The sequence below is a fragment of the Sipha flava genome, unplaced genomic scaffold (assembly GCF_003268045.1).
Source record: "Sipha flava isolate LNK unplaced genomic scaffold, YSA_version1 70_pilon_pilon, whole genome shotgun sequence".
Taxonomy (NCBI): domain Eukaryota; kingdom Metazoa; phylum Arthropoda; class Insecta; order Hemiptera; family Aphididae; genus Sipha; species Sipha flava.
In genome coordinates this window covers 230,621-365,461 of record NW_020273610.1, presented here as the reverse complement: position 1 = coordinate 365,461, position 134,841 = coordinate 230,621, and the positions used below count along the sequence as shown (strand labels likewise).

The window sequence follows — 134,841 nt, the reverse complement described above, 5'->3', positions numbered from 1 at the left end:
TTATTTATTATTATTATTGTTTTTTTGTTGTGAAGGCACCCTTATTTATTTTATATAAGCGCTGATCGCGACAACAGTCATTAAAATAAAATATTGAATATACAATACCCATTATAATATTACAATATTACATGAAATTTATTTTTTTGATTAATTTGAACAAGTGGAAAAAAGAAATAATATTTAGTTATAATATATAAAGTACTTAGATTTATTTGTATTTATATATTACAGTACTAATGTATTTCAATTTATTTTTACTGAGCAGTCATATATATATATATATAGAATTATTTTTCTTTTGAGGAAATTTGTTTTTACACCCTATGGAAATAAATTTTTTAAGAACATATATATGTAACACAAGAGGCTTAGACCTCATGAGTTTCCTAAAAAAAGGAGGTAAGATTTATAATTAGGTAAGGGAACGCTCCTCAATTTTTGATGCATACAGTCCCTCTACAACATTTTTCCCACTTTAACCACTGACTAAAAGTATTTTAGCTTTTGAACTTTATATTGAATGATCTTCCACTAACCGAGCTATAATAACAATGAGAACCTCGATTCTGCTGCATTAAGAGTTGCTAGTTTTGACGTCACTAAAAATGGAGCTAAAAATTAGCTAATAAGTATAAAAATATATCAAATAAATTTTTGATGTTATCATCAATGCTTTCTTTTATTAAGAATTTTCATCAATGACTAGGTATTGACGTTAATTCTTTGCTAAATCAGGCATTAATGTCAATACCTAGTCATTGATGACAATTCCTAATAAAAGAAGGCATTGATAATAACATTAAAAATTATTTTAATATATTTTAATACTTATTAGCTATTTAGGATAAATCATAATCTTAATCTTTATTGTTACGTGGTAAATTACTATGACGCTTGGAATTATATAATCTAGTATAGCGGTACCCAAACTGTGCTCCGCGAAGCCTTTGGTGCTCCGCAATGGTTTGCCTAGGGCTCCGTTCGTAACACCAGAAAAAAATTTAAAAAAATGTTCGTCATCTAAAATTAATATATATTTCATGAAGACTTGAATGTACCATAATCAGATCGATCACCGATAAAGCGGTGTTGATATTTGTTTGAATGCGGATTTATAACATTGCTTAATATAATACGGAAATGTTGATAAAACTACGAAATATCCAACATTGCCTAACCTTTCCAGTCATTGTCAACAATGACTACGATATACTGACAATTCCTGAATTTTCATCTTTTACGGTAACATATATAAAATCAAATCAAAAAATCACTTAATTTATGATAAAGACAATAAACACTTGGTTAAATACATTGATAGTTTTAAAGGAATTTCATAAATTTTATTTTATTTAATATGATAATATGTTCAAAGTTTTTATAATTAACTATGAAAATACAATTATTTAATTTAATTTTATTAAGATTCCATAAAATATAGAATATTACACATTAAACAAGATAAATATCAACAGCCGGACTGTGTGAACAGGCGTGATTAAAAATATACTTTTTTGTTTTTAATAATTTATTATTATTATTATGTACAGTATAAAAATGTATATGTTATATTTTTAACAAACGTGAAAAATTTTATTTTCATATTTAACCATATATTGTCTCAAAGATAATTATTTTTTTATTGTTCTTTTTTCATTTTAATTACCTCTTTGCAGTATATTTTTATGTATGTATGTTTTTATGTATATTTTTATAGTATGTCTTTAAGAACACCAATAAAATTATAAATATTTGAATAAGAGCAATTAAACATTCCATTTAGTTTACAAAATAATTTTGTATATTATATTGTTATACTATATATTACATTCTTACTATAATCAGGCTCGTATTTAAAAATTTGTCGCCCCTGGGCATATAATTTATGCCCCCCCCCCCCAAATAAATAATAATAATATAACACTTATTATTTCGTCCGTAATCGAGATTCTTTAATATTAAAATATAACTTATAAATGAAAATCGATTAATACCTTTTTTTTATTAACAAATTAAACAAATTATAACATAATAATACATACTATTTTCTTTTTTTTATTTGGTACATTAATTTTAAAATTCATTTTGTTAAAATGTTTCACCACCTCTGAGACTTGACGCCCCCGGGCATGTGCTAACCCGTGCCCCCCCCCCCTAAATACGGGCCTGACTATAACACATTATTACTCGGGACTCAATGTACTTAGAACGTTAAAGTTTTTCGGATTAAATTTACCAAGCCCAAATATTCACCCAATATTTGGGACTCAGCTTACTAATCTTAATATGAAATTATTATACTTTAATTTAAGCATATTAGTGATATAAGAGATGTAATGATTGTGATCATTTTTATACTGTAAGTAGTGTGATTAATTTATTTTTACTTGGTATAAAAATTATTTTAAATGCGTACAACATTATTCTTCAAAAATGTCTTGCATTTACCGCCTAAGTTAGTGGTTTCCACGAGTACTACACGGTGTTATAAATATATTTTTATACAGGGCTTGAAAAATTTCAATTTTGATTATTGATATTAGTTTTTTTTAATTTCGATTTCGGTTTCAAATATTGATATTTATTTTTTGCAATTTTGTTTTTGATTTCGAATATCGATATTCTTTTTTTCAATTTCAATTTCATAAATCAGTATTTATTTTTTTTTTTTTGATTTCGGGTTCACAACAGAATGTTATCCATGACTTATAATAATTTCTCAAATGTTAGTACATCATCAGCATAATAGTATTGTAGGCGGTAGCGAAAAGCTACTGATGTAAGTAGTATATATTTAAATCTATTTTACTATTACCTATGCTATAAAACATTTCGTACACACTACAATTGTTATTAAAGTGTCTCAAAAATGAAAAAACATAATATAAAAGTGAAGCTAAAATAAAGTAAACTAGGGATACATATATGTGAAATGATTAAAATATAAAATAGTTTTTTATCCATGGACTCAGACATAATTTAACTAAATATAAGATCAATAATTTAAATAATAAGTGGGACAAATATGACGACGCCTAGCAAAACTACAGAAGTACAAAATAAATCTATTTTAGGTTATTTGATTATATACTATTGGTTAAAAGTATAATTCACGGGTGACAGCCAATGGAGTATTATAAATTATCTTATCTATAATAATACACTACAAAATTTCTATATATAGTATATTATACGGAATGAATCATGTGTATAAAAACAACAATCACTCATCGAACAGTGATTCCTTATCGAAAATATTCTAAAGGCGCGTCCAGATGGAGAAGCTTTTATGAATACATGAATACATTTTCCGCGGCTTTTTTTGATGTCACACGACATAATTTCCGATCGGCCTAGTAGGTGGTCTACATCAAAGGAGCAGCTCGTGCCACTTGCCTATACCGCGTGTGTGTGGACGTATTTTTGGCAAAGCCACGCGGCATCAGTACTTATTTTTTAAGTAGGTATTTAAATTATTTTTTAAATAATTAATAACAGAACAAACTTTTTCACTAAGGTGAAACTGGTTTTTGTTGTGATCTCCAGAAGACACAATTTTTATTTTATCAAAATGTCGATATTGAAGATTCTCTGTTTTTAAAAATACAAAGATCAATAATGATTTTTCAAAAATCTTTAATTTCATGTTTTTTAAGATTCAAAATATAGATTACTTGTTGATCTCGTGCACTTCGTTGTCCATTAAAAATGACACAACTCTATAGTATTTATGAATAATATATTATTATTATTTTATGATTATAATTATTATAGTTTTAAAACAAATCGGGGAAATAAACGCTGCACTGTGTGGACGCGTATTTGCCGCGCGTTAAAAGCTGCTCTGTTTGGATGCGCTTTAAGAAAACAAAAAAGGTACTAATTATTTATTATTATGTATAGATAATCAATATTATTACCAAATATGGCAATGTCTACGAATTGAAAATATAAATAGACTTGTTGGGTGTTGAATTTTAAATTAATTTGATTTAAAATCATTTAAATTATTAAAATGATTTTGATATTGATTATCATTTTCTAAAATATTTTTAACGATTTTTATCGATATTTGAAATCGATTTTAAGCCCTGTTTTTATATTAAACAATATATAACGTTAAAAAGTCAACACAATACACAAATAAAATGTAGTTTTCTGAATAAAATAAGCGAAAATATTTTACAATTGTTAGAATACATTTCTCTTGCTCATTGTTTAGTCGAGGATTCGGGTATGGGAGTAGGAATTGCAATAGGACCCCAGTAAAAATATCTTGCAAATATTATATCGATTAAAATAATAATAATATAAATCACTATCTAGATATTATCTCAATGGAGTTGGTCAATTTTTTGTTCATCAGTTTAACAGCATACTATATAAAGCCATTGGATAAACACTTCATCGATATTAAGAATAGAATTGGAAATTATAGGAATTTTGATTTTCAGAACATACCCGCCAAACCACGTTAATAATTTCAAGTTTATATCACGGATAGTGCTGATATTATGTTTCGTCATCTATAGTTAATAATTTATAATGTGTGGTAATATGGATCAAACCAAGGAAAGATAAATATACGAAGATTATTGTAGGAATGCAATTGACGAAAGTAGACTTGTATCTTGGCTAACCGCAGATTACAATAGATCGAAAACCGGTATAATATAGTGTACTATAAAATCATTATTCGTTAATGAATTTTTTGATGTTTACAACTATATTTTGTAGAGATTGTATTTAGTATGATTCCGTTTTCATTAAATTATCTTATAGCTATTAAAAAATTGCTAACTATATTGATCGAATTGGAACAGAGCAAGAAATTAGGTCACTACTCTTTAATTAAAATTATCATGATGTGAATGAAATTAAAAATTATGGTAAACTAATATAATGTGGTTCTTATGCATAATTTTATTATATATATATATATATATATATATATATTTATGTATAAAAATAATTAAAAGGATATAAAGGGTAGTTACTCACAGCAGGGGCGGCTCCAGGGGGGCCCTAAGGGTCCCTCAAGCTCGTTCCATATTTATAAAAAAATGTATATTGTTAACAAAAAATGCACATTCTAATATGGACTTTTTGACTTTTTTTTTTTTTAAGAAAGGACGGTATCACGGGAACTGCTTTCGCATTGCTTCCATGACGTTGTCATCGTTTATTGAAAATAACACAATTTTATAGTGAATCCCATCCTCAAGCGTGCGCTGCTGATTAACAATAAGAATACTTAAGAATGGGATTCGCGACCGCGCTACAAATTTTTTTCGTTTAGTCGGTGTAGACACATCTACGGATGTGCCTCCATATCCGGTGTTCATGGTTCCTCCGTTCGTGATACCAAACACGGGATGATGGGATATAGATCGTAGAGGCGGCGCTTGGCCGGTCTCGTCTCAACCCCTTGTATCTGTTGAGATGCAACCTCCGTGTTGTAGTTCAGTTCCATGCTGCGATTTCCCTGTCCCTCTCGTCCTTCTCTTTCCTCTGGATGATGCTGGAAAGCATATTTAGGCACGCGACTCGAGCCCTTTCCACTGCGGAACTCATGTTCGTTGGCTGGTCGTTTCGAGGAGGCCGTCGTAGAATATGTTCCACAGAGTTGGTCCGATTACCGATCCCTGTGGATCAGATGGTGAAAAATCTGTCCTCCAGGTATGATCTTATTATCCGGATGAGATATTCGGGAACACCTTTGTTTTGAAGCGCACCGTCGATTTTGCACCAGGGTGCCATGTTAAAAGCATTCCGAACGTCTAGCGAGACTAGGACGCATATGTCTCGATGATGTGTTGCTCTGATCGCGGCTCCCCGTGCTGTTTGTAGGACCACATCGATGGCATCATATATGGACTATCATACGACACGCAAAAGTATGTAGATAGAACCATAGATGTATGACGGTTGAAAGGAGTTTCTCCACACTTCGGAGTGAAGAAAACCTGGCTTCGTTCAAGGATGATTGAAGATAGACTATCAGCATTTATGTATATCAGTAGATATTCTAGATCAAATAGATCATATTGATATTTTTACCAATTTTAAAAATAGACGACTTGAATTTGTGTTATAAAAATTTTTTGTTATAAGACTTTGTAAAATTATAACTTGCCTCCCACTCCCTAACCAAGGCTCTGGAGCCTCCCCTGACTCATAGCAATACAATAGTATATAGTTTAAATAATAATAAAGTATCTAATATATAAAAATATATGATCCTATTGGCAAACTATTGTATAATAAAAAATTAACCAAAAAAATAATGTAATAATAGGATGTATAAAATCTCACAAACTATGTCGTTGTGCAAACTTATGATGCCGAATTTAATCTAAATATCTTATAATTAAGACAAATACGTTTTATATAATTTTAATAATATTTTTATGGGCTGCTATGTGATTGCATGTCATTCATATTATAAATATTATAGATGGCCCGCTACCACTTTCTACCAATACTTAATCTTCCAACATATGCAATCAGTATAAAACCGATATCTGATGTATTGAAAAATCAATTTTTTAGGAAAAAAACATGAATCAATAATAAAATAAAATCGATAAAAGATAATTTAGTTAACCAAGTTCACTTGTGCCATCAATACTTATCAAAATTATTTTTACTATTTATATATTTTTATATATTTTATATTAATACTTTTTTCCTAGTGGTTTATTGATTCTATTTTTTTTCTGCGATATCGATTCATTTAAATATTGGTACATATCCAAAAATACATGATAACACCTATATTACCAATATCAGTCAATACCGAGTATCGATTATAGAATCAACTAGCTTCTAAAAAATTTGTCCTCTACAATACGTCCATGTCGTCAGCCCCCCAACCACGAAAACTATAAAAAAATTTTATTCAAATATTTTATACGTCATTTGTATGAATTTATACGATAGTTTTCAGAATTTGTACGACGTTATTATTAGACTTATATCAAAAATTCTGAAGAGGGACCAGAGATATATATATATCCGGCCCCCTTAACGCAAATAAATAAATATATTTTTTTTTTAATTTAGTAAAACTCAAGAACTCAATTTGTATGAATTTGTACGACCATTTTCGGAATTGGTACACCACTCCCTCTCTTGTAATATGTGAAAAAACCTTTTTCCCATGTTTCCCCTCAAAAAAAAATTTTAAATCTAAACTTTTTCTTTCACAAACATTTTACACATAATTTGTATGAATTTGTATGACCATTTCCGGAATTTATACACCACCTCCTCTCCTGTAATATGCAAAAAACCATTTTTCCCGTGTTCCGCACCTCCAAATTTGAAATCTAAACTTTTTTTCCACAAACCTGTTACCAGTAGTTGATTTAAAGGTTCAAATAAAGTCGGCAAATCCAAAAGAAGGGGCCTTGTAGTAAACGTATCATTAAAATTTTTAGCCCCATTTTACAAAGCTGCTCACTACACTCACGTTTCCGTGATACGAAAATGGAAAATAATACATTAGAAATAACGTGATGCAGGGAAACTGATAATAAATCATTGTTCATATACTCATATAGTGTACATACTCAGAAATTATATAGAATTCTATAATCAATGTTAACAGTATTTCTAACTATATCTATATTCGATCTTTTCTACTTTGTTCATAAATAAAATGTTCTAGTTTTGAAGTATTTGGAGTATTCCTGAGTATTTCCTGTATACTTAAATTATTTTATTATAAATAAAAATGGTAATTGTAAACGATATTACAATTTGTACCATAATTTTTTTTTCTGATAAAATTTAAAAAAATTTAACTTTAATTTTTCTGGGCCTCAGTAAAAAAATTTAGGAAGGGTCCCCGTCGGAATTCGCCGACTAAACGACCATTAAATCTGCCATAGCTTGTTACGTGTAATTTTTATATATTTCATAATACAGAGAACTTAAATAAAATTAATTTCAAATATTTTTTTGCTATCGGTTTCATTAATTTTGTTATTATTAATTTAAAAGAATTATACATAATATTTATAAAAAAAAAAACCTTGGTACATGCAATATATAGCTTAAATATTATTACAATTAAATGTTCTAATAATGTACCTTAACCTTTTCTAAAGATGAAAAAATCTTAATGTAGCAAAGTCAAGGTTTGAAGTATCGCCTTTTTATTTACTGATAGAAATTTTGTTTTGGAGTGGTATGTAATTTTTATATTATTTTAATGGCAAAAAAATTAACTTGATTTCTGTATTTTTAGGAGCAAAGTAGTGAGGCTGCGCCATATCCATAAATCTAAAACCTATGTTTTAAGAGGGATTTTAAATTATATAAAGGAAAAAGCCAGCTTCGAAATTCAATTGGACATTATTTTGACAATTGTAAAAGAGAAGGACGTAATTGGGAACTATATGGTGACCTAAAAAAAAAAAAACCAATAAATATTAAAGAAAATATGGCGATTGCATGTGAAATGTTGTTGTACACCATATAAGTCTTATGTTTTATTTATGATTTTAATATAATTATTTTCAAAGGATTATACATAAAGTGTATATTTTACCATTAAAAATCAGCTTATTCAATTCTGAAAATAAAAAAAAGGTTAAGGTACATTATTAGAATATTTTATTATAATAATATTTAAGCTATATATTGCTTGTACCAAGGCTCATTTTTTTTTTTTTTTATAAATATTATGTGAAATCCTTTTAAATTAATAATAGGTAGCAAAAGTAATGAAACCGATAAGGAAAAAATATTTGAAATTAATTTTATTTACGTTTCCAGTATTATGAAATTCATATACATTATGCGTTAAATGTTTGCGGGAGAAAAATTTAGATTTCAAATTTGGGGAGGCGCGGGACACGGGAAAAATGGTTTTTCGCATATTACAGGAGAGGAGGTGGCGTACAAATTCATACAAATTATGTGTAAAAGGTTTGTGGAAAAAAAATAAGATTTCAAATTTGGGAGGATGAGAGACATAGGAAAAAGGGTTTTTCGCATATTACAAGAGAGAGGTGCCGTAAAAATTATGGAAACGGTCGTACAAATTCATATAAATTGAGGTCTTAAGTTTTAATAAATTAAAAAAAAGAATACTTATTTATTTATGTTAGAGGGGGCCGGAGACATATGTCTCTGGCCCCTCTTCAGAATTTTTGATATAAGTTCAATAACAACGTTGTACAAATTCTGAAAACTGTCGTATAAATTCATACAAATGATATACAAAATATTTGAATACAATTTTTCTATAGGTTTCATGGTGGTGGGCTGGTAACATGAACGCCCTCAACAGTATGGTTATAAGCAGGGCTCGAGACTTGTAGTATTTGCATATTTTTTTGTAGTTTATGAAAAGATAGCAGAGTAAGCAATAAATCCATTTCAGACAAAAATGAACTCAATACTAAAAATTTTTAGTGCATATTTTTGCATATTCTAGAGGTTTTGCTATTTTTTCGACTATTTTGCTCTTTATTGCTAATTAATGTAAAAACTCAGTCTTGCAAAAATACATATTTCGACCACTCATCAGTGATCAACAGTTTTGGGACGTTATAAAACTCATAGTCGATTGAAAAAGATATTCCTAAAATATCCCAATGCAAGTCAATATTGTGTTTATCAAATCTTTTATCTTAATGTTGTTGTTGTACAAAACATTATTAAGCAATAACAGATCTTTCAAGTTTGAAAATATTCGGAAACACATAATAATACAGTACAATTATGAAGGTACAAACTTTAAGTTACTTTTTAATGATTTATTGATTTGAAATAATTATATTTTACAAATTGGCAAAATTCGACTCATACAAATTAATGAGAACAGGAAAGAGTTTTTAGTCATTATTTGTAGAAAACTATAACTGTAAAATTATATAAAAATTTTTCTTTAAATTTTAATAATTATAAATTCATAAATGTCTAAATAAAAATTTTAAATAATTTTTAAAGCATATTTTCATATTTTTAGTGCATATTATAGCGCATATTTTACATTTTTTCGGTGCATATAATAGCGCATATTTCATGATTTATTAGTGTTATAAGTCTCGAGCCCTGGTTATAAGAATGTTATTTTGTCGTCTTCCTACACAGTTATGTACTACGTTTGCCTATACTTTACGCCGTCTTGGGTGTTTTGCATTCATTAAACATGAATGATTTGTTCTATGCTAGGACACATGAATGCTTTTTTGAATATATTAAGTACAAAAAACAATTGTGATTACAAGATTATTTTAATCTATTGTAGAAACAGTTGTTTAAGTAACTATATTTTTTGAAAAAATGTAAATGGGTAAGGCTAGGCACCCGAAGACAATTTTATGAGGTGAATGCAAATTAATAAATTATTGTAAAATTTAACATGACTATTACTACTATAGTTGTTGTAAAAGAGATATTCTGTGATAAATCTGTTAAAATATTTTATTACAAATAAAAGAAACAAAACCAAAACATTGGTTTATTGAAAGAATTTTTAATATAATCTGATATTCTATAACCTGTAGGCCTTCTAGGTAATTTATTTATATTAAGCACATTTTATACCCTGTATACTTTCCATGATCTCAACATGTAATGTCGGAATAAAAACAATGTAGTCTTGCGCAAAGGTAGTTGTCACTACCTAAATCGGCTTCTCGATAATATATTTCACTGTTAAACGGGTTCCTATGCTAAAAGTAATAAAGAAAACCAATACCCGGTTCCTTTAATCAAGTACCATGTGAAAATTTAAGACTATACTCGTATACTATTAATATAATATGAACAAAAATTGAAAGAAATATAATTTTTAAAAATTAAAACCCTTAGTAAACGTAAATAGAATAAGACAACTAAAATTAAATATAGATTATTTACCACATCATTGCTTCTGTCATGGTGTGCCACCAAAAAGTATTGTTAAATATAAATTTTTTTACCGTCAGAAATTTATTTGAATTATAAAAAAACATTAACCATTGAAATACTAAGGTCTGTTGTAGGTTTAATGGTTTCTATACATCCTCATTTAAGTTTCTATTTAAAAACGACTATTAGTAAAATTAATATTGTATAGCTATGGTTCTCAACCGGTGTGTCGCGACATACCTGCTAATGTGTCACGTATTACTTTGGAGTGTGCTGCCAAAATATTATTAAAATTATAAGCTTTCAGAGTATGAATGTATATTATTACGGAATTATGATGAAATAATAAAAGGCGCATATAAAAAAAAACATTATAATGATATTCTTATTGATTCTTATTTTTTAGAAATATCATCAAATATAATGTTAAAATCTTAATTTTTTATGTCTCAAAATGATTCATTTCGAATTTCTCTGTAAATTCAGTACACAGGAATAATAAGAATTGAAAATTTCGTTTTCCTTTCTAGAACATTATACATGTCTGAATCAGCATGTTCGATATTGAAAATAACAAAAAACAAAAAAGATATTGAGAGTAAATTATGCGAAATTTTGTTAACCATTTGTCCATGAATTGAAGACCTATGAAAGGCCTGCATATTTATGAACTAATACTGTTTTTCATAAAACTTTTTTTGAACTTTTTAAATTTTAATTAAGTAAATCAAAACTATTTTTTTAAGTTTTAAATTTTTAAATAAAATTTCCAACAATAATAAAATCCATTAATTGTTTCAAGTGTGTTGCCATTTTTATAGATCTAAATTAGGGTGTCGTCATCGAAAAAGATTGAGAACCACAGGTCTATAGCACATGTTAGTTCTAACATAACTAAGTACAAATATAATAATGTATTGTTATTTGAAACGTGGATTAAATATTAAAAATACACTTAAAAATAATATTACCTATAAATATTTCTTAATCGCAATAAAAGGAGTATGCCAAAAAAGGCTTAGTTTCTTAGTGTTTAATACATAGGCACACACTAGGCTACATAATATAATTATGTATTTTATTAATTATCTGAAATATAATGTAATTAAAAACATACATATTGTAAGATATACGATATAAATATAAAAATAAATGTACTATAAATTATACATTTGTCTAATATCATCATATTATTAGTGTATTTTGTCATTTGCTGCCTTAGGTTATGTTCTTTATCGAACGTACTTTTATTTTTTTGGTTTGTACTTCATAATTTTACTTATGTCTCTAGCTGTATTTCTAATAAATCGTCCATAAAGTTGAAAATTTTAGGGCGTGGACTGTAAAATCGACGGTATAGTTGTAAATAATATGATTAACAGCTTTTGGTTGTAGGCATGGCAGTAGCAGAAAATTGTGACCAAATATTTGGAAGAAAATTAGCATCTGTTGAGATATAATGTCTAGTACACAAACGTAAAATATCCATAAAAAAATAAAACCATCATAAAAATCGGTGATAACTGATACATAATATTATGCCAAACATAATATTATATACGTTCACGCCTGTAATCAAAAATTACATTCACATTTTATCCTTGAAAAGAAGTCAGATTACTAGCCGGAACCCAACTTGCCTACCTTTTTTCCCCGGTAATTAACTTACCGCTTTTAAAAATACCCCAATTTACCTAGCAACCTGTAAAATGTACCTAAATTAGTATATTTATCTTAAAGACTGGATAAAAATTGAATACGTTAAATTATTTTCAAATTTTGGTAATCAAAGTAATGTTATTAATGGTGTTTTATTATCATGTTTTTATAACATTAATATTTTTTCGTTTATTAATTTTAATCAATATAAAAATCATGTATTTAGTGTACTTTCTTAGATTTTTATTGTTTTGTATAATTTGCTTTTAATTTGTAATTTAATATTTTTTGTACCTTTTATATTTTAATTGAACTCAACTCATTCGCATTCAAGCTTATTTGTTTATAGGATGAGTTGCAACTATTTAAAATATTTATTGTATATTTAACTTGTTAAATATAAATTATGATATTATTGAAAATTTTGGCATAAAAAATCTTATCAACATATTTACATGAATGGCTCCCACGGTTGTAAATAATAATATTAATTTACACAACCAAGCAGACTTCAAATAAGCATGTAAAATGAGAGGTTACTAACTAATATTTGAAATTTATAGAGGGAGTAAGAACTCGTAAGTGGGGGGAGGGGGCAGCCGCTCACCATGCCCTTCCCGTAATACCGCCTATGGTTTAACCATTTTAGGCTGAAATAAATATAGACTATATAAGAAATTTAGAGCCGATGGAAGTGTACTGAAAGGAGCATTTACTTATGTGATAAGAGGAAAGAGGCCAAGGGGAAGACCACGGAAAAGGTGGGGGGATAGCGTCAGGGAATTATTAGAAGAAATTGGAGGGGACTGGGAACAAGCATACAACAGAGAACGATGGAAGGTATTAGTTTTAGCGGCTAAGAGTTTAAATGGCTCGTGAAAAGCCCAAAAAAAAAAAAAAATATTGGAAATTGTAATGTATTATGTCTGTGTGTACTTTTTTCAGATCTAAAATATAAACATAGAGTAACTCTATATAACAGACTAACATAATGATAGTGATGAATAAATTACGCGCATGCGCAGAATGCTTAAGGTGCATTCCTGTGTTTAGACGTTCCTCGAAAAACTAGCTCATGTTGCTGTTGCGATCCTCTCGTATATTTAAGACTACCTACCTACTATTAATTATCAATTGTATAGTATCATTGATACTACATTAAGCAACGAGTTGTAACAACTAGTATTTTTTACTTGATTGAGATTAGTGGTTAAATACCAGTCATTATTTCGTATATCACTATGCAATATGCATAATTATTTGTATTAATTTGATAAATACATTTTACATACATCGTTTTTTTTATGATTTTTACTGTTGTATGTCCATAGTTGATGCTAATTTAATTGCCTCTTTTTGTTTCCAAACTTGTAAGTCTAATTTTTAAGTTAAATTATAACTCTATAATACTTTACTGTAGTAAGTAATTAAATATGTATTTGTTTAATTGAGGTTGTGAAACTAATAGTAATGACTCACGATTCAATGAAAGAAGCTGCAAAATGGATTTCATATAAGAATCCTGTTGTCACTAATTCAGTTCAAGGGTTTAATTCAATGGTAAGTATATTGCACATAATAGTGGTACATTTCTATTCAGGCACTTTAAAATTTAATAATAAATACAATTTAAAAGACTTAATTTAGACAATCTTCTTTAATTGTAAATTACTTGATTTCTGTTATTTATGGCCTCGGTATACACTAAATTTTAAATTATGGTTATTTTTAATTGTAATTAAAAAATGGTTGTGTATTGTTGTTAACATTTTATTATATATATCAATGTATTAATATTTATTATTAACTTTTACAATTTATAGTACAATAATTACTTAGAAATATTTCAATGGTGTATAACTAATATTATGAATAATATCCTAACATTTTAGTTTTAACATACTACCTAATAAGTAAATATCATAGTTATATCATACTAATTGCTATCATTGATTTTTAAGAAATATCTCTCTTGACTGAAACCTGACATAATCATTTTTTATTATGAATTACTTTAAAGGTTGTTTTATGATACATGCAACAGCTTTTTGTATGTTTTATTGGGCATATAAAATAAACAGTTTAAATGTGAACTTAATAAAATGTCTATATGTTCCAATTTTTACTGAGTTTTACATCTCAATATTAACTGTATTTCTTTTCATCCTTTAGTAGTATTCAGTTATTTTATTGATTTTTGACTGTATGGAAGAAATATTGTTATGATTTTTTACTACAATGTTCCATGTATGTGTGCAACAGAATTGCTGTAGATCAGACATATTGAAAAAAAACAAAAAACATCACTCAAATTAAATATTATATTATAGTTATTAAAAAAAATAAATTAAGTTGTTGAAACTATAATATATATATATATTACTATATTATAGTCAAGGAGAAAATTAAACTTAAAATGGATGAAAAGTTGTAATACGATACATAATATAATATATCAAGTCTGTAATTACATGTTCTTAATTAATTACATGTAATTACTTGTTCTTCAATTTCATGTAAAATGAATCTGCGTCCATTAGTCTTATAATTCAATTTTGCATTTTATTCTGATTTGATAAGACGTACAATTTACTGTATACATATTCCGTTCAATTTGTTATGATGATTAGTCGAGTTCAATAAAATTAACAGTTAATCGTTGTGTGGAAGCCAGCATTAATAATTATATACCAAATGGATCAATTTTATTAATATTTTTACTATAATTTTATTTAAATAATTTATTTAAAATATTTAAGCGAGTTTTTAAGGTATATTATACAATTATATAATTCTAATTTTGATTGAATTTAAAATTTTTTATATTCATTTTTTAATATATAATATAATGAAAAATTTATTTTTTACTTGTTTGTTAAATTATTATTATTTTTTTTAATTTGTTTAGCTAAGTTGGATCGGATTAACAAGTTCTGGTGAAAAGCAAAATATAATGAAACTCGAAAATCACGATTTATTTAAAATTATTGGAAAAAATAGTTATATCTTTAAAATGGCTGGTCTTTTGGGAGCATCAGCTGTTATACTTGGAGCTTACGGTGCTCATGGTTAGTAAAATATTTTTATGATACATTTAAAAACAGTCCAAACAATAATAATTTTTTTATAGTTAAGATTTATATTATACTACCATAGAAGTTATGTGATATAGAGAATTAACTATTTAAATTGAACATATGTACAATTTATTTAAGTAAAAGTCTTGAAAATAAGTTCTGAATAATTTAAGTTCTAAGTAATTTATGTTAAAACAATTTAATTATAACATAATGTAAATTATATTTTATTCTTAACAGTTTTACAAAAAGTGAATTTAACCTATCAGAACTTAAGTTAAGCAATTTATGTATCATTGTTTATTTACAAATAATAATGAATCTTATATTTATTAAATTTCTAAAATATTTATTTAAAATATGTTTTTAGTTGTAGCACATAAAGCTAATCCAGAAGAAGCTAAAAATTTTGACACCGCAAATCGGTATCATTTTTTTCATACATTTGCATTGTTTGGTGTACCATTTTGCCGGTTCCCAAGAATTGTATGTATAATATTTTTAAAGTATTTCTATGAAAATGTGTAAATAAAATGGAATTTTTTTTCAGACTGCTGCTCTACTTATTAGTGGTACATTTATATTTTGTGGAACATGTTATTACAACGGATTGACTGCAGATAAAACATATAATAAATTTACTCCCACTGGTGGTATGTTATTAATTGCTGCCTGGTTGTCAATGGCCTTATAAAATATAAATTATTACAAGATTTAACTGGTTTTATAGTTAAAATTATGGTATTTAAGAATATAAAACTATGTATAAAATAATGCCATGATATGATATGTATTATTGATCTAGATTTATTTTTCTTATCAAACTTCTCAACATTTATTCTTAATATCAAGAATAATGAATTTTTTATTTTTCATACATATATAAAAGGTTGTAAGAAAAAAGTTAATAAATATGTTTATCTTTTAATAACATTAAAGTAAATGGAAAATAATAAACAACTTAATGCTATATTATGAATAACTTCTATTTTCCTTACCATAATGGCTATTTTTGGATATTTTTATTAGATTATTCATATAGGTATTGTATATGTAATGCCTTATTTACATACATGATAATGAAAATATAAAATCAAGTAAAGCTTTTACATTTTATGTTTTAAAATAAAATAAAATTAAAAAAGTTCATTGTTAGAATTGTAAATTATAAGTGTAATAAGTTATATATGTGTGTAATAAGATTTTAAAATTAAGTATACATTTTCATTGTTGATAAAATTGAGTATTTATAATGAAATGGTTTTGTTAATCTTGTTCTCGATATATAAATTTTATTTGTATGAATTAACAATATTAGTATATTACAATAGCCTTTTCGTTTTAGTAGAATTTTATTATCTGAATAGTAGTTTTTTAATGTTCTTGTTTTTTATTTTTGTTATGAAAATTATTTTTCATTATTAATACAATTACTAACAATTAGGAATTTGAAAAAAATATTATAAGTTTTACTATGTTTCGATGTTACACAATAATGGCAAGGCATACATTTTCTACAATTATTCTGGAGGCCATGAGGGTGAAATATATGCAATAGCATACATTTAATAACTATTCCTGATGCAAAACAACAAACTACTTGATTTATGTGATATAATGTTTATGTGAAATGGATTGATGATAATTATTTGACTATTTCAATGGTTATATGAAACGTCTCAATAGTGAATTGAGCAAATATAGGCATACATGAAAAATCAAATAGTAAATGCTTATTACTTAATTTAAGTTATCTAGGATATTTAATTATTGCTTGCTTTAAAAATGTAATACCTATTTAAAATATAAAAAAAATTAGAAGTCGAAAAAACTATAATACAATTAAGATAATATTTGTAATTGTTATTCAACATTAATACTTTAATGATAAACATGTTATTTAAGTTGTTTGAAAAATAATTTATATGAAAGAAAATAACTTATTATAACAACGTAATGTTTTGTAATCAAAAAAAACTGTTTTGAAGAACCATTTTGGTAAGAGTCGTAATTTAAAATTTTATTCATATAAACAAATATAAAGGTCTTTTAATCACTAAGACTACATAGTGCCAGAAGCAATTTGATTTTAGTGGGAACAAAAATTAATATATGTTTAATATAAATAAAATTTATAATTTATTTATATTAAAATTTAAAAATGTATTATTTAAATCAGGGATGGGCAAATGGTGGTCTACTTTTTTAATCTAGTCCATGCTTCATTTTTAAAATTGTTTATATAATTCAGCGCCATTCTGTATTTAATTTTATTACATTAATTGTAAAATGCAGATATTTTATTCTTATCTAGTTACAAAAACAAACATAAAATATATTAAATTGATTTATAAAGAGTCTTAATATTATTGGTTTATTTCAATAATTTTTGTTTTTTATAAAATTTAAACTATAATTAAAAGTATTAATTTAGTATTTAAATACTAAAAATAAAATGAAAAAGGGTCTGAGACTCCTGCAGGAAATATGAAACATAAAATTATTAAAGGAAGGTTTAAAATATTAATATTTAGGCTACAAATTATTAAAATTATTCAGGAAGGATAAAATGATTTTATATTTATTTGATTTTTTCTTAATTATTATTTACATAACAAATTATTACAAAAAGAAAATAGTATGTTAAACATATAAATATAATTTAAATTTATATACTTCAAATTATGATGAAATATATAAACTTTTTTATTCTAAAAAAAAATGAGTCTAGGTCCCCGGAGACTATTTGATTTAGGTAAGAATTTAATTATCAATTACTAATTAAAAGAATTATAAATGTAACCTAAATTGAAAATTAATTAGAAAAATGGTACCCGAGAACAATATTATTTTGATAATAAAAATATGATATTTCTAACTTTAGAAGACTTTACATTATTAATTCTATAAATTTCACGCCTTTCAATTTTATTATCTCCTATTACCTAAATATACAATAACTATGGATTTGATTTTTTTTGCTCCATACTGTACACTGTATATGTTTTTTATTTATTTTTTATAATTATACTTGCGTGTTTCAACAGGCTTATCTTGGTAGTTTGGATTTATCACTCAGCCAAAATAAAAACCTGTGTATACTTGTTTTATGTATATATGTAAACTTCTATAATTAATGGAGACATGATAACCATAAGTTAATCATAGGATTATAAAAATGTAAAATGCAAGTGTATTTACAATATAAAATATACATTCAATCAAAAATTGGGTTGACAATGTATATTTGTCTCTTAGATGTCTTCGTCACTGATATTGATTTTCACAAACATTCATATCAATTGATGCCTTGAATATCATATTTGATAAATGTTTATAAATGTTTATAATATTCTAACATGTGTAATTCAGTAAGAACAAAACCAAAACTATGTTTGTCAACTTAGTTTTCAGATTGACTAATGTTTTAATTATTTTTAAACAACCATTATGTATTTAGAATAGTTATACAATTTCTTTATTTACTTTTTTATAGTTTCCCTTTGCTTTCTAGGCATAGGAAGGGTCTTTTTTTCTGGACAGGCATCGTCTGAAAACTAACTAATCAAGAAAATAAAGTAACAAAATTACTAACATATGAATTTAAACATTAATGTATTCAAGATACAAACAATAAAAAGACAATACAGAACTATTTACACTAGGGTTCATTTATGATATTTCTAAGATTTTCTTTCAGATATTTAACACTGTTGACTACATTTTCCCGGGATCCAAATTCTGTGTAAGGAACAGATAATACTTTGTAGCCAAGATACTTAGCTAGTCTAGTATTAAGTACTACAATTCCATTGGGTTCATTGTGACAACCTCTACATGTATCATGAAATCCAGTCAACATAAAAGCAACTGAGTAAGAATCTGGACTCTTCACCTTGGGACTGTCAAATGGAATAGGATTTAATTTTGAATCAATCACACATTCTGCATCTAAAATAAAAAACAAAAAAATGTTTATATTTATTTTAATTTAGTGTATAAATTACATAAGTATTATTCCTAAGCAATACAAAGAACATGTATCACACAAAAATTATGTTTGTAAACCATCTTTAGAAAAATATCAACAAAACACTAATATTCAAACTTTATTCTATCATTCTATTTTATAAATCATCAATTCATCTTAAAAGGAAATTCCCTAGGTATCTTCTCAAAAACTAATATCTAAATCTTCTAAAAATACAACGGCATTCAAGGAAATGTTAATAGAAACTTATTTCTGTCAAATAATCTTCAGTTAAGAAATCGTTGATATTAAATAAACATATTGTATTAAACTTTAATAATTTAATAAGTATTTGCTAACTAGGTTAATAAAAATATACAATCTTACCAATATTAAATCCTAAATTTGTATTAACATCCATTTTTACAAAATTTTCTGATGGGAACATCATTGATAAAACAGCCATCATTGTTGTCATTAAGACTTGTTTTTCTTTTGATTTCACTAATTCAATTTTGAAAATATCAGAATTGGGATCCAGTAATGGTCCTGAATAAAAATATATTAATAGATGTATATATTACCTTAGTTTTAAAACTTGATATTTAAGTTCAAAAAATAATTATTAATTGTCATACCTTTGTATGGTAATATGTTCTTGGCATATCCATTTATGTTAAGCAGTTTTATTGACATGACTATGTTACCTAGATAGCAAAAAATGCATCGTATAAAATAAGTATGGTACTAATTAATTATAATAAAATGCTCATTTAACAATTATAAAAATATTGTTATATTTTGTAATTCGTCTAATATTTGAATAACCAACAACTAAATATATGTACCTTTTAATTTCAGAAGATTTGAAACATAATCCGATGATAAAACTGATTCTAAATGATCATTGTTTGCTTTTTCTAATACAACTAAACTCCAGACAATATCAAGCCATGTATTTATATTACCAGCATCATTAAAGTGTTTAATATCAGTGAATACCTTAAATAACCAAATAAAATTTTTATAAAAAAAAAAAAAAAAATTAAAATAAGTTAAAATATTATTAAAAATAAAATAAAATAAAAACAATTACTTTAATTATATTATCCATATTAATAGGTTTGTAATTAACATAAGCTAATGTTAATAAATATGATGTTAATATGCTTGGTTTACAATCATTCATGTGTTTTTCTACCCAAATCGATAAGGATTCCAATAATTCTATAAAAGTAGGTAAAATTTAGTTTATAACATATTAAAAACTTAAGTTCAAGAGAAACTATAAAAATATAAAATACATGTATAAAGTAACTCTAAAAAACAAAATTATACAAAATCAATTTCATAAAATATGTCCATGAAAACATTTTATAATTTTTATGATGAAATTAATGACAAATAATTAAATAAATATTAATAAATAGGTATAAAAATACAATTATTATTATGGTTTTAAATTATAGTCTTAGTTCATAGAAATATTTACTATGTTTATATTTTCAACTTATACAAATTTATATTGTGTACAAAAAATACAATTATTAAATTAATATAAAAGAGCATATATAAATTAATAATATTTAGCTTAATACCTTAATGTAATATTTTAATACAAGGTATAAAACAAATTACCTGCATCTCTGTAACGTAAAATGCCAATGCTAGTTAATATAGATCCAATAACTGAAAATCGATCATTAGTGGACAGTGTTTTACGTAAATCTGCACCAACTTTTTCAAGTAGAACTTCATCAGGAAAATTCAATACAGCTAAAGCATATAATATATCAGCACATTGTTTAATATCTAATTTTTCAGAACTTCTTCCAATATTAAATGCTAATGATCTCATTAATGTTGTTGAACGTTTTTTCTTAGCACCAAGTGTTGATAATACCTTTTAATTGATATGCAATTATTATATGTTTGTTTAGACATCTGTAAAACAATTAGTTTTAATTCAAAAGTAGTTTACTTTGACCATTTGGGACAAACTAATTGAAGAAATAAGTTTGGCTGCTTCATCATCTCCTGTGATTCCCAGAACTGTAGATAGGTCACTAAATAAATTGTTTTTACCTTTTGAGCTGTCCTTGCCCAACATTTTACATAATTTTAAAAATCTTGGATCACTTTCAAAGTTATGCAATTGAGTTCGACCAGAAGAAGCCCAGTCAGCTAAAGTAGATACCGCCTATAAAAATAAAATAAAATAATTAATCATTAATATATTATTTTTAATTTCAGGACTATTTTTTCAAAGCAAAATATAAAATATATTAAGTTGGTTACAAATACAAAATATTGTACTTATATCATGCTATGTTCAAAATATTCTCACAATCATTTTTAGTATTAATTAAATATAATTTTCATATTAGAAAAATATGTTTTACTTTAAGTGCATGTTGTTTATTGATTAATCCTAGATCTGATATTGATAATAGTTCTTCAACGGTAGTAGCATTATCAATTTTATTATTTATAATAAAGATAGATGAATTTTTTGATTTAGCATTATCAATTTCTTTTAGCGACTCAAAAGCTTTAGCAACAATATTGTCAGATGTTTTTGATTCATCTAAATGAAGCTTTTTGGAAGTAGCTATACTAGAAGACTGCATTCGTGTTATAGACATCATAAAGTGCCTTGGTATAATTGGCCATCTCATCATAATGTATACTTTTAAAAAAATTACCTGAAACAAAAATACCACTAAAATATTTATTGGATAGATAATGATTAAAAATATGTAATATTTTATGTATATATACAAAAAAAGAAAAATATTTTAGTCATATAATTAATAAAATATATTATATACATAGATCCTATCATTAGAAATAACTAGTCTAAATTAATTCAAAGTAAATCATCACAAATATTGTTGAAATTGAATTGATTACTTTATTTGATGCATATTTAATTATGTGGCACCATTTTTTTTTAACGATTAAAATTGATAAGTAAACAAAAAAACGTTTAAGATTGAAAAAAAAAAACAATTAACTGTAACGTTGAAAAGGAAATAATATGTTATAAAATTAAAAACGGAAATTAATGGTTTTATTGATTAGGTGTATGAAACTTACAGATTTCCTTAGAAAAATATTTTGTTCATGTATTATTATGAAAAATTATATTTAATGTACAAGTACGCATACAGCAAATAATTAATTGATTATATACTATTTTGTGCTATAGAACTATGATTAGATGCATATAAAAATGTTGCAAAATTTAAAAAAAAATGTCTCTGTCCTAGGAAATGAAATCACAAGGTTTAGTTTACAAGTTTGTATGTTATACTATGCCGCAATCTGTATTGATAATTGATAAGACACAGATAGTATCGTGAAGACACCATGATTTCTTAGAACAGCTGTTCAAGTATAAATTATTTTGTTTGTCTTTTTTACTTTTTTACATAAATGTTTGAAGTATAAACCATAAAAAAAACATTTTGTCTGCGCAGCCTGTAAGACTAGGATAGTTACGCTGTATGCGTTGGAATTGTTAAATTTTATTTTGGGTAAGGTGATCGAATGTCATGAAAAAATGATGAAACGTTTTCTGTTAGTACAAAACGATGTAACGATTGGTGGAGGTTCGTTGTAGGTGTAGTAATACTGTCCTTCGATGATGTTTAATTACTTGTCTACAAGTCTATAATAAAATGATAATAGATGAACTTTTTCACCCTTTACTGTGGTCAAGAACAAAACTGTGAAGTACAAAATAATGTGTTCTCTAAATACTTACACAAAGTGCTTCTGTCATTAGTACACTCACTGTAATGGCCAATGTAGGTTTTTTGACAATTTTTTTTATCTTCTAAGTCTTGGTTTATTCAGATTATTTTTAGATTATTATTTTAAATTTTAGTATAAACACTTAAGTTGTTTTTTAGTAAAATTCTCAAAAATCTTCGTACAAATCGAAGCGTCACGCTTGTTACGAATTTCTGTCGTTCGAATTGCCGACCAAAAATAGTGTGACACATCGGTTTATAAGAGAATACATCAAGATAATCAGTGGTGATTTTTGTTTGTCAGTTAATATACATGATTAATTAACAGTTTTTTTACACTGTCGACTAATCAAAATTATGAAATTGTAATAAAATTGATGATCGAATTATTGCCATACATTTATTTCATGTGTTTTAATAATAAAACTAACTTTTATCGGTAATATAATATGTTAGAGACGAAAGAAACTATATGTGTACTTAGATTGAAATTCCAGTTTTTAAATATCACAGTAACATAATTATTTTGACTCCATAAGATAAATTTTTTATTCTATACTTATTAATAATCAAACAACAAATTTGTTGGAAAAAACTTGTATTTCATTATATCGTCGTTTGAAAAGTGCATCAAAGTTAACAAGGACCATACTGAAAATATTCTCAGGATATTTATCACTATGGTTCAGATATTTATGCACTTAAAATAACTGTAATATGTATTCATTTATGCACTAAAAAATTATCAAAAATACATTCAAATTATGCAAAAAAAATATAAAATATGTATTCTAGCTAAAAAAAATGTTTAAATATACATATTTAATATATATGTTACCGGCAATATGGATAATTCAGGTATTTTGCAAAATACCTAGGCATTGTGCAAATTGCCAACTCATTATGGGCAATGTAAATAAAATATATGATTTTCAACATTATTTTACATATAACCTAGGTATTTTATAAAATACCTAGGCGTTATGTGAAACGCCAATTTTTTTTTAGGAAAAGTACAAAACATTTTATTACTTGTTATATTACATTGATATTCTTATAATTATTATACATTATTACTCATTACAGACAAAATTTAATTTTTATCTATTATTATATTATTACTATTACATAAACATTTTACTTAAACTACTATTTACTTATAATAACATGTTGTAGAAAAGTGACATTTTGGAGTGCACAAAATATTATTTTTAAGGAAAATACAGTTTTGATTTTGACACTTGGACTTACAAGCACATTTTAAAAACCCTTGGCCAATTCTTATGGATTGAATTTTTATCAACTCATTATACTGTTTATCAGATAAAAAAGTAGTATTAGTGGCCACATTTTTAAAAAATATTTTTAGTTTGTTATAAAAATTTGATTTCATATAAATCGTATGCATAGTATTGCTACACCATAACGAGACACGAAAATGACGATATTGTAATAAAATTATTAGTAGGTATGTTCAATATTGTACCTCAGAATTGTTATTATAGTAGTAAAATAATACTAATCTTTATCGTGTTAAATCTTGCACGCACATTTATGGTAAACGATAAGTAAAGTCGATAGTAATAAACGCTGCCCAATTTTGTTTATTTTCATCATATTGCTTACTCCACGTTTGGCATTATACATAATGACTAGGCAAAGCTCGTATTATGTATATTACCGAGTGATTTTTAACATTTTATATAATGCCTAGGCATTTTGCAAAATACCGGATTATCCAAATTGACGATAACATATATAAATAAATTTATTTACATAAAATATAAATGTATATTAGTTTTAATACTAAAAATTAAAAATGTTACTTAATTTATAAGAATGTATATAATTTTTATAAGTTGTTATATTTATAATTTATATTCTTTTAATATTAGATATCTATATGCTATTTTGCAATATGAGCTTATATAAAATGATAAAACGATAAAATGGTTTTTAAGTTGAATCTAAAAATATTTAAGACAAACACTATTATACGGATTGATCATTTATCATTTATCTACTAGTTAATTGAAATATTTTTTAAAAAAGTTCGATAATCTATCAAAATATGAATTTTTATTTTTAAAATCCCAAAAATATGAATTTAAAATATAAAATCAAAAAATATGCAAAATAAAATTGTATTATTTGATTCGGTAGAACATGAATCAAACTTGTATCTTGGTCCGAATAAAATTAGTTTAAAAAAAAAAAAAAAAATGCAAATTCATAACCATCTGAACCCTACTTATCACCAATACACTTAAAAGAACAGGAGACATCTAAATAAAACCAGGAGATAAGGAAATAAGGAAAGCATTATTAACATTAGTTACTTATATGTTACTCAAGAAACTACCAGGAAACCAAAATAATTTATTTGAGTAGTTAACATGTTTCATTTAATATGAAACTAACCACAGATAAATGAATTATTAATTCGTGATGTACCTATATTATATTTTAAATCATGATACACATATGGCATTAAGGTACTCGCCTTCATAGGTATTATCAAAGAACATCAAAATAATCATTGAATAATTACATGAACAATACATTTAGCAGCTTATCAACTAGTCTAATTCTTATCAAAAAGTCATCAAAAATATATTACTGACAAGTCCTACTTATTTTTTACCAATTGTAATACGGTTTTAGTTAAAATGAAGTTTTTAAGTGTTGTTACCAATCAAGTAAGTTTCGGGCTTAAGTATTAAGTTCATATGCACTTTCTTTACTTGATTTTAAAGCAATAATTTTATATTCAATTTTAGACAGTAGCCAGCGGATTTTTATTTACTGCTTCTTATGCAGTAATGCCAGTTGTGTTAGCTAAGGAAGATCAAGAACCAAAACTCGTCAAACCAAAAGATTTGTCAATATATCCTGACGAAGTTAAGCATAAGAAAGTGTAAGATAATTATCTAATTTTTAAACTACATTTGAACAAATATTTTGAATTAATTTACATCTTTTAAATTTTGAAAATAATAATTTTAATTATAGCGAAAAAGAAAATAATTGGGAGCCAACCATAGCTTTAGGTTCCATTCAAAAAATACGGGATGAAATTATCAATCTGAATCAAAGGTGGTTTAAAGTCAAAGAAAGAGTGTATACTTTTGTTCAGACTGGGATCAGTCACTCAGAATGTAACTATATAATATTTACTTATTTTTCTTATATGTTAATATTTTTAATATATATATATATATATATATATGATGGAATGAAATTATTTTATTTTTATTAATTATTGTCAAATTTTATAATAAGTGATTATATAATCATACAGGATTTGTTTGAAAGCAAGTAATGATCTATAGATAATAATGGAAAACTGTTCCTAGTAAAAAAGTCACATGGAAAAAAGTTTATCATTTAATTTAATTAAAAGTAAATGTTTTAAAAAATTAGAAATATCTACAGATTTATCTTCATTAAAACTATGTGTAACTATCAAATTATAGCTTATGTCAATACATTGTCATTTACTATCTACAGATAAGATTTGTCAACCATATTTATTTTATAAATAAAATAACAAGTATAGTAGAAGTATAATTTTATTTATACTGCAACAGGAAACTTTTTTTCCGTTTACCTGATCCATACTAGCTATTGTCATGTAAATTATTATTTTCAACTGCATCTATAATATCTATTCAAAATGTTGTATAGGTATCAGCAAAATTTATTGTTGTATAATATTATATTTTAATTTTTTATGGCCCTTAGGTCAACAATTACATAAATAATTATTAAAAATTATTACAAATTAAAAATAATAACATAACTTTGAAATTGTCCTGATTTTTATTCATACAAAACATTTTTGGATTAAATAAATAAACCTGAAATATTTATAAATATTGTGTATGTGCTATGATTAATGCTCAAATCATTAAATCAGTTATCTATTTATCATTAAATATATGGTTTATTTTATCTACAATATCTTTTGGTTCACATTATGTTCTAATAAATTATATTTTAATTTTAAGCATTCATAGATAATTTGAGAGATGAAAAAAATGCTACTCTTCGTGCTGGATTTGTAGCCGGAGGAGGTCTTGCTGGTTTACTAGTTGCAGCTAGAAAAGGAAAGTTTAAAAAACTTTTATACGCTTCATCTGGAGCATCAGCAGCATTTTATTTTGGTTATCCGAAAGAATCAGAAGAGGCAACAAAAGTCATTAAACATTATTCCATTGTTTCCTATCATTTAATAAATAATGGTTTGTAGTTTTTATTCTTAACATCAAATTTACTAAATTAAACGATTCTATCAAATAATTCATTACATGTTAAATCTTGATATATTTTAGTAACCAAAGACATAACTGGTTTTGAATTACCGCCATTACCAACACCAAAGAATGATCAAGAGTCAAACAAATCTGTAGAAAATAAACCAGATTTAAAAGAATTATTGTTTTCAATTATGGACTCTGCTAAAGGACTGTTGGAATCTTTAAAAAAAATGGTTTTTAATGAAAAAAATGTAAGTATTAACAATATTTTATTTTAGAGTAAATGAAAATTTAGACAAAGATATAAAAATGTTTTTAAGAAATTATTATTTGAATCCGTAATTTGATTATTTATTCTTCATAGTAGGATTATTTAAGCATCATTTTTTATATATTCCAATTACACGAGAGCACTTTTGTAAGTTGTAGTATGCATTTACTTAATTTAAATTTCCAATAGTATTGACTTGTGTCCTAATTAGAATTTTTTTTTGGGAGTCTACAATATTTTATGACTAGAGTACTAACAGATTTTTAAAATAATATAAGTTAGTTCATATAATCATACATTTAAGAAAAATAAATTCAAAAATACATATTTTTCTTATTAAGTCACCAGTGATGTTATAATATTAATTTTTCTATTCATTGTCATAAATTAAAATTTTTTTTTAAATTTATTTCTAATTTACCTTATATTTGATAAGTATGAAAAATATATAATAATATTAATTTATAGTTTAAAATCGAGGCATTTTTTAAAGCAAACATATTAGTCGAATCGATGATTGCAGAAACATCCCGAGTCACATATTTTATGAAATTAACATATTAGTAAAAACGTATACTCGTTATGTGTTTTTACACTCAATGTATAAAACACATGACTAATATCTCAATTTCATAAAAAATACGACTCGTGATTTTTGATCAACTGTCATCAATTCAATTACTACTTTAGGAAAAATATGTATGTCTCTGTGTATATTCATTAGCAGGGTTGGGATTTTATAGCACTTAAAATTGCATAAATATACACTATAATACTACTTTAAAAATCGCTTAATAAGCTCTAAAAATATACAATAAAAACAACAAAATATGCAACAAAGAAAAAAGGAAATGTATTATTTAATAATTTTGTACGAGCACACGAGAAGAATGTGGACTGTATAAAACAAATTCTATACTCGTTCGATGATAATCGGCTATTAGTAGATTTAGTGGAAATCGATAAAAAAAAAAACCAACAAAATCAGCAGACAAAAATTAGAACCAAATAACTGAAACGAAATTATCGTAATATATTATACCTATCTATATATTATCCCTGTAATTGTACAGTGTTGCATTAGCGTAATCTGTCTATTTACTTAATCTATACATTTATAATTTACTTGAAAATTCGATTGATAAAAATCAAAAAAACACGTTTACTAAAATACAATTTCATAAAATATACCCGATTTTGATTAAAACACAGGTAAAATGCAAAAAAGTCTCAAAAAATCCAAAAAAAGCACTAAAAACTAAAAAATGCAAAATATGCAAAAAAAAAAGCAAGGTACAATTTTTTATCTCAGTTCTCTGTATCATGAAACACATTTTCAACTTACTCTGCTATTTTTTAAGTATCTCATAAGAAATATGCAAATGCTATAAAATCCAAACTCTGCTCATTAGCATTAAACTCTATAGTCTTAATTAATCCATAGAGTTCCTTAAATAATTTTCTATTTGTTTTAGAGTGAAAAATCTTCTTCCGACTGATTAAGTTGATACTGGTAATATTGATAATATTTTTAAAAAACTTTTATAATTGGGAATAATTCTTCTAACACTGATATTGTATTCAAGAGAATTTTTGAAATACATTTTTTTTTTTTGTTGGATCACTTTTGTTTCCAGACTTCAAATTTTCTTTAATCAAATCTTAACAAAAATAAATTGCTGGTTTTTAATCATTAAATGATAAATTTCTAATTTTATTGTGTAGTAAACATGATAATGAAATAATAATAATATTAGTTTATTTTGAATTGTTCATTAAATGATGCAAGTATATGATAGATATAAGAAACGAGTAATGATTCGTTTTGCAACAGGCAAATTTACAATATTTTATTTCATATTTCTAGGGTTGGGTTTGAGCCCGGAAGCTTCCTCTTTGGCTTCAGGATAGATATAAATTATTAAATAATATATTTGAAATAAAATGAGTGTAATTTTAAATGTTATTTGTCTTATTTTCATCATACATCTTTGTATATTTTTACTATATATTTACTGATAACTTTTATTTTTATACATAGGAACCAACTGATAAGGACAAAAATGATTCATAATCAATTTACATTTTATATTGTTAGTACATGATTGTTATAAAAAACAATAATTCATCAATGATATTAGATAATGATCAACATGCTTTATTTAATCGGTTAATCACATCTTCTTTGCCGAGTATTTCCATCATTTCACTAACACTTGGACCTTCCTGCAGGTATAAATTTAAATAATATAAGTGTTGAAAATAAATTAAAACAAAAATTTTTATTATAATTTACTAGCCTTCAGTCCACTAATGATGTTACGTAGCATTTTCATTAAGTGACTGTAAATTATATTGTTTGATTTAGAAAAATTTTTTAATACTGGTCCCAAATTATCTGTAGTGAAATTATCTATGTTTACTAAATGATTTTTTAAATTAATTACTATATCTGTAAGATCAAAATCATAATTAATTGAGTATTGTTATTATAAATAAAATAATAATTGTTAAGATTTTGTATATACATTTATTATGTTTGTAACCAGGGGCGGACGCAGAAAAAAATTTCGGGGGGGGGGGGAATAAGAATAATTACCATTATTTTGAAATAATTGATTATTGACTATAGTCAATCGTTATCACATGATTATACAACACAAAATGTAGGGAAATCTGTCAATCATAATGTACCATTGTAAATAATATTATATTGATTACATATATTTACTTATTTTTACTTACTGATAATAAGCGACTTACAAATACGCATTATTTTTACGAATTATTGCCATCATGGAATTTCAAAAATTTGAGTTTAAAGTAACAATATCCTTTAGAACGTTTGGAAAATTACAAATTATTGCAGATTTTTTTTTCTTAACAAAAAATTTTTTTTCTAGCATATTTATATCGTGTTTTGAACAATTAATTTTTTTTAAGGTACATAAGGTAGGATAACTATGTTTGAAATTAATCATCAATTTATTTGAGGGAGGGTTTGAACCCCCAAAACCCCTCTCTGTGTCCGCCACTGTTTGTAACCTTTATCATAATCCATAGATTTTAGCGCTGACTCTGATGGTTTTATCCAAATAAACTTATAGTTTTCATGAATAAGTTCATCAATGTTTGTAATCCTATTCACACTCCACGTAAGTATTTTGTTTAAATGATCATCAGATAAATCCAAATCAATTGATTTGCTGAAACACATTTTATATGTATTATAATTATGTGTATTACATTTTTTGTTGGTATTTTTATACTTATAAATAAAATACTATCATTTTAAATTTCATTATAAACTGTCATAATTGTTTGGCAACAAAATATCTAATGTTTTTAAATACAGTATTAAACATGATATATTGGTAAATTATAATGAATTAACTAATAATATAATTTAATAAATATTAATATTTTGTTCAGCTTTTTATATAATGTAAAATAATATATTGTTTAGATAAAAGTCATAGACTGCCTCTTATAATATAGTATAATTTATTTTCTAAATATAGTGTAACTTAAGTGCAATGTAAGGTTAGTTACTATAATAAAGTAATGAGTAATATTACTCGTTACTCATTACCAGGGTTTGTAAGGTCATGCCCTAAAAAATGCCTGTTTAATCTCACTCAAGTAGACTTGTATATGCATATGTAGAACAATTGCAATTGTTTTAAATTAAAATTTATTGTTAAACATAAATTAATGATTTACTCAAATTATTGAATCTTCTTATTAAATGTATATTTTTTGATCAAATTGTACAATATTAAATATTTTAATGTACGTCAAGGGACTATATGCATGGATATACAAAAATTATCATAACAAATACTTAAGATATACCTATATACTTAACTAAAAATATAATAATTATTTATAAATCATATATATTATAAGAGTATAATATAATGTATAACGCCAATATAAGTTTAAAATAGGTCAAAATATGGAATTTAGTGTAAAAATTACATTCCTAAGTAGTGGCGTAATCTACAATCGTAGAACATAAAACTAATCGCTTGATACATAGAACTATACTAAAAGATTAACTCCAAAATTATAAGAGTTATTAATAATATTATGTCATTTAAAGATATTAATGTTATCATTGTGTTTATATAGTTCCAAAATCATTTAAAATTAAGTTGATTATCAGTACGATACAATAGTAGAACGCCCAACTGATGTAGGATTCAATATAGTGAAATTACTTTACTTTTTAATAAAGAAAATAAAATTACTTTCAAGTTACAGTTGAAAACAAAATTGTATACAAACTTTTATCTATATACTTTTAAATATGATATGGAGTCAAAATGGTATACGGGCAAAATAGTGAAACAATAACCACAAATGTAAAAATCAGGAATTAATAATGGCAAAAATAAAAACAGTGAATTTTAAAAGAGTGAAAATATACAATTAGGCATTTAGTGAAAAATTATATGCTATACTATTATCAAAGTCATTATTATCATTAGTATTTTAATTAACAAATGAAGTCTTTTTAGCACAGTTCTTGAACTTTTTTTTATTTCTAGTTGTTTTTCAGAATTATGCTGTTCTTGTTTTAATTCTTCTAAATTCCAAATTTTTTCTATTTCATTAATAAATTTCCATACAGTAGGATGGCTTTCTCCTAAAGAATTATTGTATTATTAAAAATATTAATTATTAATAAACTAAGTTATAGTTTTATAAATTTTGAAACTTATCCAAGTACTATATTAAAATGTATAGTATTTAAAATAGAAATTACAAAAAACTGCAGTTTTGCTATAATGCATGATCACTTATTTTAAAATACGCTATTTTGGCCTAAAACCAATCAAAATATTTTTTTTGAAATGTAGATATTTGTAAAGCAGAGAAATTACTTATATAAGTTCATTTCCATTACATATTTGACACAGCAAAAGTTATACATTTATTTTATAATATTATGTAACACATTGCTATAAAAGTAGCAGTGTTACTATCCTTTATGTTACTACCCAACACTGCTTAATTGTGTAAAGTAAAAATTTGTTATAGTACTCTGTAATTTAATATAGTTAATTAAAAACTAGTAACTTTACTAGTTGACTTATGCTATCTTATGTACAAATGTTATAAATTAAAATCTACATATCTTAGTTTTTTCGAAAATTAATGTCAAGATAAACTTAAAATTAATACTAAATAAAAGACTGTCTCAAAGGGTAAGCTGTAGATAGAGTAAATAATAAATCAGATACTACGCCAAAGCTATTAGATTTAAGAGAAGAACTATGGCGTACATAGAAATATAATCTGATAGATATAAATATTACTTCTTTAGCTAACTTGAAAAAAGTTAAAGATAACTGATTAAATGGTAAAATTAAATGAAACCTTACTCAGTAGAAAATGTATTGAGAACAAGTTTTTTCAAATTTTCAACAGTTTTTTTTCTTCCAAAGTCTGTAGTTATTTCAATTTTTAATTGAGCTTGATTGAACTTCCCAAGTTTATCTAGAGGTACTTGACATGAATTAGGGTTTATTAAACTTATATCAAACTAAATAAAAATTTAAAATGAAATAAATTTATTTTTAACAATAGAATCATTATATTCCATACTTACTTTAGAAACAAGTTCTGTAAGAGATCTTATGTATATATTGTTTACATTATTGTCTTTAAATCCTCCCCCACAACTTATAACAAAATTTAAAAGTGCTTCGGGATAAATGCCTTTTTTGCGATATGAACTGATAGTTATATCATTTTGACGCTTGGAAAGTTTTGTGCCATTTATATTGGTTAACAATGGTAAATGTCCAAAATTAGGAGGATTCCAACCAAATGCTCTTAAATACACAAACTAAAATAACAATAATTATTTAAAAAATAATTTTTAAATTACTAACTTATAAAGTAAAATATGTTTAGATGTTGATGGCTGCCATTCAACACCTCTTAAGACATGTGTAATTTTCATATCATGATCATCAAGAACATTAGCTAAATGATAAGTAGGAAAACCATCAGATTTTAGTATTATTGGATCGCCTTCGACAGCTGCTACATTTCTAGCAACATTACCATACACTAAATCTTTGAAATGACCGTCACTTTGGTTCAGCTAAATAAATTAAACACATTATTTTCTTATGCATTAAGAAAATAGAAAAAAATAGATAAATTAAAAGTATACCTTAAATCTGATACAGTATTTTTTCCCTTCATTATGTTTCAACTCTTCTTTGTCTAAACTTCTACATTTATTGTCATAACGAGGAATAGTTCTGGTACGTAAAGCATCTCTTCTTAAAAGTTCTAATCTCTTCTCAGTACAATAACATCTATAGGCATGGCCACTACTTAATAAATGTTGTGCTCTTTTCCTAAAAAAGATGGCAAAGTATAAAACATATAAATAGTAAATATTTGTATTAATTAATACTTATATATTTCTAAACGCTCAGACTGAATATAAGGTCCATACGGACCATTGTTAGTAGGTCCTTCGTCAAATTCAATTCCTAACCATTTTAAATCTTCTTGTAGTTGTTCTACTGCTCCAAAGATTACTCTTGAACGATCGGTATCTTCGATTCTTAAAATATATTTACCACCTTTTGATTTAGCAAATAAATAGTTATAAAGTGCAGTACGAAAACCACCCAAGTGCAACTGTCCTAAGAATACCGAATAAAAATTTAATCTTGAATATCAGTGTTTATTTTATTAGTTTGGAGAAAATTTATAAAATACTTACCAGTAGGACTTGGAGCAAACCGTACTCTTACTGTAGTATCTGAATAAGGCCGAATATTCAAATAATGAAAATATATATTACGACTAGAATTCTTTAAATTAATTATCCGGTTACACATGTTCATTTAATTATTCAATAATAATTTAGTTTAACGAACTGAATAAAAACATAAATAGTGTAGATACATTGATATAATTTAACGAACGTCTAGAGACAGCGCCTCTTATCTGCACTATTATCATCAGTATTGCACTATCACTACAGTTGCCTTATCACACAATCGGTTGATTACATTTAAATATTATATTTAAACAAACAGCCATAATATTATATTATTTAATAATTATAATAATTGTAATATATTAATTATTTAGTATAATTAATTTATATAGTACAAACTACAATGTCATCAAGTGAAGAATTAGAAGTAATACACTTAAAATGTTGTTCTCTTCAAGGTTCATATAAGCACTACTATATAAGTAATTGTTGAAGTACAGATATGGACAGAAGTTAAAGGTAAATAATAATACGATCGGATATATATAATATAATAATACGATGTACAATAGTGTTACAAAGCGTAATATAAATCAAAGTCTAACTATGTATACTGTCGCGTCCTGCGTAGTCACATAATAGAAAAATACATTATAAGGAGGTTCTTATGAATATCAAAACCATACTTGTGGATAAATTAAATTATTTAATTAGTTCACTTAAGCATTATATGGGAAATTAAGATAACAAATGAATAATCGAAACGACAGTGACCACATCCTGTATCATTGCATTAGTAATTATGTACCACACACATGCAGAATCAATAAGAAATTATCATGTTTTATTGTCATTAACATATACACACACATACTTGCATATATTAGATATAAAAGTTGGTCCCGAACAGGCCCTATTCAGACGAGTTTTGGCTATGCGGCACTGAGCACCTTCTCGTCAGTGTATGTCATGGTCTGGACTTAGAAATATTTTGAACTAATTTTATAAAATGTAATTGTTAGGACATAGAATATTTTCTATAGTTTAAATATTTGGACTTAGCATATTTACAACTTACTTAAATTTATTGTACTTAGGATAATTTTAACAGTTTAATAAATTAACTTATCTTAAAGAGTCTTAATTATTTCTTCACTACACTTACATCCAAGCGTTGACTAGACACTAGTACTGGAATTAACTGATTAAACGGTTGGCATGCAACAAAATTGCGGAGTCGGTAGGATATTCAATTGAAGGCAACTCCACGTCGGAACCAACGAGAAGCTGAATAACCTGCAATCCTTCAACTTCTCATCTTCTATTGAATAGTTGATACTCCACCGGATCATTCAATCAATAGGTCTTCAATCAACACTTGCTTGTGAGCATAGATTTTTTTTGTAACAACTATATTATTTTAAGTAACAATTATTTTTTTTACACATATAAAAGAAATTCTAACATTTTATAAAAAGAAAATAAAACATTCTAAGTTCATAAAAAAATCATTGACACCTAATAATTCTAACTAAACATACCTACATTATTATTGAGAATTATTTTTATTGAAACATACTAAATGGCTATGATCTCAATTACAATTCCGGTATCAACTGCAGGGTGTGAAAGGACATTTTCTTGCCAAAGAAGACTTAAGACATACATGCGAAACAAAATGACAGATGAACATCTATCGAATTTAGCTATGATGAGCATTAAAAAAAAATTGGCGAAATCATTGGATCTGGATGAAGTGATAGGTAAATTTGCAGTCAACCATAATAATCGAAAAATTATTTTTGTTCGAACACGATCAAGTTCCCGCCGACATCGCCCGAGACGGCTCATAATAACTCGCTCAATTGGAGGCACTGCCTAGTTTTTTAGCTTTCCTCCTTCTTTTACATACGGCCTAAAGCAACGGCAGGCAAAAGCCGTTGGTGAAGTCAACCCGGTTGTCTTTTCTCGATCGTTGTGGCGTTGGGGTTGATTTTTGCGCGGACGTTTTAAGTCGCTGTCGTGGAGTCACGTGATCGCGGAGCGAGGATCGGCTCGTGGCTGTCGTGCCACAGTTCTGTGCGAATTTTTCATGTTTCGTTTTGGGCCGTGTTTGTCGGAGTGGACGTTTTTTCGCCGTGCGCGCACGATTGAAGGTTCAAGTGATCCAGAGGGCATCTTCGGCTCGGGTGCTTTGCAGTGGTCAACCGATCAGGTCGTGCCTTTTTATTGTATTATAATATAATTTATGTGTGTTATTGCCAATATTGAATTTTGGTATAGGTTATTGTTCAGTATTGTGTTATTGCCTATACGGCACATCGCAAAACGATTAATAATAATAGGTATTGTAGCATCTGATATTCGAATATACATTACATCTCTAATACCTATCATATTATATTATTTTAAAACATACGATGTTTAAATTAATATCGTGATGGGTGTATAGAATCCTGAATCAATAATTATTATGCAATAAAAATGACAATCGTCGTAGGTACCACTCGTACAACGTACACAATACGCATAAACTAACCACTAATCACTAATGGTAATCGTACGACAATATTGTTATTATTATCGTGATATTAATATAAACATCGTCTGTTTTCCGGTTTGTCCATCTACATTCTACATAGTATTTTACATTTGACAGTCGAATCGTCCGGACTACTCACATAAAACAATTAAGTTGTAATTTTTGTTATACCACGTGTTCAAAAAGTTTGGAAACACTTTAATTGTTGTTTAAAAATGTATTGTTTATAGTTTATTGTTAATTCATTATTTTCGATATATTGTATTATTTTTGTTTAAATAATTATGAAAATTATATAAATAATAACAATATAACTGTCGACTATACCTAATCATGGGAGAGGAAGATGAAATCAAAATGTTAAGCAGTTCGAGTGGAGCAGCCAAAAAACGAAAACAAAAAAAAAAAAAATAGAAGAATCTGAAGCAAAACTTCCTAAAATTACTAGTTTCTTAAAAGTTGCTAATAAAGAAATTGTTGAGAAAATTGGCTTAGAAATTTCTACTAATTTAAAACACAAAGTTACAAATTTAAATGACCACCCAACTAAAAGTGTCAATGAAAAATCACTAATAGATAATATTCACAATAATAGCATTAACAGATGGGATTTACTCTCAAAATTTATTGGGGAATCTACTATCATTTTGAAATGATTAAATCCTATTCGTTGGGCAGGTCGATATATGTCACTGTTAGCTATTAAACTGAGATATCTTGATATAATGAAAGCATTAACTGAAATACATTTGAATACTAATAAGCCAGATGAGCGAAATGAAGCGATTCGTATAATTAAAACTATGAGTACCTTTGAATTTATTTTTATATATATAATTTTAACTGAAATTCTGTCTCAACTTAATTTGGTTAGGTATCTCCTGCAGTCAAAAAACGTGGATATTTTAAAGGCTACAGAAAATTTAAAAATGCTAAAAATAATTTAGAAAAATTTAAAAATGAATATGAAAATGCAAAAGTTAATGCTCGAAATATTGCTAGTAAATTGAATGTCAACTCAGAATTTTCTAATAAAAGGAGAAAAATAACAAAAAACCATTTTGACGAACTTGCTCAAGGATTTAGGTTTGAAAATAATGAAAATTCATTCAATGTTAACGTGTTCTATAAAGTTTTGGATGTCGTTTGTTGTCAACTTCATAACCATTTTGTAGGAACAAATTAAATGTGTAATTTATTTAATTTTTTGAGCCCTAGTGTATTAATTTCTCTTTCAGAAAAAGATATAATGGAATATTCACAAAAGTTACAGTTAAAATATAGTAACGATTTATCAGCTGAACTCCTCCTATAATTAGTTATGCTAGTTTCAATGACTAACCTAACCTAACCTAAAAGAAGAGTTAGCCAAGTAAAACTCGATAAAAGAATTTTTAGAGTTTTTAATGAAACAACCATTACTAACTTCAAGTGTTTCAGTATCATCAGCCAATGTCGAAGATCATTCTCAAAGTTAAAATTGATAAAAAACTACTTAAGAAGCACCCTAGAACAAGAACGCTTCGGCGATTTAGCAATCTTAGCCATAGAAGCCAATGAAGCAGAACAAATGGACACTTAAAAACTGATAAAAACATTTTCTGAGATGAAAGCGAGAAAAAAAAAATTTGAATAGCTACTTTATACTTTTGACAGTTTAGTACATATGACGTAAATGTACTATATTTATAATAAAGTAATGACTGTTATTCTTTTTTTTTTTTTTTTTTGATTTTGGTAATATAAATATATGGAGGCCAACACTTGATACTGCCCCGGGGACCCAAATTTATAGTTACGCCACTAAAAAATACCTAAGAATTAAATTTAAAAAAAATATATATATTGTGTATTTACTTATTGTTTTATTATTTTTAAGGAATGTGATGAAGGAGGGGGGGTTAGTAATTGTTGATCTCTAGAAAAATACTAACCACTCTAGAAAAATGTTAGCGAAAATAAGGCCACCCCAGTTGTGTAATCCTAGCTACGTGCCTGCTAGTTGTCCATTTTAATCTAAATCGCCTTCTCGATCACACATTTCACTGCTACTTTATACTTTTGACAGTTTAGTACATATGACGTAAATGTACTATATTTATAATAAAGTAATGACTGTTATTCTTTTTTTTTTTTTTTTTGATTTTGGTAATATAAATATATGGAGGTCAACACTTGATACTGCCCCGGGGACCCAAATTTATAGTTACGCCACTAAAAAATACCTAAGAATTAAATTTAAAAAAAATATATATATTGTGTATTTACTTATTGTTTTATTATTTTTAAGGAATGTGATGAAGGAGGGGGGGTTAGTAATTGTTGATTTCTAGAAAAATACTAACCACTCTAGAAAAATGTTAGCGAAAATAAGGCCACCCCAGTTGTGTAATCCTAGCTACGTGCCTGCTAGTTGTCCATTTTAATCTAAATCGCCTTCTTGATCACACATTTCACTGCTGAAGGGGTTCCTATGCTAAAAGAAATAAAAAAAATCTATTCCCGGTTACATTACTCATGTATCGTAAGAAAGTTAAGACTATATATTATTAAATATATTTTGAACAAAAATTAGAAGAAATGTAATTTGTAAAAATGAAATTATTTAATAAACATAAATAGACTTAAAATGTTTTTGACTTAATATTATGTAAAATTCATTTTCTATTTTTTTAAATAAAACTATTAACAATTTTTTCAACATTTAGAGGTATGTTACGATGAATCGTCATCAATGCAAAAGCCCGACAATTTAACGGTGCCTTGTTGATTTCTCAAAAATGTTTTAAGTCGACCTAGTGTTGAAAAACTCCTTTCAACAGATGCAGTAGTAACTGGTATGGTATATAATATTTTCAACAAAACATATTCTGTTGGAAATTCATCTTTGTTACATTTTTTGGAATGTTGTCAGATGAATTTAAACAAAAAAAGTTTCCATTTACTTCTCCATAGTCTCGAATTAAAACTATCATTAAAATCAGTTTGGTAAAAGGTAATGGCATCTAATACATCAATATAGTTAGAATGAATCAAATAAAATGGTGCAATATGTTGAAGACTTAAAAGAACCTTTTTATGTTTGATAAATCTGTTAGTTAATGACATAAATAGCTCATCAAGATATGGAATAAACAAACTAATTCTAAAATACTCTTCTGGAGAACCATGGTATTAGTCAGTAACTTGAATTTTATATCTCAAAAATAACATACTAGCATAGAACAACAACAATAATAGTAAGTACGGGCCATGGTATCATATGAATATATAATTATATAATTCAGCAATATGCATCAAATGTTTTAATTGAATCTGAAATTTTACTATGGGCCCGGGACTAGAGGCCCCACCCCTATATACGTCACTGCTTATAATAATAAATAATATTTATAAATACTTCTCAATCGCGAAAAAAAAAGTACGTTAAAAAAGGCTTAGTTTCCTGGTGCCTGAATAACATAACATATATAATACATACCGACGACTCCGAGAACCGTACACTTTTGGTAGGTGAAAATCGCACACTTTTTTAAATATTTGTAACCAAAAACCGCACATTTTATAATGATATATTATTTATTATTCATTATTTATACTACATATTTATTCAAAAACAATTTGTTGGTATATAATTTATATAGGCATTGAAAAATTTAAAAAAAAATATAATAATTTTTGTAGCTAAAATTCTGCCGACGTTTTTTCAAAAAATTAAAATATAAATAAAAAAAAATAAAAATTGCCCCCTTTATTACTATCTTCTTCTTTTTTTTCTTAGGGTTTATTGGGCCTTTAAGACCATCCCGTCTCACAACCTTTATTACCTACTATCAATAGTTTTAAAATCCATTTAGAAAAACACTTTTTTTATAATATTTATATATTTATATATATATATGTATATAAACTTAACGTTATACCACGCGTTTCGGTTGACAAATGTATTGGTTATTTTTCGAGCACATCAACGTGCAATAAGATAAACTTTTGAATGTAACAATTAACTTCAAAATGATATATACAACATTTGTCTATGCAAAATACATTATTATTAATACATTATATAGTGAGGTTTTTACCCACTATAAGTGTGCGGTATTTGGCTGTACAATATACTTACTTGGCAATCCATGAAGTGTGCGGTTTTTGTATACCAACCTTTTTGGGGTTAAAATCAAATGTGTGCGGTTTTTGGATGCAACCATACATACAATATATATTTTGTTGATAATTTAATATACAAATTGGCAATAATAATAAATAGTAAATAGTTAAGTTATAAGAAGATATCAATCCTTTGAGCGCGATCTATCAATGAGATTCAACAATAAGTAATAAGTATACATAAAATATAGCGTTTTTAAAACTTATCATTAAAGTATGTTGCAGTGCCACAACTACTGCAGGAAGTAAGGTGTGACAAAAACGAAAGCGGCAAAAAGAATTAATTACTCTATGAGATAACTTTAAGCTATGTTCCATGGCTTGGATAAAAGATGTTGTACATCGATTTAAGTTTAAACATAATTAACATAATTTAATTTTTCTTTCATTAACATATCCATCTTTTTTATAAATAATTTAAGGAATATCTAAATTAAAAATACTTGTTTCTTAAAACAATTGTGTTGTGTATCTACCTTTTTCTTTAAATATGTTACTTGTCCATTTTGTCATATATTTGATAGTAAAAATAAACAAACATTTACAATAATATTATACTCGTATATTACAAGAAAAAATAAATATAATATAAAATTGAATATTTGTTATGTAAAAAAAAAATGTAAAATGTATGTAAATAATATGAGAATAATGTAGAAAAAACGTAGAAAAAATTAAATATTCATGTAATTCTTAAAGTCATCTTTAATATCGTTGATTACGTATTTCAGTGAGCAGGCGTTAACTTTTTCATCATGATATAGTTTATCAAATCTATGGTATTTAATTGGATTAAAGTTTATTAATCTGCTATAATTAAAAATGAATAATAAAAATACTAATATTTACCCTAAAAATACCATCATCTTTGACAAATGTTTTGCTCTGAAGAGCTTTATTAGTATGTTGGTGGCTTTTAATCTGATTTGAATGTTTTCGTATAATGCTGCATGAATTAATGAAACGACAAAAGTAGATTGATCGTTTTTCAATAAACATAGTACAATAGGGGATAACTGTTCTATAATATCCTGTAAATATTAAAAAATGAATTTGATTTGTTGTATGTTTGAACTAAAAAATATTAATAAGGCATATAATAAGAAAAATAAATAATTTCATTGAGCTGTTAATGGTTATTATTTAGTTCTACAAATGAATGTAGTAAAAATTATAGAAATAAAAAATATATATTATTTTATCTTAAATAAGTATTTTGAAATTATATGTTAATATCATGATTAAATGTGATATCAACCGATAATCATAGTATGAAATACGATTTTATAATATGCTATATGGCCTACATGTATAATATTGTTAATAATAAAATTACATTGTTTCCATCGGAATCCGTTTCTTCTATAAAGTTGATGAGAAAATTATAACATTCTTTATAAATGAATTCTGTCATTAACTGAACGGCAAGTGTTTCCTGTCTGTATTTAAAACGAGATCCTTTTGTAATCGACTGATCTGGATCTAATATATGAAACGACGAAATTAATTAAATCTAGCCCAACCAATGTTTTAACCAAAACATAACTTCCCTAATGTGTTATCAAAACCTTTTTAATGAAATCACCGACACTAATACCCTTATTAATTATACTGATACCGAAATCTCAGTTTCATTGATTTCAGTATTTTATTCGTTTTATACCTCTAATCTCATAGCATTAGTTCCGAAAAACAAATGAAAATTTGGGTAATATTCAAGCAACGATTTAGAATAATGTTAAAGTTACCTTCATGAATCCAACTGTCGAAATACATTTCAGTTATATCGCGTATTATAGGTCTTAAAATCGTCGACATCACTATTTCTCTAAACGAATTATTTTCTAGTATTAATAGATGCGCAACAGATTTGGCCATGCTATACGTCTATAAATAATAAATCATACTATTAGATGAGCTTATAAAAATATGCTTAAGTCATATTTCAAATTTTACTTTCGATAATTTCGATCCAGAAATTTTTAATAATGTACACAAACAATGAACTTGAAGATCTCCGTTTTCTTTCAACAAATTTGTGATCAAGTCCCATATACATTTTTCTGACAGCACACCTTGATTATATAGTTCAGCGTTAAATCTAATTAAAATAAGTTTCATAAATTATTCAAATATTTCGTATTAACCATATTAGTATTATTTAAAGAAAAAGAATACATAGAACACATACATGCAATTGGCTAAATACAAATTGTATTGTTCTAACTGCGACTTGTTCAAGTCACTGTAAAATGTAGGCTGTAATGTATAAAAAAAAAAAATTGTAGCAAGTTGATTATCATTTTTAATTCTTGCATATACTTAGTAGGAAAGTTACGTTAGATATAAGCAGTGGCGGATCCAGGATTTTCTTTTGGGAGTGTTTTGAAAATATTTTCCCTTGATAATGAAAATTATTGATTTTTAATACATAATTTTTCTAATTTGGGGGAGTTTACCCCCCTGGATCCGCCACTGGATATAAGTAATTACCATATTTTCACTCTTTGTTCTCAAAGTCCTGTTGTCCTTTGAGTATGTATAGAAATTTTCGAAACACATGGACAACAAAGATTTTTTGAATAGGATTTGATTTTTGCGTGGCACAGATGGGTTCAATTCAGCTCCATTTATCATGGACGCACACAATTGAGCATATGATACCGCGCTATTGGGTTTGCTTAAGGCCTGATCGAAAACAGAAAATCACAGATATTTAGTAAAAAATCGGTATTAATAAAACAGCCAGTGTCATATTTTTACCTTTTTATGAATGGTACGAGCCATAAGTTCAAGTTCATTCGCATTTTTTGCACGTAGTGCAATAATTTTATTGGTCAATTGTAGGACGTTGTTGGGGTTCAAAAGATCAACCACCAATTTCACAACGTTTAATATACTCTAATAAAATTATTTTAAATTCAATACACATGTTGAACAATTTAAAAATGTTGAAGCAAATAATTTGTACTGGATTAGTTATTAAGGGACTTTAAAAAAAAAAATCGCTTTTGCAAAATGTAAACATTGATTAGTTTAAACTGTTTAAAGCTAGTTCAAATAGTTTTGATTTAAAATGTAATTAAAAAAGGTTTAATGAAAAAAACTTGAAATTAATTACTTAGAATATATATTTTCATTTAACTATATAGTAATAAAACCAAGGGTGCCATTTCAATTTTTAATAAGACAGTACAAGAATAAAATATTATAATGAAGTCAATTTCTTTCCGACCACCAGAACTTTAAACAAAAATTAATCGTTAAATAATTTTCTCAATTTTTTTTTATACGCTTATTTTAAAGAATATTTTTTCACATGAAATTTAATTTTTCCATACTAAAACTATAAATACACACACACACACACACACACATATATATACACATGTAAAAATATAAATCTTAGCATTTTTCAAATTTTAATTTCATAATATACTCTAATAATTTATCAAAAATATTCAAGTTATAAAAATGCTTTACATATAATTTCAATAGCAAACATATTAAACTTCTAAGTCTTATGACTAAAATCAAATATTAAATTATCCATATACACCTAGACCAATTATAATTCAAATTTTCAAGGGGATGGGGTGTATATTTTATTCTTTATAAATGGCACCCCAAATAAAACATATTGTTATACTTACTGTATAATTATTCATTCTTAAATTGTTTAAATTAACGTAAGAAAAAATAGAAAGTTGAATATTCAGTATACCTGAAATAAAAGTGAATTATTAATCAAATTAATTTAACAATAACAATGTGATGTTATTAATTTTTATTATTTTTATTGTGGCCAGGTACGGATCTCTGTGGTTAAATTAATATTTATATTCAATAAACATGTTATTGCAACGATGAGAGTAAGGAATTCTGGAAAAGTATATCATTAACAATTCACGCAAAAAATCTATTACCGTACTTAAGGGGGGGGCTGTTCTAGTGGAATTGAGATACGCTTTTAGAACTACACAAAAACAGATTTAATATGTAAAAACAATAATAAATAAATTAAATGTATTTATTACATATATTATAGTTTTGTGTTTGTCTGGAATAAATTATTTCCAGCATAGCGGTGTTTTATATTTTTTTACATAAATTGTATAATTAGAATATTTTCATCCTAAGTATTACTTTCTTGTACTATGATAACTGAAAATATAACTTAAACCAATAAGTTGATTGAAAAAATTATGCTTTTTAAAGTTTATATCTGTTACGATAGCATAAATCTTTGCTGTTATGATATCTTGGAACGCAATTCAACAATTTCTATCACGTTATTACCATTTTGAATATAAAATGTATTATTTTAATTTATTTATATTAGTTTCAAAAGTGTTTAGCCATATAAATTACCACACTTTTTTTATTTTAAAAATCACTGGAAAAATAAGAGAACAAAGAGAAAATAAAAATCGTGTAAGGTTAACATTTAATTAAAAATGTCTTCGTCGAACACATAAGTGATTAAAATTTCTAGTTATATTTTTTGAAAATAATTTGTTTCCTATTACCCGTGTATAATATATTTATACTATTATGCTATAAAAAGCTTTTTTTTTTTTAACAAGCCGTTTGAAGTTATTATTTTGTGTACAAACTGGGTCCCATATTGGGCACTTAGAATACCCCCAAACAAGGTTCTTACAAAAATTGTTTATTGCATGTTTCATATATTTAAATTTTAAACAATTACCTTCTCAAAATATGGTATCTTGATATTGTTAGAATGGTTTTTCGTTCAACCAGGAACTGCTTGTAATGTGTTATTATTTATTATAACAGCAATTGCACATGCAATTCAAAATTATAAACTTCTATAATCCCAAGAGTACACAAAAAAATATATACGTGATATACTTTAAATTGCGAGAATATGTACATAAAAATATGTCATGTAAGTTTTATTGTTTATTGATTTTACAGCTAACTAGTTGTTGGCTTTTGTGGCCAACAACTAAAATTTACTCCTGCTGTTATATTTTATTTCTTAGTTCCGAGTAATACAAATTTGAGAATGCACAAAATTTAATTTCTAATTTATACATGTGAATTAAACTATGTATTCAATATTATATATAATACATAGGTAATGTATTGCCTATTTAAAACATTATTTGTTGACAGTCCTTCTGCTCCATTCTGTGTATAATTAATTAATTTACTTAATTATAATATTAACTTTATAAGATATTAATGTATTGAATCAGATTCCATAATATAAGTTAAGATTGGGGCTGACGTAAATAATACAATATAGGTAGTTTTGCTCTTTTGGAGTGCGATCGATTTTGTGCATTCTCAAATTTGTATTAACCAGAACTATGAAATAAAATATAACAGCAGGAGTAATTTTCTTTTTTATTCTTTTCGCGATCCTGCTGCGTATTAATTTACCCAGGATGCCACAGCGTGTCTCTTTATTAATATCGTGTCCATGTCGGTCTAATTCAAATGTTGGGCGTATTTCTAATATCGACATAATTTATTTTCAATAAGCTAATTGTTTTATTCACGAAAACTAGATACATCTATAGATAGATCTTTAGTTTTCATGGTTTTATTATAAATCATGTACTTTAATAATAAAGGATAAATTACATCATCTAAATACTATCTTTCATTTGTTTTAATATTATACTCTATAACATGAATACATATTATGTACAGTATTGTCGGTACTTATATGTACCTACCTGTAGTGACGCAGTCAGTGGTGGATCAAAGGGGGGGTAATAGGGTAGATACCCTTCCCTCCTTGAGTTTATTATCCTAGAAAATTACCTGTGACAGTGTCATCGGCAGAGAGAAGTTGTTTTACCTTGAAAAGGTTAAAAGTCTGGTTGAGAAATAGAACGAGTGAAGAGAGATTAGTTGGATTAGCTCTGCTGAATGTACATAATGATGTTGTAATTGTGTCTGATGAAGTCATTAATATTTTATTTTTATTATTATTTTATTGATATATACTATTGTGTACAATGTAAAATGTAAATGTATGTAACCTTATTCAATTTTTAATTTTAAATGTGTATTTTAATTATTTTGAATTTTTTTTATTTTTGGTGTACCATATCTATAAAATGTGTGTTGTTTTTTTAATTATATAATTGTTGTTATTGATACCAGTTTTAAAAAATAAATTAAAATTAATAATATTAAGAAGTATGTTATTAAGTATGAATAGTATCTGTTTAATAAATTTTAATTACCCCCCCCCCCCACCTTAATAAATTTCTGGATCCGCTCCTGGACGCAGTATTCTTTTTGTGAAATTACTTAAATCAACAAAAACATGATAAGTAGTTAGACTAATTTTAAGAATGTTCTTCAATTTTGAATATTAAAAACAAAAATGAAACAGAGAATATAAACACGAATAAATAACTTTGATATGTCTGTCAAGAATCATTTGCAAAAGCAAATAAAATATGTAACCATGAAGGTTGTAAACATAACAGCAATGATGAAAAAATTGAACTGAAAAAGAATGTTTTAAATTTTAATATACAGTCTGATGAAAAGGGTCACATTAAATTTGGGTCAAAAGTAACCTAAATTTCAAGTAAATAAAAAATATTTAAATAATAAATAATTTATAATTAGAATAAAACAAGAAATAACTCGATCCTTGATTAATAACATAATGTATTAACTAGTGTTACATTATTTTGTTTTACAAAGAAAATATTGAAGAATTTATTTTTTCTAGATATTTCCATTAACAACATTTTGAAATCAGAATAGAAGTTTTAATGCTAAATACTATACTGAATTTAAATGGCTAGAAAATAGTAGATCTTGTATTGCTATTTTTTGCTTTAAATGTATTAGTATGTTTTTTAGTTGAGTATTTATTTATATAAATTAAAAATAATTACTACTTACAAATTATAAATCATATAATTTTTTTAGTGTTCAAACTAGAACAAGAGACTTACACCCTGAAGTAGTTTTCATTTATTGTATAGCGCATAAATTGAGTTTGGTTATAACATTTACTTGTAGAACCATAAGGTGCATATACAAGGAAATTATATTTATATCCAAGGATTTGACACTAATAAAACAAATTACAATTATCAATATTGGTCTTCTCGCGAATATTATAATTATTTATTAATTTCAAATTAGGGTACAAGAAAATTTTTTGTTTATTACATTTATAATTAAATATTATTTAGATACCTACCTATTAATACATTTTATAATTTAACTTTCACAAAAAATATAGTGAATATCATTATTGAATCAGATTATACATTAGATGACTTCTAAGAAACAAAGTTTTATTTCTTGAAGCAATTTGAAACACAAATATTTAGATATAGGATTCGATTAGTAGATTAAACTCAACTTTAACAAATAAATTAAGAACTATAAATATTATAAAATTTTTTTGGTAGTAATAAGAGCATATTTTAATAAAATTTATCATATAAATCTATAGTACAAAATTTTGCATGGCCGTTTATTTATGTATACATAAATATGCCATGCAAGATTTATAAGTCTATAGACTGATAGCTTATACACATATTGTATTATTATTAAAATACAGACATAATGTATACGAGATACCTGAATTTGTGAATATACCACTATTAATTGTTTTATTAGGTATAGTCAGAACCAGTGAGAACTTTTGAGGACCCGGGGTTTATCGGTTCCAGGCCCCCTTTACTTACACTTGTTTGACCTAGATATATATATTACTTGTAAATATTTTAGCACAATAAAAATATTCAAATTTGCATCTTATGCTATGGCGAATGAGATTATTAAATAATTTTGTATAAAAGGCAGAAACAACGGGCCCCGAATATATATCTTAAATTAGTAATTTAAAAACATTTAGTTTGATTTTTTTTTATATCAGTAAATATTTCTAAAATTTTCATTTGTGAAGTTCATTAAATGTTGGACATCCCCCGAAAAATCACCCAAAATATACAACTGACAATAGATATATTTTTATACATTATATACCCTTCACGCATTCGTTCATTGTACATAATGCTCGAGCAATGTGTTTTATTTTCACTTTAACCACTTAAGTTGGATATTGTGCAGATTAATAGCCCGTAACATATATATGTTTATGTTTTGGATGTTATTTTATTCATGTACAGATTTTTAAAATTTGTACAAATAAATATGTAAATTGAATAGGTACAAATATTTAATGCCTTTTTTGACCACTGACCATGTGCAATTTACTATGTCATAATATTGGTAGAAATGATTAATACTCCATAGGTTATAGCAAAATGATTGAAATACTAAAAATTGTTCAACATGATATAACATAATAACAATTTAAGAATTAGATTTAAAAAACATTGTATACATCGAAGGAACAAGGTATATAATAAAACAAATTGATAAAGGAGGAACAGTAATTTTACATTGATCCTAACAAATGAAAAATACAATTTAAAGTAATATTTAAACCTTAGCTTACTAAAAATATAGTCTACATACATAAGTATAAGATTAATAGTACATAATAATGTAATTAACCAAAAATTATTGAGTATTGAGGCCGGGTACAGTGTCATAATTTTTCTGAAGCTGTGCTTTGCTGAAGTCCATTCCAGGATACTAAAACATGATTTAATTATTTTAAATTATGATATTGATATCATAAATTTTTATGTGGATGTTTTTTACATTTAAATGATTTAACACAGAACTTTCCTAATTTTCTTGTCTTTCAAGTATAAATAGTTGTATTTAATTCAGCAACAATTAACATTTAAGAAAGGGTTAATAAAATGTTAATAAAAAAAAGTATTTTTTGTTGAGGAATTCAATTTAGTCTTACATGTAAATATTATACGTATTAAAATAGTATGAACTATTATACATTTTATTTTTTTTCAAATTATTTGTTTTTAATAAGGTTAATATCTAGTTACCTAGTTTAAGTAAAAAATACTCATTATTTAGATATTATAATAATATATTAAAGTAATATACTATTAGTTCAAGTTTGAAATTAATATTATGTAATTATAACAATGTTAAATTTCAGATGTTAATAGAATTTATAGAAGTATAGCTTATTTAAAAAAAACATTCAAATTAGTAGTAAGTATAATTAGTAAGAGATAGATACAATATATAGACATATTAAATTTGATAAACTGTAGTAAATTCTGAATACCAATTACCTATTATTTCAATAACTTAAAAGAATATTGAAATTTATGAATTATAGAATCTGAAAAAAATAATGTGAAGTTTAGATTTTCTTTCATGAAATAACAATAAACATTTAATATGTGACATAATAATCAAAATAGATAGAAACTATATTTAAATATTATAGTTTATTTATAGCATAAACATTTGAAAGTTTATACAAAATGAATTAAATATGAAAAAAATTAGAGTGAATTAATTTAGTTGATTTAAGTTTTTTTTTTTTTGACAAGATAAGTAGTACTTCTCTTAATTAAATATAGTACTCATATATTTTATTTTACAATTCTTATGCAATTACCTCAATTTGGAACCTTTCAAGATCCATTTTTTTTCTCATTTCATGATAGGTTACAGGATCTGCTCTGTATGACCCATCTTCCATTAAAGCTTCCCAAACAATTTCTTTTTTGATGAAGTCTGCTTTAGCCAATACAATGTTTAAGAGAGTACCATTATCTTCTAATGTCCAAACAGTTTCGTCTGCATGTACTTTTCTAAATAAATTTCCCTATAGAATATAAACAAATTAATAAATTAGCAACACTACACCACAGAACAGTCTTAATCTATTCTGGGCAACAGAAATATAAAAAATATTAGTCAAATTAGCTTACAGAAAATAAAGTTTTCCCTAAAATTTGACAAGTAATACTTGAATTGGTAACATTGACTTTGACATCCTTTGAACGGGTGCTTACAGTAAATTTCACTTCGATATGCAATTCTTCTAAGGTTTGCCACCACCTACCCCACTCTGTATTACAAGGTACAATACCACTTTTTTCGTCAAAATTACTAGCAGCCATAATTCAATCAGAAATTGAATTCGAATTTAGTTGCATTAGATAGGTTTAATCTATACTCCGACGTTAGGTTAGGTTAACTGCTGTAGTAACCACTAGTTACCTATGAATGAAAAAATTATTTTATTTTTATTTCATACAAAATTAACTATTTTTGTCGTACTAAGTTTAACAGTTTACGATAAAAATGCTTAAAAACAAACACCGACTCAACTATCAACATACACCAACATACATACCATCACATCACTCGTTTTATTATGATCATGACAAAGTTAGGGATGTGCAACCAACATCGATATTATCGTTTCATCGATATTACAGTCTGATATTATCGAAAATATCGCATGGATATTTATATACCGATATATCGATATAATATTGATGCATATATTATGTAATATTGATATATCCAACTATTTTTTCATACTAATTGATTCCAAGTTATTTTTTTAGACATGCGTTGATACAGGTTTTAATGGCTTTATAATTATCTCGGTTGTCGCCGTTTTCGATCACCGGGACAACGTATCCTTATATATGTACTCGCGACCCCCTGTGATTATTATTAGGATTACCCGGAAGTCTGGCACTCGACCATAGTTTTTCAATAAAATTCCTGGAATGCACCGCAGTTCATAACATTTCGATATTTATCGATAGTTGTAAGCACTCGTAAAGTCGTAACTCTGAATAGACTATGAAGTATAGGTATATTACAAAATACATAGGTATTAGGTATTAAATATTATTTGCTCTGTCGTTTGTCGTCAAGTGTCAATTACTACTTACTAAATATTAAGTTCTAAACATATCTAAATCTAAATCTACTTGGTGCTTACCAGTTGATAGTTAGACCATCAGTAACAATTAATTGTTCATCGCTGTGATTTAAAATATTAATTAATTTTTGAAAACAAATTTTAAAAATGAGCTTAAATATTACCAAACTGTAATGTACCTAACTGTGAAATTTCACAGTGGAGTTCTTCACGTATTCTACAATATTTCACCAGTCAGTCAATATTTGTACAAGTTTATGAAACACCCAATGGTGGTGTTCAAAACTTGTGTTTTTACAATCTTTAGATGATAAGTATTGGTTCTGAATTTCTAATTTTCTAAGTGTTTTACCTTATACAAGATGTAAATTTTATAATATTCAATGTACACATAATTATATATATTATATATTAAATATTACACATTATATATTAAAATATTTACTTGTTATTTGCATTTTATTTATTTATATGACCTAATAATATTAATTTATAAAATTATATCGATATTTTGATATCTATATAAAAGTTTACATCGATATTTCATTCATCGATATATCGAACCATTATCGTTTTTGCGCAATCCTAGACAAAATCTATTTATTATATCTATCTTATTTATCTAACTACAACAGGTTATAACAAGCTTACCAGTTAGACCTTTTTGATAATAGCTTCGTTTTCGTTGGTTGCATCTTCAATCACAAAATACAAACATAAATTACCTAAAAATAAATAACAATGTTTTGCGTATCAACCGTAAACTTGTAGAGATCTATCTTTACACTTTTTAGCTTTTACCCATTAATTATTGTTAAAAAACTCAGATTTTTTTCATGACTTGTCGAGATTACAATAAATTTTATGATTCATAAATCGGACTTTTTCAGATCCTTATCATTTATTAACCTACAATTTATAGTAATAGTTGCCCACCATGTTTATCTATCTTGAAGTTGCCCGCCAATTTTTGTCGATTAAATAACATTACTTTTTGTTGTTATTATCTTTATTCAGGAATCACAACTTATATTGAATATGTTCTTAATATTCATATGTTACTATAATATATTTTTATTACTCTATATTATACGAAAATTGTGAAATTACTAATAATAATAATCATAAATTAATAACTATAACAATAAAACTCTTAGCAATTACGACTAAATATTTTTTATTGTTGAACAAATTAATCTGGTTTTAATTTATATCAAATACGCTTTCCATTGAAAAAATACGTTGCACGAGTAAGTTAACTTATGTTTGATATTAATATTCTCAGGGTTTAAAGCGGCAAAAAAAATCAGGGAGACTCTAATCTATATATAATTCTCAGCATTCTATATAGTCCTATACAATTACTAGGTTATTAATTATAAATATATATATAATGTTATGAAGTGTTGTTAGTGAGCAATTTCCTCCACTACCATCACAAATATGTGCTGTAAAAATGTTTAAACTTGTAAATTACTTATTTATTGTTTTAAATATCTTTTAATAAAATAAAATAGTTGAAAAAATGTATTTATAATTATATATTGCTTTATAATTTATATTTAATATAAGTTAGTTTTGTTTGTAGACCACTGTTTAACACCTAGTGACATTAATTAAATTGCAAAGCCAATTTGACAACTGGTTTATTGTGTATGATTATTTTTATAAAACAGTGTTTCAGTAAATTTTTCAAAAAAATATTAAAGGGGATGTTTTATAAGTGCCATGAGATGTAGAGGAACCGAGTCCCCATGCACCCTCCACTTTAGGCCCTGATTATTCTCAATATAATAAAGTAGCGTTTTTTAAACTATGTTTCACGGAACCTGGGTGGATCACTGTGGATTCTGTGTAGATCACTTCAGGGTTCCATGAAGTTAAAGTTATTTCTTAAAAATTTAAATTACTTTAAAATTTCCAACTTAAGATTAGTAATGGTGAAAAAATGTTTGCATTATAGAAAAAAATATCTTTGTTTATTAAATAACAATTATAAGCCATATGGAATAGACTAAATTTATATTTAGTCTTATTAAGGTAATTATGATCAAAGTATTATTATATATGTATACAATTATTATTATTTTAACATATTTTTTGAATTGAATACCTTTAACACAATATTATTATATGATTATAGTTTATTTACAAATAATCTTAAGAAAAGTTAAAAAGCTAAAAAAAGCTTAAAGTTAAAAAAAAAGTAGTGGTTCGATGATAAATTTGGACATCAAAAAGGGTTCCATGGATAAAAAAGTTTAAAAAACGCTGTACAGTAGTATCTATATAATATAATATTTATAGATTCTAAAACGTTCAATATTTGTATAATTTACAGAGGTTTTTTTTTTCTTGGGAATTGAATAATACATCACATATCTTTAAAAATAGTAACATGTATGTATAATATTTTTTTTATAGTACTTTTACAAGTTATACTTGGTAAACATTTCTTATGAATTAATATGTAATCAATTGAAAATATTGTATAGTATAATTTTCATGATTAATCTGAAATATTTAATAATTGTATATAGGATTAATAGTAAAATAAATGTATTGTTTCATCATGTATTAATTTGCTGTCTTTTATATGTTATATGTTGTTATAGGTACATATTATTTTCTCGATGGATCTTAATAGTTTTATCAAAAGTTGTCATGGAAAAATTAATTTACATCCTGAATTTTTTCTGAATCAATGTGATTCTCGGACCTTTTCATACATTCAACCATTCTGTTTCAATAGTGATGATAATCCCATAGTTGGTTATATTTATGTCAGTATATTTCATTGTAATTATATTGTTTTAATGAATTAATAAAAAAATATTGATTTTTAGAAAAAACCATCTCAAAAAGCTGTAAACTCTAATGTTTTGAATTCATTGAGTTCTGATGATGAAGATGACGATGATGAATTAGGTACCTAGATTTAAATTTGAATTTTATTGTAATTTTCTTGATTTATTATTAGTATTAAAATTATTTGTTTTTGCTTTTTAGAATTAACTGGAAATCCATTAGAATGTCCTTTTAGTCCAGTAAAAGCTGAAATAATTCAAGTTAAAACAAACAGACCTATAGATAGCCATTTCCCCTTAAATTTGCTTCAAGCAAGGTAAAATATGGAAACTCAAAATTTTATTAAACATTTTATTTACATTTTTTAAAAATAATATTATTAGCATAGACTTTTAGATTGTAATCATAAATTTAAATTATGATAATTTAAACAAAATTGTAAGTTTAATAGCGTAGATTTTAGATTATATATGAGGCAAGAAACGTATTTTTCTTAAAAAACACTGGTAGTAGGAGAGTTTCCAGTTTAATTATTGTAGTTTAGCTTTCTTTGTGCATATAATGATAGTATGGTTATATGGTTTTATATTTTTTTTTATCAAGATTAAATTTGAATGTACAAATGCAGTAGATTCTTGATAATCTTACAGATGCCAGATCAGAGGATTGTCGGATTAACAAAATAACCTGACTAATAGTGGCTTACATAAAATTGCTTTTACCTTGATGAAAAACTATCATTTATTTTATTAAAAAATAAATAATGCATACATACATACAAATTTATTTTGTACTGTTAATTAATTTTTTGATAGTACTGGTTTAAAAAAACTTATTTGTTTTTATTATTTTGTTTTAAATTATGCTTGTTGTTTAAGCACCAAAATATCACTTGTATATACTCCATTTTCTTCTGCCTGTGTAATGGACGTAGTAAAGAAATCTATTACAGTGGAGTGAGTTATTGTTTGAACAGCTTCTACTTCTCTTCCTATATCATCGGCATTTTTACCATTATTTTATTAATTGGATATCACTTATTGCTACAAAAAAAAAAAAAAAAAACAGATTACTATATGTAATGATTATTAAACTCAAAAAATACTTTTTTACCAATTTTAAATTTATGAACTATTAAAATTAAAATTAATAATTATGTGATTGACAATTATAGTAATATAAAATTAAAAAAAAATTTAAAAGATTTAAAAGAAAAAAAACGAATGTTTAAAATCTATATGCATTTAATAATTTAAAATGTTTATCTTTAGGCAACTAGTGTACTTAAAACTAAAGGATAATCAGTTGATTAGTGTACCAATATTCATATTATGTGATGGACTTAAGAATAATACAATTTTGTTGGGCTCTCATACATGTAAAGGATGGAATTCACGTTATTGGGGTGAATATAAAGGTCATAATGATGTAGAACATGATGAGTTATCTGTACAAAGTATGATAGAAACTCATAAGAAATTTCCTCAAGTGTCATCTATGATAGTAAATAAATATTATAAATAATTCAAATTTTTACTGTTTGTATATTTACTATAAATATTATAAATTACTTAAATTATTTATATTATATTTAGTTGGAGTCTAAAGTGTCTGCTGTAATAAATTTAAATACTGTTACTAATACAGAAGAATTAACATTTATTGACAATAATCCAGGAATGGTTGTTCTTCATCTTAGTTGGCGTAGACCATCTCTTTTTGCTCCTCTCATGTCAACAGAGTCATCTATTGTAAGTATATGAAAACATTTAATACAGTATATTTTTTAATTAAAAAGAAAAACTAACAAATTAATTAAATTCATTATTTTTACAACTTTTGTTCTTCCATACTTTTATGTATTAATATAGGTGATAAGTATTTTATTTAATTTTCCATTCATTAAATAATGAAATAATAAAAAAAATAATTATAAAAACATAGATTTATAAAATATATCACTAGTTGTATCAATAATATTAAATTATTTATAACAAATGCCTCACAAGAATTTACTTTTCAGGACATTCATTGTATATTAGGTCATGAAACTAGTCCATTGCATTCATTATGGCACCAATTATTATTTTTAGAAGATTTAATTGATCAATTGAAATATTTGAAAGATGAATGTTTGACTAACAGACATAATATTGTGTTTCCTCAATTTCAAGTAAGCACTTGCATAATGATCAAATTTTATTTGAAAATTTGATTTTATGTAATTTTGTAGGGTGATATAAGAGGTAGTACTAATGGGAAAATTATTGAAATGTTCCCAAGTATGTTGCAAAATGTATCTTCTACATTGTACAAACGAGGGAAATTTGGAGGGCAAGAAGATAATGAACAAAAATTATTTTGTCAATGTGTCATAGATGTCATTGCTTCTGAATGTATTCAACAAGAATTTACCGATAAACTTTGGATATATTTGCTGGGTTTGTAATGAGAGAATTTATTTTTGTTTTTAAATTTTATTTTAATGTAATTTAAATCTATAGAATGCAAATCATATCATGATTTGATTGGGTGTTTTGAACTTTTGTATAAGTCTGTAAAAAATGAAACATTTAAGCCATTGGTATGTTTTACATTAAATCTATCGATTAATAATTATTCATTAAATTTTAATATGTTATTAAATTTAGATTAAATCTTCAAATGGTACAAGGTTAGCACATATATTAAAATCTTTACCAGGAAATACTTTATTTAATCCAGAAAAGTTGTATGATCCTCTTCAGCTATTAATTGAAATTGGTATTGAAAAATTAAAAAATGATTACACTCAAGCGTTTGTAGTTTCAAAAGTAGCTTTGGCTGATAATTTAAAATTAGAATATAACAACAAGTACTGTATATGAATATTTGATATATATTAAATTATATATGTATAAATATATTATTTATATAGACAAGCTTTTTGTTTTTAGATTTTGTAATATTGATTATTCTAATTGGTGGACAACGTTAGAGTCATGGATGATATGGTTATGTAGAGTTCATACAGTTTTAGATTTAGCTGCCATTACTGAATCTGTTTTAAATATATCTACTCAGAGTATGATGCCAGTTATAACAAAGGCATTGAGCTATTATCTTGGTGATGAATCACCAATACAATCAGTAACTTCTGTTAAAATTCTACCTCCACAAATATTCCGGTCTTCAATTAATACCCATTTTATTGAACATCACATACCTAAGTATTATGTTTTGTTATTGTATTTACTATTTGTGGTTTAGTTATTAACTTTTTTTTATTATTTTTTCAGAGCATTTACTTATGATAGCTGGACATTACAGTTAACATCACAGAATAATAATCGACGTGTTATTAGCATATTTCATCGTGATACTAAAAACATTTTACCTAAACAAGTATATCAAGGTATATTACAATAAGTTATATCTAAATTATAATTTTATCAAGGTTTAAATTGCAACTAATTAATGATAAATATTTTTCTCATTATCTATGGATAAAATGGATAGTTGATATTTAGTGATAAAAGCTTATTAAAAAATAACTTTCTTTATATATGTTAATGCAATTAAAGTAGATATTTTGTATGGTTTCTTCTGATTGTTTTACTCAATTTTAAGGGTAATATGATATAGTATTAATATATGTATACTATTTATTTGGTTATAATCAAATATGTAGTTAATTGATTAGTAATATTTATTAAAAAAAGCCTCTAGAAGTAAATTGAATCTCCCTAAGCAATAATGTTTTTTTTTTAATATGAAATTTAAAATGGTTTTAATTTAATTATAGTAGAACCTTCATCATTTTAAATTTAATGAACCTAATAGTTATTTGTTTTATTATTATAGATTAAAATTTGTGTTATTTCTGTGTATGCTAATAAATTCTTAGCATTTATGGTTTTTTTTTTATTTGTTTTTGTTCAGACATATAGTGAAATTCAAGAAATTAACTTGAATTTTATAATAATAATATTAAGCATATTTATGATTTAGGTATTTCCAATGGTGAAATGAAGAGTACTAAATCAATGGATCAAACAACTATGGCGTTAGAGACATATTACTGTATTAACTTCCATGTATTGTCAGATCATTTCAAATAATATGAATAACCTTTTAAACATTTTATTCTTATTATAGTTGTTCTTATATTTATAATACATTTAGTATTTATGCAATAAAATGTACATTTTTGATTTAATTTAAAAAAAAAAATCTTTTTGTTTAACCTACTATTTTTTATAACTAAGCTGTATAAGCTAATATATATGTAATATTTTTAAATAAAATATAAATATTTATATAATTTGTGTTTTGGTAAAAAATGTATTTATAATTTGTAAATCTTTATTAAACATTATATATATTGAGGTATTGAAGTTTGTGAACAATGTACGGATCCAACAGTCAGGTAACTACGTTATATCTGACTATGTTCCTTCGAAGACCACTATTATACTTAAATTAAAGTAATCAAAGTTAACTAAAAAAGTAATTAAAAGTGAATCACTGTTTGATAATGGAAAAATTTGGTATATTTAATATGAGGGATTTAATTATTCTTAAATTTGTCACTGACAGTATATTGAAAAGTACTAACTTATTAGTTACCTATGACAATATTTTTTTCTTTACATTTATTTTCTTACTTATTTAATTTTTAATTAATTAGAGATTAGAGATTCCATCAAACATAACGGTACATAACATCGACTTGAAAGTAATATGATGGAACTGTTTTTATAAATTGAATTTCACTGTTGTTAATGAATGAAATTTCAAATGTCATTGCATACAAATTTTAAATCATAATTTGTTGTGCAGGTAATATCAAGGTAAGTATTTTAAATATTGATGCGATATATTATATTCAATAGTACCTAAGTAATGATAAACTTTCATAAATATGTAGTGTTGGATTTATTATTTATTATTATATTCTTAAAAACGATTAGATATTTAAAAAAATAATATCTATAATAAAATGAAAGCCCTTAAATTTGGTTCACTGCGAGACTCACATTACTGCTTTGGAACTTTGTGTGTACGACTTCCTATTGTAATCTCTTAAGTACAACTTTTTTTTTTTTTTTTTTTTTTCAGTTTTAACCGACGACGCCGCTCGGTCTGTGGGCGATGTTTTGCCTCTCTGTCGGTGTTGTTAGTCGCCGGTGATTGGTTTTTTTTTTTTTTTTGTGCAGTTTTTCGTCCTATGGTGGTTTGTGGTCCATCTGAGCCGCGGTCGGTAGTGGCATCTTGTGACCGTCCCATCGTCGCTCCGTTTTCCATCTTTAATCGGAATCACCCTAACGGTGATAAACCGTCGTGTAGGTGCCCTACTAAGTGCTCTGGAGCAGCCTGCCGCTGTAGGGCCTTTTCAGATGAAGGGAAGTGAGACATGAGAAGGATGCCCGGCAGATGGTCTCGTTTCGGTCCTCGTCGATTTCGATCCTTCGGCTGTTGCGTCGATGTTTGAGGGCGATGTTAGCCTCTCTGGTCGGTGTTGTTGGTCGCTGGTATTTGGTTTTGTACAGTTTTCTTTCTGTGCCTCCCCCGTTTGCTGGAAGCTGGTTCCGTTACCAGTTGGCACCACGTGGAGGTGGGGTTAGGGCTTTGCCAACCATTACAACTAAGTTCCCATAAAATAACTTAATTCCCCTGTATAATACATTCAGACATTATTAAAGTATATATAAAAATTAATTATTTAATTTTTTTTTCTTGTAAACTCGAGGGAATATGGTTCCAATGATTATTTTTACGTGTTAAGAACTGTTGTCCAAATGGAATGATATTATTAATATTAATTAGTAAATTAGATAATTTATAAGTTAGGATACTTATCCACCTTATTTGCGCCAGATGAATATTTTCAGTTATAATCTTAAAAAAAAAAAAGAAAAATCATTTCATCTAAATAATAAAATTAATACATTTTTTAATTAATATTTTCTGATTTAGAAATACATTTTAAACCATACATTTTGCGTTGTAATTAAAATGAAATTCTCACATATGTATTTTTAGTTTGATTATGTACTTAAAAATGACCCAAAGGCTTATTATGGTGGTTATTGATCTAAGAAGTCTTACGATACACATTTTTATGTAACGACTTCAGTCAAGCAAAATGGGACACCAACTTTAGAACGTTTTCATTTTAAAACTGTACCACGTTGACTATATATAATTTTTGAAACATAACTTCGCTAAACAAACTTTGACATTGCCCAATACTCTTACTTCTATGTAGCCATGAGAATATCGAATTAAAATGTTAAGGTAATTATTATGAATTATATCGCATAGAAAAATGTACTTTTTTACTAAAGGGTTTCAAAAAGTTTTATTTGCCTTTCACGTCACGTTAAAAACGACACAGGAGTTAATGCGATGTGATTTTTAAACACAAAATACTAATTTGTTTTATAAATGTGTTCTACGTCCAGATTTGTAAGTTCGGTACAACTTGGATGTGGAACACTCAACATCCTTCGACTGTGTGGTGGGGAAAGGATAATTGCTTAACAGCGGCGGTCTCTAGATTTTATTACTGTGGGCAGTACCGCAATTAAGTTCTTTAGGGCCCTAGGGCAAAATAAAATCATGAGCCCTTATTCATAAAATTCGGCTATAATGATACAGGCAATTTTTGGTGGTAATAAAAGTATGACCAATGTAGTTGAAGCCATAGATCAATAAAAAAGTAATAAATTAAAATTTCTTAAAGTCAAAACCAGGGCTCGGGAGTTAAAGTATTTGCTTATTTTTATGGATTGATTTAAAATGTAACAGAGTGCTATAGAAGTGTATGTCAAATTTAACACGTACAATTATGAAATTTGAATGTGCTTTTTATTGCTTTTTCAGCAATTTTTAAAAAAAATGCTTATTTCCAGTTTTTCTGATTAGTTTTGCTTGTTTGACCAGTTTTTGTACGTTTTTATAGTTTTCTCCTGCAAAGTCGTTTTTGATAGAATTAAAATTAATTTTTATCTTATTATACGTTGTCATGTAGTTCGTCGCTGTCCAAGGCATCGTTTTAGGGTTAATGAAGGTATTCCAACGCTGAAAATAGAACGAGTGTCAAATGTCAGAATTATCAAGAACAGAGTGAACAATTTACATTTTATTTTTCAGAAAAATCCCTTTGAAAATCCATAAAAACCTTTACGTTTTGAAAGTGAAAATTTATTTTTATTTTGTTTGATTTTTTAGTTAGAATTTTATAGTTTATTTTTATTTTTTGAATAAATATTTTTGCTTGATTTTAAATTTTTTAAATGCTTATTGTAGTGCTTATAATGTTTTTAAGCGCTTATTTTAGTGATTTTAAGTGCTATAAATCACGAGTCCTGGTCATAACTATACTTATCTAATTATAAAATATTTACAATTATTTAGCAGAGGAAAACTAAGACCAAAATATTTATTACAAGGATTCTTACAGGGGCATCATTTCAACTTTTGAAAGGGTGGGGCAACTGATTAAATTTGCTGACTTCTTAATATTTAAAAAATGATGGTTATCTATTTATTTAAATATTTAATATTTATGGATCATTGACTATTAATAAAATATTTTTTCGGAATAAAACATATAAGGATTAGTAATAAATAATGATGTCATGATAATAAACAAAGAGAACATGAAACGTTTCAATTTACCCAATTAAATAATAACATTAAAGATAATAAAACATTAATTTATTTACTTATCCTATAGGCTATAAGTTACCTATCAATAGGTTTAATGGAATAATAATATAAATTTAATTAAATAAATAATTATAATTTTATTATTTGTATATTTAATACTTAACAGGACTTATTTATAAAAACATAAAATCGTATCTCAAATATAATGTACCGTAGTTTGGGACGAATAGGAACGATTTTAATGGTTTTTTATGCTACCGATACCACTAAAACTGTTTTATAAAGATTACATATATAAACATGTAAAATATAGGTACTAAGAATAAAGTTTATAAGGTTTGCATAATAACGATCATCATAAATTGGGGAGCAGCCAGTATTTCCTAACTTTTAATAAACCGTGAACGTGTACTTAAAAGGAGAATATTATTTGATTTCAGAGTATAAAATAGTAAATAAAAATTTACTATTTACCGATTTTAGCATTTGATCATCGGACAAAGAATTGCCGAATTTTTAAATATTTTTTAGAGTGGGGCATTTTCCATAGTTTGCCCTCCTTTAAATGACGCCAAGGCCGTATCTGGGGAGAGGGGTCCAAAGTGTCTGGACCCCCCGAAATTTCTTCAATATTTTACGAATGTTTAAAATATTTATTTTTAATGACAACATAAATATTTTCAGTCAAAAATGACTTAAGCTCCAATTAATCATTGACTGCTTTTAATTTTATATCATAATATCATATGAAAATATGATATTAATTTTAATAAAAGAAGATTAAATCTTTTTCTGTTTTATTTTTAACCAAATATCAAAAGTTGAAATCTAAATTCAATAAAATTACAATATACATGTTTTGGACCCCTCTCGAAAAAAATTTCTAGATACGGCCTTGAATGACGCCTCTGGATTCTTATCTTAAGGTTACATTAGTACACATTTTTAAAAATTTAAACATAATAAATAAGATATTATATATATTATAGTATATTTCATCATTTCATTTTTCACAACTTTAACACAACGACAAATTGTTGACAAAAAATTGGCTGCTTATTGTGGCTCCTTTCAACTTGCAGCCCGGGGCGATAGCCTCCTCCAAGATCTCCCTCCTTGATACAGCCCTGCCATTCTATTTTTATTTTTAGTGCTAATTGTGGTGTATTGTTGTACTGGTGTGGTTTGATTTTATTTTGGTAGAGACTTAAGGTATGTTCAAAAGAAAAATTAGTGGTGCCTATTCTGTTACCAAATTTCTTATTTTTTTTCTGTTTTATCAACAATTTCTGTTAATGCATTTTCTAAATAGTTATTAATTAAGTAAATACAATAATGAAGTAATATTTGTCATTATCATTTATTAACTAATTTATATTTAAAATTTTTTCAATTTATATAATTTCTGTTTACTATCTATTCAAATATAAAAATGGGTCCCTCAAAATAATAATTTAGGCCCTTTGATATGTCTTTGCCTTGCTTGCCCTGGTGCTAATTGCGGCACTGGCTGTGGGTCAGCTTAATTCAAAAGTGGTCATGTCGTGTAAAACCAACCATCTATATTCTATGTATCACAAATTTGCTCGGTTTGCTTGCAAGTAACGATTTACTTTATTTGCTTTATATATTCATAATATAAATCACTTTTCACAAAAATATAAGTGATTAATCAGTATCTCATCATTAATTTTTGATTTTATTTAATGCATTTCGATTTTTTTTCAATTAACAATAACTTATCAATACCATTTGAACTATCTATTCGAATGCAATTTTATTTTTATTTAAACAATTAAGATCATTTAAGTTGTGAGCTGAGCATACATGATTATCATTAAAGTTATAAATGATTTGTTGAGTTTTAATACTTGTGACAAATGTATTTAATTTGTTTTTTGTACGAATAATTTCATATCCATAATAGACTATATATCTAATATGTCTTAATCATATACTTGAATGAAAAAATAAACATTTATACAATTAATAATTTTACACATTATATTTTTGTTACTTACATGCTTTATGACATAATTAAAACAGATTTTATTCAGATATAAAAATTATAAAATACAAGTATAATATTAAATAAGCATCTATAGTTATTTTTGTTATATCTATAGTAACTAATTAGTATTTTCATGGAAAATACTTTAAAAATTGATTTTTTTATTGAAAAAAGTTTTTTAACAACCTTATTTTTTTATTTTTCAAATGCATACCAAGAGTAGATAAAGTGGATGGATTATCTATTTCACTAGAACTATATCCCGTAGATGTTTCAGGTTTGGTATTAGGTTTAAGGAACGATGGAATATTCTGATTTCCTTTAACCACTTTTTTCTTTTACAATACGTTTCACTCTACCAGATAGTATAATTTTTTTTTAATTTAAGGTTCTATAACTGAACCAAAAAGAAGCAAAATATAAAAGTACAAGACGTTATAAATTTAAGACACTCAGACACAACAGTCGATGAATGCGAAATTAATTATGATTGGTAAATCGGTTAACATAATTCATAAAATTATACATAAATAGAGTAGGTGCATTATTAAATTTATTGCTACTATGATAGTGCATATATGCTATTATAGCTTTATGTAGGTACTTAATTTAACTGAGCACTTGTAATACAATGATATATAAATAAATAACTCCTACTTTAGATAATAATCTACGTATATTAGGCCCGTATTTAGGGGGGCACGGGTAGGTTTATGCCCGGGGGCGTCAAGTCTCTGGGGCGGCAAAATATTTTAAAAATGATGTACCTAATGAAAAAAAAAATAGTATGTTTTATTATGTTATAATTTGTAAATTAAAAAAAAAAAATTGTATTTTTATTATATTATAATTTGTTTAATTTGTTGATTTAAAAAAGTATTAAAGGATTTTCATTTATAAGTTATATTTTAATATTAAAGAATTTCGATTATGGACGAAATAATAAGTGTTATATTATTATCATTTATATTTTGGGAGGGGGGGGGGCATAAATTATATGCTCGGGGGCACTAAATTTTTAAATTCGGGCTTGACGTAGATTATGAAAAAAATAGCTGAATTTATTTTGGGTTGTCGAATTCATTTAAAAATAAACAGCTAGACATAATACATATTATATCAGACATCAGTGCTAGTGACTAGTGTATATTTTTTAATTGTTATTTATAAATTTATAAATATATTTTCAAACAGACACCATTTCAGGTGAGGTCTGTGTAAAATATTTTCAAATTACCATACCTATGGTTGAAATAATGCGTATTTCTATTTAAATAAAAATTGTTCGATACTTTGATGAAGTTATGTCAAAAATTAATATAGGGGCTAAAAATGAGAATAAAACTGTGGGTGAGCAGAACTTCCCCTCCCCTAGGTCTACCTTTGTTATACAATATAATTCTTGATTTTGTCATCAATTTCATTAAAGATTTTTACTATGAGGTTGATAAGACATTTTGTTTTTCTCTTTAAAATGTTGTATTTTAATAACTTCAATGTCATTGTCGGGTGTCTGCACACACCTGTAATATAATTAATATTTTTTTTTATTTTTATTTGTAGTTATATGTAACACATGTTGGATGGACGCCCACTTATAACCACGATTAGGTCAATTAAGCAAATAAATTAAGCATCTCGTCTTAATAGTACGTCTCGCGATCGTTGTACGCACAGACTCGTTGACCATAATATGGTTATAATATATGGTCATAATATGCTGAAAAATAGTTTATATATTATACAAGCTATTTTTCAGCAGCCGGTTCTTTTTGAACAGATAATGAATACGCTTTGTATACATTTTTACTCGGCGATTGCGTTTCGTGTCGCCGGACCAGAAATACGACGTCGTTGTAAATAATACAGTTAAATAAATAAATAATTTTTATTTTCGTTCCATTAAAAAACAGAATTATACATTATATATGTGTATGTGTCGTGTGTCATGTGCTTGTGTGATGAATCTCGTGAACGACTATGGGTGTGCAAACGTGACACAAATAGGTCCTAAGCCCGATTCGAAAATCGAATAGGTGGGTGGATGGATTGTGTCATGGTAAATATTTTATCATTGTAGAAGCATATCCTTGATGGATAGACCAACTCTAGTTAAACGTAGTCTATGGCTGTGGTATTCATCTGATGCAACAGTGAACGAATATTCCTCGCAAGTCTTTCGATAAAACGCATACGATTTGCAGAGGACTAGTAGGTGGGATGCAGTGTAAGGTAATTAATATTACCACACACGGAGAAAGGGTTCTGCACGCTACTGGGCCAAACGATGCTCCGCGCGTATAATTGATGTGTATAGACATTACGAACGCACGCGTTGCATGTGTATAATACGACGGTGACCACTCGTGTTAGGTATTGAGGCGGAACGAACCACGGTTACCGTTTTATATGTACACACGCGCGCGCACAGACATACACGCACGCACATTCAAGCACATTGGCCGCTAATCCTATTCGAATCGGTCGCAGGAAAACTTTCAAATGCTTCGTCAATTATTGTTTCGTTTGTAACAGGAGAACTTCATTCGGACGGGCAGTGCAGTGCAGTGTTCGGGCGCGTTTAACGAGTTTACCATTACATGAGAAACATACAAACATACTATGTCAGATAATTGTTTTGTTTTGGTCTATTCGAAGTAGGATGTAAGCACGCACGCATTTGATATACACGTACAAACGACGACAAATACCGACGACAAAAAGTGGCAGATACTTCCAACCAACCACGGAATCAGCAGTTGTAAAATAATAATTCGTGAGATACTTAAATCATAGTTGTTTATAATACAGTTTAGAAACGTAGATATATGTATAATATACGAGTAGCTATATCCTATATACTACTTGTACCACCTCTATATTATATAGTGAAGCGTTGTCAGTGGCGTATCCAGAATTTTTTTTTTTTTTTGGGGGGGGGGGGGGGGCAAAAAATGTTACATTATATTTTTTTGAATTTTGTGTATTTTTATTATAATCCAGAGATAATAATCATACATTAAACACTGTATTACTATTTTAATACACTGATTATAAAAGTTAAAATATTTAAATATTTATCTATTTTTTAAAAAAAAAAATTATAAATGTATATTTAATTTTTGTATTGATTTTTTAGCAAGTTCATCCATAAAATTATTAATATCTATGTTAATATCGCGATGAATATTTAGTAAGGCTAAACCATTTAAACGTATTTGTCTAGATGAATTTCTTAAATAAGTTTTCAAATGACGATGTGTTGAAAACGACCGTTTTCCCGTGACAGTAGACACTGGAAGTGTTATGAATGTTTGAAGAAGTTTAAATATTACTGAATAAACATCTGGACAAGTTTGGAAGTATAATTCAATAGCATATTTGTACTTGAGTTCGGAAAATGTTAAATTTGAATATTTAGTGTACTACAAATCTAATTCTTCGTTTAATATATGATTATTTAATTTTGAATCAGTACATTCATTAATTATATCTTGATATATTTCTACTAATTAATTATACCTTTAATCTCGTCAGGTATTTTCATTTCTATCTTAGGTAAAATACAATTAAAATTATTCAAAACAGTCCTGTGTGATATAAATCTATCGTTCAATTGTTTTAGAAAATTATCTATAAAAGGTATGAATACTGAGACTCTCAAAAAATATTCTAGATTAAAAGTTTCGGGGGATGGGGTTTTAACTTCCCCCTGGATACGCTACTGAGCATTGTTAACTTAAACTTCAATATTTAAGAGTATACCGTAACACTGTAAATCTATTTAGTATAATAGTGTGTTAATATATTATATTATTAGTTTGATTTATCGTTAGTAATAAAATTGTGCCCTGTAAGGTTCAGCAGTTGGCTGAGGTGTTTAGCTTTTAAGACCAATGGTTTTTGAAAAACAATTCCGAGTGAAGTTCGATTGATTGTTTACAATTTATCAATACAATGTATTATACAATATATTAAATTGTATATATACATATACAATGTCACAGTACATTTTAGACAATAATTATCCTTACGTCAAATCGATCAAAGATGTTTAATTTTCAAAAATTGGTTTCAGTTGGAGACTAAAATAAATAATACAGAGCGAAACAAGCAGATTAAACTACTCTAAATTTGATCTAAAACTAATTAATATTTGTTAATAATTATAAATCATATTATAATTCAGTGGTGCCCAACCCGCGGCCTACGGGCCACATGTGGCCTACGAAGGTTAGGTATTCAATGCGGCCCGTTATAATTTTTTTTTAAATAAAACAAAATATCAAAAAAAAATTTAAATTATTATTAAGAAACAATACGTTATTTACTTATCCATAATTTGAATTATTATGCATTGTTTATGGAACAGTACATTTAAACTAAAATTCACGTATAAAAAAAATCAATGAATCATAGTTTACAAAATACTATTCTACAATATGATGAAGATTGTGTACGAGTTATATAATGAATATATATTTAATAGGTAGCTATTGTTTAAGAAAATCATCGTATAAAACTTTTAAGAAAATGTAAAAAAAAAAAACCTTGTGTAAACAATTTTAAATCAAATCTTTTAAACTGCTAACATAACGTAAATTAGCTTAATCAATCTTGTTAGACGAAATTCCATATTATTTCCATATAACTCCTTAAAAATAGAAAATAAGTACCTCGAATTGGATCTTATATGTAATATAATAAATTACCCAAAAAATTACCTGCATTAATCAACCGAACATTTCATAATGTCTTCATTAAATTAATTAAAAAAATAAAAAACATATGCAATAACTATATTATTAATACATTTATATCACATGCAAGATGATTTATTGTGTAATTTAAAATTATTAAGTACTCTTAATACATAATCTTAGATCATATTATGATTGACACCAATTAATAGATAAATTGTTTTTCTCGTTCTATTTCTAAAGCTACTAATGCAGAATACAATATGTGTATTATAAATTTAACAACGTTTTTATAATATTTTCAATGCTATTAAAAGTAATGAAAGTATGTTTTCTAGTTGTTTTCGAAACAATATAAGAATCATTAATATTCGAAATATAAAGATACAAAATGTATAAGTGTAGTGACGATAATTTAGGAACCTATAAATAGTAATAATATACACAATTTTGACTGGTTTTCATACATGTAAATATGCTACCAGACTAGAGCAGTACCTATATAGGTAAGATACAATATAGATGCCTACCCCTTGGACTTTTTTCACATTCATTATATAATATATGGGTAAAAAATTATATTATTTGCGACAAACATATATATGCATTGTCGTATATTGGGTATTGGGTATATGACCTCTATTAATCGATAATTGCTCTAGCCTAGGATCAAAATGATTGGGTGTAAGTGTATAATCAAACATTTTGATAGTGTATTTCCGATCCAAGTCCTTAGCTAAACTATGAACTTAAACTAAGATTATTATCGAATATTATATTGAAACTCAAATCTAGTTGATAAATAATTAATTAACGAAATTAATTTTCGTACGCATATTAAAAAATTAATAATGCCAGGGATTAATTTACAACTATTTATATTTTCATCACATTATTTTTAAATACGATTTTTTTAAAAATGTATTAAATTTTGTTTTCGAGCATTTTTAAACAGAAATTTCAAGATATAACACGTGAGTTTAAAAGAGCATACTAATCAAATTAATGTATACTCTGTAAGTATACATTCATTTTTAGTCATTAAAATATTTAACAAATTCAATATATGCCAATATGTATACGTATATTGTATATCTACTATGTGTAACATTACATTAATATTGATATTATTCGTACTTTTATCTTTGACGGTCCACTCTAATATAATTTTTTACCAAAATGGCCAGCCGAGGAAAAAAGGTTGATCATCACTGCTATAAATTATACATTCTGGTATTGTATTATCCTTATCGTTCATATTGTAATTAGATTTGATGGGGAATTTCAATTCCTTTTTTTATTTTTAAACTTCTTCATTGTATGATATCTTGAAGATTGCGTCATTATTACATGACCTTTACTTTTCATTTTAATTATTCATTTAACATCAATTATAGTTGAAAATTCTACAATTCATAGTTCACAATTGAATTGATTGTTTTACATATTATCATATACATACTTTCGGTTAGTATTATTTTTCAATTTATTAATAAAAATAAATGTTGAGCCTAATTAACTAGATTAATTTTATAACGATTCAAGAATCCAAGATTTAGGTGAGAAATTGAATATTATATTCTCATTTTTTTTTTTTTTTTTTTTTTTTTAATAAGGAGAAACAGCATTAAAATACAATTATGGTGAACTATTAGATAATTGTATGGTAATAATAAATTATTACATTTAAAAACGATTCTAAGTGGTACATACTACTTGGTTCATTTTTAAAATTTTTATGGTTTAAAAACAGCTTAAACAATCTTTGAAAATGATTTTAAAATGCTGAAATTATTTTTGTACAATCTGTGTTAAATTTAAGATCAATTAATAGAAACGAAATTACCTAAAATGTAAACAGTTTTGCAATTACTCAAGAAATTTAAAAACACATAGTTATAATAAAATTATTTGCTTACTCAGAATTCAAGAACAATTTACATTTTATGTGACCAAGGTACCAGGGACTGGAACCTTGATGTTTTTATCGGTTCTGGTTCTGGTTCTTATAAAATTAAACAATTCGGTTGCGGTTCTTAAATAATACAACATTTCGGTTCCAATTCTTAGATATTTAAGTTACGTAAAAAAAATTTCAAGTTGAGAAAATTAAAAATTCGTTTAAAACAATAATTTTGTCAATTTAAAGTTGTAATTGACTTTACATACAATGATTGTTTTTTAAAAATTTAATTGTAACCATTAATGTGTTATTACTCATTAATAAATTATTTAAATTTTCTAATTTTTTTTTACCGTAATCCATTAACAAAAATTAAAGTGTCTAAAAATTAATTATTCAAATAGTAAAAAAAACGACATTTTTAACAACATTTTTTTCACTTTTTTTATTGTGCATGAACATGTTTTACAGGTTGATTGGTCTTTTATTTTACTATAGCTAAAATATTTATGAACTATTGAAGTTGACAGACGACCTATTTTTCAAAAATAATAGATGCATTTATTATTAAAAATATTATAGACTTTCTTTAATTCTTCCTGCAGTTACTACACCAGTCACCAAATGTACACAAAAAAACAGACCTGATAGTCATAGTGCATACTGCATAGAAATGATCGTGATGTGTAGTATTTTGAACGTGGAGGAGTAGTTTATCGCGTGGTGTCGGTTACTGTCGTGCTAAATATAAAATATTTTTTTCAATAAAATGGGAAATTGATATATTATACCACATGATGTTTATCTGACTCTTGTATGAATCTTATATTATTGGGGTTATTATTATTATTATTATTATTAAGGTCTCGGCTGTCGGCACACTGCGTATTTTCGCTATTTATCAGAACCTGTTGTGTTTTTAAGTTCGTTTTGTATACGTACGCTCGTATGTATAAAATACAAAAATTACAAGAAATATAATTATCAAATCATTAGGCCGTGTTCTCAACAAAAGAAACTGTCAACGGCTATACAATAGCAATGCGACTGTAATTTCAGTTGAGTTACCTTTATGTTCTCATAAAAAAAAACTGAAAATAAACTTAATTTACCTTTAACTTATACCTATCAATTGCATATTAATTATTATTGTTTTAATTTTATTTATTTAAGTATAATATGATGTATTTAATATTATAAGTATGTCGAATACATCGAATACTCGAATGTAAAAAATAAATTAGTTATTATTTCGTAATAAAAAGGACATCATTGACTTACTAGAATTATTTGTTGTAATTGAAATTTCATTCCACTTTTATATCTTATCGGGTGTAATTATATGATTTTATTTCATAAAGACATATATGACTTTCTATAAATTGTATAAAAGTCACATTTTTTTTTTTGTTCGTTTGCCACTTTAAATAAATAATTAAAAAATATAATATTGTACCTTACTAAAATAAACTATGATACAGTAACCACGAGCAACTGGTGGAAAGAGACTGTCATGTCGAGTTGCTTAAAAATAGTTTTTAAACAGTTGAGTTGCTTTACAGTTGTGTTGCTGCAGGTGAAAACATGTCGATTTAATAACACATGTTGCGTCGCGTCGAAGTTGCGTTACCATCGCAGGCACGTAGCTAAAAGAGGGCCAGGGTGTGCCTGGCCCACCCTAATATGTGTCCGGCCTTAGGCCGGCCCACCTAAAGTATTAAGAGGGGCTCATTATTATATGATTGCTTTTAATTTTTACCAAATTTTTAATATTGCCTAAATATGACGCAAATAAAACCAAATACATTGGGTTTTAATTATAATCTAAGTAATGGAACTTGTAACTAAATTTAAACGATTGATTAGGAAATAATTGCTATTTATAGCTAAATACCGGTACTATACTACAATGTCAAGTTGTTCTTATCATATCTAGACAGTGACTACTGTATACTTGTATGTCTATTTTTAAAATAATTTGAGGGAGGGTATTGTCATTATATTGATTCATATAGAAATATAGAATTATATTATGGTCTCCGATTGGGTACTTACATTCACATTCAGCGCATGTCGCACTTATGCTAACATCACCTGCGTTAATATTTGTACAATTTATAGTATTTATACATTTTATCTTATATATTTAATATTTAAATTAATTTTAAAATGGCACCTCTCAGTGGATGTGCCAAAAGAAAACTAAAATTACAAAGAGAAGAACAAAATGATAAAATATGGTGTTATTAGATTATATACATATATATTTGTAGTAATGATACGCTGATAACCAGTGGCGTAAATTCGATCTTGCTCTGGGGAGGGAGGAGGTTAACAAAAATAATCGTTATCTTTTTTTTTTTCGTTGCACAGATAAATAAGATAAATAACTGCTATAAATAGATATTATTTTATACAACTTTTTTACCAATTTACAATTTACTTTTACATTACAGTAAATTAATAGCTATTGGAATATAAAAACAGCATAGTTAACAAAACTTTTCAAACACCTATCATTATAATTAATTAATTATCATAATATTTGTATAGTTGTATATTTTAAGTTCAAAGCATAATAATGAAACTAAAAATATATTACACGTCATCAGTAATGAAACAATTTTATTTTTTTTTTTTGGCCCTGGGGGGGTTTAAACCCGGAAAACCCCTCCGTATTTATGCCACTGCTGATAACTACCTTTTTATAATATAAAAAAGTCCTAGGAGGAGGGAGCCCACCTAACATTGGACCACCTAATGAATATTTTCTGATTACGTGCCTGTACCATCGACAGTTGCTTTGGTGAGAACACGGCCTTATATTTTTCCTAATAAAGATAAAAACAAAAAGTTCATGTTTATTGTTAAAATATTAGATAAATGGTTTTAGTTATATTTGCTTTAATTTTATAAAATCGAAAAACTCTGAAGAACCGTAAAGAACCAAAAATATTTTTAATTTTTTTAAATAGGTTCCGATTCCGGAACCGGTTCTTTCGATTCTGGTTCCAGTTCCTGGTAGGTACAATTGAATGTTCTATAATGCATTGACTTTTCTACATAATTTATTTTAGTTATAAATATAAAAAATTGCAATATTAGTTTGTATATAATACGTAAATACGTAAATACGTATAATTTATTTCTTCATGGTTTTATCAGAAAAGTTTTTCAAAAACATATTTGATGTCAAAATTAATTTAAATTTATTTCCTATTAAAAAATAAAACTTGATGATTTTGGTTTATTTAGAGAATTATGTTTTTTTAAATGTTAGAAATGTTAACGATTACGTATCTTGACAATTTATTGTATTTTAAATTTGTGCTAATTTACACATAAATTGTTTTATATTATATAATAAAAATATCAAGTTCAAATGTGTTGTTTTATTTGTAAATAAAACTTTTTTTTGGTTTTTTTAAATTATAAATTATGTTTTGAGTGAAAAAAAGCCGGTTATTAGTGACTCGTTTATAACTTAAAACATTAGAATGTAGTTCCACCTGGAACCTTAAATAACAATAATCCCAAATCATTTTTAATTTTTTAGGCAGTCATGGCTTTCATATACATTGGATACGCATTAATGATATTCAAATTATTAGTGATGTTATGGATGTCCAGCATAGGAGCTGAAAGTATTACGCAAGATTATCAACCATGCACCTTCAATCCTCTCTGTTCATGTACCAAGTCGTATGATAGCTTGGGCGAGGTACACTGTGTTGATGTATACTTTCCACGCATACCGCCAGCTATTAACCGATCTCGGTTGTCGACATTACATCTCAGGAACAATGATTTAGACAGCATAGAACCTTATTTCCTCGTAAACACCGGTAAATTATCCCCTCATTCGCTGTGTAATGTGTAACATTTTGCTGTTTAATATATGTGTAGGTACTTCCATTTCAAAGGGACCCATATGGTCGATCACAGTATTCGATATACAGCGATTTTTCGGTTGCTAGGTTGAAAAAAGTAATTTTCAGGTTTTCGGCGTTTTAGGGAGAGTAAACCTTCTTCCTTTATATCCGATGTTAATAAATTACATTAATTTAACTAGATTTTGAAACTTTGAGTTCATATTTTTTTAATTTCTCTTGTTTTTACTTCACAAGATTTTATATTCACATTTTTAAGAAAACTAGGTTTTTAAACTTTCAATTTCAAAATTACGTATAAAAGCGAGTTTTCAACATAAAAAGGTCCATAATGGCTCATTTTCTTGAAAATCCTGTCTAATTTATGAATATAGTTTTAACTCAATATCGACCAAATGGACCCTTTTGACAAGGAAGTACACATATGTGTATATAGTAATTATAGTTTATATATTGTCTACATTAATCATTAATTTATTTTAATTTAAAATTTGAAATTAATTAATTTAGGACTTTATAAGATGACAATCCAAGATAATCCATTGACGTATTTAAACGATGACTCTTTATATGGATTAGAGTATTCATTATGGGAATTGGAGTTGGTTGGTACACTTCTAACTTACGTTCCAACTAAGGCAATACGGATATTACAAAAATTAAAAATACTTAATCTATCGGGTATGTATTTAAACCTATTATTTGTTATATACATTATAAATGTGATATTATTATTATTATATATACATTGCAGGTAATCAAATATCTGAAATAAAGATGGGCGATTGGAATGGATTAGAAAAATCTTTAAAAGTTTTAAAACTTTCTAATAATGCACTCACATATTTACCTCACAGAGCTTTTGATAACCTCGGACTGTTAGAGAATCTTGATTTGTCTGGTAACATGATTTCGGAAATTCATATAAATGCATTTCAAGATGGTCCATTGACACTTTATAGACTTAATTTAGCTGATAATCTATTAAAGTTCATTCCTTATTTGCATTTATCTTCATCAGCAATGAAGCAAGTATAAAAAATACGTATAAAATAATTAGAAGTAATCAGTTACATTTTGTATATTAGGTTGATATTTAATTGTATTTAATGATAATTTGTAATTTGTATTATTTTAAATAGGAAATATTTAAATAAAATGTGATAACTTACGGTTAAATTACTGACACTTTACCAAACTAAAATTTCCAAGTTTATGAATTAAAATATTATTGTATTAATTTAAATACATAATATAACCAATAAAAAACGATAAATATTATATATATTTAATTCGTACAAATATGTATATCTATTATAGTATTTTAGTTGTAGACTAATGTGTTAATGATTAAAATTAAATATTAAGCTATAAAAATAGTGTGGATTTGTTAATTTTGGTCCATAATAGCTTTTTTAAAAAATTGAAATAATAAATGTTATAAAACAAATTTTTATACAGATTTTTGAAGTATTTGGATGTTAGTTACAATTTAATTGAAAGCACAAAAGGACCAATATCAACAGTATCACCTCGGGGTGCCCGACGCAAGTTTTTTTTAGACGAACTGCATTTAGAATACAATCATATAAAAACTTTAGAACAACATAGCTTACAACATTTTGAAGCTATAAACAAAACATATTTTGACGGTAACCCGATTACTCATATTCAAGTGAATACATATTTTATATATTTTTATAATTAATAGCATAGTAATAATATTTTTAATGTTAAAATTTAGATTTTTATTTTGTTTATAATAAGTAGAACTTATTATTTTAATTATATTTAATATTTTAATACATATATTAGAAAAAATTAATATTTTTTCAAATTTTAATTTCAAATACTTTTTAAATTAGAATTAATGCTAAGAATCAAATATCAAGGATTTAAATACAATTCCAATGTAAGACTATCAAAGATTTATGATATACTAAATAAATTGTTGTCTATTATACGCATAGGCGTGCCCAGACCTATATTTCAGGGGATTCCTACTTTACTACTACTCTATCTTCACCAAATGTGTAGACATATTTAATGACTTATAATGTATAAATAATTAAATAAGCATAACTTTAATTTTTTAATTTATTATTATGGAATATTAGTCCCAAAGAATATGTTTTGGGATGTCCTTAAATCTCGTATATTTTTCTCAGAAAGTTTCAATTATTTATGATTTGTATTTTTGTAGTCAATTGTAGCTATTATATCATAGCTACAGTAGCTATTATATTATATATCATAATAAGTTTTTACATGCAAATGTAGAACATTCTGTTTTATTTTTTCTATTACGAAACATAATTTATCTTTACCTAATATTTTTAAATAAATTACCTTTCATTTAAGCAACATCAGTTAAAATATATGCCCCTTACAATTAGGTTTAAATTGTAGGACCTCATTTACAATATTTGAGGGTGGGAGGAGGTTCCTAGACACACCCGGCATTACCCGTATGCTTGCATATGATTATATGAGTAATTAATGAATTTAATTTCGTTACTGTTTGAGTACTTTTGAAATATTATATCATATATCATATTTAGAATTTCATCTTATGTTGGTCAGTTAAAATAATGTTAGTGTTTTAGGATGGAGCATTTCAAAATACTAAGATTCGAGAACTATATATGATCGATTGCAACATTTATAATGTGTCAATGGAAGCATTTAAAGGCCTTGAAACATATTTACACACCTTGGACGTGTCGAATAATAATATAACAGAATTTCCTGTTTGGAAGTTACAGCAAAATTTTAACATGCTTATGAAATTGGGATTAAGAGACAACAAGATAAAACATTTATTTCCTATCCATGATGTGGAACCACTTAAAAATATGAAATCTAACGAAAAGAAAAAAATAAAAGATAAAGCTGTAGATCGTGAAGAAAACAGAGAAAATTCTAAGGAAAATGAGAATCATCACGAATTTTATTCTTTACAAGATTTTGATTTTTCTGGAATGAAAAATGGTCCATTTCAAATCAATTCTATTAACGGGTATGCAAAAATAGTTGTTTAACCAATAAAAAATGTAACCCATTTTGTTGTGTTTTAGTTTTAAATATCTTCGTCGTCTTTCTCTATCAAAAATGATAACATCTTCTTTAGAGCCAGATATGTTTGCGAACTTCACTATTGATATGGAAGAATTACAAATCACAGGATCAGATTTGAAAATAATTAGAGCACATGCGTTTAAGCATATTCACGGTTTAAAATATTTGGATTTGTCGGATAATATGATCAACGTATTGGACTCTGACGCATTTAAAGAGGTTTAAATAATTAAAATAATAATTATATTTATTTATATTATAATTTATTATAATTATGATAAATAATTTTAAAAATATTTTAATTAATTAAGTTAACTATTATATTTTTTTCTCTTAGATAGGACATTCATTACAATACCTCAAAATGTCACACGCTTTTGCGCCATCTTTTAAACTTATACCTGGAGATGCTTTTCGGTATCTATCTAATTTGAAGTACATGGAATTAAGTAATAATTATTTGCAATACCTTCGAGAATCTACATTTCTTTTTCAAACAAATCTGAGAACTTTAAAGCTTCAAGATTGTATGGTAGAATACTTACATAAAGGAACTTTTCAAGTAAATTTAATTATTTATTAAATCGTTAACATTTCTTATCAATTATGATAATTTTAGAGTACGAGCCATAGTCTTTTAGAAGAAATTTATTTGTCTTTTAATATGATAAAGAAAATTGAAGAAGGAACGTTTGACGATTTACAATCGTTAGGAAAAATTCATATAGATGAAAATCGAATTAATCGTATTGAAAAACATGCTTTTACCAACATGGAACGTTTACGATGGTTAATCTTAAGAGGAAATCAAATAGAAAAGTTAGATATAGAAGCATTTCAAAATTTACCATATTTACAAGAATTAGATTTAGCGTATAATCATATTAAAAATATGGATTTTACATTTTTAGATCAGGTATTTAAAATATAAATCATAAAACATAATATAGGAATAGGTATTTGATCAAACTACTTTACAGGTTGGTATGCTCTCATACTTCCGTATGAATGTTAGTCACAATCTTCTATCAAAATTATCTTCGAATTCCAATTTTTCAACCAAGGATTATTATATCCAATCAAATATTCGAGTAATTTTAATAACAATAAGTATGTTGAAGTTAGGGGCTAATCTACATTTTTTGCATAGGTCTTAGATATTTCATATAATAGTATTAAAAGCATTGAAGACAAATATTTTTCTCCAATGGAGTCAAGTTTAAGTTATTTACATATGTCTTTTAATAATATGTGGCAATTGTCCAGAAATGTATTTGGTAACTTATATAATCTTATTTGGCTGGATATTGGACATAATCATATTACTGAAGTGGGATTTGATTCGCTCAGAGGATCGAAAAAATTACAAGTTATCATTATGAACCATAATCATTTAGTGGATTTACCCAATGATTTATTTAAAGGATTTACCGAATTACGGTTGGCTGATTTTTCATACAACAAAATTAGGGTGTTACCGGATATGTTTTTCACTGAAGATAATTTGGAAGTATTAAATATGGCTCATAATGAATTGTCACGTATGCCAGTTTTGTCATTTGCCGTAAATTCAGCGAGTATTTTGTGTGACATGAACTTATCTTTCAATTCCATAACGGCATTGCCGGTTTTTGAAATGTTTTCTAGATTTAAAGTAAATTATTGTTAATGTAATTTTAATAGTATTTGTTATTATAATATAGTAGTTATTTAATTTTAGTCATTAAAACGATTAAATTTGGCTGGTAATCGTTTGGTACATTTAGAAGATTCAAACTTTGCGAGTTTAATCCACTTAACTTATTTGGACATAAGTCATAACAATGCTTTAGTTTTTGAAAACAGAGGTCGTATGTTCTTAGGTCTTGAACAGTCACTTCAACACCTTAAACTTAATAACGTATCTTTAACGTTCGTGAGTCATTTTTAGATTTTAATTTTTTTTTTTTTTTTTTAATGATACTATGTAATAAATATTTTTATTTTTCAGCTACCAGAATTATCATTACCTTCTCTACTAAACTTAGATTTATCGAGGAATCAAATATCAACTGTATCACCAGATAGAGCTTCTAATTTATCATCACTACGAAGTTTAGACTTGAGCCACAATGAGTTAATTGGATTTCCATCCATTATAATGAACTTACCAGAACTCAATTATCTTAATTTAGCTAATAATGATATCTACGATCTAAACAATAGCACTCTTAACATGGGTGTTCAAAAACTGATATCCTTAGATATAAGCTATCTGCCATTAGTATCATTCGAAGTTAGTCACTTTGTTTAGTTACAATTTGTTTTATTATTATTATGTATTGTTTTCAGACCGGCGCTTTAAACAAAATGGTATCATTACAAACGTTAGTAATTAGTACATTCGTTGGTATCAAGGATTTTAATATTCCCTCTGTGATTTCGGACATACATTCTTTAAGAAATTTAAATCTTAAAGTAAGTGTTGTTTTTAATAAATTGTTATATACATTTATACTTTTTTAGTAAATTCAATTGAAAAATATAACAATATAATGTGCTATTCTACCAAATGTGAAACAATTCAACTACATACATAGAATAAAATATTTTTATTTACAATATTTTTTTTTTAAATCATGTAATAACATAACATTTATTATTTAAACATTTTATTTTGAAATTCAACATTACATAATATTTTGTTTTTACTAATTTATATTGTATTTTATCCATCCTATTAATATTTTGTGTAATTTTAGGTGGATAAACTATCACGAATGGGCAAAGAATTTAATGGTCTATTTCCATATAAATTAAGAAACTTGACGATTAGCGGAAAAGCTTTACATGGATTAATATCAAATAACATATTTCAAGTAAATATAACTTTATTAATAGTTATATTTATGCTGTAGTTCATCAATATATCGATATGTTGATAATTCAGAAAACTGTTTTAGGGTCTGAGGTATCCAAATTTGAATTTAACAATTTTTAATACAAGCTTGGACATGATATCAGCTGATATTTTCCGACACATGGGGATTGTAAGAAATATTAGTATAGACATCAGAAATAATTCGTTGAAATCATTTGGAAATCCGTCCACTAGTTCTTTACCAAATCAACATGGCCAAACTTTTTTAACTTCATTGAAAGTATCTGGAAACCCATGGATCTGTGATTGCAATATCGGGTAATTATTTATTTTAATTGAAATAATATTATGTACATCAATACAGTAGAAATATTATTTTTCGTCAATTTATATCAAAATGCATAAAAATTGTTCTTTATTTAGTTATAAATTTATATATTTTTTCCCTTGCTATTATATACAAAATATATTAATATAAAACACATACCTATATTAATGTCTGCTATTGTTATACATATAATTTATGCAAATAAAAATGTATGCGTTCCACATATATAACTCCTATTTGCTTCAGTTGGTCTTTTAAAAAGGTTGGTAATCCTTTGTTTAAGGGATAATTTACTGTTTACAAATCAACTGTATTATTATCATTACACTTCTGTTATTAATAAAATAATAGAAATTATACTAACAAGATTTTGAAATATGAGTTACTATACTTAAATTAGTTAAATTTAATAGCTTTCTATATTTTAAAAAAATTTTTATATGTAGTTGGATGGAAGTTTGGCATCGTAAAAAACGTCAATTTTTGTGCAACCATGAAGACTCGTCACCAGCACCTTCAAATAGGTTTAGAGATATAGAACACTATTCGACCAGTAAATCTACGTGTCTCATCAGTGACGAGGATCTAAAACTAGCTACTTGTGCAGATAAGAAAAAACCACTAGCCGAAGCTTTTAAAAATGATATTGAATGTGGATGGGGAACTGCTAGCAAATATGAAGCGAAATTTACAATTGTTATTGCTTTAATAATGACATATATTCTAATATAATTTTCTTATTACCAATAATAGATAAATTTAACAAAAAACAATAAATTAAATAATATATTTTGTATGTGTACAATAATATAATAAATTGTCATTTATGAATAGTATTTAGATTACATTTTCAGAAAATAAAATACCAAAGAAAAACGTTATCATAAATTTAGTTTAATTGATTTTTGATAAAATTGTGAATTATAAAATTTGCTATTTTATATTTATTTTAATATTAGATTCTAATTTTAGGTGGTTAATAATTTTTTGATACTGTCTTAACATGAAATTCAAATGTTGCTTACTTCTTATTATGTACTTTATGGATGTTTTAGGTAAACTTAGTTTACTGTACAGGGTATATTAATCAATTATTCGACTTTTATCTGAATTCGTTAAGATATAAAAATAAAAAATGTATAACTATGGTATATTTAATCTGATAATTTCCATGATTGTTAAACATTACGTCAATTTTTAAATTTCATTCACGCATTTGATACTGGTTATGTATAATTTGTAGACTATTGAATGTATATTTTTTTGTCATACTTTCATAATTATTTGAATATTAACCAAGTAATTGAACTTTTTTTTAGCTTTCTGAACAATTTAAAAACTATTATAAAGTGAGTGTATCTACATAAAACGCTTCTTACATAATATCCCTTTTAAAATGTCATCATTTTAATAATATAGTTTATTAAACTAAGTTTAATAATAATAACTATTTTCAGACTTTATTTATAGACTAGAAAATATATTTTTTATGGTTTATCGAATAAATATTACATTTTAAAGCTTTAATTCATTATTTTAATTATTATAATGAATGTTTTCATTTATCCAGCTAAATGAAAATGTTAATATAATACAATAACAATATTTATAAATAATAACACTGTTATTTATGCTATTATATTTCCATATTTCTTTTAACAATGTGTAAGTTTAAATTGTCTATCCATTGTTTAGACTTATTAAACCTATATTATTTAATGCAATTTTCTTAAATATGTCTTTAAGCTTAGAATATATGTATAAATAATATGTATTATATTATATACATATATATAATATATTAACCTTACATAAACTGCCATCGTTCTGTTCATATTACATTTTTAAACAAATCGCTCACTTATTGTGCTAAAGCTTAATTTTATAATAAACTGTAATTATTTATTAAATTTAATATATGCAATCAGTATAAAAACTTACAAACTACGTTTTAAGAATATAATATTTGTTATTATGTTTGAATTTATGCATTGTATGATTTTTTTTACTATAAAATCGTATTTATTATTTTGAACGAGTAACATTTTATTTACACTTGTATTTTATTATTTAGAAATTGAAATTATAAATGTATACATAAGATAGTTCAACTAGAATCTGTTTTGTTGATTAGCTTGTATTTATTAAAATTTAATATGTACTCGTCATAAAAATATAAATATCTTAAAAATTATTAGCCAGTTTAATTTGTAATATATTACAATAAAATTTATATGGTATCATGTATTTGTTGATAATAATATTGCACATGTAATCTTTCGATATTATTAAGAAGTGAAAATGAAAACTTGATTTATGTTTTAACATTTTAGACTCCCCTCAGAGATCAAAATTTTACATCAAACTAAATACGATATAGGCATGTAAATATTTAATTAATAATATTGGCCATAAATGCTGTTAATTATGAAAGGTGTTATTTACTTAAAACATTAAATTTATTACTTTTATTAAACTTGATGTCAAGCTAAATAAAATAATGTTTAAGTAAATATAGGGGTAGCATTTAATAATTTTTAATAAAATCAATATAAAAAATTGTACTTTAAATAAATTAATAAAATTAAATGTTATATGATAGTGTTTATTTGAAATTTAAAGAATTTTTAAAATATAATATTGTTGTCTTATGGATAAAATATTTATTTGTTTACAAATTATAATAGGCAATAAATGCAAGCGCATTATTTATAAGTATATTGTGAACATTTGTTACATAGTTTATGGAACTAAAAACAAATAACATAAAAATGTAATAGAATACAAAGAAAAATAATTGGTAAATAATTTTTGTGGCTAATAAGGAAACAATTTTATATGCGTAAATGTAATTAGTGTAAATTGTGTATTTAAATTAAATATGCAGTTTAAATTGTTATATTAATTTGACATAAACAAGATATATTTGTAACATATTTTTAGTGTTATTATTTCTGACTTCTCCAAATGTTAACTATAACGTTATAAAATTAGTCGTAGTACTTCATTTTTACTTCACATTCTGTAATAAAAACAAAAAATATACTTGTTAATTTTTTTTGTATTAATTTGTTTTCAAATTTGTCTAGGCCAGTGGTTTTCAACCTTTTACTAATCACGAACATCTTTTTTTCCTGTAAACCTAACGTTCTCAAAAATTACAGTAAAAATATTAAATTTCATACTTAAATGTATATATATATATAATTGTTAAAACAACAGTTAGCAAATTATTTAATTATTTTTATGTAACCGTTAACTATCAGTCACATATGACCAGGGCCGGCGAAAGCTATGGGTGATTGCCCGGGGAGCCAGCACGAAAGGGGCGCCAAACTGAAAATTGTTTTTATCTAATTTATCTTTTAATACGATCTACAGGAAGTAAGAATATAACAGTTGTGCTCTTTACTTCATATAGGTACTACTCTATAAAGCGCTGGTTTTTATGTAAACATAATGCATGGAAACATACTACCACATTTGTCAGTGCAAATAAATAGATGGTAGTAATATTTATTTTCATAAAATATCTACCCGTTTACAAATAAATTCATATAACTAGAAGATTACGTTAAAAACGAATTTGGACCTTACGGCGAAAATACCGCGGTGTGTGGCGTAAATCAAAAAGACATCGTTGCCCGAAACACACGCACAATTTATTGTTTTTGACGAGCTCTCATTACGTACGATCTACTGTGTAATGTCAAATGTCTAAACTAACAAGTTACAGTTAACAGGTACCTAATCAATATTCATATTTTTTGTTTAGTTAATTTCTACATAATATTTTGGTTTCTTATTAGTTATTTACAATGAGTTTCGTCCTTTGGTTGTCTTAATAAATGAGTTGTTAGTGAAGCACAGTATTCCTATATTGTAGGCAGTGGCAGCGTGAAATAATAAATTCCCCAGAAAACTTTCAAAAAGTAAAAAAGCGCCACGCTCAAAATTAGAACTATTATATTCTTGCAACGAAAAAAACAATAACCTGTTCAAAAAATGGGTTGATATACTATAAGTTATTATACTAAATATGTACTAATTTTATTTAAATTCACAAAACATTTTATTTTACTACTACTCAAACTAAGTGGGTTGGAGGAGGATTCAAGGGTGCCAAAACATGGTTTTGTCCAAGGCACCAATACTTCTAGCGTCGGCCCTGCATATGACTCTCCGGTTGAAAACTATTGTTTAAAATAAATATTTTTGTAGTGAAATTGCATTTTATAACCATTATTTATATCATATTTAACCATATTTTATTACCATAAGTTTATATTCCAGTCTAGGATCTAATACTTGATCTTCGTAGTATCTATCATCAGGTATATATTTTCTCGGTTGAATGTTCCAGGTGTCATCGCTGTAATAAATAAGTTGATTTTAGTATCGTTGTGAAAAAAACGTTGTGAATATCATTGCTACCTAATTGTTTTCTTTAAATTTCGTTGCATATATCTTTTAAAAACGTTCATGGTCTTTGCTATGTCTTCTTCCTGTGATTGATTTTGATCTATAGACGAGTCTTTATGAGCCAATTTTTGCATACGATATAAGAACCAGGAATTTGGATTGTTTAGCACATCTGCATTGCGTTTGCCATGAGCTGTGTAAAACGTACAAATGTTCGAATTTTTTTCATTTTAATAATTAATTATATTTAATAATTTACCTCCCCAGCATGAATGACCATAACTTAAGCATGCTGCTGCAACATATTTAAAACATATATTAATAACGCAATGAACTTTTTTTAAGACAAATCGTTTCTAATCTTTACGATAGTAATTGCTTTAATTAGCATTTATTTAAAAATTGAGTTTTATAAAAATATTATTGATTTGTATACATTTACAATCTAATACGAAATAAGTATACCATTGAATTAACCGTAAAACATAAATAACTATTTTAAATATTTGTTCTTTATTTATAGTTAATAATTTAAGTAATTTTTAAAGAAAAGAATGTTGTACCGTTATCATCAATAATTTAATTTTAAATGTTATAACAGTATTATATGTAGTACATTGTAGAAGAAAAAAAGTTAAGTTCGATTAGAAGTTACGATATGAGACTTATAATTCGATTTAAAATGAGTCATAATTTATCAAATAAATGCTTAAAAGTTTTTAAACAATTATGAAAACTTATAATATATTTAATTTTGAAACAATAAATTTACAAGTAAATTGTTTATTCATCGTAAAAAAAGCAGTTAGATATATGTTGCTGAGATAATTTTTCATCGTTAAATACCTGTATACTTTTGTTTAACAGACAATAATAGTTATTTATTTTTTAAATATATTTATTAAAAATGTAGCTGATATATATCTCAATGTATTCAGTAATAAAGTAGAAGTTTGAAATTACTTCTTTCTATGACGTAAAAAGTGTAAACAGTTTAATACTCTATTGATTTTTATTAGGAATATTGATGGAATTTAGATTTATTATTTAAGCTATTAATAATGTCCAGTAACTAAAAAATAATGTGTTTTACATCAAACGTTGCTATCATAAGAAAGAAAAATTCATTTTAAATCGGATCATTGTAAACAAAAACCTTTATTTATTTGTTAGTTTTTAAAAAAACGTTAATACATTATTATTTACGTTTTCACTTTCAAAATTACTGAGGACAAAGTTTTTCTTATATTTTACCTACACATGAAAATATCTTAACTGACATATTTTTTTTTTATTCATATTAATATACATATAATTGCCAATTTGTTTTTCTCAGCAATTGTCTGAAGTAATAATATCTGATATTATAGAAGACTGATGACATACTTTTAAGGATATATTAAATAACGGTAGAAAGAAATTGATAGGATCTAAAATTTAAGTGCTTACCCAAAATGTCAATATATATTGCTCAGTACAGTATATTATTAAAATATATTCAAATTTAAAGACATTTACATACATCCTGATGTTTATTATTTTAAGTTATATTGTTTTCAGATGCACTTTTCTATTTTAATTTTGGAAAGCGTATAATACATTAACTATTTTTCATTAAACTTTTTTTTTTATTTTAGATATAATATAAATTATTGGGTAAATTGCTAATATTTGTTATTTTTTCATGTTAGAATTTAAATTATATTTTTCAAAAGCTATACGAAAATATTTAAATGTTACTAGAACATAAATACTTTATGTGATAAATATAAAATCATATATAAATATTTATATTTTAAACTTCGGAAATTAAATTAAAATAAATAAAATTTGCATAAAATTATCAACAAAAAATCAATCAAGCAATTTCAAGGTATTGTTGTAGTTTTGGACTTTTTTTTTTTTTTTGTCGAGAAGATCATATAATTCCAGCTTTGCTATTTTCATATATATACGTAAATAGAATATGTAAAATAAACTATTAAAAATTGTTTTTAAAATCAAATAGAAAATTGTTAGTTGTAAATCACTGACATGAAATTTAAAGTTGATTTGTAAAAACGAAACTAAAACATTTATTTCATTCCAAAGAAAATAAATGGAGTTACTTTTCAAACAAAATAAGTTTGAAATGCTATGTTTTAAATAAAGGTAAAATATATGATGAGATATTAATAAAAATGAAAAAAAATAAAAATGTATTTTTTCATTACTTTTGTATATATTTAATAGTCAAATATATAATTTTAAAATTAATATGTCATGCATGGAAACAATTAAATGGAAAGGAAACATTCATAATTATTAATATTAATAAATAATTAAGTTTACTAAAAAAAAAGTACCTAGTATTTGATTATATCTCGTTGAAAATTTTAGAAGTTGCCTAGGTAGTTAACTATGAAATTATGACATCATATTTGCACCAAGTGAATGCATTTTTATAAAGTATATTATATAAATATTTAACGTTTGAATTTTAAATTACTATATCTATAATAAGATACGTTATACATATATTAAATTAAATTTTGTATTATTTTATAAATGGTTTTCTAAACTTAGCCTACCTTAACGATTTGGACTATCTATATTATGTTGTCATAAAAACTATTAGTTTGGTATTATGGTTTAACTGTTTTATTATTAAAAATATAACAGAATGTCAAACAAAGTATCTTATTTCATTAAAAATTATGAAAAAAAAATATCTGTATGATATTTATATTTATATAATATAATTGATTAAAATACATTTCCACTATGTTAATTTAATATAAAAATATAAAATGTTTTTAAAATATATATTTGATATTTTATTGTTGCATTAGGAAATTGTTTATCACATTTTCAGAATCCATTTATTAAATAGAGTATTCTGGAAATAACGTTATATCTTTGACATTATTATTCTTTAATAATAAAATAATAGAAAATAAAATACAAATTAAAAGTTAACAAATAATTAACACTCATACATTTATACACGAATAAATAAACAAATAATGTATACATACAAATAAATTAATAAATAAATGTTTAGCCTGGATTATTATTATATTTGTAAAGTACGACTGGTTTCAAATTAAAAATTCATCATAAGATATAATAAAATATTATTTATTAATTTATTTAAATATTATCATTTTCAAAATTATCGGTGTAAACATATTGTATTATAAATACAATATTAAAGTAAACATAATGCATTTTTAATATTTTAACATTTTATTTTATTTGTTTTATTAGATATGTAATCCTCCTATAATATTTTTGATGATTTTCTATTTTAAATTATTAATTTTAGTATTTTCTGTAAAATTATCTACACCTTATTATTACAGATAAAACAAACTTTACCAATGCTCTTGTGTAAATATTTGAACTATCACTTATTCCGAGCAAAATAAAGTTGGTTCCATATTATGATAATACTTAAGATTAAGGTGTTTTTATTTTTAATGTTTGTTACACCGCGTTCGTGGGAATATATGTTCATTATTGATAGTAAAATACTATTATTATGTTAAATGTTATTTTCATAGGAGTAAAAAAATTAATACTGATTTCAACATAAAAATAAATAATTGGTGATTATTAAAATAGTTAAATGTTATTTAGTTGTTTAATTTCTGATTTATTTTAAAATTCTTTTTCAGTCATTAATATGAATGATATCAGAAAACATGTTTATATATTAAAAAATGCTTCTTACATTTTTATTGTTTTATTCTTACCTCCATTATAAAAATTGAAATCTTCAGCATTCATTAGCTGGCCCTGATAACCTGTACACCAACATTTTAATTTATAGCTTTAAGTTACATAGTTATTAATACTGTCGTATTTTGAAAATATGTAATAGTGAAAAAAAAAAAATAAAATGATTTCTTTGAAAATTGAAATATACTAAAATATAAAAGCGAAAGTAATTGTTGAATTATGAAGTTATATTTTTAGTATACATAGAACAAAAAATATAAGACTAACACGCGAAAGAAACAATTAAAATTTGTTTGATAATCTTAATAAGCAATAATATATTAGAGTATATAGGTAGATACAGTTTGATCCAAGATACATTTTTCAAAATATTTATTATTATAATTAATTATAATTATTCTATTAATTAATAATATAGTAAGGATATACAAAGTGTTTTCTTCGACATAATTATTTTTCTAGTTGTTTAGTTAAATTTATGATTTTATTTGATGTAAAATTTTTAAAATTTAACATTTATATGAAAATCATAATTTGTATATAAGTAAATGATTGCATATTATAGAATTATAGTTTGTAGACAAATATCAAATACTACAATAATACCTGGTTATTTCTATTTAGTTTTTATCCCTAAATAGTTATTTTTCATTAAAGCTAAATAATAAAAATTGGTGTTTTGTGGATTTTGAATCCTGTATTAATGAGGTTTTTAATTTATGTTGATGTATTAAAAAATAAATCTATTATAATCGATACAATAATATAATATTATATGCATATTATTACACCTAGCACGTATGAAATGGAAAAGTGTTACTTATATGTGATTTAGCTTTATTTTTCTAGTAAAAAACCTTTGACAATTTTTAAATGTGAAGTTTGGAAGATAATTAAAATTTAATGCTGTAACCTGTTTTTCCTCACAGGGAATAGTATGTTTTAATTATGTTTAAGTCCCAAAAGATCACAATGTAAGAGCGTTTAAAAAACGCTTATACAGTTTTTAGATTCGCCCTAGAATCTAAAAACTGTATAAGCGAGGAATTTATTGGTTTCAGTATTATATTATTTTTGTAAAAATTTTTTCGGTTAGTAAATTTATAATTCATATTATTTATGTACATATTCTATCTCATTAGATAGCGAAATGAGCCCAGATAGTACTAAGGTGGGTCGTTTTTAGATGTTTTCATTGGTCCCAAAAAAAAAAAAAAAAAAAAACCAAACTGAAAATACATGTCTAAATAATAATAATTTTCATCCAGTAAGTGTCTAAAATTATTATTATAAAATTATGTTGTAAGATTTAGAGTTAAAAGATCAAAATATTTTGGTTATTTTTTTTTTGTGTTAGTTTGAAAATTTGAAGTATACCATAACAAATAAAACAATAGCCATGAAATTACACAGCTAATTTTTCTTAAAAATAGCTTGAGTATACGAGTAGGTATATTTGGTATATTTATTACACTTCGCCTTTGTTTTTTTTTCGTATGTAATAATATATTTTTACTATAAGTTCATAAAAATGTAAATATTCTACACAACAAAAAATTTACTCAAAAATAGGTTCTTAGCGGATTTTTTGTAATATTAATATTTTTACACTCAATTTCATTATTTTATAATATAACTGATATCAGTTTGGTATTCTATTTGACTAAAAAAGGTTTTTTTTATTTTTATGGATGTTGTTTGAAGTATTTAATAATTTTTAGTAATTTGTTTATTTTAATTAATATTTTTTGTGATATACAAGATAATTGTATTTATAATATATTTTACATATAAGTTCATTTAAATCTTCGAACTGAAGTATCGTATTTCAAGTATTTTGATTCAAGAATTTTTTTATTTTCTACAGATACAAACTTTTAAAAAATCTTATATTTAATTCTCAAATATTATTATTTATTTCTCTTCAAATATTAAAATGATTTTGAATATAAAAATCCATATTATTATAGTGATATCAATAATCAGAATTCTTTCCCCTTTTTTATCGAAATCATTGAGAGAGAAAAAAAAATAAAATAGCTAAACCAATCTATTCCACAGAATCTAAAAATAATACATGTACAAAGAATAAAATTTACAGTGGACACTATTTTATATGGATTTATAATGTATTACGTGATTATTATTATATGTAACAAGGTTTCATTAGTGTGGAAATATATGGTTTTTAATGAATTCCTAATTGGTTTAGAAACTGTTCATACAAAATTAAAAAAATAAAATAAAAAAAATATTCGTTTAAATTTTATCGTGGTGGAAAAGATTTAGTGATCTAATTTAAACCATATTATATACGGCTCTAATGTGTTTACAAATAAACGCTCAAAAATAAAAAAAACTTATTTTATTTAAATTGTTGTGTCTTAGATTTCGATGTTCATTTATGCTGCAATCATTTAGTTCTGGAGTTTATTTCAGAACATATTTCTTGACGTGGAATCAGAGAATTCTTAAGACATTGCTTTGATACCAATCTTTTGTAGTGGGTATAATGTAAATCATTGTAATGTCCACATTCGTGTATTGAAGCTTGACATTTTTTGTTTTTGAAATTCTATGTAAACGTTCTCGCAAATATTATTTTATATATTGCATGTATTGTATAAATACAATATTAATTAATTTTATTGAATTTTCTTTTTATCCTGTTCACCTACTTTGTTTTCTCTACAGCATGTTAAAAAATGTATATATTTATTTCATAATCATGTATTGGTTGTTACAATTTAAATCCAATACATATGTTTACTTAAATTCTTAAAACTTATTTCTAACTTAATATTGCATGGGCTATAGAAATTGTATTGGTGTTTTAGAACAGTCATATATATTTTTGACGAATATAATAACTTGTTATTTTTGGAATGTTTTGGTATGTGTGGATTTAAACTTTTTAAAAAAAAAAATCGTCTCATTATGCTGAAATGATTAAAATACTTGTATTTATTTTGAAAATAAAATAGTTTAAACTTATAACTTTTACCATTTCATAAAAAAATTACACACAATGGAATAATAAAATGGCTTATTTTGGTGTATTACGTAGATATATAATACCTATCATCTGTTAGCTTTTTTCATTTCAATAGGTAAACTCGAGATCAAAAACAACACGCAAGTTAAATTTTTTGTTGATCCCACGAATATTTTGCGTAGTTTTAAAGTAACTAATTAGATGTTTGATAATTTAATATTATTTTAAATAATGAGAAATAGTTATTGAACACCAGTAATAATTGTATACAGAATTAAATATAAATGTATAAAAATAAAGGTATGAATGTATTTATTACTTTATTTGAAATCATACAATAGCATTTGATATTTATTTAAAATATTATATTTCGATAAAAAATAAATTATTAGGTACTGACTGACCAATGTTATTTATAAAAGTCAGATAATATAGTGTTAAAATGAATAGATATTTTTAATTAAATTTAGAGCCACTAAAAGTTTAATTTTTTTTTATTAGGCAAATGTATTGGTATTATATAATAAATAGGTTTAATATTAATTGCTAATAAATACATTTTCATAATTTTTTTTTTAAACCTTAGCTATATTTTTATAACGTTTTAATTTTAATGTCGAATGATATTAAAAACTAATATATTTATTATACCTTATTACTAATTTATAAATTAAATGAATTAATAAAAAAAATTAAATTATTGAAAATATATTTATCCCATAAAGTCTAAATAAAAAATTAAACAGTAATAATTTGAAGTACGATTAATACAATTTATAATTTATGTTTATATTATTTTGTTAATTAAATATTAACAATACGAATTATTTCAAAATATTTTTAGTGTAAGATTTGTGTAATAATTTAAAATATTATTTTATTAGCCATTAAAAATATAGTGCCTTATAGCATGTTTGACACAAGATCTTAAGTCAATTGATGGCTTTAAGTAGGATAGTATTGTGGCTCATCAATGTAATACTTAGGATAAAAATAAATTTTTAATCCATCAACATCATTATTTTCTTTATTTACTAACTGTCTAAATATTTAACACACTTAAAAATTTATAAAATTTGAATAATTATTTTAATGTAAAAAAAAAAAAATAAATAATATACGCTAGAAGCAATATTATAATTCATTTAAATAAAAAATTATATTTTCTATTTTTGGGAAACATCATTGATGTTTTTTATTTTTTTATTGCGGATCACTGACGTTTTAATGGGTTGTCGTTAATCAATCATGCATAAATGTCTTTGTATAATATGTGCATAAATCAAAAATTCAGACAAGCGTTAAAATTTGTTTACTCAACATTATAGTTATACAGGTAATGTTATTCGGTAAGTACTTGTGTTTTGTTTTTATAAACTGTAAAGTATTTTACTGAAGTTTTTTTCAAATAATGAAAAACAGACTTGAAAAAGCGTGAATTCCCTAATACAGCATTTCTAAAATAAAAATATCTGTTCAATGGTTATTTTAAATTATTTTAATTGATTGTTACAATTGATAATAAATATTCTATTTAATATGTATAAATAAACATATATTTGATTTTAAAATTGTAAAATAACAAAAACAATTCTGTGAATCGTTAATTTTTTGTATATTAATACTTAAAATTATTATGTATTTATTTATAAATATTAGATATTATTACAAATGGAATACCAATTATGTGCAAAATGTAAGAAATTAATATTTTAAGTACCTAATAAATAAATGAAATAAAATGTTGTTATTACTTTTCTATATAAAAATGATACTTCTTAAAATATTCAGTATTCTGGTTTTAATGTTATATTTATACTTCAATTTGATAAAAAAAAATATATATATATAAATTAAAATTTATAGAAGAAATAGGTCTTATATTTTATACCATAAAATAAAAAAAAAAAAAAAATACATAATTTTTATTCAAATAAAATAATCATTTATTCATTATTTTATAAATGTAGATGAACTGATGTATTTTATAAACAAAGTTATTCTTTAAAGTATTATGTTTCTTTACTAAATATTATTTGATAGATAATTACATTCTTTACGTAACTTAATACTTTTTTCGACACTTATATTAATATTTAATTTATTGTATACTTACAAATGTAATGAACTTCAAGGGTATTGATGTTCATAAAATAATTTAGAATATTTTAAGAATAGATAATAAGCTGTAGGTTTTACAATAATTCGTTTTACATTTACTAACGTCGGTTTAATTTTTATTCAATGACAAATTATTTCTATCTCTTAATATATATTAAAAATATCAATAATGAGTAAATAAACACGTTTACCTCCTTGTTTGCAATCAGACTTTTCTACAGCCCATATTATCAACATGAAAACATATATTTTAACAAATGACTTGTGCATTTTGTGATCTTATTCGACGTTCTTCCCTCACCTGTTGCTCATACACGTTCAAAGAGGCAAGTTTACCTACGGCTGCTGTACGTCAACTGAGGCGACCAAAGAGTTTCACCAGCATTTGTATCCCATTTTATACTAAAATGTTGCTTGGTTGTATAGGTTAGGTTAGGGGTGCCCATATATATATATATATATATATACTGACTTCTACACACTGATTGATTATAATTTGACGTTCATGTCAGTTTTTTTAATCATTTTCAATCATGATTTTATTTATGGAAATAAAAAATGATATTGTTTACTTAAATAATTTATAAATAAATATATATAAATAATTAATATTTTGTCATTAAATATCTATAATATCATATATTGTGAAAGTATATTTTTGTTATTGATTTTGAAGTATTTTTGATTTTTGTTATTTTACACATATTTAATACTTATATTTGTCGAATTGGTTCTTATGTATTTCTTTTTATTCTTATTATTAATTTTTATTTATTTATATTTAAGTTATAAATAAAATTTAATTAATTATTGTTATTTTACTCAAATATTTTGTTACAAATCTATATAACATTAATTCAAGTCGACAATGTATTTATGTAATATTTTGTGATTACGATAAATTGTATGTATTTTTAGTAGTGATTGTTATTCATGTACAATTATGGGCATGTCCCGTTTCCGCCAAAAATCCGGTTCCTTAATTTACGTATAGTTCTATTTCGCCAGAAACGAAAAAGGTATAATTCCTGTTTCCACCAAAATTTATTTGTATGAAAAGACTTTTGGGAACCATGTATAATTGTTATATATTGGTTCATTATAAATTTTAATACAAGTAGATAATAATAATATAATAGTCGAATATAGGCACAATTATATTAGAGATTTTAAAATATTTTGGTACATAATTTCATATTATAATATGTCCATTATATTTAACTATTTATATAATATAAAACAAGTATAGGTCAAATATTATCCCGATAGTGTTTTGATAAAACACATCATAATTTTTAAATATTTTAAAATGTCACAAAAAATCTGAATTACAAAAGAGTACTTATTAATTTCATTGGAATTTTTTTATATTATTTGAGCACTGTTAATTTTGATAAAATTATCTGTTTGTATCGTATCTTTAAGTATTTGTAAAAATAAAAAAATATATGGGTGTGTCTTATAAAATGTTTTATTGAAATGAGAATGAAAAGATTGACAGTTGTTGGTTGTTCTGTATAACGTCGCTGTACGTGAAGCCCACATTTCCTTGGCGAAAATTTCGAATTTCCATCAATATAGTTTTCTAAGATATAATCTTAGATAATATCTAAGATATATTATAAACTATGATACAGTGTATCCAACATTGTACTCTTATTATTAAACGTTATTATCGACGTTTATCGACAATCATCGAAGATTATCAGTGTATATGTTACGCCAAATTTATGAAATTGCCAATTTCATGAAATCAGCAACGTTTTCGCTGAATACGTGAAATCGGCAAGACCCTTGTTAAAAAATTATAAAGCATAATTTAATTTAAATAAATGTATAAAATGCTGGAAATATAATAAAATCAAATTGTAATAATGAATATTATATGTATTTAAATAAATATGTAAAACACCGGAAATATAATAAAATAATAAATACATTTTAATGTGTAAAAAAGTAAATAAAAAAAAATTATATTATATTTAAATATTTTGGCAAATATGGCCTGGGTGACACGTCGAATTACTCATCATATTATTTTTTTTATATGTGCACTTTTTAGGTGTGCAATTCGTACGACAAGTACAACGTTAATATATAGACAATCAATAGCCTTGTTCAATCCAAATGACCCTAATCTAACAAGTTCCCGTAATGAATATTCATTTGGTTAGCCTGCAGTCGTCAGGGAACAGTAATTATTTGTAGCTGCCAAACTGTTCCGCTCCAGACATGTGCTTAAAATTCCTTCTTTAGACCCTATATTAAATTTACCATATTTTTATTCTATGATAAGAAGGTTGGCTGCATCACCTCACCCTCGATCCACAGACGGGATTGACACCAGCACCAATTTTTAAAGGAAGGAGGAAATTGTCAATTACTGCCATAAGACACTATTTGTAATTATATCATAATAATGTGTTACTGAATTCATGTAATCGGTAGAAAAAGACTGCCTAATTCACGAAATCAGCAATCAAAATTTGCCAATTTCGTGAATATGGTAGCCAAATTGCCGATTAAATGTATTTGGCGACAACGTTGCTGATTTTATGAAATCGGCAATTTCATAAATTCGGCGTAACATATACATTACAAATGTATTTTATACATACCATAACATATATTCAATATTGCTTAAAAATTAAAACCAACAGTTTCCAAACTTTTTTTGGCGAAAACGGAAATCGTACCTTTTTTGTTTTTGGCGAAAAAGTGTTATGGCGCAAACGGTCAATAATATTTTGGCGGAAACGGATAACTCCCATAATTATTAAGTCACAAAAAAAAAAAAAATATATTCAACTATTTATCAATGATTTGAAGATTATTGATTGGACGATGGTTGATTAAAAACTTTTCAATAGAGAAATATAGAAATAAAACAAATTTTAATTGTTAAAATTATTATATTTGTAGAACAGATATACAATTATCTAGATATCAGTGAATCTGAATTTTCAACATCTATCTTTTATTTACTAGTTTTACTTTAAGTTAATATAATTAAATATAAATTAATAGATAATAAACAAATTTAAAAGTGGTTAAGAAAATGTAAGTTTTGTACCTCTTTTAGGTTATATTGTTATCGGTCAATGTTTTAGAAAGTCATAGTAGTAGTTAGCGATAATTTAATATTACAAATATAAGTTTAGATGAAAAATGTTGAAACAATTATTATTTGAACAATAAATAATTCAAAACGAAAAAAATTAGGTATATGTATAAAGAATAATTCCAGTAATTAGCTTAATTGAATAAGTTAAGAGTAATAATTTTAAAACTTATTTTTATTAGTGCCATCAATAGCTGTTATATAATGTTATAAAAACCCCGTTCAGGATTATTTTCTTGGCCGAGAATTTTTATTGACACGCAACACAACTCACCACGTGAAAAAGAAAATCTAGAAATAAAACGTATTACACTTACACATGAACTTAAATAAACATTCGGTAATAATAATAATTGAAATGGTATTAGAGTTTGTTAAACAAAAGTTATTTGCATACAAAATTATATTTTTATCGATCAAGACAATATAATATTTATAAAAAATGTAGATATCTATGAAAAATGGTCTAATTGTGATGTTTTAAACACAATACTTTGATTTGCTTTATATGTTTAGATTATAATTTGGTAAAATTTAATTTTTGTCTACAATTTTTCTTTTAATTACATTGCTTTCTCATTAAAAAACCAATGTGTTTTATTTCAAATAAATTGTTTGATATCGCTGTAACTTATATTATGATATCTTACAAATGAGTGTATTAAAAGTTAGTGTTGGAAAAAGTTAACATAAAATGCAAGAATTTAATCAAAACAACATACAATTTTATTGATTTTATTTTTATCAGTATACTGAATTTATTTGTTATGATTATGACGAAACAAGGAATGTATTAGTTTTACTATGAGCGTTTTCTTTTTTTGTGATGCATCTGTGTACATCATTTCGACTAGAAAGAGTGATTCCATTATCATCAAATTAAAATATTGGAATTGAGTTCTAGTTGATATTGAAGTGCAGTAATTTTAATAATTTTTTCAACATTTTTTCTTAATAATTACGAAAAACTGAGGAATATTTATAAAAAATACGACAGCATTTATGACTTACTGTTTCAGACAAAATCAATATTTTGTTTTCATTGTAAGTTAAGAGTTAATTAATGAAGGGACTTGCAATTTTACTCTATGTTTATATTACCGTTTTCTAAAGATAGTATAATTTTCAGATGATTATTTCTGTTAATCATTGAAAATTGAAATTTTTAACATTTTTTTTTAAATATCGAGATAAAATAATTTTGATTAGACAAAAAATTTAAGAGCATGTTTTTCTTACATATTTTTAACTAATTAATTTTAAAAAAATTGAGTATAATTTCACAGTAAACTTTTATTATCGTTTGAATAATAAATTTTGCCAAAACGATAAAGATTCCAAAAATTTTTACATTTTTATTATGAAAAATTCATACAATTTTTAATTTTCATACTTAAAGATTCAAAATTGGATATAAAGTTGTTGTATGATTTTATTTGTAACCAATAAGAAACAATTACTGGAAAGTTCCTAAAATAATTTATAAGCATTACAAAATTAAGTGTAAAAATTCAAAGATCACAACGAATTTCTAATAAGCAATTTACTGAAAGATGTTTCATAGTTTTGATTTATTTTAATTAGGTTTGTGATATTTATAGGTGTTAAAATTTCTAAATTTCCCAAATATTAGATCCTTTTATTTTTATTTTGCAAAATGTAGAACATTCAGAGTTCAACGTACCGTATAAAGAACTTTGGTTCTACTACTTTATCTATCATATTAAAAAATAAAAGCTGATCCATATGACTTTTTACACTTAGAATCATTTTTTTGAGAGCAAAATAAATAAAAAAAATAAAATTTAAATTTAAAAATACAATACATTGAAACTATTCACCCATTTCTGAATTTTACTTGACCTAAAAGTATATATTTTTTATTAGGAGTCTAATTTGTAAATTAATCCTTTATTACTCATCTCATATTAATACAATTTTTAAGACTAATAGTTAAATGCTATTGAAATAAAAAGAATAATATAGGGTGCAAACAGTATAAGTAATGACAATACCATAGTAGTATTGGTCGTATAAAAATACTCAAATTTAAATAAAATACAGATCCCAATTATCGAAACTAATGTATTCGTATAAAAAGGTTTTTTTTAATATAAATTGTATGTATTTAGTACGTAAATCCCTTTTTAATCCTTTATCCAGTATTAGTTTTATAATAGTTAATAGTTATATAAAAAACTATAATTTACAACATTATGATATTGTTTTTATTACTCACCTATTATTTCTCTCGATTTTATTGTTTTTTTTTTTTTTATTATCATCATTTATTTTTCTTATGGATTTATTTTAATTATCAACTAAATCATATTTTCTGCTTATTCTATTAAATAAACTAAAACACATTAATTTTGACATAGAGTATACTTCATGTTTATTTGTTTGTAGCAAATAAGATACTAATTTATAATAACTTATAATTGAGATGTTAAAAGTCTCTAATAAAAATAAATATCGGAATACAAATTAGCCATAAACAATACGTCGATACTTAAGTTAAATCTTATTTGAATATTAATAATTATTCGCTTATAGTGTAACCCAGTGTCATATTTTATTATATTGAACTGCAAAAGCTGAAATCTATAAAATAAGTAGGTATATATGAATTCAGAATATGCATCTAAGTTTATTCTTAGAATAATTTACATCGATTATTCAGTTTATAAGAAAATTTCAACTTTTGAAGTACATAGTGAATTTCAGTCTGAGCTGACTGAAATTAAGTCGCAGAATTCATAAATATTATAATTTTTTCGTTAGTTTTGATTTTTGAAATCAAAGATCTAATATATTATACATTAAATTAAATATTCTTAGTAATCATGTTACAAATTTTTATTTATTATTATTGAATTATAATTATAATTAAATTATTTATTATCACATTTATATTATTTTTATTATTAAAGAACTTCATGTTCAAAAATCATAAATATTTGTAAAAACTATCAAATATAGTTTTCTGCATTGATATGAAAAAATCTCAGAATCAAGTATTATTAACGAAGAAACCATGCACGATATGTATTTATATATTTTTATTATATTAACTCAATTATAAGAAAACGGAATTAATATGAATTTTAAAAACATTCATTGAAATGACTTATACGTATTTTAATGTAAATGTGATGAAATAAATAAAAAAACACTTTATTGATGCATTGATTTATAAATACAGTTATATTTAAAAAATTATAATATATTAATGTATGTGATATGAATACGAATACACTTTATTAAATAAATATTAGTTCTTATGTGAAAATAATTGTGAAAAAAAAAGGATTAGTTATCAATTCAATGAAACACGATAAGCATTTTTTATTTGAGTTTTCTAAAAAATTAAAATTGATTATTGTGTAGTTTTATTAATGAGGGTCAATATTTTGTTCATTTAAATGTATTACTAATATTATTATGTTACATCTGGAGCATATTTTTGGGGAGGGGGATTGAAGCATTTCTATATCACTTAAAATTATTTGAACATTGGTTTAGCTAGATTTAGCTAGGTTCATAAATTGATAAATATCTTCGGAAATCCTCAAATTAAAGATTTTAAATTTTTGTTTGAAAAACTCTTCTTTTTAAAATAAATTGGTTTTTGCGTAAGAATATACTAAAATAGTTAATTAAAATATAATATGATAAACCAAAATCCATCTTATAAAAATCATTCATGAAAGAAATTACCTAATGTATAGAACAATGTTCATATCTCCTATTGACATTAGTAAGTTATTTTATTTTAACAGGACTTTTGTTCTTTTATAGAACATAAAGCTTTAATATATTTTTTTTTTTTGAGGTTCAGCTTAACTATATTATGATTTAGTTTACCGGAACGATATATTAAATGCCAAAAGCAACCTATAAATAATGTATGGGTATATGAAATTATTAAAAATAAGAATCTAATGTTATGAGGATAGTATGAAGTTATAAACAAAGTAGGTTATTTCATTATAATTCATTATTACAATTTATACACTATGAATTTATTTATAGAATTTAATACTATTTTACCTATATTATATTGGAAAATGATGCATGAGGAATATTATATTATAAACGTGGTTTTCTATTTATAAAGATACAGACTTAAATTTTAAGCCATACCTATAGGTTTCTATGATTTTTCCTTTATTAAATTCGTTTATTTATTAAATAATATGTGATTATTAACTAATGAAGTTGCTTTGAATACTAATAAATTAGTATAAAAAAAAAAAAAAAAAAAAATGAATAAATAAAAATAGATCGATTAGATTTCAATAAAAATGATTTGGTCATTCATTCATTTTTACCCTTTAAAAAAAATACAGTGTAATATGATGGCGCCATAAGAAAATAATTATTACCTACATTACATCAAATATATTTCACCTGACCTTTTCAAGATCCTCGTCAGATTATTTTTAATTAACCATATTCAATTATAATATTAAAAATTTATATTGGAAGGGTTACAGCTTTATTCCATACGATTCATATTTTAATCTGATTGAGTAAATTAGTAATCAGTGAAAAGGATATTGAAAAAATATATAAAAACATAATCGAGCCACTGAGAAATATAGATGCAAAAATGTGTGTTTTTAAAAAATAGTATGTTATTTGCGAGTAATTATGCTAAAATTTCGTTGAAATTTCACAAAAATATAATGAATTGAAATAATTAGTTAGTTTAATTATTAATTAAATTGATCTGTCTAAGTGTTTTAATTTAATTCAAATGATTCACAACAATTTTATCGAGTTTGGTGTGTTTTTTTTCATTTAATATTACACAATAGTATATTAAAAGGTTTAATTTATATAAAAAATAATAATATTCTTATAAATAATAATAATAATAAATAATAATATGATTATAGTTTAATGACATTGTTGCTTAAATTGTTGGTAATTTTTTCAAACGAAAAACCATTATCATAATATTATGCATGATCAAATGTTTATATATCTAGAAAATATCTAGTGGTAGTTTTCCATATAACTTATTAGTAATAAACTAATATACTACAAAGAAAATGGTTTTTTGTAAATAACATCAAAACGTATTAGTAGAAAAAAACTGGAAAATGGAGTTGAACACTAAAAAGGGCAATTGACAATATAGTACAATACATTCGGATTTTTGTATGGTAATATTGTGTAATCGTTCCTAGTTTGAACTTACACTTGTATGAATATACAAATAAATATTTTAAAACTTATACTAGATATATAGACATTTTATAAATATTAAGTGTGAGGACGTCTATGGAGTGTCGAAGTAGCCGGTTATGCTAAATATTTTTGTGTTCATTTTACATTCCATTAAATTTTGCTTTAGTATACTTTGTCAACATTTTAGTTATTATGTAAATATGTCATTTAGACTAAAATTACTAAATATTTGTTATGCGAAATTATTAATATTCTAATTGATTAAAATCGGAAGGATTTTATTCATTTGAACTATATAACTATAGGCGATAGGTGTGAATATTACAAATTAATAAGTGATTAAACCATATAATTATTTATTATAGAATTGGGTTTGTATTGATAATATTTTATTAATTTAAGGATATGTAATTTCTTGTCAAATTAATAAGATTCTTAGTATGATTGTTGATTTGATTTTAATCTGATGTAGATTAAATTAAGGAGTGAATTTTGAACGAATAAAATCTTTTACTTCCATGTAATGCTATTCAATAATGTACTTAGAAGCTTTTATGTTAATAAAAATAAATTGAGTATATATTATATTATATTCTTAAAATAATACAAAATATTTAAAATAAACTTTTTATTTATATACTATCTAAAAATAAGATAGAATATTTAATACTAAATCCATTAAATATGTAATATACTTGATAATGTGAACTATATTATAGAACCATTAAGTTGTAATTAAGTTGGTATTGCACATTTTCACTGTACATTTACTATCTGCTATGTTAAGGAGGTATTTAATTTTAATTTTCAAGTTTAATATCATAGTTTAGTGAACGTGTTTGCACTTTAAAGTAATTAAATGTATAGTATTTTGACTTTTGTTTGAATTTTGAATGTTTGTGTGTAAAGACTTTAAGAGTAAACAATATAATTTAAATTTAGATAAAGATTTTTTTCTTTTTAAGTTAAAAATATCAGTTATATTAAGAAAGATTTAATGTTACTATTGTTAGTATATTGAAAATAAAAACAGAGTAAATATTTATAATTTGAAGGAATACTAACATTTTTTTTTATAGAATTTCTCTGAAAATTAATTTCACTTTTATTCATATATAAGCCTGTTTGCTGAAAATATGTATACTTATGAGTACATAAGATATTAAAAATAATACTTATAAAATTGTATATTATGTATATTAGGTATTAAATTAATATATTTACTTAAAATATATTTTTATTCGTATGATAATTTTAGGTTCTGAACGAAACGAAGAATATATTGGTTTTACCATAGTGTGTGTTTTTTTATGTCTGTGTGCATGAACTCAACTGGAAGGATTCCTCAGATCACTCCAATTAAAAGAAATTTCTGATAGGATATGTTGTCTAGTTAGTAAACCAAAAAGCAAAACCATTTACCTATATCTAAATCTCATCCTAACATAGAAAAGTTATTCTAAGCCCTTTTTGTTATTTTTACACGGTATAAGTATGATTTATAAATATCACAAATATCCTGTTATTTTATTAATTAAGTAAAAATATCTAAACCTATACTCTAATTAGTTAATCTAAGTAGGAATAACATTTTAAAATGTATTCATACATTTATATATATTATAAATTATAAGAATACATAACTGATGTTTAAATTTCGATCAATTATTATTTTATACATCTATCCTATTATCATAGAATATATTAAAACAGAATGGACACTCTAGCTACCCAAATTTTAGTCCGTCATCTCGAAAGGGCTCGATAATTTTCCTAGATAGAAAAAAAATGTTTATCTTATTTCTGTATTATTTAGATTTACAGTTTACTATGATTTTAATGTTTTTTTTTTTTTGTATTAAATAACTAGTAATCATGTAATTTATTTAGTTTTTTTTTGTTGTCTTAAAAACCCTAACAACTAGCTCATTAGCTTATAGAATAATATTTACATTATTTACTTATACTTTTTCATATTAATTTCTTTTGTAAATATTTTATTTTGTTTATATTATTTTCATTTCCTGGAAGTAATTTTTCGTTTGACTAATAAACAGAAATCGATAATTAAACGAAATATTGTTGTATTTTTTTTATAATTTAAGGTAGATTGTAGATTGTACATTCAAATATATAGTTAATCATTGTTGTTATTTCATAAACTGTAGTCAGAATAAAATAAACAGTTCTCTTTTATTATACTTTTTTCATGAAGAATGTTTAGTCACTTTAAATTTTTATATTTAGTACAAAAACAAAAAAATTAGGTAATTGACTTAGTTGCTCCAGTGGTTTTAATCAGTTAAATTATATTATATTCGTAATATTATAGAACAAAAATAACTGTAATTGGCATATTTATTTTCAACAACATTATTATTGGTTTTTTAGAAGAACTTTTTATTTACGAATTATTTAAATGAACAAGTTGGTATTTTTTTAAATATGATTTTTTAGGCCAATATTAAAAATAAAAATCCATTTCATTAACGATCATTGATATGATGTATAATGCAGTTAATTAAAATTAATGACATATGAATTTAAATTCCTCTAGTTGGAGCTGTATTTATACTTAATAAAGAAATATTGCATACCAGTGCATTTATACATTTACTGTAAAATACTTTAAAATTTATCCTACTATATTTTAGGTCAACAATGATGATCCCTTTATATACGACAGACTACATGAAGGGCGATAATAGTAAAAAAAAAAATATTCGATAGTTATGTTTTTGTAATTTCTTTTAAAAAGTAAATACATTTTTTTTTTGTTCATTTCATCAAAATTATTTCATGCTTTATCTTTTAGTTGTTGAGTTCTGTAATTTTAAACTGCAATACTAAACAGTTTAGAAATATTGACTAATATCGTTTTTCCCGTAACCATCAAATATTTAAATCACAGTTGCCATAAACGTCGTGATTTTCTTATCAGTTTCCAATCTGATTCAATTTATTCAGTACCTACTATTATTTTAACTAAGTGTTATTTTAAATATTTTATATCTATTACATCCCTCTAGTGAAAGAAGTTTGATATTTAACGAATATTTTAATACTAGATAGAGCCACATATTAAATCCACTTATAAATTAATTGTATACATTTGTAAATAGGTTAATTATGCAGATTTTTCTACATTATTAATAAAAGTTGATCAGATAACTTTTAAGCGAATTAAAAATACTTATAAACTTGAATAAGTTTAGTAGAATGCAATAGGAATAGTTCACAATAATATTTATATAATTATATTATTATACATTATTATATTAATATTAATGATGTTAATTTTAAATGAACTTCTTATGTACGAGTATGTCAACATACATTTTTTCCGTAAATATCTTAAGGCCAGTACTTTGAATCATATTATGGGATATTAATAATAAATATAATCATAATGAAATTATAATATTATAAATTTTAAGCAACGTAAAGGAATACTCCAGAGTATAATGATATTATTTTTTCTCTTTATGTAAGACAAGGTTATTAGATTGTTATTGAAATTTCATTGAACATTTGACATAGAAATAATTCAGATGAAGAATTAGAATTACTAGAAGACTAGAATTAGACATATATGGATATTTGGAATTTATTTATTTATTTATTTTTTTTATGGAGTTAGTATTTCATTTGAACAAGTACAATTTTTTAAGTGTACTTTTAGCTAGAATTTCAATTTATTCACGAGTAAATAATACAATTTTTTCGGTCACTCATATCTTGAATATTTTAAGAAAAGCTTTTATTCATTTTATTTAGTTTATTATATTTAAATTATTTAGAACAGTCACTTTTTTTTTGTTTATAAAGATTTTATTAATTAAAAAACGTGAAAATTAATTATTTCTGAACACTTTGAAGAATGAAAACTGATTATTATTTATTTATTTATCATATGACAAAACATTAAATCGTTAACGACTAATGTATAAATACAAATCACAACTCATAAGTAACTATATATGATATAAAAAACATAAAACATAAATCAGTTACAAATGAAATTATAGAATAATGAAATAACAATAACAAAGGATAATAATAGTTTTATTAGACATATTTAAGTTTATATTTATAGAGTTTGGCGCAGATGGGGATTGTTTAGTCTTACATTTGGATGTCCAATTTTGAGATCCACTCAACTGTTTCTGATGTGGCCATATGTAGGTTGTTCATGACTTTGCTGAATAATCTTCTTGGACATTCTTCAACAATATACTCAATTGTTTGTATCGTACTTTCACAGTCACACTCTGATGTAAGTTTGAGACCCCATTTATATAACATTTGTCCAGTTTCCCCATGCCTTGTTCTTATTCTAGTTAGTTTGTCCCATTCTTTGCGTTATAAGAAAACTCTGATTGTCTGGTTGTTGGATTTTTAATGAGGTTCAGTGTGTTCTAGGTTTTCGTCTTTCCATTAATTTATCTACTTGGAATTTGGGTTGAAGCCGTCCGATCGTAGATTTTGGGTTAATTACCAGGAAGGTTTACGAGATTTTAGTCTGTGTATTTTTTTTTTTTTTTTTGGCTGTGGTTAATAATTTTATAAATCGGCAGATCACTAATCAAGATACATTCGTCCCATTCCATACGAGTGGGAACTACTGTAGTAACGTACTGAATATTAAAATTATTTTTAATAATTTATTTGTATTTGATGTTTAAATTAACACAATATATTAAATTTTTATACTATATATAGATAGTTTAGTTAGTACAACTATCTCAACTTAAAATACATATAATTAGTTTTGAGTTTTATTTTAACAATTTATTTACAATAGATTGTAAAAAAAATATTTTGCTTAATAATATGAAATTAAAAATATTTGACTGTTAAATAAAATCAAAATCCAAGCTATCTACTTTAAAATCAAGTTATTTAGTTTCTATAATTTCGACCTGAACCTATTCATTTTTTTTCTAATTTAAGACGCTTTCACATCACTTATTATTATATTGAACAACCGTATTTATACAATTATAGGTATTTTTTTACAAACAATTTTAAGCATATAAACATATAAACATAAAATATATAAATGTAAATATAAACAAGAGTTTAGATTATCAACTGATTAAATAAATATAAATATAATATAAAATATAAATATAAAATAACATAAACATGAGTTAAAATAAATCACATCAAATAAAGTTACTAATTATTAAATTTTCTCTTTCCGGTGTTTCACTATTTTTGTTGCATCCTTTGTCACTGTTTTGTGATCCATAGTAGTGCGATTTGTAGAGCAGTTTGGGCAGATCAAAAGGTATCTCATGGTATATTCGTCTCCACAGGTACACTTTAGATTGTCTTTTGATCTTCCTACTCTCGTTCGTAGTCTGTTTAGTGTTCTCCATGCTGGCCAATCGAGGGTATGTCCTGCAGGAAGGTGTTCTACTGGTGAGATTTGATTGTCTTCAATTTGGCCTATGCTTAATTTCCAGCAATCCATTCGGGCTTGCTCAGGGGTTTTTGTTAATATATTTGTGCATTTTATGAAGCTCTTTCTTGATCTGTGTATATCTTTGCCGTGAAGGATATTTCGGTTGTCAGTTTCGAGTTTAGATCTTTCTAACCATCACCTATGTAATATCTGTATGTATGTAAATAATATTTAGGTTTATATGTCAGTATAAAGAATCAGAGAGATAAGAAATAGGAAGAAAAGAAATAAGTTCTATACCATGACTATCAAAATAATGATATATTTTGCAGGTCAATTTTTTATTATATCTTATTTAAAAATTAGTTAAGTGTTTAGCAAAAAAAATAAAAGAGCCATGTTGCTCATGAAGGTAGAAGGGATGTAATGAGATTATAGACTAAATCATCGTTTCTCAACCTTTTTAGTGTCGCGACACTCAAAATATGTATAAAATATGGTTAATCACTTCGCGAGCCCCCCTCCATTTATCTTCGGTAAAAATTTGATTTGAATTTACATTTTATAAATCAGCCTTTTATTATTTTTAACCTACGCGACCCCAAGTCAAGGTGTTCACGACCCCCTGGTTGAGAAACTCTGGACTAAATAACTTAGCCATTATGTAGCTTTTTATTATTTTGATAGACTGACTTCTTTGGCAGGTGGAATAGAACTTCGTTTTTTTTTCACCATAGATTTTTTTGCGATTTATTATACACATATAAATATTAAAATTTGTTTTATTTAGTAATAAATAAATAAAAATGTTTTTGATTTTTATATATAATTGAAGACATCGAATAAAGAAATCAAACGATTACAAATAATTATATTTCAACCGATGATATATCTCTTATATTTATAATATGTTTTTTTATTTTTTTTAAAAGAATACTTGAACATTTTTTAAAGTATTTTTGTTGTCTATGATTTTTTAAGTTTCTTGACTGATCAAGTTCAAACTTTCTCAAAGTTATAACTTTTAGTGAAAATATTTTATATTGGGTCTAAAAATGTAAAAAGTGCTTTAGAAGGATTTTTGGGGTTAGGATTTCTTTTATTTCTTTGTTTTATTCCTACTATAGAATAATAAACAATAAGATATAAAAGATAATGTCAGGTCTCATGAATATATTTTTAATGGCTTCGGTAGTGATACAATTTACATAACGATTGTTGTTAGTTATGTATTAAATTTATGTAAAATTAATGTATTAATATATATAAATATTTGTTAAGACAACAAAGTAATATGTTTAATATAAAATTAGAGCAATCTAAAAATGTGGGCTAAACTTTCTTTTACTTTACATAATAATTCAATTTAATTTAATTTTCATTGAATTTTTTTATAGAACTTCCGCAAAAAACAATCTTGAATTTAATTGAATTGTCTAGAAAAGTTATACTAAACGTGAACAAAATGTGAACAAAGAATGGATAAAATAGCGCATTAATGATATTACAGTTTACTTCATCCTAAAATGAATTCGTCGAATTTCGCGTATGAGTTTGCAGATTATTTTTGTTTAAGAAACTACTTTAAAATACGTGAAAATACGTACTTGGTTAAAGTACAAATACTAATCATTTCTAGAATTGTTACAATATTGTTATGTTATATTAGATCGTTAATATGTTTTCACATATTAACATATGTAAACATGCGTCACAAACAAAATTTTAAATAAATCGGGTTTGAATACACTACATTTTCGCATTACCTTAATATTTTTGACAAAAGTAAAAGAAACTTAAAATTAATAAATAAGCTATAATTGAAAATTAACTCTAGCTAAAATTATTTTTTACAATGTAAAATAGTATAAAAAGTGTAATAATTTGTATTTTATATTATCACTATAAGTATTTATAAATAAAATAAAAAAACCATTCGATATTGAATAATTTTAATGATTTGAATGACATTAAATCAAAACTATTAGAAATATGAAATAATAATAATTCTACAAATTTTTTATTCCAATTTCGTTGTTATATTTGTAAGTAAACTATAAGAAATAAGAATAATCAGTTCATCAAATTTAACTAAAGGTCTGATCAAACGCAATAGTTTTTAATAATTTGAACCAAGAAGTATTTGTTGACAGCCAGAAAATGTTGGAAAGAAAATATTCTATCATGCGGTCATTTTTGTAAAGATTTTATTTTTATTTAAATAATCTAAATACATGCTACTCTGTACTATGACAGTGAATACATTTGGAATATAATAGCAAATTGATGAATATAAATAACATGAGGAGTGTAATCATACACGGGAAAATATTTTTATAGAAGTAAAATAAATTGTTTTTTATTTTTGATGAAGTCAAAAAAAAAAAAAAAAAATTAGAGTAAAATTATAAATAAATTATTAATTCATATTCATTTAAACAATTCAAAATGCATAAGAATTTATATTTATTTATGTAAGGTTAGTTAAAAATAAAAAAATGCCAGTCTTAGTTTAAGTTAGATGAGGTACAGGAATGACTGAATAATATGGTCTATTGGTCTTTTGAACTTGAATTTAATTTACCATTAATTTAATTATAAATATTCTGAATAAAAAAGGCAGGTGGATTAAAGTTGTAAATTTTGATGGATTTTTTTATCTATTGTCAGTTTTTGGCAATTATTATTCTTATGGTTGAAATTGTGTACACGAACGGAAAAGAAAATTAAAATGCTAACGTTTTTAAAACTTTATTAAGTTTTTTTATAATCACTGTAATGAAAATTCAAATAAATTTTACATCAAATTTTTAAGTTCTTAGTGCTATAATTAGAAGTTTTATTAATTTTAAACTACAAATATTTTATGAATTTTCATGGTTTTTGTCGTTATTTCCTGAATATTCAAATGCTTAGAAAAAAATTATATAAAATTTTACTAAATTTTTTGTTTGTATTAATCAGTTATAGATATATATGAAGATATTTTTATTATATTTCTAAGACTTTTGAACCAAAATTATTTATTTGACATTCTATGTTAAAAATTTAAAATTTAAACTTAATTAAATTAATATAAAATAAAATTATAAAATATCTATAAATGGTTCATATAAAATTGAAATTATTGAACATTATTTTAATCATAGAAAATAATGATATAGTAAGTGTTCAGTAAGAATTTAAAATCACTAAGAATATTATTTTTTGAGTAGATTATTATATTTTTTTGGTAGATTTTATTCCAATTTTTCTTTAGTATAAACATTATGGTTTTTTTTTTATAATTTTCTTTTATTATTTGAATTATTAGGAAACATGTTCAGATTTTCAAAAAATTATTTCTTATAATATCAATTAAACTCCTAGTATTTTACTTCTAAGATTGTAATGATAGGAGCTGTTTTCTGATCGAAATTGTGTATTAAGAAAAAAAAAAAATGAAAACGTTTTAAAAAAAACACATACCATTGTGAAACGAATACATTCTTTCATTTATTTAGAATTTAGAACAAATTTATTTTTAGTTTTTAAATAGTTAAAATAAATATATTTTTTATTATTTAAATTACATGAAATATTAAAACATATAATACGGCGGAATGTATAGGCAAAATAGATACATACTTGTGATAGGGTAAAATAATATTTTGTTACAAAAAATTGTTATTTTAAAATTATGAAGTCATGATTTATACTAATGTAGAAAATTGAATGTGTAAAACCTTAATAAACCAATTGAAAAGTTATTTGAAAAAAGTACAATTTATTTATAACATACATTGAATGGTTAGGTAGGAAGGAGAAAAATTAAGAAATTTGCATAACTTTTTTTAACATACTATTTAGGAGATTTGTTTAAGATTTCAAACTTAATTGCTGTAAAATTAACGATAATTTGCTTTATATAAACCTGATAAAGAAATATATATGAGTTAAAGTCATGGAAGGTTCGGTTTAAATTTTTAGAATCTTAAAAAATCTGTTAATATTTTATTTTATAGTATTAGTTATGATGGAAGATTATATTTGTCATTTATAGAGTCTATTATTTATCAGGGAGAGATTCAAATAAAATACTTGCTAGTTTGGTGATTCAGACTTTTCTTGTGGTATAATAAATACTAGGTGTAGTGTTTTTGATTAAATTGATTATGGTGGGATCGTCTGAGTTAACTTCTATGATCAACCAGTGATTATTTATAGAGTCAATGGTGAAATTTGTATACATTTATTTGAATTGACGGTAGTTAACTGATCGATTATCAGACTTAACGAAGAATTTCTCAATCGGGTTGAGTCTATCTTACTAGATACTATAATTGGACATTGAGTGAATTTATATTTTCTTCGATGACTGAAACTGATTTTTATGGATCAAAGAAATTAGATTTATAGGAAAGACAGTTAATTTTTAAAGATAAGATTAGGACAAAAATTTAGCCGTTGTTGAGAACGGACGAATTATTGATAATTATTCTGTAAATATTAGGAAAGTGAAGAAATACGATTTGATAAATGTCATTTTCTTTGAGATCCTTGCTTATTGATTGTTGATGTTGAGTGATTTTGTAATATCGTTTTGTTATTCTATAGAAGATGGAAATTATTGGTATATTTTTGCAATGAGATGATGTGTGTCCTGTTTTTTTTGAAAAAATAACATTTATGTGTATTGTCCGTTAAAAATAATTTGTGTACTCGAAAAGTATAAGAAGTGACTTTGGTAGTGCACTCGTACTTAGATCCTCATTGTTGATAAGAATTTGTCTTTTATAACTAATTATGTTTGGTTAGTCATCAGGCGTAAAGCCGAAGGCTCTGAGAGATAAATCCGGATAAGTGGTAATGATCTTAGAATTGGTGAGCATTTGTGATATGAGAATGGAGGATAAAGAAAGAGATATTTAAGAAAATCATACATTTTTTTGGATTTATAGCCTACATTTTAGTAACTTATGTGTATTGATTACGGGATTTTGATTGATGATATATTTGACCATAACTAAAAGAGTACACACAAAAACAGTAACTTATTATTTTTGAAGCAAATATATTATTTGATAGTTGGGTTAATGCATTTGATATTTTTATACACATGATTAGGAAAATACTGTCAACTATGTTGATTATGATTGCTTAATATTTTTTTAAAGCGGGAAAATTTGCATTAACTTCGGTGAACCATTTTTATGTAATTTGTTCTTATGACTGGTTAGAGAGTGTACTATTGGAGAGCGTAAATAGATTTAGCATGTTTTCTGAAATATTTAGAGTAGGAGTGGGTTGTAGAGAAGGTTTGGTTGGGAGTTGAGACAATGCGGTCACTGCGGACCAGTGTCCAAGATATTAACACGTTTCGTTACGGTTGTATTTTCTTATATTTTATATAGAAATAATTTATATATACATACAATTGGGGCAGCGAGAGTCACGGGTGTGACGGCCGGTCTAAGGAGACCGTCGCTATGAGCTCGGAGCGACCAGCAGTTGCCAGGTCCTAAATACAAAATAGGAGTGAACGTGGGGTATGGGCATTTATAACCGCCTTAGGTACGTGATCAGTATACCACGCGCGTGACTCGCAGGAAGCGGCTACTGCGATATACTGGACCCGGGTTTTGACACAACTTAATCAAATGGCCAGAGAGGGGAACAGAGTGATAGTGTCGGGGTTACTGACCAACGGAGTCGCTTTTTTGTGTCGACCGATGGAACGCGTCAAACGCTGGGACCCTGGTACCGTGTGCGGCGACATCTGTCGCTGTCGATGGCGAACGGCGTTGGCTGTATGACGGCGGACTTAGGAGATTCGAGCTTGGGTCGAATCACGATCGGTTATCGTCGTTCTGGCTGTTCCGTTGGTCGTCGTGGACTATTGGCTGCTGTAGTCGTAGTGGCTTGCAGATCGTCGGTTCTTCGGGTCTTCATTCTTTCAGGCTTCTGTTAATATTTGAAGGTTTGAAAAGTTGATGGAAGACTGAGTAATGAGCCATGAAAAACGCCCGATGTATATAGTGGTTCTCGTACTTGCTAGTAAACCGTGTGTTGCCGCTGTGAACAGTTGTGTTCGTGTTCGGTACGGGAGGTGGTGTTACTCGTACAGTTTTAGGGCTGTATGTGTGGGGTGGTATCGTTTAACGCATGTCAGTCTCCTCTACACGTAGCCTATATTATCAGAGGTGTGGGACAACTTGGGGATCCATAATGTGAGTGCGAAGTTGTCTCAGTTGTTTGTGCGGTCATGCTGAGCTGTGATTGGTGGTCCTGAAAAGGTCCGTTTTATGGTGTATCACGGTGTACCGTTACTTAGTGGGTTTGCTTTTGGTTTTAGGACTGTTGTGTTTTTATTTATATTAGTGATTAGTCTTTGGTGTATATTGTTTTAATAACGATTTTGTTTAGTCAGAATTTGATAGTCTTATTACCCATTATGGAAATATGCAGAAACTTTGGTGTGCCTAATGAAATTTGACTAATTCTAAGTGATATTCATTATTAGTTTCTGTTCGTTGTAACGTTTATAATATTATGCTATCGGAAACTAATTAAAACTAAATGAAATACGATGCTACTACGTCTAAATACGTACTAGATAAGTAAAGTAATTTATATTTAAAGTTGTTGAGAACACTTAACTAACTATTAAAAATTATTCTACTTTATAAAAACACTACTTTAAAATTTAAAATTGTCACATATATAAGATGAAGAAAATATCGAAAACAAAATAAAATTTTTTTTTAAATTATTAACTAAAATGATAAACTTAATTAATAATTTAATTAAGAACTCTTATTGTTTTGAATAAATTGTGATAAAATCATCTCATTTATAATATTTTAATATCAAAACGGAAGAATTAAAACTTGCAGTACAAATGAAAAGCTTGTACATTTTAAATTTGACTAATGAGTTTAAAATAAAACTCAATTATAAAATATAATATATACTTATCGAATATTTTTTGTAAAAAAAACGAAGAAAAACTAGGTTAACTTTAAATTATAGTGATTCTTAAAGACTGATGTCCAGAATCAATATATGAAGTATTTTTTTTGTATGATAATATATAGAAAATTTTAAATGGAAAATAAAAATTTAGTATTTTATGTAAAAGAGATTATCATTTTTAATATTTGGTAATCTATATTGGGGTTTTTATTTTCATACAATTTTAATTCAAGTATAATATTTGGATCTTTTTTGTTAATTCACTACCGCTCAATAAATGTTCTATTACTCTAAAAATGGTTTCTTATCTTATCTTATCTAATCTAAATTAAATTAAACTTATAGTCTAATAGTTTATGATTATTAGGATTGGTACACACATGCGTTATTTTGACTTGCGGCACCGTTGTGTCATCGTAATTGTAATATATACACGTGCGTCATTTTGACGCGCGGCACCGTTTGAACACCAACATTTGAACTACGACAATTGTTTCGGTACATTACGCGAAGTAACTACTGATTATGGAAGTGTACAACTGAAAACTGGTAGTTTTTTTGCATATTTATTTTATAAAAACTATTTGTCAAAAAAAAAAAAAAAAAAAACAAGCGTTACTGGGTACATCTCTTTTAGTTAAATATGTTCTCTTATTTATTTCATTATTTATTGCATCTTCTTTCTCATAAAATCCCTCGCAAAATTCATGGTAAATATTAATCCAAGCCAATCGTTCTATTAGTCTGTCATGATATGACTCACAAATAAAGTTCCAAACTTCAGGGTAGGTACTTCTTTATTTCCTCAATAAAAAGTTCCATGTAAAAAATTTAAAATTGTGTGTTCAAAGCCATTAATTACAATAAAAACACACGCGTGTGTATCAATCAATAAATCGCTATGTAATGAGACGCCGCATTTACGATATTTTGACGTTGCGTTATCGGAGTAATTTTTTTCTTGTACGAGCTCGTACGATAACGTATGGTGACGGAGACGTGTATGTATCGGTCAATTGAATATACATATAACGTCTCGCAATTACGATGACGCAGCGGTGCCGCACGTCAAAATAACGCACGTGTGTACCGAGCCTTAACCTGAAGTAGAAGGAATCTGGTTTTCATCTCTTATCATAACGAAAATTGTTTGCAATTTTTTTCTCGAAAATTCGGAACTTTAATTTTAAAAATGTTAAGACTTTGTTTGTTACGCTTGCCCGCTCCACTAACCAACTCGAGTGCTACTGTATGGCACTTTTCGGGGGGATGGGGCTTTGCCCTAAAGGGAATTATAGTTTAAGCCTAACCTAGTTTTTGTATAAACCTTGATACTGTTGCAAATAGGATTATGCTTTGTATGTTAACCTAAATCCTCGTTGCACGAGTAAATCACATATCTAGACCACAAATGCAAGGTATTATAGGTATTGTAATTAAATGATAATTCACAATTTTATCATTTTATAACTCGTAATAACGTAGATATGGTTTGAAAAATAACAAAAAAAAAAATAAAAAAATAAAAAAATAGTTGTAGTGAATTAACGGAAAAGGTCCCAATATTTATTCACATTTTATCATTATTAGTTTAATACCACTTAGATATCCACTTATATATAATGCTTATACATCTATAATTTTTCAATGTACCGTTGAGATGTCGCAGTGCAGTGAACAGTTATTCGATTTTAAAGTTTTTTATTACTACCGGAAAAATAGAAGGTCGTAATATTACTTGTGTTGGTCTCGGATAATATAAGTTATAAATAATAATATTAAGATAAACGTTGAAGAGTCTCGAATAAATGAGTTAATAATAGAATTTGAACGCAAAGCAGTATTCCACAATTTGATAAAATGCCATAGTAAAATCAAATAATATTTGTGTAATTTTTTTGTTGCACAAATAGTTAAAATTGCGTTGTATTAATCAATAAAAGGGTCATATGTAAATGTATTTTTATTTTTTGACACTCAAACCTCAAATGAACCAATGTAAATTACATAGTTATTATAATAATATATTAAGTTATTTAGTTATAAAAAAGCTCTGAAATACACAAATTTAAACTATACAAACATTTGCCATATTATTATTACGTGTTTAACTATAAAATCAATTATCGAAATAACGATAATTATACATAAATATGCATGCTATCATGCAATAGAAACGTTATGAATTTTAGTTTGTTTTTGTTCTGAGAACAATAAAATAAACAATTCTTGAACAGATTAAGATTTAAATAAATGTTTGTAAAAAGGATAAATTTTCTTAGCTATTATATTTTTTCTTCATTATTAGGGCTTTGATTTTAAAGCATAATAAATAACAAAAATATGACAAAATTGTTTGATAAAAACAAAATTGAAGTACGTTTATTTTTAAGAAAAACAAAAAAAATAAAAAACATGATCAAAAATTAATATAATTAGTTTTAAAACTCACTAAAAAAATTAAAAAATTAATTTAAATTCAATAAAGAATTAACTACCATGTATTTTGTAAGATTTTCAGTAGTGAAATTGATTCTATTGTCTGATAGAATATTTTTATGCATAGAAAACAAACGCTCTACATCCACTGAAGTTATCGGTGCATACTTCATGCAAGAGGTTTCGTTTAAGTCAAACTCATGATAATAAATTTCGGTTGATGAAACGCCGCTCAGTATATTATTAATGTCTAGTTATTGTTTCCAGCCTTTGGGGTTTAAAGACTATCATTAAGTTTATCCGAAATTTCAGTTGCAATATCTCCATTAGCTTCATTTTAATTATTTTTTACATCTATGACAATATTAATACATTTTGTCAGCAATCTGTCTGTGAATCGATAATTTATATGTTTAATTTATTTAATAATTAAGCTGATAATGAAAATAATGTTTATTCAATATAACAATTTTGTCCATATTCTGGTTTTTCACATTTCTAATTAATTACTATAATATAATAAATATATAATAATTCCACTGGTGGAATAACTGAAAAAAGTAATAAAAAAAGCAAAAAGAGCATTTACACAAAAAAAAAAAAACAAAAATACTTTTTTGTATTTGGAATTAGAATGACGTGAAACAAATTTATGTATAAAAAAAATGATTTGCTTTAAAATCCTAGCCCTAATTATTGTATTTTATTTTCAGTAATTATCTATCAATACTTTTTTTTTAGTAAAGTAGACAACCCAATATTTTTTTACGAGTATACCTATTGTTCGTTGAAAACTATAATATATAAGTTACATTTCAGATTGGTAATTTTTGAAGTTTTCTTGTCAATTAATTTTGTATATATCGTCTATAATATTTTGACTCAGGTAAATCTCAAACGAATGAACAATCATTTGAAATACATACTTTTAATAATACTTATAGACACATAAAAATTTGGTTTCCTACCACCAGAAGACCTATTTATTACTAAATTTCCTTTATGGTGTATAATAATATATATATATATTTGACATATGAACATTTAAAACTACTAGCTAATTTGTAATATATGATTAATTGAAAGTCACCGTTACTTAAGTCGAGAAAATCGTGGGAAAAGGAACACACGCTATGGAGAGTATGGAATAAAGAAAAATATTTGTAGCCACAGCACAGTGTTACGCGTAAAATGAAAATAAAATTACATTACAATCACTATCAGTGGTGCACGTTTCGTATACTATTATGATTGAACGCCTTTGAGTGTTTTCTTGTTTGACCATAATTTGATCGTTGTGTTTTGTTTTCAAAGTTGATTTGCTATCCATAAGGTAAGTTGTGTGTTCTTTTGATGAACCACATGAAAAATAGTAAAAGAAATAGTGTTTGTTCTTTCAATTGCTGTGCTTTATTTATACAACTGTGTGATTACCCAAATAATTTGAAGTAATTTGTCGCTGGTTAAGATTTATTACGTTGTTTTACAACACATATATTTAAACTATACATTAAATATAAGCAATGTGGCAGTATAACGCATAGTATATATATTTATAATTTATTTAAATACAAAAAAAAAAATTACAGTGTAATTTAAATAATGTTTCACAATATTTATGTCTGTTTAAAAATTGATATGTGATGTAATCTATAACGGTTAAACGGTAAACAATATCATTATTTTAATGCTTAAAATTTAAGCATTAATGATTATTTATCTAATGATAATTTAGGTATCATTAGATATGTGTGATAAATTAATTTCCACCATGCTAGTAAGAAAAAAATCGGTAGCTAATCAAGCTATAAATAAATAATTAATAAAAAAAATTTAGTCTTTTTTTATAAATTAGTGAATTTGTTTTCTTTAGGTAGAGTGTACTTATTATTTGAATATTTTAGGCTAAAACAATTATTTAATAATTTATTGTTTATTGTTCATAAAATAAATGTAACCTTAATTGTTGAGGAATAATACTTTGTAGTATAATAAACTATGTATTTTAAGTCTTCAAAATTAAAGTACAAAATAAAATGAAAATTTTCAAATTTGTTTTAGGAAAAATAGTCAATTAACAAGTTTTTTAAATAAATTGTTTTCTTATTAGTTTAAACTGTTAGGATGTTAGTTGTATAAAAAACTGATATGATCAAAATAACAAAGTTGAATATAGGTAAATATTTATATTTTTTTAAATCCATAACTAACACGAGCTTTAGTAGTATAAACTAATAATAAAATTAATAATAATTTAAAACGTTCATTGATCTTTTTGTTCAAACTCAAAAGAGACAACTAGAGTAGAGATAAAAATTTTAATGAATCGATAAGTTGCCTCGAGTTTTTTTTGGAGCATCGTCTTGTCATAAAAGTATTCTTGACTTTATCCCTATAGATTTCCGTTTCCTAATTATTATGTTTGTTCCTATAATGGTATAAAAAGTCAATAAATTTTAATTTGTTGCAATAACAAGACTTCGTGTATCTATAATGCTTGTTCATATACAGGTTGAGTACAACTAATAAGCCTTTAAGAATAAAATACTATCTGAGAATTGTTTTTTATTCAAGTTATATTACAATATATTATTACTGATTAAATTGGATGAAATTATAAATAAAATATTTTTTATAAAATTATTCCCAATATTTAATTTAGAATATTTTAAACATTTCATAAGTGTATTATGGTAATACTTATTGATTGTTTCGCAATATATGTCATACTAATTGCATATTCATTATACATGTATGAATGCATTACAAGTCAGGAAATAACATATTATGGCTAATGGTATGTATTATATAATAATAATAATGTTCTTTGTATTGTACTCGAATAGTGAATCAATAATACCCTAATGGCATATTCTAACACCAAGAGAGCAATAGGAGTTATGAATGCTGATAACAGATGATTTAGAGTGTCAATGAGAAATCTGAATGGTCAAATATTTATTTATGTGGAAAAATATTGATGATCTTAAAATTGCAATCAGTTTAATTGGTAATATTTGTAAAAATCAAATGTTTTTTAAAATAAAAAATAGAAAAAATCGTAAATCAAAATAGAAATTAAATTCAAGTTTTGTAATTGTAATTATTAAAAATATTCATGAAATATTTTTAAGTACGGTCCTTAAATTGTATAATGTGAATCTAATTTATTTTATAAATAGTGGTTCTCAATAATTACGCTTTTTGAACAAACAATTTTTTACTTTACCATGAAAGTTCTCATTTTAATAATTATAGTATACATAAAGAAAACTGATTTTAAATAAAAGTTCATTATACTGGATATTTTTCCGATATATTTTAATTATTCAGTTATCATTTTTGAAATATTGTACATTTTAGATCGCTTTACATTACTTTTAAAATATCTTTACTACTTAGTAGGATTCTATATTCATTATTGGTTTTTATTCAATTACGAAAATACATTTGAAGTTGCTTAATGTATAATCATATAAAAAAAGCTACATGATTAAAAATTTAAATACAGAAATTTGAATAAATCTATTATGTTTAATAATTTTGATAATATGATACGTTATGACTATAAAATAATACAAATTAATTTTAATTACATGTAAAAATAATTTTATAAAATTAAAATGTATTGCACACTTGTTATTTAGACAAAAGAATTGTGTAATTAAATCAACTTTCATATTATACAATTACTAGCTGACCTAGCATAGTTTATTTTGCCATATATTTAAAGTATTTCTAGTATAAATATTGTAGTATAAAAAATAACTACCTAACTTATTGTAAGTATGTTAGAATGGAGTTAGCATTAATTCTAACCTTAAAGAACAATCCAGTCACTCATGGTTTGTGTATTGTATGTGTATAAATTCGATGAGAGCATTTTGTGAATCAAAGATTTTGAAGCAATCAGTCAGCAATGTTATGCATCCAGTACTTTCATCTTAGTAACTTTTTCATTGCCGATATCTAGCAATTGTTTTATGAATGTGTCAGTGGATGACATCTTGAAACATATGAACACGCATGTTTACTTTTAGAACTCAACATTAATATGAGCATTGAATGTTTTGCCCTACAAAGGCGAATATGGTATTACTCAAAGATTGTCAATGTCAATGTCAATATCTGCGTTGATTGTAAATAATTGCCTATCACTATCGATATTTCTTCGACGATTGATATGTCTTTGTTCCAATCATCGTTGTTCATTGCGTTCAGCTCGTGCCTATTGTAATTGCGTTACACGCAATCGCACACATACATTCGTATTATCGGATTTGATTAGTTCGTCTATTTTTTGCTCTCATTTATTTCTCATATTTGTAGCTGTATTTATTCGAAAGCCAAAATTGGCCCCTTTGCGTCTGGCTGATATTGTTCTACATTAAAAATGTGTGATATTTACAATTTAAAGTTGCCATGAATATAAAGCCAATGAATCTTCCTACAGGTATACAACATATACGTTTAGGGTGAACCACCCTAAATACCCTACTGTGACAGGATAATTATATATATATATATGTTACCGTAAATTCCTGATCACTAGGTAAACCTAGGTTTTACTAGTTAATGCTAGGTTTTACTGTTTATACTCAGTAAATGCTGAAATTCTAAATTTTATTCGGGCTTTTACTAAGCATGTTGTTTACATCCTAGGATATACAAATTGACTTAGTAAAAGCTGATCAATACACGACAAATTACATTTAAGCTGCGTACAAATTATAATTATATATTATTATAATTATTAAAAATGCATCTTAAGTTGTACATTTTTTCTGAAAATCACTCCTCAAATATTTTTGCTCGCAACGATTAATAACAATTATTTTGCGAAGATAAATTTACGACTGCAATGTGTAGATATTAATAATTATCTAATAATTTACTAACGGATACGTTATCGCTTAGATATGGTTTTATTAGGTACATGTTCAGTCTGTTTGGATTTTACGTGATAGACGGATCCATTTGTAGAACAGTGTAATTTGTGTTGTGCCTTGTGCGTGTAATATTTATATTGAATTGTGTTTAATTAATGTAATTTTTAATTATATTTATTTTCGTTGTTAATTTGACTTAAATATGGCTAATATAGAAACGTTTTATGAAGTTTCAAATCCAATAATTAAAAAAAAAAAAAGATTCTAGTTATACTTTTTATTTAACACGTGAAATGTACAATACGTATTTACAAAAAGTGAAGAACGCAAAAAGAATCGCTGTCAAAAAATCAATTCACTATCGGAGATTAAAACGTTTTGATGTTCTTTGTATAGGGAATGAAGACAAACTTATTTTTCCAGTGGAAAGTGGATCTGAAGATATTCGATACTACATATGTAATGACGAACTTTTTGATAATATACACGCAGCTCATATTAAAATAGGACATGGTGGTAGGGATCGGATAAATCATATGCTTTAAAAAAAAAATTAAAAAATATTAATGTGGAAGCTATAAATGTGTACTTGAAAATGTGTGAAATATGCCAGAAAAAGCATAGTATACTTAAAAAAAGGACTCGTTGTTAAACCGATATTGCACAATGAAATGAATTCTCGATGTCAAATTGATTTAATTGATATGCTATCAAACTCAGAGAATGGTTTTAAATATATTATGGTGTATCAAGATCACCTGACAAAATTTGTGATTATACGGTCTTTACGGTGTAAACGTGCAGAAGAAATTGCATATCAACTTCTAGATATATTCACTCTCTTTGGAGCTCCTAGTATACTACACTCTGATAACGGGCGAGAATTTGTAAATAAAATTGTTACCAGTGTATGTGAAATGTGGCCTCAAGTTAAAATAGTTCATGGCAAAGCTCGTCACAGCCAATCTCAAGGATAGGTTGAACGAGCTAATCAAGACATCGAAAGTATGATAGCAACTTAGATGGAAACTAATGACAATGCAAAATGGTTTAAATCTTTACGATTTGTTCAAGCAATGAAAAATTCAGCATTTCATTCAGATTAGTTATAATTATTATTAACTTTTTTTCTGTTGTATATTTAAAAGGTATTTTTATCAATTTAATCATATCATACATTTTTAGGTTAAGTAGTATTTAGTAATTATTATAAAAACAAAAAAAAAAACTTAAAAATATACAACCGAACAAACACAGATTTTCGTGGTACACTCATGTATAATATAACATTGAATAATTATTATTTGGATTAAAATAATCCTACAATTGTAATATAAATTTTAAAATAAAGTATAATATAATAAAATAGCTATAAATTATAACTATTTTTTGAATTAGGTATAAAACGATCACCCTATGAGGCAATGTTTGTGTGTACAATGAAAATGGGACTTGCTACTTTGAGTATACCGAAAAATGTGATAACAAAACTCATTAATGAAGATGACCTTATATCTGTCCTTGAAGACTCTAAAATTACAATTTCTAATAAGAATGAGGAGACGAATACTACTGAAAAATCAATGAGGACATAGATATTGATCATAACCAAGGAAAAAAAATCGATATTGAGATCTACAAAAATAGTACAACATGTGCAAATAAATAAAAAAATTTAAATAATTATTTCTAACTATCCATCAATTTTACTGAATTTTACTTAATTTTTATGAAGAATAAATAATGTTTCTGTTTTAAATGATTTTTATTTTGTGTAAAGAATTTAAATATCAGTCGGTGATTTGTTTTAATAATATATAATTATAATTTTTACGCAGCTTAAATGTTATATGTCGTGTATTGATCAGCTTTTACTAAGTCAATTTGTATATCCTAAGATGTACACAATGGGTTTAATAAAAGCTCGAATAAAATTTAGAATTTCAGCATTTACTGAGTACAAACAGTAAAACCTAGCATTAACTAGTAAAACCTAGGTTTACCTAGTGATCGGGCATTTACGTTAACATAGATATATACATATTAGATAATAATATTAAAAAAAATACAAATTATTTTGATGTAAATTAATTTTGTACGTTATTAACTTATTGATGTTAATTCTAGATGTTTTTGAATTTACATTATATAATATTATTTATGTCTTTTTGATCTAGTTGCTAACTGCCATTCCTTTCTCTATTAGTTATTATTATTTTCATTTTTATTATTTATTTTGGGAACGTGTCTACCAACCCAGGATGGAGTAGAAGACCTGAAATATCTCCTGGTGGGAGGATATCCTGATGCCAGACCCACATGAATGAAGCACAAATGTGTGTCTGGATAATATAATATTAATGCGTTAATTTATAACGTATGTAGAAGATATATAGGTACTTTTGCCAGTACATCATCAACATTTTTTTTTCTTTTGATTATTTTTTTTTGTATATCCACTATTTAGTTACTTTTTTTTATACGTCGTATTATTTTATTATGAATTATATTTTTCTCTCGCTGATCGAGTTTTTATGCTCAATGGCTTTTCTCGATAAGTAAATAAAATATGTATATGCGCTTACCAATAAATATTAATTATTCAAACCTGGTGTCTTTCTCATTGTAAATTGTTTCTATGTGAGTTATTCCTATAAAACAATGATATTAAGTCTACAGTTCTCCTGTTACCATCTAAAAGGCCGAGGCTGGTTACCTTACTAAACCCAGGTAAACTATTTCGAAGATATTGCGAAATCGAGTAGTTACTCGATATGTGTAAATAAATAGTAAATACGAATATGTCTATTGTTATATGTTATAGGTACCTTTTTCCGCATTCAACAAAATATTATTGTTTTTAGTCAATGGACTTACATGATTTATGATCTTTTTGTTTTCTAATTTATTCACGCCTGTTTAGGTGGATTTTTTTTTGTTTGGAATGATTTATTCACAACTCTATTTACATACATATATATTCAATAATTATACAAAAACATGCTTTTTTATCCTCAATAAATCGAATTCAATAAAAGTTGATTATTTATAAATTTATATTGAAATTAGTAAATATATTATGCTAATAATAATTAATTCTTGCTTTGAAATTGATACTGCATTTTTTCATTAATTTTTAAGAAATTGACAAGATGTGTTGTATTACCAATAACATAGGAATTTGATTATAAAATATTACTTTACTGATTTTGTATTTGTATATAGAAAACGAGTAGTAGTTAAAACCTTATAATTTAATTATTTGTATTTATTTATGATAAAACATTTATTAAAATATATCACGGAACTAATTTAAATTTTAAATTTGAAGTTAAATAATTAATTAGAACAATAACTCTCACATTTTCTTTGGATAACTTGTGATAAAATAGTGGCGGGCACGTATAGGAATCAATCGAGGAAAAATATATTTTATGACTCAAATATATAAGTATGCATAATTTTTAGATCAGAAGGAAAATTAAAATAGGTTTATTGATATTCAGTTTATGGTATTATCATCTATAAAGAACTAGAAATAGATATGTATAGTATAATTGGAAAATATATTGAGTAACAGTCCATTTTTGTTTATTACAATTCTTGAAAAATACTCAGAATATACAATAATATAATTTAAGTTGTTTTTTTATTGATGCTTATCAATATAATAACAATTAAATATTTTTATAAAGTGCATAGGGAATCTAATAATTGTCATTTATCAAAATCTAATATAATGTACTGAAGATACAATTTCAGTACGATTGAAATAAATGAAAACATCATACTGGTTATTAGTTATTTAAATCAATTTCAACTGTTAATAACATTTTAAATTATCAAATCAAAACTTAATATTTTATTCTTAAAAAAAAATAATTGATTTGTTATATTTATTACAATTATTTTAATGTTTTTGGAACATTGTAATTTTATGGAAAAAAAATTCCGGATTAAATACTGGTATTTGATATAAATATATAGTTACACAAAAAATAGATAAAACATTTAAATAAGTTAATTTTTATACGTGATATAATTTTATATTTGAAATTTACGTTAAAATGCTTCAAATTCATAAATGTTTTGATTATTATTTCTTCTTCTTCTTATTATTATTATTATAATAAAATTTATTACTAATAATTTAAAAAGTATATTATAAATATATAACGGCGCAATTTATAGGCAAAACTGGTACAAGACTGTATTGGAAAAATTGTTTCCCCAACACAAGTCTTAGTAAGATAAACAAATTATTTGATACCACAAGATATTTTTAATATTGTTAAACAAATAATCAATAAGTTGATAAAATATACTCTTAAACTTCATAAAATATTCACAAAACTATTTTATATTTATTCTTTTTATTATTGGGTTTTCATAAAAAAATATGATTAAATTATATAAATATACATTGAGTTATATTTAAAAATGCATTAATACTATTGACATACACAACATCAAATAATGTTTTATAGATTTTTGAATATACAGTTTTTTATTTTTAATTTTCCTTTTCGTTAATTATTAAATTACAAAAAAAAAATTATATTTTATTATTTTATGAATAATGAACATATTTTAACATTCCAATTTATATAAATTGTTGTTTATACAGTTTTCCGTCTATCCGCTTTTCTTGATGGGTACCTTTGGCTTTTAGCCATTATTTTAACCACTAATATAGCTTACTAAATCATCCACAGTTGTTTGTTCTTTAAATAATTTTCGTGTAATTGATATTTTATATCCATTTTACAATGTTTGAGTAATAATATATCCAAAATGAAATATGTGAAAGCATTGCGAATTTTGGAGTTATATGTTATGAATAAAATTGAATAACATATAAATATAATTTGAAATTGAATTTTGATATTAAATTATAATTTTCCAATTTGTGTTTTCTGTGAACAAAAAAACTGTGTAGACATGACGTGCAAATTAATTTGTATTTACTTTCAATTCCAAACTATTTTATTGTTCTATTATTTTTATCAATTGAGTTTATATAACAAACAAGTATACAATATGGTTTATTCAGTTTATGGATCTGTCTTGATGGGTAATTTAGAGTAGTCTCTATATATGCAATTTTCATTGCGTTATAAATAATTTTAGTTGTTTAGTTTATTATAAAGTAAATAATACATAAAAAAAATTAATAATTCTACTGTACTTCAATTTTATTTTCAGTATCTATTCATAAATTAAAATTAAACTGATTTAATTATGAAAATATGATATTAAACGTAAATTATTTTATTCTGTATTCCAAGAAGGGAAATATGTTATTGAATAAAATGAACTAAATTTTAGATAATAAAGTAACTTTATTAGAACTGTTCTAGAAAAACATCATACAATATTGCAATATTACAACTCTTATGGTTTAGATTTTGATTCTAAATACACTGTTGTATCTATGTTTCAATAAATTTAACTTCATTAGTTTAATTATAGTATAAATTTTTCATCATTTATATTAAAAAAAGATTACACATAGTTGGGCTACATCTAATATAGATAATATTTTTAAGACTTATAAATTAATAATTTATAATTTAGTAAACTATAACCGAAATTGGTAAACAGTTAATTGGCCACATCGATTAGTATATTTATTGACTCGAAGATAGTAAATTACATATTTTAACTAAAGTGTAAATAATGAAAAAAAAAAAAAAAAAAACATTATTTTTAAGTCAATTAATCTGTTATCAAATATTTCAATCTGATTAAAATATTATCATATTTAATTTTAAAACTGTTATGTGATAAAAAATTACTTATATTATGAAATTTAATATTAAATATAATAATTTAAATATTATGTTTGAAATATAGGATAATTATTAAATTAGTAATTATTAAACGTTAGTAAATCAACTTTAAGAGATTTGTATCGAAAATTGTTTTTTCAATTCGTCAATTGAGGTTTAGGTATTATTTAGGTAATCAAGAATATATTTTTTTAGTAACTATTGAATCAGCGAAAATTTAAAGTTTTAATATTTATTAAATTAATACTAATGATATTATTATTCACTTGTAATATTTATCGCGTACCTATATGATTAATTTTCTTTTATTTTTGTTAGTTAGAAATTTGGGTAGTGAATTTGCATCAAAAGTAACGTGTAGAATTATTTAGATTGAACACTGAATAATGATCGAAGAAAGTTGTCAATTTTTTCAAGTGGTTTTAAGGAACATTAAAAAAAAAAAAAAAAAATAGAAAAAAATGAAAACATTAAATAATTTCTTCCCATTAATTTTAATATATATATTTACTTAATTATCTAATTAACTTTAACTATTAACATTTTTCACATACATATTTTGAATTTTATTATTTTTAAAATTTCATTATATATTTTCCATTTTTTTTTTTTATCTTTATGTTGGTTATTTATAAGTAATTGTTTTAATAAAATCACAAATATTTATTTATTACTGAAAATTTTAAATTAAAGTTTTCATATAAATATATAAATGATTTACATATATTAACTAATTTTAAAAACTTACAATTTTTTATTTCCTTATCATTAAAAATAATAAGTGTAGCTACTCGTATGCCAGGAATTATGCCATATAGTTGAATTACTTAACGTTTTTCGTGAATCAGATATTTTCTTTTAAGTTTTAAATGAAACAAGGAATGTTTTGGTTTTACAGTGATATTTGTTTTTTTGCGTCTGTGTACACGATTTTGATAAAAAAAGATTACTCCAATAATCAAAATCATTGAAGATTTCTGAAAATTTCATCAACAGATTTTTAGTCATGTAAAAATTGCATGTATCAAAATAATTGAATTGTATAGTATTATAAAAAAAGACACACATATTTCTAATGTCTTAATATATTCGTATGTATTGTATGTATTGTCTATGAAAACTGAAATAATTTTAACATATTGTTGATTTTATTTTTTATTTTACAAATCGTTAATATAGGTTATAAACTGTACTAAAATATTATTATGTAATTGCACGTAATTATTTTAATTTAATATTAATTAAAGTACACAATTTGTAGATGATTATACCTTTATAAATAGTAAAAGTATAAATTCGTAGTAAATTCGATTTTGTGTTTATCCATATATATTATATATTATATATATATTAATATATATATTATATATTAATAAGTAAACAAACAAAACCAACTAAAAAAATTCTGTTGACAAAATCAGCTACCTGAATGAATGAAATAATAATAAAAATCTTCTTAATTGTATATAATACATCACCACATGTCATAATTTACTATCTACTTTATATAAAATATGTATATAGTGTTTATAGAATATATTTATATTTTTATCTTATATTGTTTAGTGTTAAGTGTTAAATCGTCCATCAACTTCATTGTTCCGAGCTCTGATAATTCATCTTACTATCATTATATTTTCCAATATTATTTTTGGATATTAATATCGTATTGAATTATCGATATCATTGGCCAACACTTATATATACACCTATACATACTCATATGTATAATACAAACCTCCTCAATAATTTTGAATTTTTATTAAACACAAAAGTGAGTATATTAAATAGATTATAATTTGTGTTATTATAATAAAGTATTTAAATATTTCTAATGAAAAATAATTATACCTACCTATAAATATATAAAATTCGATAAAATATTTAATTATTGTGATCGTTGTATATTGCAGTGGTTCTCAATCTTTTCTGTATGACGACATCCTAATTTATATCTATAAAAATGGTAACACACTTGAAATAATTAATGGAATCTTATTTAAAATATTAAAACTTATAAAAAAAATGTTCAATTCACTTAGTTAAAATTTTAAAAGTTCAAAGAAATTATTATGAAAAATAGTTTTAGTTAATAAAACTCCAGGCATGCATAGGTCTTTGATTCATGGGTAAACGGTTAATAAAGTTTCGCGTAATTTATTCTTAATATCTTTTTTGCTTTTTGTTATTTCCAATATCAAATATGCTGATTCAGACATGTATGAGGTTGAAAAGAAAACAAAATTTTCAATTTTAATTACTCCTGTGTATTCGATTTACAGAGAAATCCGAAATGAATCACTTTGAGACATACAAAATTTGGATTTTAACGTTATAATTGATGATATTTCTAATAAATAAGAATCAATAAGAATATCATTATAATTTTTTTTTATAAATGCGGCTTTTATTATTTCATCATAATTCCGTTATAATATACGTTCATACTTTAAAAGCTTATAGTTTTAATTAGAGTTCTTAATACACGTGAATTCACGGAATTCATGTGTCTCGTGTCACGCGTAAAACCCAAAATAAAAACGTATATCCTTAACTTAATACTGTACTATTAATATTTTATTAAAACTTCAAGTGTATAACATAAAATTACTAATTTTACCATTGTAAAAATGGATATATATTTTGGATAAACATGTATTTCACGTGTACACGTGAATTCCGTGACACGTGTTTTAAGAGCTCTAGTTTTAATTAATAATATTTGGCGACACACTCCACAGTATTACGTGACATACTAGTGTGTCGCGATACACCGGTTGAGAATCACGGGTATATTGACTATATGTGTCTGTAGAATTATATGCATCCGACTTATAAAAAATGTCGAGTTTAACATGAAAACCTGAAATAATCAATAGACAAATTACCCCTCAATAATTTTTATAACATTGTTATATTTTGGTCTTATTGTAGATCAATAATATTATACTGTTAATAATAAAACAAACGTACCTATGTATATACCATACACATATAATGTCAATAGTTTATATTGACATAACTTTTATATTGTTATAATTAAATACAATTTATATTTAAACGGTTAACATTTAAAAAAAATTATGTATAATGTTACATTATGTATTACAAAGTACACGTATATTTTTTTATCTCGTAAATTCCATAAACAATTCAACGAAAAATATATATTTTGGATTAAATTATTTATTATATTTATATTGCTAGGTCGAATATTAATAAAATACTAAGAAATGAAGCTTAAAAATATTGCGAATTGGTATAATATGATTACTATATGGTGTATAATGATGGATTGATAAAAATTCTCCTATGTTCTTATTTATAATAAAAGTTACATAATAAGTATATACAATTAAAATTATCAAATAAAATTAATTACTAAATATTTATTTTATCATAAAATCATTACAAAAGAAATTAATTTAATTTTGTATTTAAGATTTACTTTTAACCACTAAAAATTAAAAGGCAAATAATAACATAAATCCACTTTACATTATTTTTAATTAAAAATAATCTTAAATATCGATTGTTAATCCGTTGTAATAAAAAATCAATAATTTGCTACTTTTTCTAGAACTACTTACTTTACTTAATTTCATTTAATATTTATTTTTATTCATTTATTCAGCATTAAAAGAAGTTAATAATATATAATAAAACCGAAGTTATGTGGAAATAAAAGTAAGTATTCAATTCTCGTACAGTTTTATTAACAAATTGAATAAATTATATTTCCAAATGTAAGTCATTCATAGTTTCTACACTTAATAGTTGACCTCTGAATTCCGGAGGATAATTTATAATGGCTTTTAGAGTGCAAATGTTGTCAATAGATTTGTATGCACTAACTTCACTATGATCTTCATTTACCATGTTTCCATTTATACAGTCTACATTTGATATTTCTATGGCACACTGTTGATTCATTAAGCTTGCAGGTGATATATACGAGACTTGGTGAAACTTTTGTACGTGTTGGAGGTTAGCTTTTGGAACTAGATTATATGCAAATTATGAGAAACGATATTGGATGTTACTGCGGAACTATAATTAGTTTTTTTATTCTACATGAATAACTAATTCATTAGATAAAATATAATTTTTGAACTTACGGATGATAAGATAAAACCATTTAATTTTGCATAATATTGTCAAAACATAAATTATGTTTTTTAAATACGTTCATGATACAAAACGTTTACTAAAGACGTAATATAAATATATTTAATTTTTTTAAAAAAAAAAAAAAAAAACAATATTCGTATGTTTTATCAAATTATATTTATACGTGCACCCATTACGTGTCTTTGCATGAACAATAACTTTTTGTTCCAATGGTACTTTATGTTTTCAAACTAAATAAAAAAGTTACATTTTTCTAAAATTAATGAAAATGCAGATCACAAGCATGCTGAAAAAATATGACCTATAACAAAACTCAATAACCGTTTTGTTTTTTAATAGAACAAACAGTGCCAATTAGGACTACAAAGGAAATGTTTTAATTTAATGTGACACTCCGAAAGGCGATTTACTGAAGTAAAAATATGATAATACAAACTCTCAAAATTAAAGAAAGGAGCTGTAAAATACCACAAGACTGTACAGCGTCAAACAATTAAAAGGACGTGATACACTAGTAATTTAAACGCAAGAAACACGTTTCACGTGAGGCAAACGAATTCAGTTTAAATTAATTTTAGAGACTGCTCCTATTTTTATCTTAAAAAGAAAGACGTTATTTTTTTTTTAATAAAAACAATTATATTACGAGTATTAATATGATATCCATCATCTAAGAGTTCTTAGAAGGATTTATGGACCTATACTAGAAAATGGAGTATACAGAAGAAGAACTAATGTAGAAGTACAACAAATTTATCAAAAACCCGGTATCAACGCGTACCTTAAGAGCAAATGAATTGAGTAGGCAGGCCATGTATGGAGGTCAAATGGTATCCTAAAGAAAGTTCTGGAAGGAAAAATTAATGGAAAAAAAACCTAGGGGTCGCCCTAGACAGCGCTGGATAGACAGGGTTAATGAAGATATAAACAAGTGCGCCCAGGAATTAACTTTAGAAGACAGTATTGACAGAGATAGGTGGAAAAAAGTAGTAAAGGCAGCGAAAGTCCTTCAAGGACAGTAAAAGCTAAAGAAGAAGAAGAATATGATATCCGTAGTAAAATAAAAAATATTTTTTGTTTAGATTGTTGACACGATGTTTATAATAAATAATGTTTAACAATAATAAGTGTCATGGATATATGTTCAATTATTATTAAAAATTATTATATTATTATTTTTAATTATTATTAAAACTAACTTATTATAAATTTGAATATAAAAGGTTTGGTAAAACATAATTATGGTAATTAACTAAGAATGTTTGAAGAAATCAAGTTGTGGAAATTTCTTTACCAGATCTAATTTATATGTATATTACACTTAAGTTTCCAGTTTAGGTACTAGATTTTTTGAATGTTACATTTCTCATTGATTATGTAAGCTAATACTGTCGATATTTTCAAATAATATGATCATAACAACCTTCATATTAAATATAACAGTATAAATATGATTTTTAAATATTTTTTGTAAATATTTTTCATAGCATATAATTATTAGCAGAGTTTAAAAAAAAAAAAAAATGTAAATTAAATAAATTATCACAAAAATATTTAAAAAGACATTTTTGCCTTTATGAATTATTAAAAGGATTATCACACTTATTTTTATAAAATAACAGTCTTGAAAGATCAATTGATAGATGTAATGGTTTGTAATCATTTATATGATATCATATGTAACATGATTTTTTTCATGTTAAAGATACATACTTTATGTTATTATTTATTTACATAATGTGAATCATATTAAGTTACAGTATTCATTTGAACAAAGTGTAAGCTTTCTTATAAACAAAAAAAAATACCAAAAATAAATGTATTTCTTTTAAATTTTACTGTTTAATGTGAATATTTAACTTTTGTTTGAGCCACGTGTTTAGTTTATAGTTTCATGTTTTTATCTGTGTTATCTGTTTTGTATTATAATTTACGTATGATGCATAGTGGTGCATTGCACAGCTGGGTTGTCCCTCAAAATATTCCGTGCATCAAAATATCCCTCGTTGAAAATATCCCCGTTACAAATATCCCAATTAAAAATATCCTCTATACAAAATATTCCCACTAATATTATCCCTTAATTCATAACGATATACATAAAAATTACATGGAATACCTTTTAATTAGTTAATTTCAGTAACATGTTCATAGTTAAAAACCATCGATATGGAAATTTATCAAGTGTCTCCAATTAGAGCAGGGTAAATAAAATATACAATTATACGAAAATTTATTATTTATTTTTATTTTTATTTAAGTAATATTATTA

The 134,841-nt window shown here is 25.1% G+C and overlaps 8 protein-coding genes across 17 annotated transcripts; 4 read left to right on the top strand and 4 right to left on the bottom strand.

Annotated features, from left to right (window-relative positions):
• Nucleotides 1-13,565: 13,565 nt before the first annotated feature.
• On the top strand, nucleotides 13,566-16,326 carry LOC112692116 (transmembrane protein 256-like). The gene is made up of 5 exons (XM_025566676.1): nucleotides 13,566-13,901; nucleotides 13,984-14,091; nucleotides 15,440-15,599; nucleotides 15,979-16,094; nucleotides 16,159-16,326. The coding sequence occupies exons 2-5, from the start codon at nucleotides 14,002-14,004 to the stop codon at nucleotides 16,300-16,302; spliced, it is 510 nt and encodes a 169-aa protein (XP_025422461.1). The 5' UTR covers nucleotides 13,566-13,901; nucleotides 13,984-14,001; the 3' UTR covers nucleotides 16,303-16,326.
• Nucleotides 16,327-19,199: 2,873 nt separating this feature from the next.
• Nucleotides 19,200-23,380, bottom strand: LOC112692084. Of its 2 annotated transcripts, none has more exons than XM_025566629.1 (9): nucleotides 23,348-23,380; nucleotides 21,981-22,283; nucleotides 21,560-21,778; nucleotides 21,217-21,481; nucleotides 20,675-20,805; nucleotides 20,427-20,580; nucleotides 20,217-20,285; nucleotides 19,966-20,127; nucleotides 19,200-19,559 (listed from the first exon to the last, which is right to left on the bottom strand). In XM_025566629.1, exons 1-9 carry the CDS (start codon nucleotides 23,363-23,365, stop codon nucleotides 19,270-19,272), a joined length of 1,611 nt encoding a protein of 536 aa, XP_025422414.1. In that variant the 5' UTR covers nucleotides 23,366-23,380; the 3' UTR covers nucleotides 19,200-19,269. The 2 variants fall into 2 exon arrangements, with proteins under 2 accessions (XP_025422414.1, XP_025422415.1); XM_025566630.1 differs by lacking the exon at nucleotides 23,348-23,380 and adding an exon at nucleotides 22,678-22,711 and having other exon boundaries at nucleotides 19,270-19,559.
• A 2,343-nt stretch (nucleotides 23,381-25,723) lies between these two features.
• On the top strand, nucleotides 25,724-30,011 carry LOC112692085 (MICOS complex subunit Mic27). Of its 2 annotated transcripts, none has more exons than XM_025566632.1 (6): nucleotides 25,724-26,035; nucleotides 26,117-26,253; nucleotides 26,349-26,494; nucleotides 27,347-27,580; nucleotides 27,671-27,846; nucleotides 29,342-29,416. In XM_025566632.1, the coding sequence occupies exons 1-6, from the start codon at nucleotides 26,006-26,008 to the stop codon at nucleotides 29,363-29,365; spliced, it is 747 nt and encodes a 248-aa protein (XP_025422417.1). In that variant the 5' UTR covers nucleotides 25,724-26,005; the 3' UTR covers nucleotides 29,366-29,416. The 2 variants fall into 2 exon arrangements, with proteins under 2 accessions (XP_025422417.1, XP_025422416.1); XM_025566631.1 differs by lacking the exon at nucleotides 29,342-29,416 and adding an exon at nucleotides 29,908-30,011 and having other exon boundaries at nucleotides 25,734-26,035.
• LOC112692083 (probable glutamate--tRNA ligase, mitochondrial) lies at nucleotides 29,934-34,750 on the bottom strand. Its single transcript, XM_025566628.1, is given in 9 exon segments — nucleotides 29,934-30,154; nucleotides 30,157-30,318; nucleotides 30,912-31,072; nucleotides 33,257-33,417; nucleotides 33,484-33,709; nucleotides 33,770-33,984; nucleotides 34,057-34,246; nucleotides 34,306-34,540; nucleotides 34,621-34,750. Coding segments are annotated over 9 exon segments (1,614 nt in total). The 5' UTR covers nucleotides 34,745-34,750; the 3' UTR covers nucleotides 29,934-30,014.
• A 14,941-nt stretch (nucleotides 34,751-49,691) lies between these two features.
• Nucleotides 49,692-53,031, bottom strand: LOC112692115 (nudC domain-containing protein 2-like). Of its 6 annotated transcripts, none has more exons than XM_025566673.1 (5): nucleotides 52,941-53,031; nucleotides 52,791-52,864; nucleotides 51,169-51,460; nucleotides 50,853-51,062; nucleotides 49,692-49,948 (listed from the first exon to the last, which is right to left on the bottom strand). In XM_025566673.1, the coding sequence occupies exons 3-5, from the start codon at nucleotides 51,358-51,360 to the stop codon at nucleotides 49,874-49,876; spliced, it is 477 nt and encodes a 158-aa protein (XP_025422458.1). In that variant the 5' UTR covers nucleotides 51,361-51,460; nucleotides 52,791-52,864; nucleotides 52,941-53,031; the 3' UTR covers nucleotides 49,692-49,873. The 6 variants fall into 6 exon arrangements, with proteins under 6 accessions (XP_025422458.1, XP_025422456.1, XP_025422455.1 ...); XM_025566671.1 differs by lacking the exons at nucleotides 52,791-52,864; nucleotides 52,941-53,031 and adding exons at nucleotides 52,200-52,241; nucleotides 52,304-52,486; XM_025566670.1 differs by having other exon boundaries at nucleotides 52,791-53,021.
• A 253-nt stretch (nucleotides 53,032-53,284) lies between these two features.
• On the top strand, nucleotides 53,285-59,103 carry LOC112692114 (protein zwilch homolog). Its single transcript, XM_025566668.1, has 13 exons — nucleotides 53,285-53,389; nucleotides 54,755-54,922; nucleotides 54,986-55,067; nucleotides 55,149-55,263; nucleotides 56,219-56,450; nucleotides 56,543-56,698; nucleotides 56,971-57,120; nucleotides 57,181-57,388; nucleotides 57,452-57,531; nucleotides 57,599-57,801; nucleotides 57,884-58,156; nucleotides 58,226-58,341; nucleotides 58,938-59,103. The coding sequence occupies exons 2-13, from the start codon at nucleotides 54,773-54,775 to the stop codon at nucleotides 59,045-59,047; spliced, it is 1,875 nt and encodes a 624-aa protein (XP_025422453.1). The 5' UTR covers nucleotides 53,285-53,389; nucleotides 54,755-54,772; the 3' UTR covers nucleotides 59,048-59,103.
• Nucleotides 59,104-66,973: 7,870 nt separating this feature from the next.
• On the top strand, nucleotides 66,974-82,128 carry LOC112692130 (chaoptin-like). The gene is made up of 17 exons (XM_025566697.1): nucleotides 66,974-67,390; nucleotides 74,774-75,062; nucleotides 75,618-75,788; nucleotides 75,862-76,135; nucleotides 76,569-76,782; nucleotides 77,714-78,126; nucleotides 78,185-78,404; nucleotides 78,523-78,747; nucleotides 78,805-79,101; nucleotides 79,166-79,276; nucleotides 79,336-79,839; nucleotides 79,906-80,100; nucleotides 80,176-80,460; nucleotides 80,517-80,642; nucleotides 80,927-81,043; nucleotides 81,128-81,363; nucleotides 81,820-82,128. Exons 2-17 carry the CDS (start codon nucleotides 74,780-74,782, stop codon nucleotides 82,103-82,105), a joined length of 3,957 nt encoding a protein of 1,318 aa, XP_025422482.1. The 5' UTR covers nucleotides 66,974-67,390; nucleotides 74,774-74,779; the 3' UTR covers nucleotides 82,106-82,128.
• A 1,973-nt stretch (nucleotides 82,129-84,101) lies between these two features.
• On the bottom strand, nucleotides 84,102-94,990 carry LOC112692126. Of its 3 annotated transcripts, XM_025566689.1 has the most exons (6): nucleotides 94,826-94,990; nucleotides 89,533-89,583; nucleotides 86,055-86,090; nucleotides 85,808-85,988; nucleotides 85,649-85,745; nucleotides 84,102-84,395 (listed from the first exon to the last, which is right to left on the bottom strand). In XM_025566689.1, the coding sequence occupies exons 1-6, from the start codon at nucleotides 94,902-94,904 to the stop codon at nucleotides 84,384-84,386; spliced, it is 456 nt and encodes a 151-aa protein (XP_025422474.1). In that variant the 5' UTR covers nucleotides 94,905-94,990; the 3' UTR covers nucleotides 84,102-84,383. The 3 variants fall into 3 exon arrangements, with proteins under 3 accessions (XP_025422474.1, XP_025422475.1, XP_025422476.1); XM_025566690.1 differs by lacking the exon at nucleotides 89,533-89,583 and having other exon boundaries at nucleotides 84,106-84,395; XM_025566691.1 differs by lacking the exon at nucleotides 89,533-89,583 and having other exon boundaries at nucleotides 84,109-84,395; nucleotides 86,055-86,087.
• Nucleotides 94,991-134,841: the final 39,851 nt, after the last annotated feature.

Coding starts and splice junctions, on each gene's coding strand:
- LOC112692116 (XM_025566676.1), top strand. CDS start 14,002: ATGACTCACGATTCAATGAAAGAAGCTGCAAAATGGATTTCATATAAG. Junction 14,092..15,439: donor TTCAAGGGTTTAATTCAATG/GTAAGTATATTG, acceptor TAATTTGTTTAG/CTAAGTTGGATCGGATTAAC. Junction 16,095..16,158: donor TTTGCCGGTTCCCAAGAATT/GTATGTATAATA, acceptor ATTTTTTTTCAG/ACTGCTGCTCTACTTATTAG.
- LOC112692084 (XM_025566629.1), bottom strand. Junction 20,581..20,674: donor ATATGGATAATATAATTAAA/GTAATTGTTTTT, acceptor TGGTTATTTAAG/GTATTCACTGATATTAAACA. Junction 20,128..20,216: donor GAACATATTACCATACAAAG/GTATGACAATTA, acceptor ATTTTTATTCAG/GACCATTACTGGATCCCAAT.
- LOC112692085 (XM_025566631.1), top strand. CDS start 26,006: ATGAAGTTTTTAAGTGTTGTTACCAATCAA. Junction 27,581..27,670: donor CTATCATTTAATAAATAATG/GTTTGTAGTTTT, acceptor GATATATTTTAG/TAACCAAAGACATAACTGGT. Junction 27,847..29,907: donor TGGTTTTTAATGAAAAAAAT/GTAAGTATTAAC, acceptor TTTTATACATAG/GAACCAACTGATAAGGACAA.
- LOC112692115 (XM_025566673.1), bottom strand. CDS start 51,360: ATGGCTGCTAGTAATTTTGACGAAAAAAGTGGTATTGTACCTTGTAAT. Junction 51,063..51,168: donor TAGGGAAAACTTTATTTTCT/GTAAGCTAATTT, acceptor TATATTCTATAG/GGAAATTTATTTAGAAAAGT. Junction 49,949..50,852: donor TTGAAAGGTTCCAAATTGAG/GTAATTGCATAA, acceptor ATCATGTTTTAG/TATCCTGGAATGGACTTCAG.
- LOC112692114 (XM_025566668.1), top strand. CDS start 54,773: ATGGATCTTAATAGTTTTATCAAAAGTTGTCATGGAAAAATTAATTTA. Junction 56,451..56,542: donor CTCAAGTGTCATCTATGATA/GTAAATAAATAT, acceptor TATTATATTTAG/TTGGAGTCTAAAGTGTCTGC. Junction 57,532..57,598: donor ATGAAACATTTAAGCCATTG/GTATGTTTTACA, acceptor TATTAAATTTAG/ATTAAATCTTCAAATGGTAC.
- LOC112692130 (XM_025566697.1), top strand. CDS start 74,780: ATGGCTTTCATATACATTGGATACGCATTAATGATATTCAAATTATTA. Junction 76,136..76,568: donor TTATCTTCATCAGCAATGAA/GCAAGTATAAAA, acceptor ATTTTTATACAG/ATTTTTGAAGTATTTGGATG. Junction 80,643..80,926: donor TAAGAAATTTAAATCTTAAA/GTAAGTGTTGTT, acceptor GTGTAATTTTAG/GTGGATAAACTATCACGAAT.
- LOC112692126 (XM_025566689.1), bottom strand. CDS start 94,904: ATGCACAAGTCATTTGTTAAAATATATGTTTTCATGTTGATAATATGG. Junction 89,584..94,825: donor GTCTGATTGCAAACAAGGAG/GTAAACGTGTTT, acceptor GTTGGTGTACAG/GTTATCAGGGCCAGCTAATG. Junction 85,989..86,054: donor TGGTCATTCATGCTGGGGAG/GTAAATTATTAA, acceptor CGTTTTACACAG/CTCATGGCAAACGCAATGCA.